A 144,179-nucleotide genomic window follows, 5' to 3' on the forward strand; every position below is an offset into this window, starting at 1 on the left:
AGTAAGTACTGGCTAGGCTTACCCAAATGATCTAAAAATTTACCAGCGCATGACCATACCTACGTAACTTACCTACACCAATTTTGAGCTCATTTCATTCATCCAATCTCTCTCACTAGTTTTCCCAAGTTTCTGTCCATAGAACAACATTGTGAAGGAAGTACTACTTTGGCATGTCAATGATAATATTCAGCTCAATTTTCCTAGTACGTCTTTCTCAGGAAATTTCCAAAGTTTCTACCTCGAGAGAAGCTTTGTGAAGTAAGTACTGGCTAGGCTTACCCAAATGATCTAAAAATTTACCAGCGCATGACCATACCTACGTAACTTACCTACACCAATTTTGAGCTCATTTCATTCATCCAATCTCTCTCACTAGTTTTCCCAAGTTTCTGTCCATAGAACAACATTGTGAAGGAAGTACTACTTTGGCATGTCAAAATGGTATCAATTTTCTCTTTCCTATGCCCAAATAACCATCCTCCACCAAATTTCAACTCAACCCATTCATTATTTTGAGCCCAGCTTCAACATTCATATTTTTGTCTAGCATGGTACTTTTCAAAGCAAGTACCACCTAGGATCCTCCTTTTGTGCTAAAAATTTGTGAAGACATTCTCCTTAGTAGATGATCATCCTCAGCCAAAACTCATGCCCATTGGCCTTGTGCATTTCCCGTACCGCTAATCAAACACTTGGCTGCTAATTCATCTTTGAGCATAGGTCAGTCTCCTCGTGAGATTCTTTTGTTTTAATTTTATTCCTAACACCTATCTGGGGAGTGCCCAACCCACTAGACATGCCTAGGCCTCCCAGAACGCATCTCAACGCCAAGGTCACGCGGTGACCACGCGGCGGGCATGCGAGTTTACACGCTTTGGAGTTGGGGCCCGGGGCCACATCCAAACCTCGACGTATCGCCACCAAACCATGTATTTATGATTAAATAGATACTTATGTAACTAGAAATGATTTTTGGAAAAAATAAAGAGCAAACAATAAGGTAGATGCAGTTGAAAATTGACCCGCTTCCTAATGAATCGGCAGAAATTTGTCTTTTTCACAAGTGGTGGATCAAAACTTTTGACACCAAACCATTTTGTCAATTATGCATTAAATATGGCCTAATATTCTATAAAAATGATTTGCTACACTTTTGCAACAAATATATGGTAGCTCCTTCAGAAAAATAACTCATTTTGGGCATTCAAAAAATGGAAAATGAATTTTTCGTGCAAAGAAAATGAAAACTCCCTTAGGCAACATTGTTTGGAATTCCAAGATGCACCCTTGTGCACAATATGAGATCATTTGAACAAACTATGCCATGAATGTGGCCATAAGTTTGATCATTTGGCTTGAAAGCCTAGAATCTTCACACATGATAGTTCATTTCTGAGAACACTTTTTTAAAATAATTGCTGTATTACAAGTTTTTTATTTTTCCTGGAAACTTGATCACATATAATGACACAATGCGAAGGTTTCCCAATTTTTTGATTTTTTTGAATTTTTTATGTCCGTTTCGAAATGCGATGAAAACGACGGGTTTGGCCGTTCCTAGCTAGTGGTTGAATCTTGGAAAACTTTTGATGTTTCTCTGATTAAATAGATACTTATGTATCTAGAAATGATTTTTTGAAAAAATAAAGAGAAAACTATGAGGCAGCTGCAGTTCAAATTTGACCCGCTTCCTACTGAATCGGTGGGAATTTGTCTTTTTCACCAGAGGTGGATCAAGGCTTTTGACACCCAGCTATTTGGTCAATTGTGAATCAAATATGGCCTAGTATTTTACAAAAATGATTTGGTCCAATTTTGCAACAAATATATGGTAGGTCCTTCACAAAAAGAACTCAATTCGGGCACTCAGAAAATGGAAAATGAATTTTCCGTGCAAAGAAAATAAAAAGTCCCTTAGGAAACATTGTTTTTAATTCCAAGATGCACCCTTGTGCATGATATGAGATCATTTGAACAAACTATGCCATGAATGTGGCCATAAGTTTGATCATTTGGCTTGAAAGCCATGAATCTTCACGCATGATAGCTCATTTCTGATAACACTTTTTAAAAATAATTGCAATATTACAAGTTTATTATTTTTCCTGGACACTTGGTCACAAATAATGACACAATGCGAAGGTTTTCCATTTTTTTATTTTTTTGAATTTTTTATGCCCGTTTCAAAATGCGGTCAAAACGGCGGGCTTGACCGTTCCTAGCCAGTGGTTGAATCTTGGAAAACTTTTGATGTTTATCTAATTAAATAGATACTTACGTACCTAGAAATGATTTTTGGAAAAAATAAATAGCAAACTATGAGGCACCTACAGTTCAAATTTGACCCGCTTCCTGCTGAATCGGCGGAAATTTGTCTTTTTCACGAGAGGTGGATCAAATCTTTTGACACCCAACCATTTGGTCAATTGTGAATAAAATATGGCCTAATATTTTAGAAAAATGATTTGGTCCAATTTTGCAACAAATATATGGTAGGTCCTTCACAAAAAAACTCATTTCGGGCACTCGGAAAATGGAAAATGAATTTTTTGTGCAAAGAAAGTGTAAACTTCCTTAGGAAACATTGTTTGGAATTCCCAGATGCACCTTTGTGCACAATGCAAAATCATTTGAACAAATTTTCATTCAATTTTTTCCCCGCTTCCTACTGAATGGGGTGAAATTTGTTTTTTTATAAGAGGTGGATCAAAAGCTTTTGACATGTAACTATTTGGTCAATTTTACATAAAATCTGATCTAATATTTTTGAAAAATGGAGTTGTGCTATTTTGGAACAAATATTTGGTAGCTTCTTCACAAAAAAAACTTTTTATGCACTCAGAAAATGGAAAATCATCTTTTTGTGCAAAGAAAATGAAAGCCGTCGAACTATGGCATCGTTTGCCATTCTAAGATTCACACTTATGAAAAAAATGAGATCATTTTGACAAACTATGTCATTGCTATGTTTAAAAAAAATTCAAAGTTTTGGGTTCAAAATTTTGAAATTCAAGTGCGAGATACTCGGCCAATGAGACGCGAGGAACCACTTTCACGCGGATCACCAAATTGGACGCAATCTGAGCCATCCATCACACATCCATCCAACGGTGGAGCTTCTCCCGAGAATCAAAAACCCTAACCCACCCACCCACCCTCCTCCCGACCCACGCCCGCTGCCACCCCCACTCACCCACTCCCCCATCCCCTCGGTCCCCAGATCCATCCTCTCCTCACCCGCAACCCCAAACCCGGCCCCGCCGCTGATCTCCACTCCCCCAAACCCAGCCCCAGCCCCAGCCCCGTCAGCGACCTCCGCCTTCCACTCCACCCTCTCCTTCTCTCCACGCCGAAACCCTAGATCGACGCCATGGCAACCCCCTCCACCCCCACCGCTGACCCACCCTCTCCCTCTCCCTCTCCCCTCGATCCCTAGATCCATCCTCGTGCTCGGTCGCGCCGCCCTCCTCCTCTCTGCACTCCATGGCCGGCACCGCATCCTCTCACGCTTGCTCCGCTCCGCTCCTTCCTCCCATCAGTTCAGATCCGGTGCGCGCATCCCCAACCCCTGATGGCTCTCACGCCGCACCCGCCACTCCAGCTCCGCGCGCGCCCCCGCGGTCGCCGCGGCCCACCAGCGCCGTGCGCTCCTCTCGCCGCACCGCACTCGCTCCTGCCGTTGTTGCGCCGGCGCCGACGTGGGTAAGGTGTGGGCGAGGTGGGCGTACCCGTACGACGAGATCAAGCAGAGGTGGCAGGCGTGCTGGGAGGAGCACCGCATGTTCCGCACCCCGGACGCCTCCAGGCCCAAGGACTACATCCTCGGCATGTTCCCTTACCCAAGGTACCCATCCAAGCGCCTCTCCTCTCCGGCTCCCCGTATGGAATTCTTCATCGAATTGCCCGAGTCGCCTATGAGTATGTGGCTACCTGGCCACGAATTTGTGTTTGAGTTGTGTATATAAGAATAATGGATGGTTCTGCAATTTCAGTTTCTTCACCAGTGCTCAAATTGTTGGAATTTATCATGAGTTTCTCCAGTGTTGTACTGGCCTTGCAATTGCACGCTATGGTGTAATTGGGCTGTAGTCGTGTAGTAGAATATGAGGCTCTAGTTTAGTTTTATCTAGAATATGTAATATTAAAGTAGAATTAACAAGCAACGCGATCCTATTTGTGCATCCAACAATCTATTTTTAGTCAGTTGATTTAGTGTAGAAATGTGACAATGCAGTGGATCGGGTGAGGCTTATTTGTGTAATTCACTTCACCCACACGTATTTTCTGTGGCCCTCAAATTTGCTCACGGCTCTGAGGTAGTGAGGTGTTGTCTGACTGGCTGGTAGCTGCTAGCTTTTTCTCTCCACAAAATCTATAGTGTCTTTCCCTTTCATAAGGCTAGTTATAAATTTATATTTGGCACAGGAAAAGCAGGAATGGATCAGAATCTGATCGGTTATTTGTCAAGGAGTACTGCTGCATATCAACAAGAAGTACGTAGGGATATTTGACGGACTCACTTCCTAGCTATAGTAGCCAGTGCTTAGCTCTGTATGGTGGTCGTTGCTTCGTTGAATTGCTTGGTGTTGCTGTAGCCATTGTAGCCAGTGCTACTGTTTCCACAATCGTCGCATCTTCTGAAATAGAGTGATTGGTTTGAATTCAAGTGCAGAATATAGGCAAATGGGTGCTAGCTGTACATATTAATTGCCTCCGTTCAGTGTCGATTTCTTCAGTGTACTACTGCTAGTGTCGATTGATGCATTGGTTTGAGTTTGATTTAGTCAGGCAGGTTTAGTAATTCATTTTTTAGATTAATTTGACATGGGGTTGATGAACTATGTAATACTCCCTTTGTCTCAAAATATAAAATGTCTTTTGGTCTAAATATTATCCAGTACTATTGCCTACATGCTTCTAGCGACTGATGCTTTTAATTTTGCTCAATTTTTATGCTTCAGATCGCTTCCTCCATGACACCCCGATCCGGGCGGCGGCAGCAGCGATGGCGTCAACAATCGAGTGTGCCTAACTCTGCATCTATAACTGGCCTGTCTTCTTTGGACGGTCAGCTGCTTCCTCCCCACATTGAAATCTCGACCCCTTTCTTGTTAATGGACTCTTTGACTGATTTGTATGTGCGTGGATGCAGGGTGCAGGTGCTCTACTACGTGCTACTCCGGAAGGGTCACCTGGACAAATGTTCTCCTTGTTTTTGATCTACTGCCACTTTTTTAGCTACTGCCACTTGTTTTTGTCGGTAATCTGAGCACTTGTTAGTTTAGTCAGGTAGGAGATTAGAGTGAAATGATCCTGTAGGAGGTCCTGGACGATGATGTGCAAACAATTATTTTCTCTAGCATTAGTATGTCAAATTTGTCTAAGTTAGTACATGAGGATTCTGCTAGCTGACATACTAATGTTGGTGAACGAGTGATGCTTCATAGCGGACAACTACTGGTTTTAATATGCAAACAACAACAGTGCCAGAGATGCTATGTACTAATTAATGTGTACTTGTTGAAAGTTCTCTCTTATATTAGTGTCTCTTATTTCTTTTCTAATTAATGTCTCTCATTTTTGTTCTAGTTAATGTGTAACTGAGAATGAACACACTTCTCTCTTTTTAGACTGCTAGATTGCACAAGTTGAACGACTTGCTCTAGTTTAAACAAGTTGGGATCCATCAATATAATAGGACTTTGTTTGCATTTCACCTAGCTTGAAACCAATATCCTTATTGCTAATTTACTCAAGTTTATCTAACATGGTTGAAATGAGCGCTGTAAAGTTTCACGTCTAAGCTCAATTTTTATCCGAAGTCCTGTAGTAATTATTTTGGTTACATCATAATTTGTTGAGAATATTAACTTGAACATTGTATGTATGCCCTGATGCATGTACACACACGGTTCAGCAAATATCGAGCTGCAGCGAAACAACCTGGAGCTAGAGAACATCAAGGATAAGATCAAGGAAGTTCTTGCCTTGTTGGCAACATTGTGAGGTTCGTGCATCACTAGGATTGCTTGAGTGATCTCAGTACTGTCATTGTGATGTTCCTAACCTCCCTCTTTTCGCTATCCAGATCATGACCAAGCATGACAAGAAGGGAGGCTCGTCAACCACCTACCAGCTCACCTATCATGACCGATGATGAGACGCTGAAGGTGCGCTTCTTGTTTGTACATTCCTTGTTTGGTTGGTGTCATGGAGATATGCACGTGCCATGTGTTGTACGACCTCTCTGTTTTTGTTTCTTGTCATATGTACTTATCTGTTGGCTTGTCCCTGATGTAATACCCACATGCACTATCATATTGGTGGTTGGCTAACGAATTGCATTGCAAATATACTATTCTTCATTGCCTAATGCTTTTGGTTGCCGATAACAGGACCTATAGTTAGTAAACCTGCAATTAGCGAGTTATGTTTATGGTCTATCATGCTGAAATACAAAAAATGTTTTGTGTCACATGCTTAACAGACTTTGAACTATATACCTAGTTCGGCTGTAGAGAAAAATGCACTGGTTCTTTAACACATTGAACTATTCATCCTACCTACTCAAACTAACATCAGTATCCAACAAACGGCTATGGAAATAATTTTTGCCATCAATCCTTTGTTTAAACAAGCATTAATATTTTGGCAGGACAAAAAGTTGCAAATTCTGATGATGGTTTATGTTCCTTCTTTTAGGTTACGAGAGATGATGCTGGAGAGATGCCCTTCCTATAGGTCTGCACATAAGCGGAAGTTCCTGGGTATGCAAGATTCGATGGTTAAACTGGTTGATGTGATGTGAATGAGTGTATGGAAACTGGTTGTTGTGATGTGAATGAGTGTATGTAGTTTCACATCTTCTGTTCTGTATAGCATATTGTAATAAACTTATTTTAGCTGTTATTCGAAGATTTTCATATGCTTTCTCTCTTCTGTCTGTTTGATATATACATATATATTGCTTATTAATAAGCTGTGAAAAATCTGACATTTGGGACCATCTATAAACTGGAGCTGGGAAAAAAAGCTGGAAATAAAAAATAAAATGACTGCAAAATGTTGTGTGCTAGAAAATAAAAAGGCCAAATTGTAGGCCAGGCCCATGTAGCTAACCGAAATTAACATAAAATACATATATTAAAAGGGCTTGCCTAAAAAAATACATGGGCCGAATTATTGGGTCAGACCCATGTAGCTAATAAAAGCACAGGAAAAAAATACATTAAAAAGGCCGAATTGTTGGGCTAGGTCCATGTAGAAAATTGAATTGGACCGGCTGATTCTTGTGCCACATCAGATTGCCGCGTCTGATGCCTACGTGGACTGGGGGAGGCTGCTAGTGACCAAAACAAAACAATAGGCATATTTTGGTAGTAAACGTCAACGACTTTCTCACAGAGAAGGTCGTTAATTTCAATTTACGACCGCCAGCTTTTGACCTTCTATTTTTTGTCACAAAAAGGTCGCAAATGAAAAACAATGACCTTTCAGTGACCAATAGTCAAGGTCACAAGTTGGCATATTTCTTGTAGTGCTTTTACATATCACACAAATCAACAAAGCTATTTAGATGGGTAGCGACATCTTCACTAGGAAGGCCGGCGAATTGATCTTTCATGACAAGATTCAACAAAGCAGCATTAATTTCACAAGATTCAACATCGGTAAGAGGAGCAATCAGAGTGCTAAGAAAATTATTGTTGTTGGTATTGGTAAAGTCACACAATTTAGTATTATCTTGAGCCATCGTGACAAGCAAGCAATCCAACACACAAGCAAACAAGAAACAGGCAAAAAGGCAAATAGAAAAAGGAGAAAGGGAACGGGAAAAGAGAGGGCGAGAGGAAAAGAGGGCGAATAAAATGGCAAGGGTGAAGTGGGGGAGAGGAAAACGAGAGGCAAATGAAAATAATGTAATGCGAGGGATAAGAGTTTGTGATGGGTACTTGGTATGTCTTGACTTGACTTGGTACGAATCTCCCCGGCAACGGCGCCAGAAATGGCTCGTTGACGGGAGATAAAATTTTGACTTGACTTGGCGTGAGCCTCCCCGGCAACGGCGCCAGAAATCCTTTGTCACATTCCAAGTTCTGGTAATGCCTAGTGCTAACATATGGTGTTGCATCATGTCTACTTTACTCAGAAAATTTGAAATGGGGATGACAAGCCCTAGCACTAAATGAAATGCAATTAGGATCAAAATAAAAATATTTTCAATGAACCCAGAATGCCCTTTAGAAAAGTTCATTATTTTGATAAAGGTGAAAACCTCTGCCAAAAATGATGCACATACTTTTAGGCCATTCTGGATTTTTGAATAACCCATATTGTATTTGAATTTGGGCCTTTAAATACTATTAATATTTTAAATGCTCCAATAATTCTGAAAATAGTTAAGGGCATCTGCAATAATTCATTTAATGGCCACAATTATTTTCAGGATTTATTAAAATGGTTTGGGTTATAAACTAAATCAAAACAAAATAACATAAATAGAAAACAGAAACTAAATAAAAGAGAGAGAGAGAGAAGGACTAACCTGGCACTTACCTCGGCCCACCTACCTGTGCGGCCTGCTGTTGAAGCCGGCCCAGCCCAGCCACCCCCCTACCAGTTGTCTTCCCCCTCTCGCCAGAAGGCAGAGGAGAAGCTAGTCACGGTGCCGCGGCGTGCCACGCCGGCAGCTGCCTGCCTGGCTGCCCCCTCGTCGCCCTGGACTCCCTCTGCGACGCCACGCTACCCCCTGGACCCCCTTGACGCTCTCGCACTCTCCCTCGCCCTCGTCCCCTTCTCCGTCTCTCTCTCACGCGCGCGACCGAACGCAGCCGTCGCCGCCGACGAGCTCCCCCACGGCCACAACCATCTTTGAGCCTCTCCGATGCACCCCCGAGCTCCGCCTGGTGCCCCTCTTCTTCCTCGCCAAGCCACGCAAGCCGAGGATCACCATGTCGTCGTCTTCGAGCTCGTCACCACCGCTTCTGCTCGCCGGACTTCGCCGGTCGATTCGCCGCCTCCGACGCTTCCCCGAGCATGCTGGCCATCCCTACGTCACCATAGTGAGCCCCCGAGTCGTTTCCCCCTTCTCCCCTGGTCGCTTTCGACCTCTAGGCCATAGCCCCGTCTTGGATGAGAATTCCACGGCGCTGGCGATGTCGCTGCCGTCACTGCAGCCACTGAGGCTCGAAAACGAGCACGACACCGTGCTCCTAGCATCTTCAGGAGCTCAGTGAGCCCCTTAGCTAGCCCTCCCGTCTTCTGTGGCCTCGCCCCGCTTGAACCCGTAGCTCCGGCCGCCGCCTTGCTCGTCGCCGGTGCCTCTGCAGGCCACCCCAGCTCCGACCGCCTCCACCATTGGATGCGCGCGAGTGTCAGCGTCCCGTAGCTGCAAACCACGCTCAAAACCATCACCTGTAGCTCAATCCCGAGCAGACTCCGCCACGGCTTGAGGTCGCCGCCGGCCAAACTCCGGCATGCCGACGTGGCGGCGTAATTAGTGCTAATCTCCGTTAATTACCAATCCTAACAGACACTGACATGTGGGTCCCCGAGCCTAATTAGGTTAGTCTAAATATCCTGCTTAAATTAGTGCTAATCCTGCGGACCCCACGTGTCAGCTTGACTTTGACTTAGTCAACGTTGACCGGGCCCACCTGTCGGCGACCTAACTAGCCCAGGGTCACTGACCAATGGGTCCCGCAGGTCAGGTTTGACCTGGACCCGTCCTGTTGACCGGATGACGTCATAGTGATGCAGTGATGAGGTCATAAATGCTTTTTTGGATTTTAAATAAATCAGAATTGATTTATTTAACTCAGAAAATGTCCAAAACTTCAAAAAATCATAGAAAATAATCTATAACTCAGAATGAAATAATTTATATATGAAAAATTATCAAAAAAATTCAAGGAATCTGTTTATGGCATTTTCATGGATGTTAGAACAATTTAAGGCCACTGTTTAGGACAAATCCAATAAAGGGCATTTAAATAATCATATATGGAGTTGGAATTTGAATCTTGTATTCAAACCAACTTCATTTAATTGTGTTGCTAGTTGCATTAGCTCAATCAACAACATATTGCCATGTCATGAGCATGCATCATATTGTGCATTGCATTGATTGTGTTTCTTTCTCCTGTTGCCGGTATTTGTCCCCTCTCGATAGACGTGGTTTCGACGATGGGTTCGATGACACCGATGAAGAGCTATATATCTTCAGAAGTGCCAGGCAAGCAAAACACCCTTGTTCATTCCGATACAATCCCACTCTCTCGCTCCTGCTCTCTTTTACTGCATTAGGACAACAACGATTCAACTGTTACATGTTGCGGTAGTTGAACCCCTTTTCTCTGCATGACCTGTCATTGCCACAGTAAATAGATGAAACCCACTAGCATGAGTAGGAGTTGTTTGAGCCCTGATGTGCCTACTCATTCATGCTTATTTGTCATGCCTGCTACTGCTTAGAGTTGAGTCAGGTCTGATTCATCGGGGATGAATTGGAACAGTGATGAACATGTCCTACTTTGTGTGAGCTAAGTGTGTGAACACGATTTGGTAAAGGTAGCGGTGAGAGGCCATGTAGGAGTACATGGTGGGTGTCTCATTGAAACCGTCCTTAGGAACTGAGTTCTGTGTTTGTGATCCATGAAACAGTTACTACCACGCATTGGGCCCGAAACCAATGGACCCTCTCGGCTTCTTGATCACCCTTCTCCTCTGTCCAGGAGTTGCAACTAGTTTCTGGTGTTTATATGATATGTGTTGGCGGCCGTGCGTAGCGCTGACCCTAGGGGTGGGCTATGATGCGGTAGATACACCGTGGCCGGGCATGCCGGGCGCTCGTTTCGTGTCTCGGAACCCTGTACACATTGTCCGGGGCCGTATGTGGAAACCTCGGCCGGACTCCCTGCGGATGGAACCTGGATAGGCGATAAACCTGGACTAGAGACTTGAGTGTTTAGGTAGGCTGTGGCCGACACCCTCGTTGGGCTTCCGCTTGAAGGTTACCGAGTACATGTCGTGTAAACGGCGGTAAGTGGTGAGAGCGTGTGTGAAGAAGTACACCCCTGCAGGGTTAACATCATCTATTCGAATAGCCGTGTCCGCGGTAATGGACTTCTGGGTTGCCTATAACAGTTCATAGACAAGTGAAAGTGGATACTCTAAAACTCGCAAGATAAGTGTGAGTGCTATGGATGGCCTTCTCGTAGGGAGACGGGAGTGGCTCCATAGTGGTGTATTGAATGGTGAATATGTGGACTCGTGTGCGCCACCTCAAAAGAGTTACTTGCAGTCGTAGTTCAGGTTAGCCACGGAGTCAAAGCTGGCTTGTTGCAGTTAAACTCAACCACCCTCTTTGTTGATACCGATGCATATGTGGTTAGTTCTGATGTAAGTCTTGCTGGGTACATTTGTACTCACGTTTGCTTAATTTATGTTTTGCAGAGAGACTTCAGTCTCGCTAGTAGTTTCGCGTGGACTTCGACGTTTAGCTTGATACCTTAGCTACGATCTTGTGCCCTCGGCAGGATCTGGTAGATAGTCAGGCTTCTCAGCCTTCTTCATTTGTAGTTGTCTGTACTCAGACAAGTTAAGCTTCCGCATGTGCTTGTTGCTTGTATGCTCTGTATGTTGGGTCATAAGACCCATGTTTGTCATATCTCGCTCCTCGGAGCCTAATGAATAAATACTTTGAGTCGTAGAGTCTTGTTGTGATGCCATGTTGTATTTACACATGTCGAGCATATTGTGTGTATGATTGTAATGCTTGCTATGTGTGGGATCCGACAATCTAGTTGTTTATCCTTGGCAGCCTCTCTTATGGGGAAATGTAGTCTTGTGCTTCCATGAGCCATAGTAGTCCACTACAGCCCGGTTCACCGGAGTCCTGTTAGCCCAACACTACTACTCAGGACACTTGACTGGCCGGCATGTGTTTCACTTCGTTCCTATGTCTGTCCCTTCAGGGAAATGTCACGCGGTAACATCCGGAGTCCAGCCTAGCCTGCTACAGCCCGGGTTCCCGGAGTCCTGTTAGCCCAGTGCTACAGCCCATATATACACACTACTGATCGACATGCTCGATGTGATTCATGTATGCCTGTTCCCATAGGTTAGTGCCGCTTTGGGTTCACGAGTAGCCATGTCGGCCCGGGTTCTCTGTCATATGGATGCTAGCAACACTATCATATACGTGAGCCAAAAGATGCAAACGGTCCCGGGCCATGGTAAGGCGACACCCGTGGGAATACCGTGCGTGAGGCTGCAAAGTGATATGAGGTGTTACCGGCTAGATCGATGTGACTTGGAATCAGGGTCCTGACAGCGTTGGTATCAGAGCCTGACTGCCTGTAGGATTACCAAGCCAACTGGTCGAAGTCGTGTCTAGAAATGCTTTAGTTATGTAAGGGAATTGATTGTGGAAGGGAACGTAAGGCTCTTTTTACTCCTTATATCTTATGCCTTCTGATCTAAGTCATCCTCCTCTCTTCTACGGGGATTAAGAACTAGGCCTTCTCATCTATCTATCAGGATGACGTGTTACTAATCCGTAGACTTATAGGATTGTTGGATTCAAGTTTCAGTTCAGTTTCTACTACTTTTAGTATGTTGTCAGTCAAATCAGACCCTTGATATGATGATGTTAAGTGGTTACGCCACTATTTTGCAGGATGTCTCAAATCTTTTTGAGCATTTACAGCCGTTATGCTGTCCGAGTCATTCCAGGTTTCTAAATAGTCTGATGCATTTGCAAACCCCTTCCTCCTGTTCCTGATGTCCATTTGGGCCAGATTAATCACACTAATCCGTCTATTGAGGTACTCCGCTGCCTCGGCATTTATGTTGGAGCTATTATTATGACCCTAGGTGTCTAGAGTATCACCTGGTAATCTAGCAATGCTTTGCATCCCCAGTGTGATGATTCTGGCCACCATTCTCGAAAGCATCCCGTGATGCCGTTTAGTTAGTACGCATTCTATTCCTGGGTTCTTGGCCCAAAATTCACTCTACTTATCTCGTGTTGATAGTGTTGCTAGTTCCTTTAGGATATTAGTAACCTTTGCTCCTCGAGGTCCGAGGTATTTCCTTATTCCAAATACCATGAACCATTAAGGCAGAAGTTCTTTGAACCAAAAGATCACAATAAGAGTGCTCTTAATGGGTTCTCCATTCAAGAATTGTGAATCTGCTAGTCCTACCTTTCTGCATGGATTATCCGGAAGAAACCTGTTGAACTTGTTCGACATACTAATCTATGCGTCCACAACCCAGAAAATTATATGTTCCTTGAGTGGTTCCTCTTCAGTTGTATCCCGACCATCCTCTATCAGTTGATAGCCAAGAGTACGTGTGCATTTGTGTTCATCGATGCCTAGTATTCTTGTGGTTTGTCAAGCCGTTCTATTTCAGAATGACTAGGAGAAACAAACTCCAGTACCTCATCCATTTCTAAGATTGGGTCAAAGCAGTTGTATTCCGCAGATCAAAATGCAACCCAGCTTTTGGTTCTGTTCTACCCTGAAGTATTACCCACTTTATGTCAGGAGCGTCATGAGATTTGCACCTTCTCTTATGAATTCTTGACGCAGTGATACTTCTTGCCATCATTGTTCATTCCTCGGTTCCCATGTTATTGTAACCGGAATGACGGCAAGTGAGTCGTGATGTGTGAAATCAATACTCCTAGCAACTCCGTTGCTTAGTAGTTAATGGACAATATTCTCATTCTTAGCGTGTTGGTTATTGAATCATCATCCTAAGATTGATCGTGCTACCTAGTCCACTTTTCCTCGTGCACTCTTCGATAAATGAGTTAGGATTGGGTCAGTCCCTCGCTCTTTTGATCATATCGTCTTGCCCTAAAAAGCAAGATTGTTCTCGAGCTTAGTAACATATCGGTGGTTCGTGATTTTTCGAAGATCTTCTCAGAAGTATTACCTGGTTGTCACCTGACCGGTATGTTGAGTTCGTGATTAAATGGGTTTTCTTATAAATCACCCCTTCTCCAAGAATCTGTGTTGGATATCCCTGAGCTAGTTGGTTGAGCTAAACAACAACTTGGAGAGTTGGAAGATAAAGCTTGTCTGACTTAGTTCATGTTAAGGGATATCTTTTTGTGTGTGTGTGTGTGATGAAGAAAGATGATATGTCCATCGATTGGTCCTCGTGATCAGTTGTTGGATCTATTGCCTTGTCAAAACTTTGACTTGAGTATGAGCTATCGTCAAGTCAAATCAGAACCAACGATGTTTGTAATGTTGCCTTACTCGTGGTTGATCCCTCGAGCATACACCATTACATATTTTGGGCTGACCAATGCTATCACTGTGTTCACATGATGGTGGAAGTCTAGTGATATGGAAATTCCGATGAGTTGCTGTTGAGCCCATTAGCAGCATTTTGTCTCCTCCATGATTTGTGTTGAACATCCAGCTAGTGTTGAAAACTTGTGTAAGCATTTTCTTCATGCCCCGTTCATGTAGAATATGTTTGGATGAAAGTAGTGACCTCCTCTAAGTTCACGTGCAAACGATGCAAGTTGCCGCCGTGAGTTCGAGAAAGGTTGTTTTTGTTTCCTCTGGTACCATCCCAAGTCAGTCATGCATGTGCGAAGTATGCTATGGTTTGACAGGCTCGCTACCTCCATTCCATTTGTATTCCCTATCACACCAAGCCACTGGCTGATTTGTTCAGGGAAAAGAAGTTTCTTCATAAGAGCTAATCATATGACTTATGCAAGGACTTCGATATCCTTGATGATGGTTCCCAACTAGGACTCGGCAGTGTTTCATTGTAAGACTACTATGTGATCATGCTTGTCTGGGACAACATGTTCACATGTGTTTAGCAGAACCAGCTCATGTTTTGGAGCTTACTACCATAGTCCATTTCCTGAGAATCTCGCAATGTCATCTCGTCGATTTGTGTTGCAAACTTTCATTTTCTTTCCAGACTCGATGAGTCTGGAATATCCTGACACCAACCAGATCTGAATCTCAGGCAGATGTGATGGTTGGGACGTTTTCCCAAGAGCTATAATATTGATCTCTCTGTAACCCGGTAAAGTGGATGTCGTGACCAACACACCCAGCCGGAAGACCTATTATTGTAGTATCTTGATTGAGTAAGTTGGCCACCTCCCCATAAGGATCTTGTAGAATTTATTCCAATAGTAGTTCCTTATGGATTTTTGTGTTTCCGAAGTCCGACCTGCTACTTGATGTTCTAGATACCAAACCATTTCAAAGAATGGTTAGGCTAGCACATCAAGGAGAGCATTAGAAGTGGAGCGCTAAATGTCTCTCGGTCGATCATCCAGATTTTGATCCCTTGGCCTCGCTAAGGTGAAATCTGAGAAAGTGTTATCTTCCTTTGCACCCGCATTGTCCATCACTATTCATCATGGTAGTAAGATGTGTTGCCAGGATCCTCGGCACGGATGTTGGTAAGACCTTGATGAGTATGGAAATGCTCAAGTTCTTGAGAGCACGCTCAGGCACTAGGTTCTGATGTTGTCGTTAACTGGAATGTGCCTCCGTTCTCTCAGTTGTTCGATAGCCATCCAATTGGTGGAATCACCTTTGCCGGTGAACCTACTCCCCAGTTACTAGAATCATTCCCAACATTTGCATTTTGTTCCCAGTTTACACCTCAGTAGTTGTTGTTCAGGATCATCTTCAAAAGTGAACTTACCATGGGTCTCATCCATTCCCGATGATAAGCAAAAATCATCCATTGCGTTGTCTTCAACAAGATAGTCCACACCATCCATCCTAGTCGGAGTATGCCATTCTTTCGAACCCCTTCCAACGATCGATTGTGATTACCTCAGGCTGGTATAGAGAGTTTCGATGATCTTTGTATCAAAAGAAATTCTTTTTGCCACTTAAGGGAAATGCTCTACGAGTCATTTTTCCCTAAGGTGCCCCATTATGGAATCATGGCAATTATCTCCTCGCTACTTTGAAACCATGCACCATCCTACTCCAGCGTGGAATTGTTGCCTACTAATTTGAACCCTTGTCATCTATTACCTTCCATCTCTCTCGATGTGTGTTTAGTGTCCCAGCTCAAGAGATGTTCCAATGTCTCACTCCATGAGTTGATCTTAAGTTGCTCGATCTTTGAGAAGATCGTTTTCTGTAGAGTTTCCTTCCCTCTTCATCGTGTTGGATGAAGATCTCGAAGACAAAGACGTCAAGAGCAATGTGATGCAATATATCGGTATCTTCGAGAAGGACAGTTCGATCGAGAAGACTGTGATAGTTTTGTGACCCCTCTGTCTTCTTACTCCACTTCCTGAATGTCGGGATGAGATTCTTGTTTTAGTGGGGGTGAGTTGTCACATCCCAAGTTCTGGTAATGCCTAGTGCTAACATATGGTGTTGCATCATGTCTACTTTACTCAGAAAATTTGAAATGGGGATGACAAGCCCTAGCACTAAATGAAATGCAATTAGGATCAAAATAAAAATATTTTCAATGAACCCATAATGCCCTTTAGAAAAGTTCATTATTTTTGATAAAGGTGAAAACCTCTGCCAAAAATGATGCACATACTTTTAGGCCATTCTGGATTTTTGAATAACCCATATTGTATTTGAATTGGGGCCTTTAAATACTATTAATATTTTTAAATGCTCCAATAATTCTGAAAATAGTTAAGGGCATCTGCAATAATTCATTTTATGGCCACAATTATTTTCAGGATTTATTAAAATGGTTTGGGTTATAAACTAAATCAAAACAAAATAACATAAATAGAAAACAGAAACTAAATAAAAGAGAGAGAGAGAAGGACTAACCTGGCACTTACCTCGGCCCACCTACCTGTGTGGCCTGCTGTTGAAGCCGGCCCAACCCAGCCACCCCCCTGCCAGTTGTCTTCCCCCTCTCGCCAGAAGGCAAAGGAGAAGCTAGTCACGGTGCCGCGGCGTGCCACGCCGGCAGCTGCCTGCCTGGCTGCCCCCTCGTCGCCCTGGACTCCCTCTGCGACGCCACGCTACCCCCCTGGACCCCCTTGACGCTCTCTCACTCTCCCTCGCCCTCGTCCCCTTCTCCGTCTCTCTCTCACGCGCGCGACCGAACGCAGCCGTCGCCGCCGACGAGCTCCCCCACGGCCACAACCATCTTTGAGCCTCTCCGATGCGCCCCCGAGCTCCGCCTGGTGCCCCTTTTCCTCCTCGCCAAGCCACGCAAGCCGAGGATCACCATGCCGTCGTCTTCGAGCTCGTCACCACCTCTTCTGCTCGCCGGACTTCGCCGATCGATTCGCCGCCTCCGACGCTTCCCCGAGCACGCTGGCCATCCCTACGTCACCATAGTGAGCCCCCGAGTTGTTTCCCCCTTCTCCCCTGGTCGCTTTCGACCTCTAGGCCATAGCCCCGTCTTGGCTGAGAATTCCACGGCGCCGGCGATGTCGCCGCCGTCACTGCAGCCACTGAGGCTTGAAAACGAGCACGGCACCGTGCTCCTAGCATATTCAGGAGCTCAATGAGCCCCTTAGCTAGCCCTCCCGTCCTTTGTGGCCTCGCCCCGCTTGAACCTGTAGCTCCGGCCGCCGCCTCGCTCATCGCCGGTGCCTCTGCAGGCCACCCCAGCTCCGACCGCCTCCACCATTGGTTGCACGCGAGTGGCAGCGTCCCGTTGCTGCAAACCACGATCAAAACCATCACCTGTAGCTCAATCCCGAGCAGACTCCGCCACGGCTTGAGGTCGCCGCCGGCCAAACTCCGGCATGCCGACGTGGCGGCGTAATTAGTGCTAATCTCCGTTAATTACCCATCCTAACAGACACTGACATGTGGGTCCCCGAGCCTAATTAGGTTAGTCTAAATATCTTGCTTAAATTAGTGCTAATCCCGCGGACCCCACGTGTCAGCTTGACTTTGACTTAGTCAACGTTGACCGGGCCCACCTGTCGGCGACCTAACTAGCCCAGGGTCACTGACCAATGGGTCCCGCAGGTCAGGTTTGACCTGGACCCATCCTGTTGTCTGGATGACGTCATAGTGACGCAGTGATGAGGTCATAAATGCTTTTCTGGATTTTAAATAAATCAGAAATGATTTATTTAATTCAGAAAATGTGCAAAACTTCAAAAAATCATAGAAAATAATCTATAACTCAGAATGAAATAATTTATATATGAAAAATTATCAGAAAAATTCAAGGAATCTGTTTATGGCATTTTCATGCATGTTAGAACAATTTAAGGCCACTGTTTAGGACAAATCCAATAAAGGGCATTTAAATAATCATATATGGAGTTGGAATTTGAATCTTGTATTCAAACCAACTTCATTTAATTGTGTTGATAGTTGCATTAGCTCAATCAACAACATATTGCCATGTCATGAGCATGCATCATATTGTGCATTGCATTGATTGTGTTTCTTTCTCCTGTTGCCGGTATTTGTCCGCTCTCGATAGACGTGGTTTCGACGATGGGTTCGATGACACCGATGAAGAGCTATAATATCTTCAGAAGTGCCAGGCAAGCAAAACACCCTTGTTCATTCCGATACAATCCCACTCTCTCGCTCCTTCTCTCTTTTATTGCATTAGGACAACAATGATTCAACTGTTACATGTTGCGGTAGTTGAACCCCTTTCCTCTGCATGACCTGTCAGTGCCACAGTAAATAGATGAAACCCACTAGCATGAGTAGGAGTTGTTTGAGCCCTGATGTGCCTACTCATTCATGCTTATTTGTCATGCCTGCTACTGCTTAGAGTTGAGTCAGGTCTGATTCATCGGGGATGAATTGGAACAATGATGAACATGTCCTACTATGTGTGAGCTAAGTGTGTGAACACGATTTGGTAAAGATAGCGGTGAGAGGCCATGTAGGAGTACATGGTGGGTTGTCTCATTGAAACCGTCCTTAGGAACTGAGTTCTGTGTTTGTGATCCATGAAACAGTTACTTCCACGCATTGGGCCCGAAACCAATGGACCCTCTCGGCTTCTTGATCACCCTTGTCCTCTGTCTAGGAGTTGCAACTAGTTTCTGGTGTTTATAGGATATGTGTTGGCGGCCGTGCGTAGCGCTGACCCTAGGGGTGGGCTATGATGCGGTAGATACACCGTGGCCGGGCATGCCGGGCGCTCGTTTCGTGTCTCGGAACCCTGTACACATCGTCCGGGGCCGTATGTGGAAACCTCGACTGGACTCCCTGCGGATGGAACCTGGATAGGCGATAAACCTAGACTAGAGACTTGAGTGTTTAGGTAGGCTGTGGCCGACACCCTCGTTGGGCTTCCGCTTGAAGGTTGCCGAGTACATGTCGTGTAAACGGCGGTAAGTGGTGAGAGCGTGTGTGAAGAAGTACACCCCTGCAGGGTTAACATCATATATTCGAATAGCCGTGTCCGCGGTAATGGACTTCTGGGTTGCCTATAACAGTTCATAGACAAGTGAAAGTGGATACTCTAAAACTCGCAAGATAAGTGTGAGTGCTATGGATGGCCTTCTCGTAGGGAGACGGGAGTGGATCCATAGTGGTGTATTGAATGGTGAATATGTGGACTCGTGTGCGCCACCTCAAAAGAGTTACTTGCAGTCATAGTTCAGGTTAGCCACTGAGTCAAAGCTGGCTTGCTGCAGTTAAACTCCACCACCCTCTTTGTTGATACCGATGCATATGTGTTTAGTTCTGATGTAAGTCTTGCTGGGTACATTTGTACTCACGTTTGCTTAATTTATGTTTTGCAGAGAGACTTCAGTCTTGCTAGTAGTTTCGCGTGGACTTCGACGTTTAGCTTGATACCTCAGCTACGATCTTGTGCCCTCGGCAGGATCTGGTAGATAGTCAGGCTTCTCAGCCTTCTTCATTTGTAGTTGTCTGTACTCAGACAAGTTAAGCTTCCGCGTGTGCTTGTTGCTTGTATGCTCTATATGTTGGGTCATAAGACCCATGTTTGTCATATCTCGCTCCTCGGAGCCTAATGAATAAATACTTTGAGTCGTAGAGTCTTGTTGTGATGCCATGTTGTATTTACACATGTCGAGCATATTGTGTGTATGATTGAAATGCTTGGTATGTGTGGGATCCGACAATCTAGTTGTTTATCCTTGGCAGCCTCTCTTATGGGGAAATGTAGTCTTGTGCTTCCATGAGCCATAGTAGTCCGCTATAGCCCGGTTCACCGGAGTCCTGTTAGCCCAGCACTACTGCTCAGGACACTTGACTGGCCGGCATGTGTTTCACTTCGTTCTTGTGTCTATCCCTTCAGGGAAATGTCACGCGGTAACATCCAGAGTCCTGCCTAGCCTGCTACAGCCCGGGTTCCCGGAGTCCTGTTAGCCCAGTGCTACAGCCCGGATATACACACTGCTGACCGACATGCTCGATGTGATTCATGTATGCCTGTTCCCATAGGTTAGTGCCGCTTTGGGTTCACGACTAGCCATGTCGGCCCGGGTTCTCTGTCATATGGATGCTAGCAACACTATCATATACGTGAGCCAAAAGACGCAAACGGTCCCGGGCCATGGTAAGGCGACACCCGTGGGAATACCGTGCGTGAGGACGCAAAGTGATATGAGGTGTTACCGGCTAGATCGATGTGACTTGAAATCGGGGTCCTGACATCCTTCTTTCTACCTCTTGAGCACTGCGTTGGTTTTCCCTTGAAGAGGAAAGGGTGATGCAGCAAAGTAGCGTAAGTATTTCCCTCAGTTTTGAGAACCAACGTATCAATCCAGTAGGAGATCACGCTCAAGTCCCACACACCTACACAAACAAATAAGAACCTCGCAACCAACGCGATAAAGGGGTTGTCAAGCCCTTCACGGTCACTTACGAGAGTGAGATATGATAAGATAATATTTTTGGTATTTTTATGATAAAGATGCAAAGTAAAATAAATGGCAAAAGAAATAACTAAGTGTTGGAAGATTAATATGTGGAAGATAGACCCGGGGCCATAGGTTTCACTAGTGGCTTCTCTCAAGAGCATAAGTATTACGGTGGGTAAACAAATTATTGTCGAGCAATTGATAGAATTGAGCATAGTCATGAGAAGATCATGTATATTGGCATCACGTCCGGACAAGTAGACCAAAACGATTCTGCATCTACTACTATTACTCCACACATCGACCGCTATCCAGCATGCATCTAGAGTATTAAGTTCATAAGAACAGAGTAATGCTTTAAGTAAGATGACATGATGTAGAGGGATAAACTTATGCAATATGATATAAACCCCATCTTTTTAACCTCAATGGCAACAATACAATACGTGCCTTGCTTCCCCTGCTGTCACTGGGAAAGGACACCGCAAGATTGAACCCAAAGCTAAGCACTTCTCCCATTGCAAGAAAGATCAATCTAGTAGGCCAAACCAAACTGATAATTCAAAGAGACTTGCAAAGATAAACCAATCATACATAAAAGAATTCAGAGTAGAATCAAATATTGTTCATAGATAAACTGGATCATAAACCCACAATTCATCGGATCTCGACAAACACACCGCAAAAGAAGATTACATCGAATAGATCTCCAAGAAGATCGAGGAGAACTTTGTATTGAGATCCAAAGAGAGAGAAGAAGCCATCTAGCTAATAACTATGGACCCATAGGTCTGAAATAAACTACTCACACATCACCGGAGAGGCCATGGAGTAGATGTAGAGGCCCTCCGTGATCTATGCCCCCTCCGGCTGAGCTCCGGAAAAGGCCCCGAGATGGGATCTCTCGGCTACAGAAGGTTGCGGCGGTGGAATTAGGTTTTCATGGTGCTCCTGGATGTTTGGGGGGTACGTGGACTTATATAGGAGGAAGAAGTACGTCGGTGGAGCAACAGGGGGCCCACAAGGGTGGAGGGCGTGCCTAGGGGGTAGGCGCGCCCCCCTGCCTCGTACCCTCCTCGGTCGTTTCTTGACGCACACTCCAAGTCTCCTGGATCACGTTTGTTGAGAAAATCACGTTCCCTAAGGTTTCAGTCCATTTGGACTCCGTTTGATATTCCTTTTCTTCAAAACCCTAAAATAGGCAAAAAAAATAGCAATTTGGGCTGGGCCTCCGGTTAGTAGGTTAGTCCCAAAAATGATATAAAAGTGTAAAATAAAGCCCATTAACATCCAAAACAGATAATATAATAGCATGGAGCAATCAAAAATTATAGATACGTTGGAGACGTATCAGTAGCGCTTGTCCGTAAAAACCACTGCTGCTAAAACCTATAGCACCAGCGCTCTCTATAAAAACACGATACTACTAACGCTAAGCATGTAAAAAATTTCAAAAATACATTTGTCATCAGTGATCTTTTTGTGTAGAATCTAAATTGTCAATAGGAATCTTCTCCAGTTTAAGAACCAACGAAGATTCCTATTGCGGCCATAGATCCTACACATAGAGTTCAATGAAGACCAAGTGATTGTGATGGTTTGAGAAGCACCATATTTAAGGCTCCGCGAGGTGGGACTAAACTTTGGTCTTATTAGGAGGGGACTGAATTTATCAGTAGCGCTTGTCAGGGAAAAGCGCTACTGCTACGATCAATAGTAGTAGCGCTTTCTACGCATGAGCGCTACTAGTATCCCTAGCATACCTGGAATGGTTTGACAATTTTAGTAGTAGCGCGTTTTCTAGCTCCAGCGCTACTGCTATTCTCATATTAGCAGGGCTCGTGCTGCCCAAGCGCTACTGATATTTAGCAGCATCACTTTTTTGTAAAAGTGCTACTGGTCAGCTCCTGTGTATAAGCATTTCACTAGTGGTGCATCATGACATCCCATTACCTGTACCTGCAACTGTTGTTGTAGTAATTCATGAGCCATGAGGACTCAGCAATCCTATTACCATGGGTATCAAGACTAGCAAAGCTTAATGGGTATGGAATGGATAAGTGGTGAGGTTGCAGCGGCACTAAGCATCGTATGGTGGCTAACTTACGAATACAAGAGTAAGGTGAGAAGCTACGCAAAGATCTCAAACTAGTAATGATCAATAACTGATCCTGAACTACTTACATTCAAACATAACCCCACCGTGTTCTGTTCTCGAACTCACTCGAAAAGAGACGGTCACGGTTACACACATGGTTGGTGCATTTTATTTCGGATCTGGTGTCAAGTTCTCTACAACCGAATATTAAAAATTCCCATCTGCCACATAACCGCGGGCATGGATATTGAAAGTTTATACCATGCAGGGGTGTGCCTACTTAGCCCATGATAAGCTCTCACGATCCGCGGAGATAATCCTCCATCTCGGGACAACCCGATCAAACTCGGAATACCGGTGCACAAGACATTTTGACAATGGTAAAACAAAACCAGCAAGACCGCCCAGTGTGCCGACAAATCCCAGTAGGAGTCGCACGTATCTCATTCTCAGGGGACACCGGATGGGCCAGACGTTGGATTGGCTAAGACCCTGGTTTCCCAGGGGTGTCGGACATCGCTCGGTTTGGACCAACACTCATGAGGAGCACTACCTCGGGTTGTTATGCAAGTTTTAGTTGTTATTAGGCAAATGGTAAAACCAATTCTGGGCCTTGCTGGAAGAGTTTTATTCAAAGTGAACTGTCAAGGGGGAACATAAACCATGACCGCATTAGGAACGCAAAATTCAAGGAACATAACACCGATATGATGAAAACTAAGGCAGCAAGAGTGGAACAAAACGCCAACCAAAAGGCCAAGCCTTCCACCCTTTACCAAGTATATAGATGCATTAGTTAAATAAGAGATATTCTGATATCCCATCATATCCATGTCCAACAAGGAACAACCTGAAACTGCACCTCAACTAGCAACACTGTAAGAGAGGCTAAGCAAAGCGGTAACACAGCCAAACAAAGGTTTGCTGGGATGGTGGAAAAGGTTAGAGGCTATCATGGCAATTTGGGAGGCTTGATAAACAAGTGGTAGGTAGCGCAACATAGTGATAGCATCGAGACAACTAATGTCAGTGTCAAAACCGGCGGATCTTCGGTAGGGGGTCCTAAACTGTGCGTCTAAGGCAGATGGTAACATGAGGCAGGGGACACGATGTTTTACCCAGGTTCGGGCCCTCTTGATGGAGGTAAAACCCTACGTCCTGCTTGATTAATATTGATGATATGAGTATTACAAGAGTAGATCTACCACGAGATCGGAGAGGCTAAACCCTAGAAGCTAGCTGTAACGCCCTCGATGCGGCTATATCTCCTATGTGTCGAAGCACGACTTAGAGGCATAACCGCATTGAAAGCAATGTCGCAAGTTAGGCAATCATCACAACATCCCATGTAATATAGATAATAAAAGGGGAGATACATAGTTGGCTTACACTCGCCACGTCAATCAAAGTACATAAATAGCATTACATCAACCAAACACTCATGGCCCGACTATGGCGCCAAATAAAAGATCAACCCAACATGCAACACGGTCCCGATCGCCCCAACTGGGCACCACTACTAATCATCAGGGAAAGACACATAGTAACGGAGGGAAGCTTCATCGAAATCCCACTTGAGCTCAAGCGCGTCATCTGGAACGGAGTCATCAGGCCCTGCATCTGGTTTGGAAGTAATCTGTGAGCCACAGGGACTCAGCAATCTCGCACCCTCGCGATCAAGACTATTTAAGCTTATAGGTAAGGCAAGATAGAATATGTGGAGCTGCAGCAAGCGACTAGCATATATGGTGGCTACCCTGTTCGCAAAAGAGAGCGAGAAGAGAAGGCAAAGCGCGAACGAATAACTAGAGAACAACCTACGACAAGCATTACTCCAACACCGTGTTCACTTCCCGGACTCCGCCGAGAAGAGACCATCACGGTAACTCACACAGTTGATTCATTTTAATTAAGTTAAGGTTCAAGTTATCTACAACCAGACATTAACAAATTCCCATCTGCCCATAACCGCGGGCACGGCTTTCGAAAGTTCAATCCCTGCAGGGGAGTCCCAACTTAGCCCATGACAAGCTCTCATGGTCAACGAAGGAATAGACCTTCTCCCGAGACATTCCGTTCAGACTCGGTATCCCGGTTCTACAAGACACTTCGACAAGTTAAAAACCAATCCAGCAACACCACCCGCTGTGCCGACAAATCCCGATAGGAGCTGCACATATCTCGTTCTCAGGGCACACCGGATAAACTAAGCGTATGGAAGCCAACGTAACCCAAGTTGCCAAGGGACGGCCCCGCACGGTGCTCTAGGTTGGACCAACACTTAGAGAAGCACTCGCTCGGGGGTTTAAAATAAAGATGACCCTTGAGTCCGCGAAACCCAAGGGAAAAAGGCTAGGTGGCAAATGGTAAAACCAAGGTTGGGCATTGCTGGAAAAGCTTTAATCAAGGCGAACTATCAAGGGGTTCCCATTATCACCCAACCGCGTAAGGAACGCAAAAATCCGGGAACATAACACCGATATGACGGAAACTAGGCAGCAAGAGTGGAACAAAACACTAGGAGAGAGGCCGAGCCTTCCACCCTTTACCAAGTATATAGATGCATTAAGATAACAAGATAATATAATGATATCCCAACAAGTAAATAAAGTTCCAACAAGGAACGGGCTCAAATCTTCACCTGCAACTAGCAACGCTATAAGAGGGGCTGAGCAAAGCGGTAACATAGCCAATCAACGGTTTGCTAGGACATGGTGGGTTAGAGGTTTGACATGGTAATTTGGGAGGCATGATAAGCAAGTGGTAGGCATCGTAGCATAGGCATAGCAAAAGAGCGAGCATCTAGCAAAGCAAAAATAGCAGTGATTTCGAGGGTATGATCATCTTGCCTGCAAAGTTGTCAGAGTTGACTGGATCCTCGAAAGCAAACTCAACGGGCTCCTCGTTAGCGAACTCGTCTCCCGGCTCTCCCCAAACAAGACAAACAAGCAACAAGGACACAATCAACCACGTGCAAAGCTCAAACAATATGATGCAAACATGATATGCTATGCGGGATGCGATATGCGATGCATATGCAAGATTTGACAAGAGATGAATGAACCTGGCCTCAACATGGAAATCCAAGTGTGCCACTGGAAAGGTGAGATGAAATCGCTTGAAAACAATATAAAGAACGCCGGAATCGGAGTTACGGTTTGGAAATGGCAAGCAATTCAAATATGACACCGGTCTGCGATATACAACAAGTAGCCATCTAATTCAACAAGACGAACATGCTACAACACTCAAACATGACAACAAAATACATGGCAGGGATCCATTCATGATGATTAACAAAAGAGGAACACTGAGCTACGGCCAATTCATCCATTAACAGGTTCAAACAAGCATGGCAAACATGCATTTGGTAAACAGATTTCAGACTTAAGTGAAATTAACACTTGTCTGGAATTTCAGATCAGGTAGCATACTTTTGAGCATGAAAACTATATGCTACAGGACCTGAACATGGCAAATTAAAGCATCACATGGAGCTACTCAAAGATCTTATCAAAAGTCCCTTAGTGACCTTGAGCCAAAAGGGATCAGAAAATACATTTGCAAGCATGTGAACATGGCAAAAACATAATCAGATCACAAACTTAGTGAAAAACTGGAGCATGCAAATCAGATATCAAGTAGGCGTGTTTACGAGCTCGACGCACTCACTACAGAGCAAGTCATGACAATCTAAGCATACTCCCACCAAGAATACACATTATGCAAGCTAGACATGGCAAGAACAACAACATAGCATGCACGGATCAACTACAACATCCTCGGCAAAATCGCTAACAAGTAGACAATCTGCCCAGATTCACGAAATAGCAAAAGTAGAGCTCGATTGGCTCAAGCTAGGGTGCTCCATAATTGCAAACAAAGACATGGATGGATAGAGCACTACAAGATTAACAAAACATCCTTACTGATCATCCTCAAAAGAGGCATGGATCACTAGGAAACAACATGAACATATGGCATATTGAAATAAACAGATCAAGGACTTAGTGGAAATGCTAAGTCCCTGAAATCAGCATTAACGAATGCTCCACTTCGCAAGCTTGTGCTAGTCACCACACACATCACAAAAATACATGGGTTGCACCTCTGGATAGATGGCAAAACATATAACAAAACAAATGTAGAGCTCATGGGCATATCATGCACACATTAATCATGGCAAACATGACAAATATCTAATTGGAGCAGCAGATCTGACAATTATCTCAAATAGCATTCTTCCAACAGCATTTCGGGCATCAAGATGAACTCAAATGAAAATGATGCAATGAGATTAAATGATGTACTCTCTGAGACGAACATTTTGATATGCTAAATGCCCAAAACGGATCTATGGATGCAAAGTTACGAAGCGATGAACATGGCAAAAATAATTAGGGTTTTGGGCAAGAAGTCAACCGAGGCACTCTCAAATCCAGATCCGGATCAGCAAGATTTACGAGGATCGCCGGAGTTGACGTTAGCCGGAGTTGGAACTTGTCGGAGCTTGAGGATGAGGAGGAGGTCGGCGGGGCCGGGCACCGGAGCCGGATCCCGGCGAGATGAGGATGGAGTGGCAACGGCGGTCGCCGGGCTTGCGGCGGCAACGGCGATCACTGGAAGGAGGTGCGGTGGGTCGGCGAGGTGGCGGCCGCCGGCGCGGCAGAGCGGCGGCCGGAGCCTGGGAGGAAGCGGCGCGAGGGGCCTCGGGCGGCGGCGCGCCTTCGGGCCGGGGAGGGTCCGCGGCGGGTTTACGGGCCAGCGGCGGGGAGATGCGGCCGGGCCAGTGGGGGCGCGCCACGTGGCGGCGGTGGTGCAAACTGAACGTTGTCCGGCGCCGGCGGACACGTCTGGCGCGCGGAGATGAGCGGGGCTAGGGTTTCGGGGGGAAGAAGAAGAAGAAATCGGAGGGGGTCTTAAAATAGGCATAGGAGGAGCTAGGAGAGTCCAAATGAGGTGCGGTTTTCGGCCACGCGATCGTGATCGAACGCTCTAGATGATGGAGAGGGTTTTGGTGGGTTTTGGGCCAAAATGGAGGCGTGTTGGGCTGCAACACACACGAGGCCTTTTCGGTCCCTCGGTTGACCGTTGGAGCATCAAACGAAGTCCAAATGGTACGAAACTTGACAGGCGGTCTACCGGTAGTAAACCAATCCGGAAATGTTTAAACCCCACACACGAAAGAAAGGTAGAAATGACCACCGGAGGAGAACGGAGCGCCGAAATGCAAAACGGACAACGGGGAAAATGCTCGGATGCATGAGACAAACATGTATGCAAATGCAATGCACATGATGACATGATATGAGATGCATGACAACGACAACAACACACGGAGGCAAAGACCCGAACCCGAGAAAATAAAATAACTTAACACCGGAAACGGCAAGAGTTGGATTACATATTGGGTAAATCATATCCGGGGTGTTACACTAGCCTATGGTATGATTGTATATTGTCCTGCGGACTAAAACCCTCCGGTTTGTATAGACACTAGAGGGGGCTAGGGTTACACAAGGTCGGTTTCAAAGGAGATATACATATCCGTATTGCCCAGCTTGCCTTCCACGCCAAGTAGAGTCCCATCCGGACACGAGATGAAGTCTTCAATCTTGTATCTTCATAGTCCAACAGTCCGGCCAAAGGATATAATCCGGCTGTCCGGATACCCCCTAATCCAGGACTCCCTCAGTAGCCCCCGAACCAGGCTTCAATGACGATGAGTCCGGCGCGCAGTATTGTCTTCGGCATTGCAAGGAGGGTTCTTCTCCATCTTTCGAACGTTTGTAAAGTAGTGTCCGATCCCATAAATGTTTGGACCTCTTGGCTCCTGTGCCGAATAAGGGCTTTCTCCCACGCGTCGAATGAATACGAGGCGCCTGGGCGTTTTTAGATTTGCCCTCCTAGCCAGATAACTAAATTGTCTATTGAAGGGATGGGGATCCTGTAACATCCCAAAATTCTAAATTTTGGAATGTTATAATAAATAGATAGATTTGACTGATTGTTTGATTGATTGTCTGAAAGTGAGTGAATTCGAAACTTTTGAAAGTTAAATGAGAGGGAATAAAAGGACTTTCCCAAACTTTCATATTTGCCTTCTGATCTCTATGAATTCAAATGCTTTTGAAACACAAAACCCTTGAGCGAAGATGATATGACTTCTTCCATTTAAATTAAATGAAAAGGGTTGTTGAAAATATTTGAATTTCATTTGAAAATATTTTCAATTCTGAAACTTTATGCAACTCAATAATTTTCACGAGAGAAGATAAAATGACTTCTTCAAATTATATGAAATATGAGTTGGGAGTTTCAATTCAATGTTCTTTTGAATTTATTTTCAATTTGGAATGTTATACATTAGATCATCATGCATATCTTATTTTCTTGCATTTTGGTCGATCCTAGAAATTTCACGCAACTCAAGGACCTAGAGAGTTGGAGATTTCGTTATTTTCATATTTGAGAGTTTTCTCGAATTTGAAAAGAGGATCATTTGATTTATTTATTTCATCTTCAATAATTTTTCCGATATCCAAAAATATAAGAGAGGGAATAATATGACTTTCCCAAAAGTGAGGAAAAATGAAGATCTAATGGATAAATCAATTTTTGTTTGCCAGAGTTTTTGGTTGCATTTTATTTGGATAGGGAAAAATGCGTGTTTTCAAAAATTGCATATTAGGTCCGGAGAAAAGTCCATTTTGTTCGACTCATTTTTAGGAGTCGCGGAAAATTTGCTTTAGAAATTTTGGAGTTCATCTAGTTTTCTTTTCTTTTGTTTTCTGCGCGCAGAACCGTTTAAAAAAAAAAGGAGCCAGGCCAGCCGGGCCAAGGCCCAGGCCAGCCGCCGCCCCAGCTCCCTGTGCGCTAGCGCCAGGAGCCTCGCTCGCTGAGTCCCAGCGGGACTCCAGGAGCCGGCCGCCCCTCCCTTGCCCCTTGGCCAAGTCTTTAGCCCCCTCTCTTTCCTTTGTTCTGTTTTCCTTTTTTTCTTCTAGGACTCTTTTTCCTAATCTATTTCTTGTCCCCTACCCCAAGTCTCCTCTCCCCTCACCAATATAAATACCCCCATAGACCCCCCCTCTCCTCACACCAAAAACCCAAACCCCCTCTCCTCCCCAAGCCGCGCCCCACCCCGCGCCCTCACCCGCCGCCGCCGCCCCTATAGCGCCGCCGCCGCCGCCCTAGCACGCCGCCGTCGCCACCGTTCGCCCCGCCTCGCCGGAGGTAGCCCCGCGCCTCTCTTTTTCTTCCCCGCAGTTCGTTTCTTTTAAAAGAAACCGTTCCGGTTTTCTTTTCCGGTTTTTCTCTCCGATTCTTCGTTTCGGTTTCTTTTCCGAAACCCTAGATCGGTTTTCCGTTTTCTTTTTCGGTTTCTTCTCCGAAAACCCTAGATCGGTTTTCATTCTTCTTTCGGACCGTTCGTCTCAACGAACGTGATCACCGATTATTCCCGGTTAACGACGCCCGTTCGTTTAACCGTTCGTCTCTTTCTTTTCGTCGGATTTATTCCGCGATCGCGATCTCAGATCCGATCTTCGTTCTAGTTTATCTTCTCGCTCGTTTATCGGAATCAGGTGATTCAAGCGCCTGGAGTTTCGTTTCGAAACCGCCATTCCGTCTAATAAACTTAAACAAGTTTTTGCCCCGGTAAAATTTGACCTAGTTTCAACTTGCGAGAACCGAGTTGTTTTCTTCTGCCGTTTGTTTTCCGTCGTTTGTTCGGTTCGTTCTTTCTTAGAAACCGGAGTTCTTAAGTTGAACTTTCTGGTTCTTTCTCTCATTCGAGTTTTACTTGTGCATTAGATGAGTACTTATTGTGTGGTTACTATTGCTTGATTACGATAGATTGACCGGAGTGTGACGAGTAGATCTATCACGAGTTTTGAGTGCGAATCATCTTCATCAACATTGCAGGCAAGTTCACACTTTGATCATACCTTTTCTACGACCCATGTTTTATTGCATTAGATTAATCCTCTCACATTGCATGATTAGGATCTAATTAAATTGTGGGATGGGAAGTAGATGAGGTAGTACCTATCACCAGTATTATTATGAAACCTTTGGGAGTTACTTCTACGTTTGCTTATTATGCCATGCTATGCTAGTAGACGTGGATTGGGTGAGTGATATCCATGACAGATGTGAGTTTATTAATTTTAATGGTTTATCTAAGGTGGCAACTTAAACACACATCTGGGTGGATTGAGGCACCTGATGTCTATCAGGACTTGCCTGTTTTTTTGGACCGCCACCCAGGCTCAAAGGGATCATAAGATCATTCATGCTAGTAACTTCCGTGTGCAACCACAAGCCATTATGGGCTTTGGCATAGTTGAGTAAGTCGTGCGAACTCTTACAAGGTAGACTAGAAGATGTAGGGGAAAGTAGGTGTACCGGTCTATCCATCGTAGGGTGCTAGCGCTTCTGAAAGACTGTGTCTCGGTCATCCGTCTTCTCAAACACCATGTAGTGCGAGAAATCAAACGGAGGCGATCGAGTCTTGTGGGGAAAAGTGCGCAAACCTCTGCAGAGTGTACAAACTAATCATGATTAGTCGTGTCCCCGGTTATGGACAACTTGAGTATCTAGTACTTGAATATCATGTGAATCTCAACATGTTACTTCTAATTAATGTTGTTGGGTTTTAATTATTTTTAATTGGGATTGAGAATGCTGTCAACCATTCTCAATGTTTAACAACCACCATGATAGTTAAATAAATTTATTCCTTTGTAGTAGGAAAAAATTGGCTTTACGCAAAAACCTTATAACCATAGAGCTTTTCCACCAGCCAAATATGATGTAGTGATAGCCATTGTTCATTATTATCTATGGTGTGAATTTGCCAGTACATTCAATGTACTGACCCGTTTCGGGCTGCAACGTCTCATGTTGCAGGTTTCTTACGACGAGTAAGTGATACGTTAGGGTTACGATTTCTACACTCAACTTTGCCGTTGGTGTTGATGGGAACCCACAACCTTGTTGCTTCCGCTATATGGATTGAGGTAATAGAATTTATGTTACTTTATACATGTGATTTACCTCTGTTATAAATCCTTCGAGTACTGTGTGTGTCAGCATACTGATCCAGGGATGACACATAAGCACAGAGACTTGATCCATTCGGGTCGGGTCGCTACAGATCCTTAGATCCGATCCATACCATCCTCCCCCAGCGAGAGTTCATCAGACCTCCGCAGCTCCTCCTCCCGCCCCCGAAGCCCTAAGCCCCGTGATTGGGAGAGGTGTTCAGTCCCACACAGTCGTTTAGTCGAACTGCAAACTAAGGGATTTCTCCCTCCGGCGTACATGGTGCCTGTTCGAGCCGGGCTTGCCACCTATAATGGCGGGGAGCAAGCGGAGAGCTTTCCCTGTCCCTCTATGGGGGAACGGGTCTGCCTTGTTCCCCATCTATTAAGGGGACTCGGATTTCCAATCCATCCATTCCTCCGCGGGCTCCTGGAGTTCTACGGCCTCCAATTACACAATTTCACCCCACCTCCATCCTACATATCACCGGCTATGTGGCTCTTTGCGAGTTGTTCCTGGGCTGCGAGGCTCACTTCGAGCTGTGTAAAAGGCTATTCTACCTCATTCCTCGCACACAGAGGGGGTCACTTTATCAAGTGGGTGGAGCCGAAATATGGCGCATCGCCGATACCGGATACCTGTCCGGTACTCCGAAGAAGTCACCCGAAGACTGGCCTTCAGAATGGTTTTATATGGAGGACGTTCCCCTTCTGGACCCTATTCGGCAGGGTCTTCCTGAGTTCAACAATGCTCCTCTGAAGAAACGCCGAAGTTGGCGCCCACGGAGCCCCCAGGTGGAAGACAATGGGGAAGTCCTCTATTTGATGAACCGAATTAAAGCACTGGCTCGATCAGGATTGACAGTAATCGAAGTTATGTCGATTTGCATAATGCGGGGAGTGCAAACACTTCAATATCGTGGGCACCCCTTGTGGTGTTATAACGGGGCGGATGACGCCACCCGCTGCGGGCGTAAGGGTCCGGACAATGCTGCCGCTTTAGCGAAAATTCTGTCTGAATTGTTCAAGGGTGAGGAAGAGGAGTTCACCCGCATCAAGCCATGGGATGGATTCTCCATGTACAATCCTCCAAGCTGGGTAAGTTATATCTCCCCGCTCCCATTTTTCCCGCATTCTTTGTCGTAAGTATTCACCTTGCCACTTTGCGGCAGGAATTGCGAAAAGCCATAAAGGAGGTTAGCAGCCCTTCTCCACAACTAGAGGACCCTGACCGGGCCCTCGACTCTGGACTTGAAGAAGATTCGGTTATATTTGTGGAGCTGATAGACCGGCAGTTCTATCAGTTAAGCTGCGACGATGCCATGGTGGCCATTACGGCCGACTATCCCGGACTGCTCCCTACATCGCACGTAAGAAAACCCAAAAATCCCAACTCCAAAACTAGGATCCCTTTTTAGACACTTCACCCACCATATACACATGGCATTTTTACAGGGAAGGCATTTGGGACGCCCTGCCGAACCCGCAGCAACGCGCCAACAGGAGGCACCGAGGCCGGATAGGCCAAAAAGGAAGGCTGTCAGGACGGAGATGCCGGCGCAAAGGTATAACAAACCCCGCTCCGTGGTTGTCGCCTTTCTCGAAATATAATGACGCCCGTGTTTCTTCAACAGAAAAAACGTTCGCCGGAATATGTCCGGCGATGTTACTAATCACGCTTCCACCAGCCGGGCGCCAGGACCGGACATAGAGGCGGAAGCCAATATGGGGCGGGCGCCGGATAATCCCCCTACAGAGGATGCAAATAGATTATCCGCTACAAACTCAGAGGTGGAAAGCGCCATGAATCATAGGCGCCGCCAGGCCGTACTCCGTGACGCTTGTTTCTCACCAGAGGCATTTGATGCCTTCAATTCTGGAGAGGCGTACCTCCGAGCTGCTCAAGATGGTCTAGCCAGTGCCACGGATCAGTATGTAAAGGATGTACGGGTAAGTAAATCTGATGATTTATATGTATCAGTAGCCCCTGAGACTTGAAACAGTTAGCAGAACTGATTTAAGGATCATCTTTATTGTGCAGGTTCTTACAGAGAAGAATACTAGGCTGTCACAGGAGCTAGAGGAATGCAAGACCCAACTGTGGGCTGCTGTGGCTGCATTGCAGGCGCCAAAAAAGTCACCTGCAGGTAACATTTACTTTAAAGAATGATGGTTACCGTATAATGTGTGGCATGGCTGCAGATCTTACAACAGATGTTGCAGATGAATCCGGAGAAAATCCGGAGGACCAGCATGTTATGCGACAGCTAGAGGCTGGCAAACTCGTGCTGACTGAGGTTAGGCGGGAGAAAAACAATCTCCAAGACGCCAATATTAAGTTGAGCGTGGAACTAAAAGACGTTCGGGGCCAGCTTGCAGACCCGAGAAGGAGAATAAGTGGCTTCGGCGCGGCATTTTCAGTAAGTGCTTGAACGAATCCTTTTAAAGGAGTTCGGCGAAGAAGCCGACTAACAACGTTATGTCTGTAGGTATGCTGACGGGTCGTCCTGCGAAGGAAATGCCCGGGTCTGCGGGTGATCTTCTATCCGAGCTGTCACATCTACACGAACAAGTTCGGCAGGTGATGCAGGGTGTTACCCAGGCCTAGTGGCCGTCTGTCTCCCTACTAGAGGGCATTGCAGAGCTTGCGGAGAAGCTCAAGGGAGCACGGCGGTGCTTCCGATTATGGAAGATATCAACCTCCGACAGGGTGCCAGAGAAGCCTGGGCCATGGTGAAGACGTGGTATACCAAGGCAGACCCAAATCACATGGCCGAGGTTGGACATGTGGGGCCCGACGGAAAAGAGATCCCCGTTAGCTTAGTTTATGGGCAAGTAGAATTAGCCGCAAAGTATTCCCAACAGGATTGTAAGCTAGACCGCCTGTTGGATGGTATAGAAGAGGAATTTAGTCAGTCTGCATGACTATGTAATGAAAGTGACATGTATAATGCCTTCTAGCCGGATTGTAGATCATTTGTCTTGGCGGACCTTTTCGCTTCAACCTCGGGACCCGATAGTCCGGAGGGTATCCGAATACCCGTGCAGTTATATAAGAACCGGGGCATGCGTGGAGACCATGCGTAGGGGTCATAAGTGCTTGAACAGACAAGTGCCCAACTAGTTATGTTATATTACATGGGTAGTAAGAAACATCTTCCAGGGAGAATAGTTCCGTTACGGGTTCCTTTCCCTGGGTAAGCATGCCCTAATGTGCATGTCCGGACTGCGATAAGAAACGCAGGAAAAACATCTAGGGGGCAGATATGGATAATAAATAAAAATCATATTTTGTCCACCGACCGAATATTCCCTTAAGAACGCTAGCTTTCGGCTTCACCCAGTCTGAGGTACACGTCCGGCTGACCCGGCAGTAACAATCGCAGAGGTGCTCCCCTTATGCCCTAGCCGAATTAATAGGAACGTAGGGCATAACTACAAGAGCCAGGCAACCCAGCTTGGCCACAACTTAAGTCATATCGATGCATATAATGGCGAAAAAATGTACATGCGGAAGCATGACACATGTTCGGGGCCTGAGGCCCAGATAAATAATTGAGCTTCTATGAAAGAAGCCCCAGGTATTATGGGCGCGGCTAGTGCATCTATAATGTGCAAGCGAGGCATAAGTTGGCCCTTAAAAGCCTAGAGAAATAATAACAGAAAGGAAGAAAGAAAAACAAGACAGATAATGTACATGCAAAAAATGGACAAAGGGAGGGGACGAACATAGGGTCCGGCGCTAGGCGTAGAATCTTCGGAGCCTGGCCGCGTTGCATGGGTTCGGCTCGAGTCGACTAGTCGATGCATCCCGCAGTCGGTATGCTCCACCAGTCAGAACTTGGTCAATAATGAAGGGACCTTCCCATTTGGGCTCGATCTTGTTCTTTTTCTTATCCGGCAGGCGTAGAACTAGTTCGCCAACGTTATAAGTTTTGGCCTGTACTTCTCTGCTTTGGTATCTGTGATCCTGTTGCTGATAAAATGCGGAACGGGCTTTGGCTACGTCGCGCTCCTCCTCCAGGGTGTGACTGTCCTGCCGATCAAGCTTGGCTTCTCTTTCTTTGTACATGCGCACTCGAGGCACACTCGAGGTGAGTCCTGAATTATGTCACAGGGCAAGACTGCCTCTGCGCCGTACACCATACAGAAGGGTGTGTATCTGGTACTATGATTCGGCATGGTCCGCAGCCCCCAGAGTACGGAGTCGAGCTCCTCTACCCAGTGCATGTTAGACTCCGTTAAGGAACGCACTAATCTGGGTTTAATGCCGCTCATTATAAGACCGTTTGCTCGCTCGACTTGGCCGTTGGTTTATGGGTGATAGACTGAAGCATAATCGAGCTTGATGCCCATTTTGCTGCACCAGAGTTTTACCTCATCGGCTGTGAAGTTTGTGCCGTTGTCAGTGATGATGCTATGGGGGACGCCATAACGGTGTACGACCCCAGATATAAAGTCTATCACTGGTCCGGATTCGGCTGTTTTAACAGGCTTGGCCTCTATCCATTTGGTGAATTTATCCACCATGACCAGTAAGTATTTTTTCTTGTGGGTTCCCCCTTTAAGGGGTCCAACCATGTCAAGCCCCCAGACCGCGAAGGGCCACATAATGGGGATTGTTTGAAGGGCGGTGGGTGGCATGTGGCTTTGATTTGCAAAGAGCTGGCAACCGGCGCAACGTTGGACCAAGTCATGTGCATCTGCCCGGGCCGTTGGCCAATAGAATCCTGTACGGAAGACCTTGCTTACAAGAGCCCGGGCTGCGGCATGGTGACTGCCGAGTCTGGCGTGGATTTCTGCTAAAAGGTTTCGCCCTTCCTCTTCGGAGATGCACCTTTGAAGGACTCCAGTAGTGCTTTTTTATACAATTCTCCCTCATGGACCCTGTAGGCCTTAGATCGCTACACTATGCAGCGGGCCTCATTTTGGTCCTCCGGAAGTTCCTGCCTAGTTAGGTAGACCAGGAATGGTTCTGTCCACGGGGCTATAATGGCCATTATTACGTGGGTTGAAGGTGTGATTTCGGTGGCGGGGCGTCCGATTGTGTCAAAGTATTCGGTATCGGGCATTTTGGCCGGGTCCGGACAATGGTTACCGGTGTCCCTTTCCCATACTACGGATGGCTTGAACAGCTTTTCCAGAAAGATGTTGGGGGAGGGGGACCGCATCACGTTTTGCGCCAATGCAGGCGAGGATATCCGCCGCCTGATTGTTTTCCCGAGCCACATGGTGAAATTCGAGCCCCTCGAACCGAGCTGACATTTTTAGGACGGCGTTTCGGTAGGCCGCCATCTTCAGATCCTTGGTGTCAAAGTCTCCATTTATTTGGGATATTGCAAGGTTTGAATCCCCACACACCTCCAGGCATTGAATGCCCATGGATACTGCCATCCGAAGACCATGCAACAGGGCTTCGTATTCGGCTGCGTTGTTGGAGTCTGTGTACAATATTTGTAGTACGTACTGAACGGTATCTCCGGTTGGGGACGTCAGGACGACGCCAGCCCCTAGACCAGCTAGCATTTTAGAACCGTCGAAGTGCATGATCTAATTGGAGTATGCACCATACTCTTTAGGGAGTTCGGCCTCCGTCCATTCGGCGACAAAGTCGGCCAATACTTGCGACTTAATGGCTTGTCGAGGTTTGTATGTTATGTCGAATGGGAGGAGCTCAGTAGCCCATTTGGCAATCTGGCCCATAGCGTCACGGTTGTTTATAATATCATTAAGTGGCACTTCCGAGGCTACTGCAATCGAACACTCTTGAAAGTAGTGTCACAGCTTCCGGGATGCCATGAATACCGCATAGGCTATCTTTTGATAATGTGGGTACCGTGATTTGCATGGAGTAAGGATAGTGGATACATAGTATACCGGCTTTTGAAGAGGGAATTTATGTCCGTCAGCTTCTCGTTCGACGACGAGCACTGCGCTTACAACTTGATGGGTTGCCGCAATGTACAACAACATTGGTTCGCCGATGTTTGGCGCGGCCATGATTGGGTTGGTTGCCAAAATGGCCTTTATTTCTTCCAATCCGGCTGTGGCAGCGTCCGTCCACTCAAAGTGTTCGGTGCGCCGGAGGTGGCGATAAAGGGGTAAAGCCTTTTCTCCTAAGTGGGAGATAAAGCGGCTTAGAGCCACCACGCATCTTGTTAACTTTTGGATTTGTTTGAGGTCTGTTGGGGTAGCCAACTATGACAAAGCTCAGATTTTGGCTGGGTTAGCTTCAATACCTCTACTGGAGACAATGAAACCCAGGAGCTTTCCGGCTGGTACGCCGAAAACGCATTTTTCCACATTGAGCTTAATGTCGTATGTTCGGAGGTTGTCGAATGTGAGCCTCAAGTCGTCTATCAAAGAGTCGACGTGTTTGGTTTTGACGACCACATCGTCTACGTATGCCTCTACTGTTTTTCCGATTTGTTTCTCCAGACATGTCTGAATCATGCTCTGATATGTTGCACCGGCGTTTTTGTGCCCAAAAGGCATTGTGTTGAAACAGAAGGGACCGTATGGTGTGATGAATGCCGTTGCGGCTTGGTCGGACTCCGCCATCTTGATTTGGTGGTAACCGGAGTATGCGTCGAGGAAACACAATGACTCGTGTCCTGCGGTAGCATCGATAATTTGATCGATGCGGGGGAGGGGGAAGGGATCCTTTGGGCAAGCTTTATTGAGGTCCTTGAAATCGACACAAAGGCGCCAAGATTTATCCTTCTTTGGTACCATCACCAGGTTTGCTAGCCAGTCCGGGTGTTTTATCTATCTGATGAATCCGTCCTCCAATAACTTGGCTAGTTCCTCTCCCATGGCCTGTCTCTTAGGTTCGGAGAAACTTCGAAGAGCTTGCTTGACCGGCTTGAATCCCTTTAGGATATTGAGGCTATGCTCGGCCAGCCTGCGTGAGATTCCTGGCATGTCTGAGGGGTGCCAGGCGAATATGTCCCAATTTTCACGGAGGAATCTCGTAGTGCGGCGTCCATGGCGGGTTTTAACTATGCCCCGATGGAGGCTGTTTTTGTAGGGTCCGTTGGGTGGACTTGGAATTTGACTATTTCATCCGCTGGTTTAAAAGAGGTGGACTTGGATCTCTTATCGAGTATCACGTCGTCCATCTCCACTGTGGAGCGTAGCGTGGTTAATTCCTCGGCCGAGAGGGCTTCGGATAATGCCTTGAGGGCCAGTGCGGCTGTTTTGTTTTCGGCGCGGAGTGCTGTGTCCGGATCACTAGCGAGAGTGATGATTCCGTTGGGCCCGGGAATTTTGAGCTTCATGTACCCATAATGGGGTACAGCTTGGAAGATCGTGAATGCCTCACGTCCTAAAAGGGCGTGGTATCCACTGTTGAACGGGGCCACTTGAAATGTAATTTCTTCGGACCTATAATTCTCTGGCGTACCGAATACCACATCTAGTGTGATTTTTCCAGCGCATCGTGCCTCCCGACTGGGTATGATTCCTCTGAAGGTTGTGCTACTTTGCTAATGAGGTTTAATCCGCTGCCGCCGTCCATGAGTACTTTGGTGAGTCGAAAGCCATCCACAATTGGACTGAGGACCAGTGCGGCTGGTGCTCGGGCTGTTTGGAATTTAGGTTCATCACTGGCATTGAAGGTAATAGCCGTGTCACTCCATGGATTTATTGCTACTACATGGCAGATTTCGGCCATGCTGCGGAGTGTTCGCTTGCGCCTATTATTTGACGCAAATGTCTCAAAGACTGTTAACACTGTATTGCTATCCACGGGATGGTGCTCCGTGGAATTTGGGATAAGAAGATCCTCACCACTTTTGGCCACCTGCCGGAGTATCCAACATGCACTAAGGCTATGCGTTAGTATTGTATCCGCTGTACTATGGATTTTGCAGGGTCCGTTAAGCCATCCCTCCAGTACGGTTCCATGCCCTGTAGAGGATTTTTGTTTCTTTGCAACTAGCTCGGGTGTCTTACGATAGTGCACCCTTTTACTTTGGACTGGGTGTATATTCGAAGCCGGATTATCCCAAAATTTTGTTTCAGTTTTCCAGGCGCTTTCCATCGCACAGTACTTTCGTACTATTGATGCCAAGTTAGCGAAGCGTGATATGTCACGGCGACTTAAGGCGTTAAGGATTCCCTTGTTCGTGCCATTATTGCAGAAAAGTGAGACTGCATCTTCCTCACGACAGTCCTTAACCTTGTTCATCACAAGGAGGAATCTGGCCCAATAATGATGTATTGTTTCATGGGGCTCTTGCCTGATGTGGGAAAGATCGTTTATGTCTGGGTGGGTGGGTGGATTTGAGTCCGAATCCCTACCTGATCTGAGACCCAGGGGCCGAGGAGTTTCCAATCTTGGAAGTTCGGGTTCCGGAGTGTTACGCGATAAATTTGGCCCGCTGCCTGATTCTAGGTTCAGGCCTTGGGTAATGTCCTCCCATAAGCGGGTATCCGGCTCAGAGAGCTCAGGAATCCGGACATAGTTAGTCCTCAAAATAGAGGAAGAGTTGTCGCATTGTTCCTCCACCACCGCAACGTGATGGGTGACCGGTGGAGAGTTAATCTCCCTTTGATCGGGTTTAAGAGCAATCCGATCATAGTCCGTAGCGACTCCCAAGGAGGCGATGCGATCCAAGAGCTCGTTTAAGGAAGTGAGCTCCATTGGATCCATCTGTTCAGCGAGTGCCATTTTGAAGTGGAGGCTATTTTCGATGACCCGAGAAGTCATCGTCGGCATGGCGGCCGAACAGGCGGTCATGATGAAACCGCCTAGCCGGAGAGTTTGGCTGATAGCCAATGCTCCCCCAATAGTAGTACCGTATTTAAAGACGAGACGAGACATCCTTCCTTCTGGCGACGGCACAGTGGAAATCTCAATGAAAGCACCAATGTCGGTGTCAAAACCAGCGGATCTCGGGTAGGGGGTCCCGAACTATGCGTCTAAGGCGGATGGTAACAGGAGGCAGGGGACACGATGTTTTACCCAGGTTCGGGCCCTCTTGATGGAGGTCAAACCCTACGTCCTGCTTGATTAATATTGATGATATGAGTATTACAAGAGTAGATCTACCACGAGATCTGAGAGGCTAAACCCTAGAAGCTAGCCTATGGTATGATTGTATGTTGTCCTGTGGACTAAAACCCTACGGTTTATATAGATACCAGAGGGGGCTAGGGTTACACAAGGTCGGTTACAAAGGAGGAGATATACAAATCCGTATTGCCCAGCTTGCCTTCCACGCCAAGTAGAGTCCCATCCGGACACGAGACGAAGTCTTCAATCTTGTATCTTCATAGTCCAACAGTCCAGCCAAAGGATATAATCCGGCTGTCCGGATACCCCCTAATCCAGGACTCCCTCAACTAGCAAGCAAAGATAGTAGTGGTATCCAGGATAATGATCATCTTGCCTGAAATCTCGCTAGGAACAAGACCAAATCCATGAAGTAGATGAACCAACGTAGTCGAACGAATCCTCACAATCGCAACATAACCGGAACTATCGAGAAGAAGAAGAACCGGAAAGAAGCAAACAACATGGTAAACCAACAAGCATAAACATGGCATGATGTGCAACCAAGTACGATGCATGTCCGGTTAATGATTCATGGCATGGCAAGTGCAACGAGCAATACTACAAATTAAGCGGAGCTCAATATGCAACGAGTTACATATTGATGGAGCTTCATAACAATTATTTAGTTCTCTCCCGTTTATGTAAAAGACAAGATTAAATGTTGGTTAACATGGCAAGAGGTGAGGCATAATAAAACTACCTATCTAGGCAAGTTTAAATGAGGCCGAAATAACAAACAAAAATTCCAGAAAAATCCTCATGTGCATATTTTGGATTTGGTCCTATTCTTCCCTAAATCATATTTTTAAAGTTGTTAAACATCAAAATAAAGTGCACCAAGTTAATCTATGCATTTTTCTAAGAAAGTTACTGTCAGGACCCCGATTTCAAGTCACATCGATCTAGCCGGTAACACTTCATATCACATTGCGGCCTCACGCACGGTATCCCCACTGGTGTCGCCTTACCATGGCCCGGGACCGTTTGCGCCTTTCGGCTCACGTATATGATAGTGTCGCTAGCATCCATATGACAAAGAACCCAGGCCGACATGGCTAGTCGTGAACCCAAAGCGGCACAGACCTATGGAGACAGACATACATGAATCACATCGAGCATGTCAGTCATCAGCGAGTGAATCCGGGCTGTGGCACTGGGCTAACAGGACTCCGGGGAACCCAGGCTGTAGCAGGCTAGGCAGGACTCCGGAAGTCACCGCGTGACATTTCCCCGAGGGGACAGACATAGGAACGAAGTGAAACACGTGCCGGCCAGTCAAGTGTCCTGAGAAGTAGTGCTGGGCTAGCAGGACTCCAGTGAACCGGGCTGTAGCGGACTACTATGGCTAAAGGGGCACTAGACTACATTTCCCCATAAGAGAGGCTGCCAAGGATAAACAACTAGATTGTCGGATCCCACACATACCAAGCCTTTCAATCATACACACAATATGCTCGATATGTGCAAATACAACATGGCATCACAACAAAACTGTACAACTCAAGTACTTTATTTAAAGGCTCCAGAGAGCCATACATAACATGTTCATACAGGTAGGGGTCACATGACCCGACACTCAAGTCATACAAGCATACAATCACATGCGGAAGCAAATAGTATGAGTACAGACACTAGAAAGCAAGAAGGCTTCTCGAAGCCTGTCTATCTACATAGGGCCCTCCATGGCCAGGATCACCACCTGGGTGGCAAGTCACTCATCGACGTCGAGATCTACATAAAACCCATCGGAGAGGGTGGTGTTGTCGTCTGAAAACAGTAATTAAGCAAACATGAGTACAAAAGTACTCAACAAGTCTTACATCAGAACCTACTATACATGCTCATTCTCAAGAAGGTGGTGGAGTTATTGCAATAAGCCAACTTTGACTCTTGGCAAAGCTATCCTACAAGACACCACTAGTAAAATAGTTTTCGCACACGAGTCCACTAATCTCCAACACAATACTCCACCGGAGATCCTCCCTCGTCATCCTACGAGAGAGCCATCCTCGGTACTCACACTTATCTTGAGTCTTTTAGTAGTAACCATTAACTTGTCTATGAACTGTATAGGCAACCAAGTAGTCCTTTACCGCGGACGCGACTATTTGAATAGTTTTACACCCTGCAGGGGTGTACTTCGTGACACATGTTTCCACCACTTAGAGTCTGCACACGACATGTGCTCGGCAGACTTCAAGCGAAAACCAACGTGGGTGTAGACCACGACCTGACTAACCGCACAAGTCTCTAGTCCAGGTTTATCGCCTATTCAGGTTCCATCCGCAAGGAAATCCGGCCGGGGTGTCCTCAATGGCCCCAAACGATGTGTACAAGGTCCCGAGACGCCAAATGGGCGCCCGGCATACCCGGCCACAGTGTATCTACCGCGTCATTGCCCACCCCTAGGGTCAGCGCTACGCACGACCGCCAACACATAACCTACAAACACCAGAAACTAGTTGCAACTCCTGGACAGTGGACAAGATGGGTCAGTTAGTCGAGCGGGGTCATATTTCAGGGCCCAATGTGTGGTAGTAGTTGAATCTTAAATCACGCATACAGATCTCAGTTCTTATGGACGGCCTCAATGAAATAACCCACCATGTAATCCTACATGGCCTCTCATCGATACCTTTACCAAATCATGTTCAACACATCCCTCACATTACCAACATAATCATTTCACTCTAGCCCATCACCCAGATGAACCAGACCTGACACAACTCTAAGCATAGCAGGCATAGCAAGGTAGGAAACACATGCATGGCTCAATCAACTCCTACACATGCTAGTGGGTTTCATCTAGTTACTGTGGCAATGACAGGTCATGCAGAGGATAAGGGTTCAACTACCGTAGCACACAGCAGTTTGAAACATTGTTGTCTTAATGCAGTAAATGAGAGTAGAGGTGAGAACATGGGATTGTATCGATATGATCAATGGGGCTGCTTGCCTGATGGAGTGGTAGTAGGGTACTGCCCTTCAGTTGGATACTCGGAGATATCCTCGGAGGTAGAACCTACCACGAAAGACACCATAGAGTATAATCAACACATGGCAATATGCAACAATATGATGCATGCTATGACATGGCAAAATGATGTGTCCTGCCTAATGCAATGTGAAACAAGTTGAACAGGTTCCATTTGAATCAAAGATTCAAATGAAAGCTTAAGCTCTTATGCATAATAAGTGTATTAGCTTGTTTCACCTAAATAGCCAGGTTAAAGTGTTTCGGCATGCATGAAACCATTACAGATGGATAGATTGAATTTTTCTGATCATTTTTCATATATAATTTGTTTGATTTGGAGCTATGGTTGATTTTTTTATGATTTTTAGAAGTTTAGGCTATTTTCTGGAATTTCCTATATAAAAATAAATCCAGAAAATGAATAATTGCGTCAGCACTGCATCACTATGATGTCAGCGAGTCAAAGGCGCCAGCCAGGTCAAACCTGACTGGTGGGGCCCACTGGTCACTGACTCTGTGCACTAACTACGTTTAGTTAGCCTAATTAACTGGGCAGGGCCCACTAGTCAGTGACTATACTAATTAAACTAACATAGTTAGTTAGCACTAACGGAGTAATTAGTCGGGCAGGGCTCGCATGTAAGTGAGAGAGAGGGGGAGGTCAACCCGTGTCAGCAGAGTCAACCTCGCCGGTCAGCGGGTCAAAGCCTGCCGGCGTTTAGCCGCCGGCGAGGCCAGAGGTGGCGGCGCGCTCCGGGAATCGCCCACAGGGCACCATTTGATGCGCGGAGAGCAGCTACGGGTAGCTACTGCTCACCCGCATCCAACCATGGTGACGGCGTGGCCGGGGAGTAGCCGGAGCATCGCCGGCGACGAGCTCGGTGGAGGCCGAGGCTCGGGTGTGCTCGTGCTCGTGGCTGCGGTGGCCTAGGCGATGCGGCGAAAGTGCCTATAGCATCTACGCGGCGCGGGGAGTGTGACGGGCACAAGCCCGTGACCAAATGGTCACCGGAGCATCACTGGCGACGTGGTCAGGCGGCGGCGCGTTCAGGCACAAGAGGCGCGGCGTCTACGGTGTTCTAGGGGCAAAATGAAAGGTCCGGGGAGGTTCAGCAGCTCACGGGGAAGCTGCGGAGGCGGTCAGCGTGCTCGGGGAAGCTCGGGTGTGGCGGATCGACGACGACGATCGACGGCGGCCGAAGGTTGAAGACGGCGGTGGCGGGGACGATGCAGGGGCTCCGGCGTCGTGCAGCTCGGCTGGTCGACGTAGTCGACGACGGCGAACCATCCGGACATGGTGAGAGGGCGTGGGGACGGCGTTGGACACGGCTGCGGTGAGAGGCGGTGACGGTGACGTCTCGAGCGACGTCGGGGAGGGCGAGAGAGAGGAGCCAGAGGGGAGAGCGAGTGTCTGCGAGGTCGGGGAGAGAGCGGGGGTTCGTCCCACGTCGACAGGGCGGCGAGGGAGTGAGGCAGGGAGGCAGGGTGCTGCGTGGCGCGCTGCTGTGCTCACCGTCGACCACCTGCTCGCCTCGCTGGCTAGGCGAAGCAGCTGCGTGGTGTGGCTGCTGGGCCGGGCCAGCTAGGTGGGCCGGCTGGTGGGCTTCCAGGTAAGTCTCTGGTCCTTTTTGTTTTCTCTTTTATTTATTTCCTGCTCTATGTATTTAAATAGAATAAATACTATTTCATTTCCAAAAACTCTGGAAATATTCAGAGGCACATTTGAGAATATTCTCAACTTCCTAAAAATGCTTCCAAGATTATTTGAGCACTTTAAAATATTTGTAGCATTTAAAATGCCCAAATTCAAATACTTATGGCTTGTTCAAAAATCCAGAACGGCTCCATAAATTGCAAGACCATTTTTGGCAGAGGTTTTAATCAAGACCAAAAATGGTGGGCTTTTATGAAGGGCATTTTGGGTTCATTGAAATTCCAATTGTTGGAAATTAGCATTTTCAGGGGAGTGTTGGGGTTGATTAGCCCCCATTTCAAGTTTAAAAGAAATTTAAACATGATGCACAAGTTCAACCAACCCTAATGCATAACATGAAAGCAGGGATGTGACAACTCACCCCCACTCAAAAGAATCGCGTCCCGAGATTCAGGACTCGTCGGGAAGAAGGAGGGGTAATCAAGTCGAAGACGATCCTCCCTTTCCCAAGTGGCCTCTTTCTCGGAATGGTGTGACCATTGAACCTTGAGAAACTTGATGTTATGGCGTCGAGTGGTACGCTCGGCTTGATCAAGGATACGAACGGGATATTCCTGATATGAGAGGTTATCTTGTAGATCAAGCATTTCGTGGTCCACTCCACGGATAGGATCCGCGAAGCAACGCCTGACTTGAGAAACGTGGAAGACATCATGAACTCTGGAAAGATGTGGAGGTAGTTCCAATTTGTAGGCAACTTCTCCTCATTTGGCAAGAATGCCAAAGGGTCCAATGTAACGAGGAGCCAATTTGCCATTGATACCGAAATGATGGGTTCCCTTTAACGGAGTAACCCGAAGGTAAGCCTTCTCGCCGACTTCATAAGTCATGAGCTTATGTGTACGATCATATTGGCTCTTTTGACGAGATTGGGCTGTTTTCAATTTCTCACAAATAACGCGAACCTGCTCTTCTGCTTCCTGAATCATATCCGGGCCAAAGAGTTGTCTTTCCCCGGTTTCTGACCAGTTAAGAGGCGTTCGACATTTTCGTCCATAGAGAACTTCGAAAGGAGCTTTGCCCAAGCTAGCTTGATAACTATTGTTATAAGCAAACTCCGCGAATGGAAGGCACTTCTCCCATCCCATTTTGAATGAGATGACAGAAGCTCGGAGCATATCTTCCAGAATTTGATTGACTCGCTCTACTTGACCACTTAATTGAGGGTGGAAGGAGGTGCTAAAAGAGAGACGAGTTCCCATAGCATTTTGGAAACTTTCCCAAAATCGAGAGGTGAAGAGACTACCACGGTCTGAGTTAATTTCCAATGGGACACCATGAAGAGACACTATTCGGGAGATGTATAGGTCAGCTAGCTGGCTAGCGGTGATACTCTCACGAACAGGTAGGAAATGGGCTACTTTGGAAAGACGGTCGATCACGACGAAGATGGCATTATTCCCTCTCTTGGTCCTGGGAAACCCAGTAATGAAGTCCATACTAATATTATCACATTTCCATTCAGGAATGGCCAAAGGTTGAAGGGTGCTAGCAGGCCGTTGATGCTCTGCTTTAACACGACGACAGACGTCGCAACTAGCAATGTATTGAGCAATTTCTCTCTTCATCCTGGTCCACCAAACCTCTAGCGTAAGTCTTGATACATTTTAGTACTACCGGGATGAATGGTGAGAGGGGATTCATGAGCTTCCTTAAGAATCAATTGGCGTAAATGTTGTTTCTTGGGAACCACCAAGCGGTTCTCGAAGAAGACAACACCTCGCTCATCCATGTAAAAACATCTAGCAACTCCGCTAGCACTGTTTTCCTTAATCCTCGAGGAACAATGTGAAGATTAAGCTTACGAAATTCCTCATGGAGAAGTGGTTGACTTTGTTGTAACATCAGGTTGTTGCAATAAGATTTACGACTTAGCGCATCAGCCATGACATTGGCTTTGCCCGTGGTGTAAGTTATTCCTAAGTCGTAATCCGAGATCAACTCGACCCAACGTCGTTGCCTGAGATTCAAATCCGGTTGGGTGAAGATATATTTCAAACTTTGGTGATCGGTGAAGATCTCGCAACGATTACCGAGAAGGTAATGTCGCCAAGTTTTGAGTGCATGGACTACAGCTGCAAGCTCTAGATCATGTGTGGGATAGTTTTCCTCATGGGGGTGTAATTGCCGTGAAGCATAGGCACTTACCTGACGATCTTGCATGAGTATGCAACCTAGTCCTTGTCGCGAGGCGTCGCAATAGATAATAAAGTCCTTGGAGAAATCTGGTGGTACCAGTACGGGAGCAGATGTCAGGCGTCTTTTTAGTTCCTGAAAGCTGAATTCGCACCGTGGGGTCCACTCGAACGTTTTATCTTTCTTGAGGAGTTCAGTTAGAGGTTTAGCAACCTTGGATAAATTCTCGACGAAGCGGCGGCAATAGCTCGCTAAGCCAAGGAAGCTCCGAACTTGCTTGACCGTCTCAGGTGGAGTCCAATCAAGGATGGCTTGAACTCGCTTGGGATTGACAGCAATACCCTTACTAGAGATTACATGGCCTAGATAGGTCACTTCTGGCAACCAAAATTCACACTTGGAGAATTTGGCATAAAGGCGATGCTCTCGAAGTTTCGTCAATACCAGCCTTAGATGTTCGGCATATTCCTCTTCATTCTTGGAATAGATGAGTATGTCATCGAGGTATACTACGACGAATTTATCCAAATACTCCATGAAGACCGAGTTCATTAACCGAGAGAAGGTGGCTGGGGCATTGGTTAAACCGAAGGACATGACGGTGTACTCGTATTGGCCATAACGAGTAACAAAGGTCATTTTGGGAATGTCCCCGTTTCTGATTTTGATTTGATGGTAGCCCAACCTCAAATCCATCTTGGAAAAGACTGAGGATCCAGCGAGCTGATCATACAGATCGTTGATTCTGGGAAGCGGATACTTGTTCTTGATAGTGACCAAGTTGACAGGTCGGTAATCTACAACCATCCGATCCGTTCCATCCTTCTTCTTGACGAAGAGGACGGGGCAAGCCCAAGGAGAGGAACTAGGATGGATGAAACCCTTTTTCAAGGACTCATCGAGTTGGTTCTTAAGCTTGGCTAGTTCTAAGGGTGCCATCTTATAGGGTCTTCTAGAAACTGGAATGGTTCCTGGAACAAGGTCTATCACAAACTCGACATCCCTGTCAGGTGGAACACCTGGCAGTTCTTCTGGAAAGACATCCGGAAAGTCACGGACTACCTGAATATCTTCAAGGTCTAGAAGGGGGTTGGCATTTAGGGAGTAAAGCTGGCGCTTGGCCATTCGAGTTAAGACATTGACTGTCTTGCCCGATGGGTGAGTAAGTTGAACGGTTCTAGTGGCACAATCAATCTTAGCATAATGAGTTGACATCCAGTCCATAGCCAGGATGATGTTTATGTCCGAGGACTTGATAGCTATTAAGGATGCAAGGAAGACGAGTCTATCGACAAGAATTTCATTCCCATGGGTTACTCTAGAAGTTTGCCATCTAGAGCCAGGGGTTGGAATTTCCATGGTAGTGGGCATGTCACAGAATGTTGTGTTATGCAATCGAGCATAGCTCTCAGATATGAATGAATGAGATGCTCCAGTATCAAAAAGAACAGATGCCGGATGGCAATTAACAAGGAGCGTGCCAAGGACGACGTTAGGATCCTCATGAGCCTCCTCGACTGAGACATAGTTGACATGGCCACGTGTAGTGGTGACCGGCTTGGCGTAGAATGTCTTTCCCGCTGGCTTACCACGGCCAACGGACTTTCCAGACTGATTGGGGTTGTTGTTCTGGGGACACTCTTGACTATAGTGACCCGGCTCTCCATACTTGAAACATGTCACAATATTGGGGCGTGGAGCAGCATTAGCAGCGGGGCCAGCATAGGGCTTGGACGGTGCAAACTGCTGGTTGGGATGAGGCGCCTCAAAGGATGGCCTCAGAATGAACCTGGGTGGCAGTGCCGTGCTTGGAATCCACACCCGATGCTTCTGAGATCCAGAGCCGGATGAAGAGCCAAAATCACGAGTGTGCTTGCGTGAAGCGTCATAGTCAGACTGGCCTGTCTCAGCACCGATGGCTTTATTGACCAACTTCTAAAAGGAGGTGCACTTGTGCAGACGAAGATTGCGGCGAAGCTCAGGGCTAAGTCCCTTGCGGAACCTTGCCTGCTTCTTAGCGTCGGTAGATACCTCTTCAGGAGCATATCGTGCCAGATTCCCAAATTCACGACTATATGCATCCACAGTCAGTCTTCCTTGGGTGAAATTGCAGAACTCTTCCCTCTTGCGTTCTATGTGATTCTCACGGAAAGCCTCACTGAATTCAGCCCTAGTAGTGATTTGGTCGACCGGGCGCATAGCTTCAAAGTTTTCCCACCAAAGGCTAGCAGGGCCTTCGAGGTGATAGGCAACATAGGTAACTGTAACGCCCCAAGATCGATGTGCCAGGTGTCCTCCAGTTATTCACTGTTGGTGTGTTGTCATTGCTTGCGTGTCATGCATTGCATATCATGTCATCATGTGCATTTCATTTGCATACATGTTCGTCTCATGCATCCGAGCATTTTTCCCGTTGTCCGTTTTGCATTCCGGCGTTCCGTTCTCCTCCGGTGGTCATTTCTACCTTTCTTTCATGTGTGGGGATTAAACATTTCCTGATTGGACCGAGACTTGCCAAGCGGCCTTGGTTTACTACCGGTACACCGCCTGTCAAGTTTCGTACCATTTGGACCTCGTTTGATACTCCAACGGTTAACCAAGGGACCGAAAAGGCCTCGTGTGTGTTGCAGCCCAACACCCTTCCAATTGGGCCCAAAACCCCCTCCATCATCTAGAGCGTTCGATCACGAGGGCCGAAAACCGCACCTCATTTGGACTCTCCTAGCTCCCTCTACCTATATATTTGTGATCCCCTCCGAAATTTTCGCGGATGAAACCCTAGCCATCTTCCTCCTCGCGCCCGGACGAAATCTCCACCGCATCGGACATGTCCGCCGGCCGCCGCCACGTCGCCCGACCAATCCCCCGCCGCCACCTCAGCGCCGCCGGCGATCTCCACCACTCCCGTGGCGCCACTTGGCACCGCCCGGGTCTCCCCGCGCCTCCCAGCCGCGCGGCCCGCCCAGGCCCGAGGCGAGCCCGTGGGGCCCAACCGCAGCCACCACCTCTCGCGGAGAGCCGCGCCCGCTCCCGCGTCTCCCTCGCCGGCCGAGCTCTGCCACCTCGACCGAGTGCGCCGGCCACCGTGCCCCGCCGCCGGAGTGCGCCCACGCCACCCTCGCTGCTCCGCCCCGCCGGTCGCCGCCGTTCGCCGCCCCGGCGATATATCCGGCCGCCCCGTCGCCGGATCTGCCGACCCCGCCGGATCCGACGCCTAGGCCCTCCTCTCCGGCCTCCTTCCTCCTCTCCGGCCAAGTCTGGCGACTCTCCGACGAGATCCGGCCCTGCCTCGACTTTCGTGCCAAAGTCAACCCTAGAACCGGATTCATATGCCTCTATTCATCGCATCGTAACTTTGCATCCATAGCTCCGATTCATGCATATAGCATATCAAAATGTTCATCTCAAAGAGTACATCATTTCATCTCATTGAATCATTTTTATTTGAGCTCATCTTGATGCCCGAAATGCTGTTAGTAGAGTGCTACTTGAGATAATTGTCAGATCTGCTGCTCCAATTAGATATTTGTCATTTTTGCCATGATTTATGTGTGCATGATATGCCCCTGAGCTCCACATGTGTTTTGTTATATGCCATGCCATCTATCCAGAGGTGCAACCCATGTATTTTTGTGATGTGTGTGGTGACTAGCACAAGCTTGCAAAGTGAGGCACTTGGTAATGCTGATTTCAGGGACTTAGCATTTCCACTAAGTCCTTGATCTGTTTATCTCATATGGCCATATGTTCATGTTGTTTCCTAGTGATCCGTGCCTCTTTTGAGGATGATCAGTAAGGATGTTTTGTTAATCTTGTAGTGCTCTATCCAGCCATGTCTTTGTTTGCAATTATGGAGCACCCTAGCGTGAGTCAATCGAGCTCTACTTTTGCTATTCCGTGAATCTGGGCAGATTGTCTACTTGTTAGCGATTTTGCCGAGGATGTTGTAGTTGATCCGAGCACGTTATGTTATTGTTCTTGCCATGTCTAGCTTGTATAATGTGTATTATTGATGGGTGTATACTTAGTTTGTCATGCCTTGCTCTGTAGTGAGTGCATCGAGCTCGTAAACATGCCTAGTTGATATCTGTTTTCAGCATGCTCCAGTTTTCACTAAGTCTGTGATCTGATTATGTTTTTGCCATGTTCACATGCTTGCAAATGTATTTTCTAATTCCTTTTGGCTCAAGGTCACTAAGGGACTTTTGTTAAGCTCTTTGAGTAGCTCCATGACATGCTTTACTTTTCCATGTTCAGGTCCTGTAGCATATTGTTTTCATGCTCCAAAGTGTGCTATCTGATCTGAGATTCCAGACAAGTGTTAATTTCACTAAGTCTGAAATCTCTTTACCAATTGCATTTTTTGCCATGCTTGTTTGAACCTGTTAATGGATGAATTAGTCGTAGCTCAGTGTTCATCTTTTGTTAAGAATCATGTATGGATCCCTGCCATGTATTTTTATGCCATGTTTGAGTGTTGTAGCATGTTCATCTTGTTGCATTTAGATGACTACTTGCTGTATATCGCAGATCGGTGCCATATTTGAATTGCTTGCCATTTCCAAACCGTAACTCCGATTCCGGTGTTCTTTATATCGTTTTCAAGCGATTTCATCTCACCTTTCCAGTGGCCCACTTGGATTTCCATGTTCATGCCAGTTTCATTCATTCCTTTGTAAATCATGCATATGCATCGCATACCGCATCCCGCATATCATACCATGTTCATGTGTTGGTTGTTTACTATGTTGTGTGCTTGTTTCCGGTGTTTGCTTCTTCGGGTTGGTTCCTATAACGTCGCGTTTGTGAGGAGCCGTTCGTCTACGTCCGTTTATCTTCTTCATGGACTCCATCTTCCTTGCGGGATTTCAGGCAAGATGACCGTACCCTCGAAATCACTTCTATCTTTGCTTGCTAGTTGCTCGCTCTTTTGCTATGCCTATGCTGCGATACCGACCACTTGCTTATCATACCTCCCATATTGTTAAACCAAGCCTCTAACGCACCTTGTCCTAGAAAACCGTTGTTGGGCTATGTTACCGCTTTGCTCAGCCCCTCTGATAGCGTTGTTTGTTGCAAGTGAAGATTGAAGCTTGTTCCATGTTGGAACATGGATATTTTGTTGGGATATCACGATATATCTTATTTAATTAATGCATCTATATGCTTGGTAAAGGGTGGAAGGCTCGGCCTTATGCCTGGTGTTTTGTTCCACTCTTGCCGCCCTAGTTTCCGTCATATCGGTGTTATGTTCCCGGATTTTGCGTTCCTTACGCGGTTGGGTTATAATGGGAACCCCTTGACAGTTCGCTTTGAATAAAACTCCTCCAGCAAGGCCCAACATTGGTTTACCATTTGCCACATAGACTTTTTTCCCTTGGGTTAGGCCAGCCCAAGGGTCATCTTTATTTTAACCCCCTGGGCCAGTGCTTGTCTAAGTGTTGGTCCAAACTAGAGCCCCTTGCAGCGCCACCTTGGGGAAACTCGAGGGCTGGTTTTAGTTGTACAGATTGCTTATCCAGTGTTGCCCTGAGAACGAGATATGTGCAGCTCCCATCAGGATGTCGGCGCATCGGGCGGTCTTGCTGGACTTGTTTTACCATTGTCGAGGATGTCTTGTAGAACCGGGATACCGAGTCTGATCGGAATGTCTCAGGAGGAGGTCTATTCCTTCGTTGACCGTGAGAGCTTGTGATGGGCTAAGTTGGGACACCCCTGCAGGGATTTGAACTTTCGAAAGCCGTGCCCATGGTTATGGGCAGATTGGAATTTGTTAATGTCCGGTTGTAGAAAACCTGAAGTTGACCTTAATTAAAATGCATCAACCGCATGTGTAACCGTGATGGTCTCTTTCCGGCGGAGTCCCGGAAGTGAACACGGTGTTGGAGTTATGCTTGACGTAGGTTGTTTTAGGATCACTTCTTGATCATACTTTCTCGACCGTGCTTTGCCTTCTCTTCTCGCTCTCATTTGCGTATGTTAGCCACCATATATGCTAGTCGCTTGCTGCAACTCCACCTCATACCTTTACCTTACCCATAAGCTTAAATAGTCTTGATCGCGAGGGTGCGAGATTGCTAAGTCCCCATGACTCATAGATACTCCCAAAACCAGCTTGCAGGTGCCGATGAGTCAGTGCAGATGACGCAACCAAGCTCAGGAGGAGCTCGATGAAGATCTTGTCCTTTGTGTTGTTTTGTTCTAGTTGATCAGTAGTGGTGCCCAGTTGGGGTCGATCGGGGACTGTGTCGCATTTGGGGTTCTTCTTTTATTTTGGTTCCGTAGTCGGAGCTTGATTGTATCTGGATGATGTAATGCTTTATTCATGTATTTGTGTGAAGTGGCGATTGTAAGCCAACTATGTATCTCTTTCCCTTATGTATTACATGGGTTGTTTGCGAAGATTACCTCACTTGCGACATTGCTTTCAATGCGGTTATGCCTCTAAGTCATGCTTCGACACATGGGAGATATAGCCGCATCGAGGGCGTTACAAGTTGGTATCAGAGCCTTCCCCGACCTTAGGAGCCCCATTGCTTGATCATTTTTAGTGGCCGAGTTGTGTCTAGAAAAATGTTTTGAGTCATTTAGGATTTATATATCGAAGAGTTTAGGAATTCTTTTTTACTTCCCAGTCTCCTCATCGCTCTGGTAAGGCATCCTGACGTAGAGTTTTGATCTTCTCTTCTCAAATTTCACTAAAAAAAATTTAGGATCACGCGGGTATCTTGGAATTGTTCCGATGGTTTTGTGACGAGAACATTGTCTTGGTGCCTCCTGTCAGGGGTTTTGTGGAAGTGTCCCGGGGAGTTGAGCTCTGAGGTGTTGTCGTCATAATTTTATCGTTGCAGTTCTGTAATACCTGAGTTTAGTACGCCGACATCGAAAATCTCTTTTATGCAGTTGTTGGTGAGATAACCTCGACGCCACCCAGTACTGGGGCGGGAGTTCGGGATTATTGCCATAACTTGTATAACGGATGCTTTTCGAAGGTTGAGGTAGACGATTTCCGAAGGTTTCTTGGTTATGTGTTGAAGGATGGATACAGCTGGATGTAGGATTTGCTAGTTTTGGGTGAGATATTATGCTTCCCCTGTATCCCCAGCACCTGATTGCATAACTGGAAAGGTTCGGGAGTTTCATAGGTGGGAATCAAGTAGCTCTTAGGATATCTTTTCGACAGATGTATGATATGAAATTGGGGTTCGACGTCTAGTGGTCCGCCTATTCACGGTCGGTTTTTACAGTGGTCTCGTTGTGTCTTAAAGAGTCCTTGGCTATGCCGACTCGGGGACGCTTCGTATGTCATGTGCACTTCCTTGTACATGATGGTGATGTACGATCGAGCCCGTGTAGGCCCCACCACGAAAACTTCGGACGAAATCTCTATCATATGTTTGTTCCGGCTTATTCTGCAAGCCAATCATTTGTTTTGTTTTGAGTTGTGGTATTCGAGTTGCTTCGAAGTCAAATGTTGATTCCATACCTTCCCTAAGCGGTGTTCTCATACTCCTATGTGAATACTAATCCTTCTTGATCATCAAGATTGTTTTTGTCAATCCCTTTTAACTGATGTGTCTCTCCTCAAGTGGATCCGATCACTTCAACATTCGCAAGATCTATTATCACTTCTTCTCAATGGTGATTGTTTCATCTGTCTCCAAGTTGCCTTTGTTTTTCCCGCCCACCCACCCTTTTTCTTCGAGGACTCGAACTTCTTATTCAAGTATCCTTTTATTGATGGGAAGTCTCTCCATTCTTTTCCTTCAATGTTCTTTCCCGGTGATTCTCATGAAGATTCTAACGGAACCTCAAGTTCATCATTTTTCATTCTCTTTCTTCTCCGGTGGAACCAATTCAAGCTTTCGATGTTGATCTCATATCCCTTTTTCCTCGTTTCAAATACCTTCTCATACCGGTGCACCTCATAATAATTCACTTCTCGCTATTCTTTTGTTCCGGAGTGCTGAAGATATCTCAGAAGATTCATATTTTCATTCCTAATTCGCTCAAGATATCTCGAGGTTGTTATCTCATTCTAGCCATTTAATTCAACCAGTGCATTCTCTCTTTTAAATTGTTCTATAGTGTTTCTTTTGAGTGGGCCCTAACCCACAGGTCTTTTCCCGGATCTTACCTGACTCTTCTAATTTTCCCGGAGCTATCCTCAAATTTCATTTTGAAGTTTGACGTAAGAATGATTTATCATCAGTCAAATGTCTTTCTCCAAGATCTTTCAAATTCTTATCATTGTTGGTTCAACCTTTCCAATTTTAATTCCGGAGTGCCTCAATAATTCATGGTGGTGTTTCTCGTTGTCATTCTCGGATTTTGAAGATGAAGAAGATTTTCTCTCTCAATCTTGTTCCGTTCTCGTGAAGATTCGTGATTCTAGCTTGTTGTCGTCCTCTCATAATTATTTTCGATTGTAAGAATCCTTTTCACCCATCAGGAGATATTCAAGGGTATTTTCAGTTCGATTATCCGGAGCCCATCATTTCAGAAGACTTGTTCATTCTCAGCTTCCAGCTCTCGTTCCCCAAATCTCACCGGTGCATCATTCAATATTCTTTGATCAGCGCGTGATCTCTTCGTTTCAGTTGCATCTAATTTCTCTCAAGCATCTTCGTTCATTTGAAATTTTACCCGGTGTTTCTTTATTTATTTTCATTCATTTCAAATTCCTACCGGTGGTTCGTTGAAGACCTTCCCAAGTTTATGTTATATCTCTCTTAATCGTTGCTACGAGAATAAGTTGTATGCAATCTGTTGCTTGTCATCAATTTAAATTGGTGAAGGATACGCGTAACATAATTCTTATTCTTGTTTTCATCCGAGTGATTAATTCCTTATTCCGGAGGTTCATCTTATCACATTCTCGGTTCGAAATGCTTTATCTTTTCTTTTCCCAGAGTTCCAAGTTCTCTCAATTATTTCACCATGGAGTTTCATCTAAATCATTACAAGGTTTTACCTTGTGTTTTCAACTTCTCTTTCTTTTCGTTACCTTTTGTTTACCGGAGTTCTCATGAAGGTTCTACATGATGGTTCATTAAGGATTTAATTTCTTCTTGAAGTGTTCATCAAGATTCTTTTCTAAGAAACTCAAGCTTTCTTCATATTGTAATCCGGAGTGCATTCTTTCTATCATATTATTGGAGGTGGTATTATGCCATTCTTGATAATTTGAGTTCATGTTCCATGATACACATGTTGTTAAGAATGAGATATTTTTAAATCCATCAATCTCGTCATTGGAGTCATCTGGGGTTATATTTCACCTAAAGTTTTCCCTAAGGATTGTTTCTATTAATGGTGATAATATATGATCCTAGTGCTTCATCTATCCTCCCGGTGAAATAACTTTCTCGTCTCCTTGTCCATATCAATTCAATTCTTCTTCCCATGAGTGGCAGGTTGTCACCTCATAATCTGAGATGTATTCCATAAGATCTTATCAAGTTTATTCTTTTTCGTTGCTAGTTTTCCAACAACTCCGTTCTAGCTTTTGTTGTAAGCATGCCCCCTCAAGACCTTGTTTCCCTTCGTTCACTTCATTCCATTCTTACTTTTGTTCCGGAGGCATTGTGATGTTGCTCTCTTCAACCCATCTTGTTTTGTCAGGATCATGTTCTTTTCATGCTTATCCATTTAACTGGAGTGTTGTGCCTTTTTGCTCAAGTTCTTTTCGCCTTAACAAGTCTTGCATCTCCTCTCAACCGGAGTGCTGCCCGAATTTGTTCTTCCTTGGTCCTCGTTCCTAGCGGAGTGTTTTACAACTTCGATAACCTCCATGGTATTATTCCTTTCAAGTTGTTCAACTTTTCAAGGTTGTTTGGTTTCACTCGTTTGTCCAAGAAGCAACTTAGTTTTACCTCTTCTCTTTCTCTTCCGTTGTCCCTCTTGTGCAATTCTAGATCTCGGGACGAGATCCTCTCGTAGTGGTGGAGTGTTGTAACGCCCCGAGACCGATGTGCCAGGTGTCCTCCAGTTATTCGCTGTTGGTGTGTTGTCATTGCTTGCGTGTCATGCATTGCATATCATGTCATCATGTGCATTTCATTTGCATACATGTTCGTCTCATGCATCCGAGCATTTTTCCCGTTGTCCGTTTTGCATTCCGGCGTTCCGTTCTCCTCCGGTGGTCATTTCTACCTTTCTTTCATGTGTGGGGATTAAACATTTACGGATTGGACCGGGACTTGCCAAGCGGCCTTGGTTTTACTACCGGTAGACCGCCTGTCAAGTTTCGTACCATTTGGACTTCGTTTGATACTCCAACGGTTAACCGAGGGACTGAAAAGGCCTTGTGTGTGTCGCAGCCCAACACCCTTCCAATTGGGCCCAAAACCCACCAAAACCCCCTCCATCATCTAGAGCGTTCGATTACGATTGCGTGGCCGAAAACCGCACCTCACTTGGACTCTCCTAGCTCCCTCTACCTATATATTTGTGATCCCCTCCGAAATTTTCGCGGATGAAACCCTAGCCATCCTCCTCGCGCCCGGACGAAATCTCCACCGCATCGGACATGTCCGCCGGCCGCCGCCACGTCACCCGACCAATCCCCCGCCGCCACCTCAGTGCCGCCGGCGATCTCCACCACTCCCGCGGCGCCACTTGGCACCGCCCGGGTCTCCCCGCGCCTCCCAGCCGCGCGGCCCGCCCAGGCCCGGGGCGAGCCCACGGGGCCCAACCGCCGCCACCGCCGCCCGCGGAGAGCCGCGCCCGCTCCCGCGTATCCCTCGCCGGCCGAGCTCCGCCGCCTCGACCAAGCGCGCCGGCCACCGTGCCCCGCCGCCGGAGTGCGCCCGCGCCACCCTCGCTGCTCCGCCCCGCCGGTCGCCGCCGTTCGCCGCCCCGGCGACAGATCCGACGTCTAGGCCCTCCTCTCCGGCCTCCTTCCTCCTCTCCGGCCAAGCTCCTATACATTATTTTTCTACACCTCCGGAGCGTGATACACACCAAGTCGTATCCCACGGTCACGTAGGACTGTGGAGAATACAACTATTACAGTACTAGGGAAACTACTACTAGCTCAGACGGCTCCGTAGTAATCCTCATAGAAGTCGCCACCAAAGCCTGGAAGTGGAACATGATCGTCTGGGAACAGACGGTCCTGCGGAGCCTGTGGACCATAGGGACTCGGATGTGGCCTCGGTCCCACAGGTGGTGGAAGACGGGGACCACGAGGAGGGGTGATGCCTCCTACATCGCGCCACTCCATACAATCCGGCAATCCAGACCGTACAGGGTACAGGTCCCTCATGTCCATGTATCCTACCTGCATCGCAAGTGCAAACCGAGTCAAAGTGGCCCAATGATCAGAACAAGTGTGGAAAAGCTCCATACGCAAGGCCCTATTTCCGTGGTCCTTATCCTCGAGCATCTCGGCAGTGGTGCGGAGTAGTGACTCCTCATGTTAAGAGTCATAGTACAAAGCCTGATAGTACCCCTGTGCTCCAGGAAGGGAGGCTGGCATGTAACGGAAATCAGTGTTCTGTAGCAAGGCAGTCCTAATTCAACAACATCATATCAAGGTTCTGATTCAACTGGCAACATACTAAAAGTAGTAGAAACTGTACTGTGGCTGGTAGCAACAATCCTATAAGCTACTACTGATTAGTAACACGTGAACCTGATAGAAGAAGAGAGCCTAGTCCTTAACCCACGTTGAATGAGAAGAGAATGACTCATATCAGAGGGCATAAGGTAAAGGAGTAAAAGAGCCTTACGTTACCTCCCACAATCAATTCCCCTACATATAACTAAAGCATTTCTAGACTCGACATCGACCAGTTTGGCTCAATGAACCTACAGGAAGTCCGACTCTGATGCCAACGCTCTCAGGACCCCGATTCCAAGTCACATCGATCTAGCCGGTAACACCTCATATCACATTGCGGCCTCACGCACGGTATCCCCACGGGTGTCGCCTTACCATGGCCGGGGACCTTTTGCGCCTTTTGGCTCACGTATATGATAGTGTCGCTAGCATCCATATGAAAGAGAACCCGGGCCGACATGGATAGTCGTGAACCCAAAGCGGCACAGACCTATGGAAACAAGCATACATGAATCACATCGAGCATGTCGGTCATCAGCGAGTGAATCCGGGTTGTAGCACTGGGCTAACAGGGTAGGCAGGACTCCGGAAGTCACCGCGAGACATTTCCCCGAGGGGACAAACATAGGAACGAAGTAAAACACATGCCGGCCAGTCAAGTGTCCTGAGCAGTAGTGCTGGGCTAGCAGGACTCCGGTGAACCGGGCTGTAGTGGACTACTATGGCTCAAGGGGCACTAGACTACATTTCCCCATAAGAGCGGCTGCCAAGGATAAACAACTAGATTGTCGGATCCCACACATACCAAGCATTTCAATCATACACACAATATGCTCGATATGTGCAAATACAACATGGCATCACAACAAAACTCTACAACTCAAGTACTTTATTTAAAGGCTCCAGAGAGCCATACATAACATGTTCATACAGGTAGGGGTCACATGACCCGACACTCAAGTCATACAAGCATACAATCACATGCGGAAGCAAATAGTCTGAGCACAGACACTAGAAAGCAAGAAGGCTTCTCGAAGCCTGTCTATCTACATAAGGCCCTCCATGGCCAGGATCACCACCTGGGTGGCAATTCACTCATCGACGTCGAGATCTACATAAAACCCATCGGAGGGGGCGGTGTTGTCATCTGAAAATAGTAATTAAGCAAACATGAGTACAAAAGTACTCAACAAGTCTTACATTAGAACCTACTATACATGCTCATTCTCAAGAAGGTGGTGGAGTTATTGCAGCAAGCCAGCTTTGACTCTTGGCTAAGCTATCCTACGAGACACCACTAGTAAAATAGTTTTCGCACACGAGTCCACTAATCTCCAACACAATACTCCACCGGAGATCCTCCCTTGTCATCCTACGAGAGAGCCATCCTCGGTACTCACACTTATCTTGAGTCTTTTAGTAGTAACCATTAACTTGTCTATGAACTGCATAGGCAACCAAGTAGTCCTTTACCGCGGACACGGCTATTCGAATAGTTTTATACCCTGCAGGGGTGTACTTCGTCACACATGTTTCCACCACTTAGCGTCTGCACACGACATGTGCTCGGCAGACTTCAAGCGAAAACCGACGTGGGTGTAGACCACGACCTGACTAACCGCACAAGTCTCTAGTCCAGGTTTATCGCCTATTCAGGTTCCATCCGCAAGGAAATCCGTCCGGGGTGTCCTCAACGGCCCCAAACGATGTGTACAGGGTCCCGATACGCCAAACGGGCGCCCGGCATACCCGGCCATAGTGTATCTACCGCGTCATAGCCCACCCCTAGGGTTAGCGCTATGCACGACCGCCAACACATAACCTACAAACACCAGAAATTAGTTGCAACTCCTGGATACAGGACGAGAGGGGTCAGTAAGTCGAGCGGGGTCATATTTCAGGGCCCAATGTGTGGTAGTAGCTGAATCTTAAATCACGCATACAGATCTCAGTTCTTATGGACGGCCTCAATGAAACAACCCACCATGTACTCCTACATGGCCTCTCATCGATACCTTTACCAAATCATGTTCAATACATCCCTCACATTACCGACATAATCATTTCACTCTAGCCCATCACCCAGATGAACCAGACCTGACACAACTCTAAGCATAGCAGGCATAGCAAGGTAGGAAACACATGCATGGCTCAATCAACTCCTACGCATGCTAGTGGGTTTCATCTAGTTACTGTGGCAATGACAGGTCATGCAGAGGATAAGGGTTCAACTACCGTAGCACACAGCAGTTTGAAACGTTGTTGTCTTAATGCAGTAAATGAGAGCAGAGGCGAGAACATGGGATTGTATCAGTATGATCAATGGGGCTACTTGTCTGATGGAGTGGTAGTACGGTACTGCCCTTCAGTTGGATACTCGGAGATATCCTTGGAGGCAGAACCTACCACGAAAGACACCACAGAGTATAATCAACACATGGCAATATGCAACAATATGATGCAAGCTATGACATGTCAAAATGATGTGTCCTGCCTAATGCAATGTGAAACAAGTTGAAAAGGTTCCATTTGAATCAAAGATTCAAATGAAAGCTTAAGCTCTTATGCATAATAAGTGTATTAGCTTGTTTCACCTAAACAGCAAGGTTAAATTGTTTTGCCATGCATGAAACCATTACAGATGGATAGATTGAATTTTTCTGGTCATTTTTCATATATAATTTGTTTGATTTGGAGCTATGGTTGATTTTCTATGATTTTTAGAAGTTTAGGCTATTTTCTGGAATTTCCTATATAAAAATAAATCCAAAAAATGAATAATTGCATTAGCACTGCGTCACTGTGATGTCAACGAGTCAAAGGCGCCAGCCAGGTCAAACCTGACTGGTGGGGCCCACTGGTCAGTGACTCTTTGCACTAACTACGTTTAGTTAGCCTAATTAACTGGGCAGGGCCCACTAGTCAGTGACTATACTAATTAAAGTAACCTAGTTAGTTAGCACTAACAGAGTAATTAGTCGGGCGGGGCCCGCATGTCAGTGAGAGAGAGGGGGAGGTCAACCCGTGTCAGTAGAGTCAACCTCGCCGGTCAGCGGGTCAAAGCCTGTCGGAGTTTAGCCGCCGGCGAGGCCAGACGCGGCAGCGCGCTGCGGGAATCGCCCACAGGGCACCATTTGATGCGCGGAGAGCAGCTACAGGTAGCTGCTGCTCGCCCGCATCCAACCACGGTGACGGCGTGGCCGGGGAGTAGCCGAAGCATCGCCGGCGACGAGCTTGGCGGAGGCCGAGGCTCGGGTGTGCTCGTGCTCGTGGCTGTGGTGGCCTAGATGATGCGGCGAAAGCGCCTACAGCATCTACACGGCGTGGGTAGTGTGACGGGCACAAGCCCATGACCAAATGGTCACCGGAGCATCGCTGGCGACGTGGTCAGGCGGCGGCGCGTTCGGGCACAAGAGGCGCGGCGTCTACGGCGTTCTAGGGGCAAAACGAAAGGTACGGGGAGGTTCAGCAGCTCACGGGGAAGCTGTGGAGGCGGTCAGCGTGCTCGGGGAAGCTCGGGTGCGGCGGATCGACGACGACGATCGACAGCGGCCGAAGGTTGAAGACGGCGGTGGCAGGGACGATGCAGGGGCTCCGGCGTCGTGCAGCTCGGCTGGTCGACGTAGTCGACGATGGCGAACCATCCGGACACGGTGAGAGGGCGCGGGGACGACGTTGGGTGCGGCTGCGGCGAGCGGCGGCAACGGTAACATCTCGGGTGACATCGGGGAGGGCGAGAGAGTGGAGCCAGAGGGGAGAGCGAGTGTTTGCGAGGTCGGGGAGAGAGAGAGGGGGTTCGTCCCACGTCGACATGGCGGCGAGGGAGTGAGGCAGGGAGGCAGGGTGCTGCGTGGCGTGCTGCTGTGCTCGCCATCGAGCACCTGCTCGCCTCGCTGGCTAGGCGAAGCAGCTACATGGAGCGGCTGCTGGGCCGGGCCAGCTAGGTGGGCCGGCTGGTGGGCTTCCAGGTAAGTCTCTGGTCCTTTTTGTTTTCTCTTTTATTTATTTCGTGCTCTGTGTATTGAAATAGAATAAATACTATTTCATTTAAAAAAACTCTGGAAATATTCAGAGGCACATTTGAGAATATTCTCAACTGCCTAAAAATGCTTCCAAGATTATTTGAGCACTTTAAAATATTTATAGCATTTAAAATTCCCAAATTCAAATACTTATGGCTTGTTCAAAAATCCAGAATGGCTCCATAAATTGCAAGACCATTTTTGGCAGAGGTTTTAATCAAGACCAAAAATGGTGGGCTTCTATGAAGGACATTTTGGGTTCACTAAAATTCCAATTGTTGGAAATTAACATTTTCAGGGGGGTGTTGGGGTTGATTAGCCCCCATTTCAAGTTTAAATGAAATTTAAACATGATGCACAAGTTCAACCAAACCTAATGCATAACATGAAAGCAGGGATGTGACAGTTACATATATGATTTATTTAATTCAGAGCTACGGTTATTCAGATATGAAATAAACCATTTTAGCATGTCATTTATGCAATTTATGTGCAAACATCAATTTAAACATTTTTAAGATGGATGAATGTTGCATATAAGAAACTAGATGAAATTCTAAGCATTTTACATATATAAAACATTTTAATCCGAAGCACAGTTTGTGAGTTAGGATATGCATGAACATGAGGGACTTTTCTGCAAATCTATAAATCCTGATATGAAATAAACCATTTTAGCATGTCATTTATGCAATTTATGTGCAAACATCAATTTAAACATTTTTAAGATGGATGAAAGTTGCATATAAGAAACTAGATGAAATTCTAAGCATTTTACATATATAAAACATTTTAATCCGAAGCACAGTTTGTGAGTTAGGATATGCATGAACATGAGGGACTTTTCTGCAAATCTGTAAATCCTGGATAAAACCTAAATTCGTCGAGAGGGAAGAAATGACATGGGACGAAACTGGCTAGCCCAATAGTGCATAGAGGGTTTTGGGTGGCTGCTCACATCGGGCCTTGGCCCGGCTGGTGGAGAGGCCTCGCAGGCCTGGCGCTGTTGGGCTAACTCGGTGTAAGTGGTTGTGGCCTGGCGATGCTACTAGCTCGGGTGGGAGGTCCTTGTCTTCGACAGAGCAGAGTAGCGATGGTGCTGGAGGTGGCCGAAGGAAGCGGATCCAGGTGGCGAGGTCCTCGAGACCCATCGGATCGAGTCGGAGGGAAGGCAGCAAGGTTGTCAGAATCACGATTCTGAATCGGATCGGAGCTCCAATGGCAGGATCGCAAATAATAGAATCTTCACTATCAGGATCGTAAAAACGTAGATTCTATGAACAAAAATCGTAGAATCAGATGGGGTTAGTTTGGATCGTAAAGTCGTAGAATCATACAACAGAATCGCGATTCTGACAACCTTGGCGGGCAGAGGTCGCGGGTAAGGCGGAGCATCTGCTGGATGGCACCATGGCTGTTGCCTGGGTTCCTAGACAGAGAGAGAGAGAGAGAGAATGAGTGTGGAGGGGGAGCACAGGAAGGAAGAGGAATGACAAGCAGGAGGCCGCTCTTGTGGTCTAGCGATCACCTGCTGGATGCGGGGGTGGTCCGGTGGCGCCGGCATGGATCCAGGTCGAGGAGGCTATAGCGACTTCCGGGCGAGGGAAATCAAGGGTGACGGTCATGGCAGCTCATTTACCTGTTGAGACAGAGAGAGCATTGAGAGAAACGGGAGATGAAATGAGGGGAAGGGAGAGAGGGACACAGAGGAACATGGTGCAGTTCCTGGTGGACGACTCACCGACATGGCCGAACAGCGATGTCGAAAAAGGGCTTCGGGAGGAGCTCCTCTCGTCCTGAATCAGGACGAGGCACGGGTTTACGGGAGGTGGTCGTTGACTGCGAGTGAAGGCCAAGAGGATCGGGTGCTACCGCGCTGGGGCCTGCTGGTTCAGTCGCCGATTAAGGACATGACTACCTTGGATACGACCAAAAATATTGCATACATGTATGTTTGTGAGGTGATTTCTCATGCAAACTATGCAATAATTTATTTATGTCATCCAGGAGAAAAATACTTCATAAACTTTTGTGCCGTGTCTAATTGCAGGTGTATGGGACATTTGTACAATCCACATTTGAAGATAAGGGAAAAAGAGAAGTTTATGTGCTGTTCAAAAAGTCCTCTCACGTCACTTTTGGGCCAAGAGAAGATAGAGTCCAAGTCTCTCACGTTCTGGATTCAGATTCGGACTGCACAGACATACCTGACTCAAAACGCCAATAACTCTTTCATACGGACTCCAAATTGGGTGATTATTTTTCTGTTGCAAAGTAGATTTTGTGCTCTTTCCAACCCAAGTGGATTGACCTTCAAATTCATCCAGAGCGTTGAGATATAGACGAAACAATATGCCGCTGTAGCAGAATCCGAGTCAAACTACAAGTCCAAATGTGTTGCATCACCTCCACTTGGGCCCATGAGCCTTGTACGACCTAGGGTTAGTTTTAGGCTGCCTTGGGACATCCTCCCACCTCCTTGGCCGCCAACCCTTGGTCATATATAAGTAGATCTATCTAGTAGCTTTTTGCTTGGGTTTATTTAGTTAAAAGTTAGCCATTGCTGCAACTTCGTGTACTTCTTTTGTGTCCAACGACCAGACGAAGACCGCTTATGAAACCCCACTTTTGTCAATACTTCATCCATATTCGCAATATTCAGATTGATTTAGCATATTCTTGCTCGTTCTTCGATTGCTTGTAGGAATAGACCTTCGTGATTAGGTTGATCGTGCTCCGGTGTGGTCAATAACCTCTTGGAGTTGGTTTAGCGATTGTTAACGCGCAAAGTCGTGCATGTTTGTAGTCGGATCATCAAAGTCATCTCCATCAAATCGATAGTTATCATCTCATCGAACGATCAGGCCCCTCGCCTGTATCACCGGCGGGGACGAGCTGCTCGTGACCCCCTCGAGATCGAGCAGAGGAGCCTCCGGTTGGTGGAATGGGTGGATTGGAAGGGATCCCGAGGAGGGGTAGATAGTGGGCTGGCGACGGTGAAGGGATGGGACAAGTCTCCTAGGTTTTAGGGTTAGTCTAGATTAGGTATGAGGTTGATATATATATATATATATATATATATATATATATATATATATGGAAAAGGGAGGTTTAGGGTAGATTCAGACCCTCCGGTCGTAATCGGACGTCCTGGAATAAATAGGTTAGAAAGTCCAAATAATGAACCGAAGATGTTTTAGGGATGTTTGGAGATGATCCAGACCCCTCAGTAACGTTAGCACGGTATGGGTTCGGGGAAGTTTTCGGACGCGCACGACGGGGTCTGAGAGAGGCCGACAAAGACAAAGGGGCCTGACAAAAGGTCAATGGAGAGGAGGAAGAAGCGGCAACTACGAACAGCTATGAGTTTTGTGAAAATATGTGGATGCAATGCATATGATGCCATGATGAAATGCAACAAGCAAAATAAATCACGGCGACAATGGAATAACTGGATGGCTTCTAGAGTGTCGGTCTCGGGTCTTTACAACTCTCCTCCAGTTACAAGAGATCTCGCCCCGAGATCTAGGAATGCGAAACTGAGAGAAGAGAAGGGGTAAAACTAAGTTGCTTCTTTGACAAACCACTGAACCAAAGGAACCTTGAGAGCTAGAAAACTTGAAGAAATGACACGACGGATATGAAAGAAATTGAAACACTCCATTAGACAAGAGGAACAAGTGATACGAAAAGAACCAAGAGCTCAAGGAACAATATAGACTTTGAAAGCACTCCGGTTAAAAAGAGATAGAGAAAGCATCACTAGTGTAGAACCGTGCTTTAGCGCTGGTTCGTAAGGGCCTTTAGTGTTGGTTCTACAACCAGCACTAAGGAGTGGGGACTAAAGCCCCCCTTTAGTACCAGTTCGGCACGAACCGGCGCTAAAGTGCCACCACGTGGCACGAGCCTGGCCCCGGGTGCGGGTAGATCATTAGTACCAGTTGGTAACACCAACCGGTACTAAATGTTTGGGGGGGGGGTTGGTTCTATTTTTTATTTTTCCATTAATTTTGTGTTTTCCATTTAATTCTTTTTTGTTTGCAAGTATTTTACGGTACTACGTATTGTACATGTTATGCATATATATAAATAGATTTTCTCGTAGAACCGATCATATATATATATATATATATATATATATCATTGAATGTCTCACAACCACCATTAATTATATATTCACACATACACATGTATATGTATATACAATTTCTCCTAGATGTTGCCTTGGTGCCTTCGGAGCACGATGACAAGTGGTTCATGGGGGCGGTAGCGGGTAATAGTATTCTCCTTTGGGATCTATGACCTGGTCGAGCAGAAATCCCGCTATTTCCTCTTGAAGTGCTAGTATGCGCTCCATTGCTAGGAGCTTCTCTCGCACCTCTTTGAACTGTTAAGAAGGAGATCAATATGCATGTGTATTATTTGTGTGACTAGATATCGATAATCATGTAAAAATTGTGAATAGTGTTCTGGCAAACGTACCCATTCTTGTCTTTGAGATTTCCTCCCTTCGGACGCCATCATGCGAATGTTCTCGCAAACGTAGTATGCACACAGATTAGTCCCCGGAGCCTGCTTCAGGGCCTTTATGAGAATGGAATTTAATCAGATAATAATTAATCAAGCAGGATAATTAATAAATGGTATTTAAACAAGAATTAAAGAGATGGTAAGCTAGCTAGTAATACTTAATTACTTACCTTGGGTTGAAACCAAAGCAGCTTTTGTCGCCATTTGCCTGGGGTCACCTCGATGAACTTTGCCCAAGCCCTGCCCGCCAGCAAAGAAAATGAATAAAGGGGTTATTAAATAGTTGATATTAGGAAATGACGAACTAATTAAATAGGCCGAGATATAGTTAATAATGATTGAAATTACATGCTGACTATCCCCTTCACGATGGCGAAGTCACTTTCTTCCTTAAGTAGTGAGTCCAGTACTTCAACTGTTCCTTTATCAACTTTAATGATTAACAAGATCCAGTGGAAACTGCACGCGCACACGTTTGCATGTCTTAATTAAGCGGGCATGTGGACAACACTAATCAACTAGCCTAAACCCTATACACTTAATTATTAATATCTAGCTAGCTAGTAAGAAAAAACAAAATTTGTAGTACAAGACAGTGTGACTCACAAGAAGTTGTAAGGAAGTATTATATCTTTCTTGCTATTGAGGCGCTTGAAGAACTCTAGCATGCTTTCCTCTAAACTTGCTCGACAACTTGGAATTTTCCATGTGTACTCATTAACGGTATTTGGGTCAATGAACCCAATGCCATAGCGTCTAGATTTTTTCATTGCATACATCTTCATCCTGCATAATACCATAGAAAAGAATATAGTGAGGATAATTACAGGTAATTATTGATCAAAATGATCACTAAAGCTAGCTTGAGACTTAAATTACAGAAAGAGATCACTTACAGACAATAGCAACTAACGAGCGATTTGTCGAGTGCATCTTGATTGAATAATTGAAACAGTTTCGTATACTCAACTGCCAGAGCTTTCTGATGGAAGTAATGCTCCTCCTTGACATTCCCCACGAGGGACTCTCGATTGGAAATCTTGGTAATGTTCATGTACCATTGATGCAATTCATACATTCTAATCAGGAGGTTCTTGACCTCCTCGGGATCGACCAAAGGTTGACTGCGGACATATTTCCATTTTATTTCCTCCTCTCTAAGCGGAGACATGGGCTCGATGTCGAGGAGTTGTCCAACACTAATACCGAGCATTTTAGCATGGCTTATATGCTCCTCGGTTATTACCAGATTGTTCAGCTAGGGAACGGTTTGCCCATAATAATATAGGGAACGTGTACTCTCATGTGTTGTTGGCACAACAAGCGGGGGGATCGATTGCGCCGCCTGTTCTCCCAGCTGGGGAACGGTTTCCCCGTATTTTTTGGCATTTGCTTGTTGGCTCGAGCTCGAGCTTGCTTCCTTCTGTAGTCGTGCTCGATGTGCCTTCCTGATTTGGCGCTCATAGTTTGAGTCAACAGGCTTGGGAACTGGTGGTCTAGGCATAAGAATGAAGTGGTCAATCTTTTCCTCAAGCACTTTCTCCCTTGGCGGCGGTGCCGATTTCGGTCCAAAATGGGCTGCCACTTGGGCCTTCACTATGGCTTCGTTTTGCTCCTCGATCATGTCGTAAGGCCTCTGAGGAAGAGGACCGAGGCTGCTTGGACAATATTTATATCGCTTGCCTCCGCCTGTACCTCCTGTACTACCTCGACTCGTACCGCTACGCGCCATAGCTGCGGCGTGTCTCTTCTGCAATTACTGAGGCGGCGAAGACGGCTGAGGTGGCTGAGTTGGAGCAGGAGTCTGCTCACGCATTGGTGGACTTGGAGGATCGGGAGTATGCTGACATGATGGCGGACTTCGAGGAGGAGTCGGCTCACATGTTCGTGGACATGGAGGAGCGGGAGTCTGTAGACACGATGGCGGACTTCGAGGAGTAATCGGCTCACTCGTTCGTGGACTTGGAGGAGCGGGAGTCCCCTGACTCGGTGGCGGACTTCAAGGAGGAGTCGGCTCACGCGTTCGTGGACTTGGAGGAGCGGGAGTCCCCTGACTCGGTGGCGGACTTCGCGGAGGAGTCGGCTCACGCGGTGTCGGTGGCATTCGAAAGATGATGCAATCCTTTCTCCGGTCTTCAAAGGCTCAGAATGAAGATGAGAAACACCAAATTATTGAGGCACTCTGGAAGAATGAAGAATTGAAAGGTTGAACCGACGCTGAAAGAATTTGAAAACGATCTTGGAGAAGGCATTTGACCAATGAAAAATTCATTGTTACGTCAAGCTTTGAAAATAATTTGAGAATAACTTCGGAAAAATTAGAAGAATCAGGTATGATCCTGGAAAAAGACCTGTGGGTTAGGGCCCACCCAAAGATACACCGTCGAAGTGATTTTTAAAGAGAGATTGCACCGGTTGAATTAAATAGCTTGAATGAGGTAACAACCTTGAAATAGCTTGAACTGAATAAGAATGGAAACACGAATCTTATGAGATATCTCCAACACTCCGGATACAAGTATCGCGAGGTTAATGATCAAGAGATGCTTGGATAAGAACTCCCAACACGAGAAAGCATTTGAAAGGAGGAAAGGGATATGATCAACACCAAAAGCTCGCATTGAATCCACCGTAGGAAAAAACAAGAATGAAAGAACGATGAACTTGTAGAGCATCTTCACAAGGAATCTTTGGATGAAACTTGGAAGACAATGATGCCGAAACTTCACATAATTAAAAAGGTACTCGATTAATAAATCTGATTCCTTGAAGAAGGGTGGGATGGTGGGAAAACAAAGGCAACTTGGGATGTATGAAATGGACAACATTGAGAAAAACTAAGAATTGATCTTACAAATGGGGAAAATGATTGGACCATCTTGACGAGAAGCGCACCAGTTGGGAAGAATTGACATGACAATATCGATAAACAAGAAGGATCAGCACTCCCATAGACATATGAGAACACCGCTTAGGAAAGGTATGGAATGAACATTTGGCTTCGAAGCAACTCTAATACTACAACCAAAACAAATCAAAGGATTGGGTTGTGGAATAAGCCAGAACAAATACATAACCTTCATGCATTTGTTGGAAGGATGATCCTAGGTAACTACTTGAATTCCCACCTATGAACTCCCGAAACTTTCTGGTTATGCAATCTGCTGTTGGGGATACAAGGAGACACAAATATCTCACACAACTAACAAATCCTACACTCCAACTGTATCCATCTGTCAACACATAACCAAGAAAACCTTGAAAATCGTGTACCTTAGGCCTTTGGAAAACATCCGATATACTAGCTATGGCAATACATCTGATAGCTCTCCCCAGTATTGGGTGCCATCAAACTACTCTCACCACAAAGAGTATAGAAGCATTTTCGATGTCGGTGTCCTCTGGTATTCCTGAACTGAAACGATAAGCATTGTGACAAAAACAACTTGGAGCTCAACTCCCTGGGACACTGCCACAACCCCTAAATGTTAGGAGGCACCAAGGCAGAATCCCTGTCACAATGACATCGGACCGATTCCACAATACCCGCGTGATCCTAAAATGTTTTTGAGTGAAAAAGGATAGAAGAGTGGAAAAACACCTACATAACGAGTCCTTACCAGAGCGGCGAAGGGGAAAAGGATTAAAAAGAATCCCTACTCTCCGATATATAACTAGACTCGAAATAATTTTCTTATAGACTCGACAATGGCAGTGGTTTGATCAATCAAAGGGGCCCCTAAGGTCGGTAAGGCTCTGATACCAAGTTGTAGCGCCCAAGATGTGATTCTATCCCAATCATGTGATGAATTCATGATCAGGGCACAATCACATTTCGAGCGCATAGCAAGGTGGATATCATTACAACATACCATGTACCAAATAGATGAGAATACCAGATAATGGCTTACACTCGCCACAAGCTACAGTATTAATACATGAATACATCAATACTAGCAGTTATTATACAGAAAAGCAGGATCCGACTATGGATGAAATCAAACGAAAAAGAAGAACGACATCCACCCTGCTAATCCTAGGCTGCCGACCTGGAACCTATCCCTTGATTGAAGTAGAAGAAGCAGAAGAACTCCAAACAAGCGAGCATCGCTCTCACGTCATAATATCGCATTACCTGTACCCACAACTGTATCTGTAGTAATCCATGAGCCATGAGGACTCGGAAAATCCCATTACGATGGGTATCAAGACTAGCAAAGCTTAATGGGTATGGAATGGATAAGTGGTGAGGTTGCAGCAATACTAAGCATCGTATGGTGGCTAACTTACGAATACAAGAGTAAGGTGAGTAGCTACGCAAACAATCGCAAACTAGTAATGATCAAGAAGTGATCTTGAAATACTTACGTTCAAACATAACTCCACCGTATTCTCTTCTTGAACTCACTCAAAAAGAGACGGTCATGGTTACACATGGTTGGTGTATTTTATTTCAGATCTGGTGTCATGTTCTCTACAACCGGATATTAAAAATTTCCATCTGCCACATAACCGTGGGCACGGCTCTCGAAAGTTTAAACCCTTCAGGGGTCTCCCACCTTAGCCCATGACAAGCTCTCACAATCCGCGGAGACAATCCTCCATCTCAGGACAACCCGATCAAACTCGGAATCCTGGTGCATAAGACATTTCGACAATGGTAAAACAAAACCAGTAAGACCGCTCGATGTGCCAATAAATCCTGATGGGATCCGCACATATCTCGTTCTCAGGGCACACCAGATGGGCCACACGTCGGGTTGCCTGAGACCCTGGTTGCCCAGGGGGTGCCGAACATCGCCCAGTTTGGACCAACACTCATGAGGAGCACTAGCCCGGGTTGTTAATTAAGATTCCTTAGGTGCTAGCCGGTCCCTATGCAAGCTTTAGTTGTTATTAGGAAAATGGTAAAACCAATGTTGGGCCTTGCTGGAAGAGTTTTATTCAAAGCGAACTATCAAGGGGGCCCCATAAACCCCGACCGCGTTAAGAATGCAAAATTCAAGGAACATAACGCTGGTATGATGGAAACTAAGACGGCAAGAGTGGAACAGAACACCAAGAAAAAGGCCAAGCCTTCCACCCTTTGCCAAGTATATGGATGCATTAATTAAATAAGAGATATTGTGATATCCCATGATATCCATGTCCAACATGGAACAACCTGAAACTGCACCTGCAACTAGCAACGCTATAAGAGGGGCTAAGAAAAGCGGTAACATAGAGAAACAACGGTTTGCTGGGATGGTGGAAAAAGTTAGAGGATATCATGACAATTTGGGAGGCTTGATAATGTAACACCCACGATGCAGCTATATCTCCCACATGTCGGAGCATGACTTAGAGGCATAACCGCATAGTAGGCATGTCGCGAGAGGGGTAATCTTTACACATCCATGTACTGAATATGAAGGGATAAAGAGTTGGCTTACAATCGCCACTTCACACAATACATAAATATAGCATTACATCATCCAGACTACAATCAAGGTCCGACTACGGAACCAAATAAAGAAAGACAACTCCAAATGCTAGATCCCCGATCGCCCCAACTGGGCTCCTCTACTGATCGTCCGGAAAAGACACATAGTAACGTCCCGAATCCTCGTCGAACTCTCACTTGAGTTAGGTCGCGTCCCCTGCACTGGCATCATGGCACCTGCAACTGGTTTTGGAATTAATATGTGAGTCACGGGGACTCAGCAATCTCACACCCTCGCGATCAAGACTATTTAAGCTTATGGGTAGGAAAAGGTAGTGAGGTGGAGCTGTAGCAAGCACTAGCATATATGGTGGCTAACTTACGCAAATGAGAGCGAGAAGAGAAGCAAAGCACGGTCGATACGCTATAATGATCAAGAAGTGATCCTAAAGCTATTTACTTTCAAGCATAACACGATGTCGTGTTCTCTTCCCGGACTCCGCCGAAAAGAGACCATCACGGCTACACACGCGATTGATTCATTTTAATTAGATTAAGTGTCAAGTTTTCTACAACTGGACATTAACAAATTCCCATCTGCCCATAACCGTGGGCACGGCTTTCGAAAGTTCAAAACCCTACATGGGTGTCCCAACTTAGCCCATTGCAAGCTCTCACGGTCAACGAAGGATATTCCTTCTAGCGGGAAGACCCGATCAGTCTCGGAATCCCGGTTACAAGACATTTCGACAATGGTAAAACAAGACCAGCAAAGCCACCCGATGTGCCGACAAATCCCGATAGTAGTCGCACGTATCTCGTTCTCAGGGCAACACCAGATGAGAGTAGCTACGAGTAAAACCAAACCTCAAGTTTCCCCGAGGTGGCCCCGCAGGCAGCTCGGTTCGGACCAACACTCAGAGGAGCACTGGCCCCGGGGGGGGGGTTAAAATAAAGATGACCCTTGAGTCTGCAGAACCCAAGGGAAGGTATATGGTGGTAGGTAGGCAAATGGTAAATCCAAGTTTGGGCCTTGTTGGAGGAGTTTTATTCAAAGCGAACTGTCAAGGGGTTCCCATAACACCCAACCGCGTAAGGAATGCAAAATCAAGGAACATAACACTGGTATGACGGAAACTGGGGCGACAAGAGTGGAACAAAACACCAGGCATAAGGCCGAGCCTTCCTCCCATTACCAAGTGTATAGATGCATTAAGTAAACAAGATATAATAATGATATCCCAACAATATCCATGTTCCAACAAGGAACAAACTCCATCTTCACGTGCAACTAGCAACGCTATAAGAGGGGCTGAGCAAAGCGGTAACATAGCCAAACAACGGTTTGCTAAGAAAGGTGGGTTAGAGGATTGTCATGGAAATATGGGAGGCATGATATAGCAAGTGGTAGGTATCGCAGCATAGCAATAGAGCGAACAACTAGCAAGCAAAGATAGAAGTGATTGCGAGGGTATGGTCATCTTGCCTGCAAAAGTTCTCCGAGTTGACGAAAACTTGATCCTCGTAAGCGTACTCAACGAGTTCCTCGGTCATGAACTCGTCTCCCGGCTCTACCCAAGTCAAGAAAACAAGCAAAGGAAACCACAATCAACCACGATGCAATGCGCAAGCAACATGATGCAAAACATGACATGAGATGCGGGATGTGATATGCAATGCATATGCATGCTTCAGAAGGGAAAGATTGAACCAGGCCTTCACTTGGCAGGCCAAGTGTGCCGCTGGAAAGATGATTTGATTTCGGTCGAAATCTATATAAGGAACACCGGAATCGGATGCATGGTTTGCAAATGGCAAGCAAAACAAGAATGGCACAATTCTACGATTAACAGCATGATGCCATCTAAAATGCAACAAGCAACTAAGCTACCGCACTCCAACATAATAACAAAGCACATGGAAGTGATCTACTCAAGATGCTTGACAAAATATGAACACTGAGCTACGGCTAAATCACACAAGAGCAGGTTCAAACAAGCATGGCAAAAGTGCAAAAGATATCAGCTTCACAGACTTAGTGAAAATACTAACATGTCAGGAATTAACATCAGGAAGCAATGTTAGAGCAAGCTAACAACATGCTATAGGATCAGATCATAGAAATACAAGGCATGACATGAATCTACTCAAAGCATAGAACAAAAGTCCCTTACTGACCATAAGCCAAAAAGGATCAGAAGATATGATGGCACCCATGTAAACATAGCAAGTTTCATTAACAGATTCAGACTTAGCAAAAAACTGGGCATGGCATAAACAGAATTATAAAGGCATCTTTGCGAGCTCGATTCACTCATCATAAAGCCTTGCATGAAAAACTAAGCATACTATCAGCAAGAACACATGATCATGAAGCTAACCAAATCAAGAACAAGTTTATAGCAGGCTTGGATCAACTACAACAACAATGGCAAAATTGATTAACATGTAAACAATCTGCCAGGAACATTTTATAGCAAAAGTAGAGCAAGATTAAGTCATGCTAAGGCACTCCATAAATGCAAACAGGGGCATGCATGGACAGAGCATAACCATATGTCCAAATCATCCTTACTTAATCTACTCAAATAAGGCATGTATCTCACTGTAGCAACATGAACACATGGCATAAAAAAATAACAGCAGGGAAATGACTTAGTGTAATTCTAAGTCTTTGAAATCAGCAATAACATGAGAGCTACATAGCATGCTTGTTTCACTCATCAAAGTGCACAAAGAGACATGGCATAAATACTAGCATGTAGTTGGCAAGAAAATGGAGCTAACCCTGTGACAAACACCTACATAGCATGATTGAAATAAATCACACAAAAATGATAAAACAACCTCATGATGTAAAATGCCATGTTCATGAACTTTCTCAAATGCAAAAAACCAATGCTACCACTGGATTGGTGGGATTTTTCTACCCCAAAAACATATATAATATGTTAGGGTTGCCATAGAGAAATCCCTACAAATGCTCTAAGATGCAAACTGCCTAAAAGGAAATAGACAGAAAAAGAAATAGCCTAAAACGGAAACGTCCCAATCTAGACTTGCCAGATAAGGAAAAGGCCCGATCTGGAAAGATCCAACATGGCAAACTGCCCGATTGGGTTTAAAACAGGGGTGTGCAGATGACAGGTGGGCCCGTGGGTCCACGTGTTAGGTGAGAGAAGGCGTGTGCGAGTGTGCGGCTGGCCGATGGGCCTAGCGGGACGTGTGGCTGACTGGTGGGTCTGGCTTGGGGCCCACAAGGTAGTGGCACAAGCATGTGGGAAAAGGGGAAAACAGAGGAGGGGGGTCGGCGGCGACCGAGCGCGGCGGGGCCTCGTCAGAGTTGCTCCGGTGGCCCTACAGCATGGCGAAGAGGCGCAAAAGGATCGCGGGAAGATCCCGTGCCTGCGAGTGCTGCTAGGTGCATCGGGCGACGACGGAGTCGATGCCGGCGGTGAGTTACAGAAGCGGCGACGAGTGCGGAAGAACGTGGCGAGGCGACGGGCTAACCAGGCCGCAAGAGCTCGGCACTAGGAATCTCCTAGACATGGCAGAAACTGCGAAGGGTGCCTGGAGCACTCGTTTGTGTGAGGTCCGGCGGCGGCACGATCGGGCGCGAGCAGCTAACGGCGATGGAGCACACAAAACGAGGGGGAAAAGGAAGGGGAAGGAGCGCAATCTCACCACAAACACAACGGGGTGCTCGGCTTGGCGTGGAGTGGACAGAGACGGCGGTGAGGCGCAATGAACAGCTGCACTGGCCGGAGTTGATGGTCAGGAAGAAGATGACGCAGCGACGGGCTTCGGCTCCACGTAGTCGACGTCGTGGACGTAGACGTCTATGGGGAAGACGAAGGACACGGCAGGCGAGGCCAGAGTCGACGGAGAGCACGCCGGCGATGAGGACGTGCTCTCAGATGCGTACGGGAATGGCTGAAACCGGTGGATCCGGAGGGTTTGGTGGCCTAGCGGCGGTAGGGATGAAGGAGAGGGAACCCTAGGGGTTAGGTAGGGCAAGGACGGAGAGCTAAAAGGGGCCCAGGGCGATGAGGCGAAGCTCGCACGCTCTCGTGCTCGCGGTCCCCACGGAGACGGCGAGAGAACAGGGCAAAGGTGGGTGCGCGCTACAGGGAGGCACCGATAGGTGGGGCTGAGGCGGCCACGTGGCGATAGGCTAGCGGGGGTGTGCGAGCGACCGGGTGAGAAAAGGAGGGAGTGGGTGCTCAAGCGGGCTAGCTGGCACACTGGGCTCGCTGGCGCGGGGGCTAGCTGGGCCGGCCTGGGAGGTGAAGGCCCAGTTGGGTGCTGCTGCTGTGCTTCTTTTCCTTTTTCATTTTCTTTAGACAAAAAAACAAAAGGAAAAGCACAGGGGAACTGGGGAGGAGTTTGAGTAATATAAAAATATCCTCATGATCCTGAATTTGTGTAGCATTTAATAAAATTGCTTTGGTAATTTTTAAAGGTAGAAAAATATCCCAAGTTTGAATTAAAATTCAAACTTGATGCATTTTTGAACCCAACCAAAACAATTCTAAATGAGGTGAAATTTGGCGGGGGGAGGGGGGTCAAGGCATGGTGCTAGAATTTTGGGAAAAGGATGATCATTAAAGGAGGAGGTAGAGGTGCACTTGCCAAAGAAAGAAAAGAGGGGAAAAGGTGGTGATGAGTGAAGGGGGAAAGATGATGCTTGGATCCACAAAGAACATGCCACAATGCAAAATCTACAAGATGAAGATGCACATGATGAGGCCATGACGCAACAAGATGAACATGATATGAAATGCATGACATGAACAAAAAAACAAACCAAAGGCAAAAACCCAACCATGAATCTCATAACTTAAATCCGGAAATGGCACGAGTCGGAGTACAAATATGGTAAGTTACATCTGGGGTGTTACAACACTCCACCACTACGAAAGGATCTTGTCCCGAGATCTAGGACTGAAAGAACTCCGGATATTCGGAGCGGAGGTGGTCCTCGCATTCCCAGGTGGCTTCTCGGTCGGAATGATGTGACCACTTCACTTTCAGGAATTTGATAGACTTGTTGTGAGTCTTGCACTCAGTTTCTTCAAGAATAGCAACGGGATGCTCACGATAAAACATGTCTTCTTGGAGATCAATCTCTTCGAAGTTGATGGTGCGCTCAGGCGTCTTGAAGCACTTGCGAAGCTAAGACACGTGAAACACGTCGTGCAAATTCGCGAAGTTGGACGGAAGTTCAAGTTGATAGGCGAGGTTGCCTCTTTTGCCAATGATCTTGAAAGGACCCACGTATCTAGGGGCAAGCTTCCCTTTGATACTGAAGCGACGAGTACCTTTCATTGGAGAGACGTGGAGGTAGACATGGTCTCCGATCTCGAAAGCCAAATCACGGTGCTTGCTATCATAGTAACTCTTCTGACGCGATTGCGTGGCTTTGAGATTTTCACGGATGACTTTGCACATCTCTTCAGCTTCTGTGATTAAGTCATTGCCAAGAAGTTGGCGTTCACCAGTCTCTGACCAATTAAGAGGAGTACGGCACTTTCTGCCATAGAGAATCTCGAATGTGGCCTTGCCCAAACTTGCTTGGAAGTTGTTGTTGTAGGAGAACTCTTCATATGGGAGACAGTCTTCCCACTTCATACCGAAAGAAATGACACAAGCCCTGAGCATATCTTCAAGAATTTGATTGACTCGCTCGACTTGGCCACTAGTTTGAGGATGGAAGGCTATGCTGAAGCCAATGTTGGTGCCCATGGCCTTCTGGACCGAATCCTAGAACTTATAAGTAAAGATGCTTCCACGATCTGAAGATATCAACTGCGGAATGTCGTGCAAGGAGACAATACTGGAGGTATATAGCTCTACCAACTGAGCTGCTGTGATAGATTCTTTGATAGGAAGAAAATGAGCCACTTTAGTGAGCTTGTCGATGACAACAAAGATATCATCATTTCCATGTTTGGACTTGGGAAAACCAGTTACGAAGTCCATCTCAATATGGTCAAACTTCCATTCTGGAATGGCAAGAGGTTGGAGGAGACCAGCTGGCTGTTGGTGTTCTACTTTCACTCTTCTACAGACATCACATTCATTCACGAACTGAGCAATTGCTCGCTTCATTCAAGTCCACCAATAAGACTGCTTGAGGTCATGGTACATCTTTGTACTTCCAGGATGAATAGATAGGAGTGAATTGTGAGCCTCGTTCATAATGACTTTATGAAGGTCACCTTTAGCAACCACAATTCGATCCTCGAAGAAAAGAGTATCTTTGTCATCCAGGCGATAGCACTTGTACTTGGGTTGGCTCTTGGCAATCCCATTCTTCACCTTCTTCACCATGGCATCAAGAAGTTGTGCCTCATGAATCTGATCTTCCAAAGTAGGAGAGACTTGGAGGTTGGCAAGAAATCCTCGAGGAACAACTTGGAGTTTCAATTTGAAGAAAGCTTCACAAAGATCCGGTTGGAAGGGCTTGAGAATTATACTATTGCAGTAAGCCTTCCTGCTCAAAGCATCTGCAATGACATTGGCCTTGCCTGGAGTATATTCAATACTCGGATTATACTCTTGAATCATTTCGACCCAATGAGTATACCTGAGGTTGAGGTTGGGTTGAGTGAAGATGTACTTGAGGCTCTTATGATCAGTGAAGATGTCCACTTTCCTTCCCAACAAGAGATGTCTCCATGTTAACAGAGCATGGACAACTATCGCCAACTCGAGGTCGTGAGTGGGGTAGTTCTTTTTGTTGGGCTTCAACTAGTGAGAGGTATAGGCCACAACTTTCTTCTCTTGCATTAACACAGCACCGAGACCTTGCAAGGAGGCATCACAGAAAACTTTGAATGGTTTGGATTCATCAGGAGGGGTCAAAACAGGAGCTGTGACTAGCTTCTCTTTGAGGGTGTTGAAAGCAATGTCACATTCAGGCGTCCAGACATACTTCACATTCTTCTAGAGGAGGTTGGAAAGAGGCTTCGCGATCTTAGAGAAATTCTCCACAAATCTTCTACAATAGCTTGCTAGCCCAAGAAAGCTGCGGAGCTGCTTCACATTCTGAGGCGGTTCCCAATTCACAATTGCAGACACCTTCTCAGGATTAATAGCAATGCCCTTGGTGGAGATGATATGGCCAAGGTAGAGAACCTCATCGAGCCAAAACTCACACTTTGAAAACTTCGCATAGAATTGATGTTCTCTGAGTTTGTCCAGCACCAATCTCAAATGCTTGGCATGATCCTCCTTGTTCTTGGAAAAGACCAAAATATCATCGAGATACACCAAGACGAAATCATTTGTGTAAGGGTTGAAGATGAAGTTCATCATGCGAGAGAATGTTGGAGGAGCATTGACAAGGCCGAAAGACATGACAATGTATTCATAGGAACCAAAGCTTGTTCTGAATGTTGTCTTGGGGATATCTTGTTCACGAATGCGAATCTGATGATAGCCCATACGGAGGTCAAGCTTGGAGAATACATGGGCACCTTTGAGCTGCTCGAATAGCTCATTGATGTTGGGAAGTGGGTACTTGTTCTTTATGGTCTTCTTGTTCAATGGGCGGTAGTCGACACAAAGTCAGTCCATGCCATCCTTCTTCTTGACAAAAAGAACACCACAACCCCATGGGGAAGAACTTGGTCGGATCAGACCCATACGCTCTTGTTTATCGAGTTGTTTCTTCAGCTCCATCATGTAAGGACGTTTGCAAACAGGTTCCATGCCAGGCTCAAGATCGATGACGAATTCAACTGGCCGGTGAGGAGGCATTCCTGGAAGCTCTTCTAGAAAGACGTCTTGATATTCACAAACGATTGGAATCTGAGAGATGGCATTCAACTCTCCCTTCTCATTGAGAGAAAATAGCCGAATGGTTTCATCACGACCGGCGTAGATGATCACTTCCTCAGAAGAGTGTGTCAATTGAATTTCTCTGGCAACACAATCAAGCATAGCCTTGTGCTTAGAAAGCCAGTCCATGCCGATAATTAGATCAATATCCGAGTCACCAAGAACAATTGGAGATTCCAGAAATTTGTAGTCGCCCATTTCGATACCGACATTTGGAACAATCACACTAGAACTCAAACGCTTAGCCGGAGAAACAACTTGCAATGCTTTCGGTAATGCCTTAGTGTCAAATTTGTGCTCCGATGCAAATGGGAATGACATGAAAGAATGTGATGCACCAGTATCAAAAAGAACTTCAGCGGGAATGAAGTTGACTGGAAGGTTACCCATGATCACTTCTGAAGAGTCCTCTGCCTGAGCTGCGTTCATCATGTTGACCTTAGCATGCTTGGGATTATGCTTGACCACTGCATTGCTGGCAGACCTCACAGGAGGAGGAGGCGGAAGGCGCCTCTGGTTGAAGCATTTGTTTGCATAGTGCCCTTTCTGCTGACACTTGTTGCAAGTAACCTCTGAAAGTGGACGGTGATACGGAGCACTTGACCTTGGAGCTTGAGACAAAGCTTTGTTCTAATAGCCTGGTTGGGTGGGTGGGAAGATCCATTGCCACCTTTACTCTTCTGCTGATAACATTGACGAAACGGAGGAGGAGGAGGCAACCAGAACTTCTGTTGCTTAGCTGCCACTTGAGTTGAAGAAGAAGATGGAGTTGCATCCCTAACTCTCTTCTTAGAAGCATCGCACTTGATCTGAGCAGCTTCTTGCTTTAGTTCCATGTTGTAGAAATCATCATACTTGGTCGGCTCAAAAAGCACGAGAGCTAGTTGCAGATCTTCTCTGAGGCCACCTATGAATTGATAAATCATGCTCTTCTCGTCAGGGACGTCTTGTTTGGTGAAGCGAGCGAGCCTCTGAAACAGGATGTTGTATTGGTAAACAGACAAGCTGCCTTGCTTGAGATTGTGCAACTCCTCGCGCTTACTCTCAGCAACACTTTGTGGAATGTGGTGAGCTTTGAAGTCTCGGCGGAAATCATCCCAGGTAATCACACGACCTCCTCTGGAATCTTTGAATTGTTGATACCACTCAGCAGCTTGGTCTTTGAGTTGGAATGAAGCAAACTTGACAAAGTCCTCAGGCTTGACATTGCTACACTCAAAATGTTTGTAGATATCCATGAGCCAATCGTCAGCGTCTGTGGCCTCGACACAGTTACTGAAGGACTTCGGCTGGTTTGCGAGGAACTGATTGAGGGTAGCAAACTGAGCTTGATTGTTGCATTGGCCTTGATTTCCTTGGTTGCGCTCTTGCAAGAGTTGCATAAGCATCTGCGTGTTGGCGTTGGTGGCGGCCATGATAGCTTGCCATGCCTCCGGAGGTGGAGGTGGTGGCGGAGGTTCTGGATTCTGACGCGTTGGAGGAGCCATCCTGAAGAGGGTGACATCCGTTAGCATCTTGAAAGACATATATTTAAGCTGAATCACTGGATCGAATTTGCAACATATAGCCTTTACATTCGAACAAGAATGAACGAATTAATTCCAAAGTAAATGATCACACTTCCATAAATTGAGAGGCCACTTAAATAAAGGTAGATGAATAAAGCAACAAGGTACGGATATGAACAAATAATTGGTAAGGATAACCCAATCACAAACCAATTATCTGCGGGAAGAAATACTAGAGCTACAAGAATTCCCACCTATAAAACTGCCGAAACTTTATGGTTATGCAATCAGGTGTTGGGGTACAGGGGAAGCATAATATCTCACCCAAAAGTAGAAAATCCTACATCCAGCTCTATCCATCCTTCAACACATAAACAATAAACATTCGGAAATCATTTACCTCAACCTTCGAAAAGCATATGTTATATGAGTTATCGCAATACTCCCGAACTCCCGCCCCAGTACTGGGTGGCGTCGAGGTTATCTCACCAACAACTGCATAAAGGAGATTTTTTATGTCGGCCAACTCAGGTATCCAGAACTGCAATGATAAAATTGTGACGACAATACCTCGGAGCTCAACTCCCCGGGACACTGCCACAACCCCTAAATGCCAGGAGGCACCAAGAACAATGTTCTTGTCAAAAAACCATTGGAACGATTCCAAGATACCCGCGTGATACTAAAAAAATTCATGAAATTTGAGGAGAGAAGAGTCAAAACTCTACGTCAGGAGGCCTCACCAGAGCGATGAAGGGACTGAGGAGTAAAAGAATCCTATTCTCCGATATATATAATCCTATAAGACTCAAGACATTTTTCTAGACTCAACAACATCAGCGATTCGATCAAGCAGGGGGCTCCTAAGTCGGGGAAGGCTCTGATTACCAACTTGTAACACCCACGATACGGCTATATCTCCCATGTGTCGGAGCACAACTTAGAGGCATAACCGCATAGTAGGCATGTCGCAAGAGGGGTAATCTTTACACATCCCTTGTACTGAATACGAAGGGATCAAGAGTTGGCTTACAGTCGCCACTTCACACAATACATAAATATAGCATTACATCATCCAAAATACAATCAAGGTCCGACTACGGAACCAAATAAAGAAAGACAACCCCAAATGCTAGATCCCCGATCGCCCCAACTAGGCTCCTCTACTGATCGTCCAGAAAAGACACATAGTAACGTCCCGAATCCTCGTCAAACTCCCACTTGAGTTCGGTCACATCCCCTGCACTGGCATAATCGACACCTGCATCTGGCTTTGAAAGTAATCTGTGAGTCACGGGGACTCAGCAATCTCACACCCTCGCGATCAAGACTATTTAAGCTTATGTGTAGGAAAAGGTAGTGAGGTGGAGCTGCAGCAAGCACTAGCATATATGGTGGCTAACTTACCCAAATGAGAGTGAGAAGAGAAGAAAAGCACGGTCGATAAGCTATAATGTTCAAGAAGTGATCCTAAAGCTACTGATGTTCAAGCATAACACGAGGTCGTGTTCTCTTCCCAGACTGCGCCGAAAAGAGACCATCATGAGTACACACGCGGTTGATTCATTTTAATTAGATTAAGTGTCAAGTTTTCTACAACCGGACATTAACAAATTCCCATCTGCCCATAACCGCAGGCACGGCTTTCAAAAGTTCAAAACCCTGCAGGGGTGTCCCTACTTAGCCCATCACAGATAAACAAGTGGTAGGTAGTGTGACATAGCAATAGCATCGAGACAACTAGCAAGCAAAGATAGTAGTGGTATCCAAGATAATCGAACCATGAAGTAGATGACCGAATCCATGAAGTAGATGAACCAACATAGTCGAACTAATCTCAGAATCACAACATAACCGGAACTATCGAGAAGAATAAGAACCGGAAAGACGCAAACAACATGGTAAACCAACAAGCATAAACATGGCATGATACGCAACTAAGTATGATGCATGTCCGGTTAAAGATTCATGGCATGGCAAGTGCAACAAGCAATACTAAAAATTAAGTGGAGCTCAACATGCAACGAGTTCTCTCTCGTTTATGTAAAAGACGAGATTAAACGTTGGTTAACATGGGAAGAGGTGAGCCATAATAAAACTACCTATGTATGCAAGTTTAAATGAGGCCAGAACAACAAACAACAGTTCTGCAATCCTCATGTGCATATTTGGTCATGTTCTTCCCTAAATCATATTTTAAAGTTGTTGAACATCAAAATAAAGTGCACCAAGTTAATCTATTAATTTTTCTAAGCAAGGTACATATATGATTTATTTAATTCGGAGCTACGGTTATTTAGATAGGAAATAAACCATTTTAGCATGTCATTTATGCAATTCAAATGCAAACATCAATTTATACATTTTTAACATGGATGAAAGTTGCTTATTAAGAAACTAGATGAAATTTTAAGCATTTTACATATATGAAACATTTTAATCTGATGCACAGTTTGTGAGTAAGGATATGCATGAACATGAGGGACTTTTCTACCAATATATAAATCCTGGATAAAAGCTAAATTTGTCGAGAGGGAAAAACATGACATGGGCCGAAACTGGCTAGCCCAACAGTGCATAGGAGGGTTTGGGTGGCTGCTCACATCGGGCCTTGGCCCGACTGGTGGAGAGGCCTGGCAGGCCTGGCGCTGTTGGGCTGACCCGAGGGAAGTGGCTGTGGCCTGGCGACGCGGGGCCCATGCGAAAGGTCGAAGCGGTCAACGATACTACTGGCTCTGGCGGGTGCTCATCGTCTTCGACAGAGCATCGCAGCGGCGGCACTGGAGGTGGCCGAAGGAAGCGAATCTCGGCGGCGAGGTCCTCGAGACCCACTGGATTGAGTCGGAGGGCAGGCAGAGGTCGCGGGCGAGGAGGAACACCTGCTAGATGGCGCCATGGATACTGCCTGGGTTCCTATATAGAGAGAGAGGATGTGGACCATAGGAAGGAGGAGGAAGGACAGGGAGGAGGCCGGTCTTGGTGGTCTAGCGATCACCTGGTGGATGCGGGGGTGGTCCGATGGCGCCGGCATGGATCCTGGTTGAGGAGGCTGCAGCGGCTTCCGGGCAAGGGAAATCAAGGGTGACGGTCATGGCAACTTAGTTCCCTATTGAGACAGAGAGAGAGCATTGAGAAAAACGGGAGAGGAAACGAGGGGAAGGAAGAGAGGGACATAGAGGACGCAGGGGCGTGGTGCAGTTCCTGGCAGACGACTCACCAATGGCGTCGAACGGCGATGGTGAAAAGGGGCTTCGGGAGGAGCTCCTCTCCTCCTGAATCGGGACGAGGCACTGGGTGACAGGAGGTGGTCATTGACTGCGAGTGGAGGCCGAGAGGATCGGGTGCTACTGCACTGGGGCCTGCTGGTTCAGTCACCGGCGGGGATGAGCTGCTCGTGATCCCCTCGGGATCAAGCAGAGGAGCCTCTATTTGGCAGAATGGGTCGATCGGGAGGGATCCCGAGGAGGGAGGAGACAGTCGGATGGCTGCGGCGGAGGGATGGGACAAGTCTCCTAGGTTTTAGGGTTAGTCTAGATTAGGTATGAGGTTAATCTATATATAGGGAAAGGGGAGGTTTAGGGTAGATTTGAACCCTCTGATAGTAATCGTATGACCTAGAATAAATAGGTTAGGAAGTCCAAACAATGAACCGAAGATGTTTTAGGGATGTTTGGAGATGATCCGGACCAATCGGTAATGGTAGCCAGATATGGGTTCGGGGAAGTTTTCAGACACGCACGAGGTAGTCTGAGAGAGGTCGACAAAGATAAAGGGGCCTGACAAAAGGTCAACGAAGACGAGGAAGAAGCGGCAACTGGGAATGGCTAGGAGTTTTGTGAAAACATGCGGATGCAATGCATATGATGCCATGATGAAATGCAGCAAGAAAAATAAATCACATGGCGACAACAGAATAAATTGAAGGCTTCTAGAGTGTCGGTCTCGGGTCATTACATTGTTCAACGCGTTGCAACATATAATGGCAAAATCATACAAGCTACGCGCAAAGTTGATTGATTTTAGTGGAACTACACAAAAAGAACAACTGGTTTATTTACCACGAGGTGAGATGTCAATGTCTGAACTGATGGCAAACCCTGCCCATTCCTCAATCGTAGGCATTTGATATTTTGGAATGGTAAAACCATGTCAAAGCTTGCTCATCGATGTACACTAAGACACGCATTTGATATTTTGTGATAGAGGCAAAGGTGTCCCATCTTTTGATGAGATGCTGATTATCGTTTTGGAGGACTAGACTTTCAAGATCCGACTATGAACATGCGAGGACGTCGCGCCTGAGCAATCGCAAAACCAATTCCGAGAGGTTATTTACCATGCCAGAGCATGATCAACCTGACCACGAGGGTCTATTTCCTGCAAGAAAACAAAGAACAAGCAAGAAACTTAGATTGCAATCTAGATATTGCGAATATAAGATGAATGCTTTATTGATCAAGGTGTGGTTCTGTGACATCTTGGTTTGGTCGTTGAACACAAACGAAGTATCCGAAGTTACATCTATGGTGAAATTTTAATCTAAACAAAACGGAAAGTCTAAACAATGCTCTAAGGGCTGTATATATGGAGGAAGAGGGAGAATTTTGTGGCCCTTAGGGAAGGGGTCCGAAACCAACCCTATCTCTTGTTTCCCCACACATATGGACTCTAAAAATAGCCTATACTTATGTGGTTTGAAAGTACATGGGCCTGGCCAAATAATAACGAGACGCAGCACCTATAATAGCCTCTGGACGAAATTTGTGAAGTGGCATCTTGTAAATTTCGTCCAAGCCTTCATGCACTCATTACGCTGGCTTCAAAGTCCTGAAATCATCACTTGAAACTCAGTTCTTGTTTTCCTTGCGCACGCCATCATCTCCATCCTTGTTCTTGCTCCAATGTTCATCCTTCTCCAAGCTAGGCCCTTCATTTGTAAGCAAAACAAATGTATCCAATTTAGGTAGCTTCATATTCGCATGAACATTAGAATCATTACCAAGAAAGGAAAGTACCTGGTAATTTAATTGGCGTGCGCGAGCTCTAGTAATTGGTCCAGTATGTATAGCAACAGGGGTTGTGGGTGTAGCAGTGGTATTGGTGTCCTCATCATCCTCCCCTTCTTGAAATGAAGTTGTCCTCGATGGAAGCTCATCTTCCTCACCCAAATAAGGCTTCAAATCTGCAATCTTAAAAGTGGGACTAACCCCAAAATTTGCAGGCAGCTCAAGTTTATATGAATTACATTTATTTTCTCTAATGCCTTAAAAGGACCATCAGTACGTGACATTAGCTTTGATTTGCGCAAATCAGGAAATCTATCCTTACGCAAATGTAACCAAACAAGATCTCCAGGCGCAAACACAACATGTTTTCTACCCTTATCTCCAGCAAGTTTATATTTAGAATTCATACGCTCAATGTTTTCGTCAGTTAATTCATGCATTTTTAAAATCAAGCCAGCCAGTTGTCTAGCATCAAAATTAACCTTCTCCAAAGATGGAAGAGGCAACAAATCAATAGGTGCACGAGGTAGGAAACCATACACAATTTCAAAAGGGCACATCTTACTAGTAGAATGCAATGAATGATTATAAGCAAATTCAATATGAGGAAAGCTTTATTCCCACATTTTATTATTATTCTTCAAAATAGATTGCGTACATAAGCTTGCAAAGATTTTACTAACCAATGCAGTAATAGACGTGCAATCATGTGTTTATGTTTTTATAACATTTCTTCGTCTAGCCCAACATGATATTTTCACCCAACCCAGCAAATCCACGGATTTCGAGAAAAATGCAAATGGGCTTTAAATTCTACCATATATATGAACAGGCTGCATAGATGCTACATCATTGTTTCACCCAGCCCACCAAATGGACTAAAAAACAAATGGACTGCGTTGGATTTACATCCAAAGGCCGGCATTCTTCATCAATCTCTCCTCTTCTTCCCCCAGCGCTGCCGAGACCGCCTGCTCCAGCGAAACGCTACCCCGCCGACGGCCAGGCCATCCCTCCACTCCGCACCTCCTGTTATTATTTGCTGGGTGTAGGCCCACCCCGCACCCAAACCAGTCAAGTTTCCCACTCCTCTCCGTCTGTGACTCCACTACCGCGTCTTCCCCATCTCTGGGTCGTTCTAGTCTAGGGCCTCGCCGTCGTCCACCACCTCGCTGTGCTCGGTGCGGCGTGGTCAACAAACGAGAGTCATCGGAAGAGGACTGTACGTGGAGAGCCTGATGGCTGGGACCCACGAGGTCCATGGTCACATGCAAGGAAAGTTCCTCCTTATTAAGCTGTTTCCTCCCCCTGACAGTTGGGACCCACCGGCTATATCTTCGCACGGAAGGAAGTGCCTCCTTGCTATGCGAAAAAAACCATTCCTCCCGATCACAGCTGGGACCCGGAAGATTTGGTGGCTGACTTGTGGGCCTACTAAGCAGGCGTGTATGCAGGGCTTTGTGAACTTATTCAACAAATGATTCTAGCAGCTGGACCGTTGGATGTTAGTCCAACAGCCATGCTCCTTCTTCAACCTTTGTTCTTTCTCATGTCTCCCATGGGCGGCAGTGCTGCCGCGCACCCAAACTAGTCAAGTTTCCCACTCCTCTCCATCTTCGACTCCACTGCTGCGTCTTCCCCATCTCCAGGTCATTCCAGTCTGGGGCCTTGCCGTCGTCCACCGGCCTTGGTGCGCTCGGCATGGTGTGGTCAACGTGGTCAACAACCGAGAGTCATCGGAAGATGACTATACGTGATAGGATGACAGTGGGGACGCACCACACCCCTGGACGCATGCATGCAACGGCATCCTTTTTACCCTGAAAAATAATGTTTTCTCCCCCTGACTACTGGGACCCACCAGCTACATCTTTGCACACAAGGAAGTGCGTCCTTATTACGAGCAAAAAAAATACCCCCCCTCACAGCTGGGACCCAGCAGCTATATCTTCGCACGCAAGGAAGTGGGCCCTTATCCTCCCTAACAGCTGGGACCCACCCGGTCGAACCATACGTACCATTGTCTGTCTTTTCAGAATGTGTATGTACATACTGGTCGATCGGTCTCTCTGCAAGTATGAACCGTGGCCGAGTAAGTAGCGGCACATGTCATAGTAGAGCCCCCCACTTAGCAGTTCAGGTTGAACTGTCTAAAGCGTGTACACATACATACAGCCACACACCAAAAAATACGGCCACGTACATACATATGGGCGGGGTCTCGAATGCCTACTTGCTCATACGTACGGCCAGGGCTCGTGTACATGGCTAGGTCGTAACAGAGAAACTGCGTTGTCGTCGTGTTCATGGGGAGGCAATGGAATGCGTCGTGTTCATCAGGAGGCAACGGAATGCGTGTTGTTCATTGGGAGCCAACCGGCTTGGACGGAACAACCGGTGGAAACGAGGCCTGGCATACCGCAGAATGGAGGAAACGACCATGTGTTCGACCGGCCACGGTCAAAACGGGATCCTGTTCATCGGGAGGGGTCCGGCCTACCGTAAAACAGAGGAAACAGACTTCTCTTCGACTTCCTACGATGGAAACGGGGTCCTGATGATCGTGAGGGGTGTGGCGTACCGCAAAACAGATGAAACGAACTTGTGTTGGAGCGCTACGGTCGAAATGGGGGTCCTGTTCATCGGGAGGGGTGTGGCGTACCGCAAAACGGGACTCCACGGGATACTGTTCATCTCCACCTTTGACTGCCTCCACGGGCTACTGTTCATCCACCGTCGACCTCGTCTAGCCTCCACCTACGACTGTTCATCCATGGGCTCCTGTTCATCCAGCCTCCACCGCACGCTCCTCCATCGGCTACTGTTCAACCAGCCCTCTCCATGGGGTCCTGTTCAACCACCCCTCCACGGGCTACTATTCATCTAGCCCTCCACCGGCTATTGTTTAACCAGCCCTCCATGGGGTCCTGTTCATCCACCCCTCCACGGGGTCGTGTTCATCCACCCCCAATTGGCTCGATCGGGGTCCTGTTAATCAAGCGGAAACACCACGGGGTCTTGTTCATCCACCCCCCTCCACCGGGAACTGTTCATACAAACTCCCCCCCCCCCCCACAACAACGCTCACTGTTCATCCAAAAGTAGCATCAATCGACTTCAGTTAGTAGAAGTAGCGAAGGAATCACTCAGGTTCAGTTAATAGCAAGGGATCGATCGATCGCTCGGGTTCAGTAATGCGTATCCTGCAGTGCAATCGCTCGGGTTCAATTAGAGCCCAACGCCTCGCTCGGGTTCAGTTAGAGGGCAACGCCTCACATACACGCGCGTACGTACAATAGAAACGAGCATCGCTCGGCCCCCGACCGCCCACCGTAATCGGGAACTCCCCTGATATTTTCCTCGCCCTTGCTTCTACCATGGTTTTTTCCGTCATGGACGGCCCAAAGAATGTCATGCAGCTGCATCTCCGGTCCGCCCAGGACGAAAAGCCCATTTTCTGTCATGATTTTTTGTGATAGAACTAGGACCCCACCACATCTATGATGATACTGGGTTTGTCACAATTATCGTCATAGAAGTGTCATAAGTATGACAGAAAAAAATTTCGTTCGGACCAAAATGTCACAGATGTGTCTTTTTTTTGTAGTGACTATGGCCAGCCTTATAGTGGGGAGTATCATATACTATAGTATCATGCATATGATACTAGTGTATGATACTATGTACGTGCCTTCATACTTCATATACTATCATAGAGTAGTATCATAGATGACCGTATTTACGGCCATGCATGACACAAAGTAGTATAACATATTTATTATGTTATGGTATCTACCTATGTTACTTCTTTGCCAGATCATCATATTTTCTATTCCCGGGTGCATGATACCGGCTATGATATCCCCCACTATGGCCACCCTATGGCTCGTCGTAATGGGAGTATCATAAGTGGTATCATGCATGCAAACTAGACTTTTTGGATGATGTAGTGTGATACGTCTCCAACATATCTATAATTTATGAAGTATTCATGCTGTTTTATTATCATTCTAGGATGTTTTCAAATCATTTTGTAGCAACTTTATATCATTATTTGGGGCTAACCTATTGACCCAGTGCCCAGTGTCAGTTGTTATTTTTTGCTTGTATTTTACATTGCAGGAAATCAATATCAAACGGAGTCCAAACACCGCGAAACTTTTGGGAGATTTTTTATGGACCAAGACACCCAGGATGGGCCATAGAAGCACCTGGGGGTGCCCCGAGGGGGGCACAACCCACCAGGGCGCGCCTGGGCCCCCAGGCGCACCCAGGTGGGTTGTTCCCACCTCAGTGGCCTCCTGCCCCCCTTTTTACCCTATAAATTCCGAAAAATTCCAGAAACCCTTGGGGTTAACCTAGATCAGAAGTTCCGCCACCGCAGGCCTATGTAGCCACCGAAAACAAATCTAGACCCTTTTCGGGACCCTGTTGGAGGGGGGAATCATCACCGGTGTCCATCTTCATCATCCCGGCGGCCACCACAATGAGGAGGGAGTAGTCCACCCTCGGGGCTGAGGGTTTGTAACAGTAGCTATGTGTTTAATCTCTCTATCTTGTGTTCTTGAGATGTCACGATCTTGATGTATCGCGGGCTTTGTTAATATAGTTGGATCATATGGTGTTTTCCCCTCTCTATATTGTTATGACGAATTGAGTTTTTCCCTTTGAGATTTTGTTGTTATCGAATTGAATACTTCTATGGATTTGAGAACACTTGACATATGTCTTGCAATTGAATACTCATGGTGACAATGGGGTATCGTATTGATTCACTTGATATATGTTTTGGCACTCAACTCGCGGATTCCCGTGGTGACATTGGGGTAATCTACGCATAGGGGTTGATGCACGTTCTTGTCTTCGTTTCTCTGGTAGAAATCTTGGGGCACTCTTTGAAGTTCTTTGTGTTGGATTGAATATTCTGAATCTTAATTTGCTTTGGTGTTGTTTTAGTACGAACTCTTGGTTAGATCGATCGGAAAGAATAGCTTCGTGTTATTTTAGTACAAACTCTAGGATAGATTGATTGGAAGGAATAGCTTTGAGGTGGTTTCGTACCCTACAAACAATTCCGTATTATGTTCTCTGCTAGATAGGAAACTTTGGAGTGATTCTTCGTTGCACATTGATGGATGGCTATATGATCCAATTATATTAGCAATGTCGTGAGATTGCACTAGTGAAAGTATGGACCCTAGGCCATGTTTTTAAAAATTGCAATACCGTTTTTGTGCACGTTTACTATTTGCTACCTTGCTGTTTCTATTTATTCAGATTATAAAAATATATTTCTACCATCAATATTATACTTTTATCATCATCGCTTCGCCGAACTAGTGCACCTATACAATTTTCCATTGTATTGGGTGTGTTGGGGACACAAAAAATTTCTTGTATTTGGTTGTAGGGTCGTTTGAGAGAGACCATCTTCATCCTACACCTCTCACGGATTGATAAACCTTAGGTCATCCACTTCAGGGAAAATTTCTACTGTCCTACAAAACTCTGCACTTGGAGGCCCAACACGTGTCTACAAGAATGAAGTTGCATAGTAGACATCAATCTCTTTTCTGGCGCCATTGTCGGGGAGGTGAGTGCATGAAGGTATATATTTAGATCTTGCAATCGAATCTTTTAGTTTCTTGTTTTATCAGTAGTTTGGTTATAAAAAGAAAACTACAAAAAAATGGGATTGAGGTTGCATGATATTATTGATCATCTTTATGATATCTTTCTTGAAAATGATGGTTTGGAAAATTGTGCTCAATTGTTAGAAGAAGAAATCAATAAAATGTTTGGCACAAAATATTTGAATAATGAGCATGATTGCAATGTTGTTAGTATGAATTCTTAGAATATCCATGATTCTAGTGATATGCAAAGCCATAAGCTTGGGGATGCTATTTTTGATGAAGATGATATTTTTAGTCCCCCAAGATTTGATGTGCAAATTTGTTATAATGATAGCATGCCTCCTATTTATGATTATTATATTGATGGAAGTGGATTTGGAGAGGTCATTAAATATTTTGTGATGAATCCACTATTTTGGAAGAGGTTTCAATTGATTGTGACAATAAAGTTGCTATCTAATATGATTATGGTGATGACATATATGTATTAGGGAATAATTATAAGCATGAAACTTGTCATCGTGATTCTTATTTTCAATCCCATGATGGTTATTTTGTTGAGTTTGCTCCCGCTACTATTCATGAGAATAATTTTGCTTATATGGAGATTAATTAATTTTCCATGCTTGTAGGTCATGAAAATAATGCTTTATGTGATAGTTATATTCTTAAATTCATTAATGATGCTACTGAAAATTACTATGAGGGGGGAACTTATGCTTCTACACATCTCAATAATATCAAGTTTCCTCTCTTTATGTTGAAAGTTTTGAAGTTTCACTTGTTTTGCCTTCCTATGCTAGTTGATTCTTGGTCCCATAAATTGTTTGCCCACAAAATACCTAAGCATAGGATGTGGTTTATACTTAAATGTGCTTGCCATGTGATTCATGATGCTCTCTTTATGTTTCAATTCTTACCTTTTATGCGAGCATCATTGAAACCATCATGCCTAGCAAAAATGCATTAAAGAAAAGTGCTTGTTGGGAGACAACCCGACACTTCTACATACTGTTTTTGTATGTTCACATGATTAGGCTACTATAGTAATCATGTTTTATTGCTTTTCTTTCAATAAAGTGCCAAGTAAGACCTTTGGGATGGCTTACGGTGATAGTTGAATTGATCTTACTGAAAAACATAAACTTTTGTGCTCAGGAAAACAATTCTCATTTTTAAAAATGATAAAATGCTAATTCTTTCTGAATAAGATTAATAGACAAATTACCTAGGCTTTCCTAATTTTTTAGAATTTTTGGAGTAGCAGAAATATGGTTGGAGTATAGATTACTACAAACTATTCTGTTTTTGATAGATTCTGTTTTCAATGCATAGTTTGCTTGTTTTTTAGTTTCCATGGCTTATATTGCTCAATAAAAATTGTGGACATGATACTCTATAGTAGGAATTTTGTGAGAAAAATTATGAATCTTGTCTTTGACAGTACCAAAAGTGAAGTGGCTTGCTTTTTATCATACTAACCTATCTCATAAAGTTCCGTTAAGTTTTGTGTGATTGAAGTTTTCAAGTTTTGGATGAGATGTCGATATGAGGAGAATAAGGAGTGACAAGACCCTAATCTTGCGGATGCCCAAGGCACCCCAAGGTAATATTCAAGGAAGATCCAAGCAACTAAGCTTGGGGATGCCCCGGAAGGCATCCCCTCTTTCGTCTCCAACATTATCGGTAACCTCACTTGGAGCTATGTTTTCATTGGTCACATGATATGTGTTTTTCTTGGAGCGTCATTTTATTTTGTTAGGATTTGCTTACTGTTATTTATAATAATGTTTTGCATCTTTTATTTCAATAAAAGTGGCAATGATAGCCTTTGCCATGCTTAGTTTGCAAGTACACATGTTGCAGTTTGAAAACAGAAAGTTTACCACTATTGCAAAAATTCCCTAGAAAAGTAAGAATGCGATAAAATGTTGAAACATTTTGAAAAATGAGCTCTGATAAATTTTCTACTGTGTGGAAAATTTTCGTAACTTTTGGAGTTAGGGACGTATTGATACCCTTGCATTCTTTACAGACTGTACTGTTTTGGCAGATTGCTGTTATATTTGCATTGTTTGCATATGTTTGCTTGTTTAATGATTCTATTTGAGGATAGGAGTATTAAATATGCAGAGGCATTTAGTGTGCAATGTGGAATAATAATTTTAGTGATTTGATACAGTAGAGAGTGATAAGGTTTTTGCATTGGTTTATACTAACTTATCTCACGAGTTCTTGTTTAGTTTTGTGTGGATGAAGCTTTTGAGAATTAGGAAAACCGTGATATGAGAAGAATTAAGGAGACACAAAATCTCAAGCTTGGGGATGCCCAAGGAACCCGAAGATAATATTTCAAGAAGTCTCAAGCATCTAAGCTTGAGGATGCCTCGATAGGCATCACACCTTTCCTTTTCAACAATTGTCGGTTAGTATCGGTTGAGCCTAAGTTTTTGCTTCTTCACATGAGTTGTGCTATTCTTAGAATGTCATTTTGTTTGTTTTGCTTTCTGTTTTACTAAAATTCTTAGATCTGATTTTTTTAAATAAAATAGAGTCCTCAAATAGTTTCCAAGGAGGCTAGGTAAGCGGCATTCACATCCCGTCAACGAAGCTCTTTTCTATGGAATTGCTCTAGTGCTTCACTTATATCTTTTTGAGCATGGTGTGCTTTAGTATCTTCGAAGAAATCCTCTCTTGCTTCACTTAAATTAATTTGAGAGAAAAAATATTATGCTCATGATCTTCATTTATATCTTATTGGAGTACTCTTGTAGCTTGTCATTTACTCTTGAACTTCACTTATATCCTATGAGTAAATTGTTGAATAAATTGAATGTCATGAAGTTGAAATCATATCATGCCTAGTGGTAGCTTCACATGGATTTAGAAAGTGAAATCTTTTGAGGCTTGACAATCACAATATTGATCATACAAGCAATTCATGAATAATTAGTATAATGAAGAGAACTTTCACATGCAAATAAACTATCTTGGAAATCTTTTGTGATTGTGAGCCCCCATCAAAATATTATATACCAAAATTTTTGATGTTGGACAAGGAATAAAATGTAATGGTTTATGTGCGTTCATATTCACATAGAAGTTATATTGTCATAGATCCTTCAACGTGTGGTGCTTACCCCCCATCTTTGCTTGCCAAAAATTCCACACCAAGTAGAGATACTACTTGTGCATCTAAAAACCCTTAAAACCAAATCTTATCTTCAAGAGTCCACCATACCTACCTAAGGATTGAGCAAGATCCTTCAAGTAAGTTGTCATCTATGCAATAAGGCAATAAAAATTGCTTATAAAAGTGTGAGATCATTTACCGTAAGAGAAAATTTAGCGTTGTACGAACTTGTGATGGTGAAGAATAAAAGTGACAAACTGCATAATAAAGCTTGCCATCACAAGAGGCAATACAACGTGACGTTCTTTTGCACTAAGGGGTTGAGCATACAAACAAATAAGCGCATGGAAACCTCTGCTTCCCTCTATGAAGGGCCTATCTTTTACTTTTATGTATTTACTTTTATGCAAAGAGTCAAAGTTCTTCTCTCTATTCCTTTTTTATTTTTCTCTTCTGGCAAGCATCATCTGGTGACGAAAGATCTAGGCACATATATCCAGTTGGATATGGGTAGCATGAGTTATTATTGTTGACATCACCCTTGAGGTGAATACGTTGGGAGGCGAAATTATAAGCCCCTATCTTTCTATGTGTCCGGTTGAAACGTTTTGCTCATGTGTATGTGGTGAGTGTTAGCAATCATAGAAGACTATATGATGGTTGAGTATGTGGAGCTCTTACTTAAAATCTGTAGAATAAGTTGAATTACAATTGCTTGGTGACTGAGAACATAGGTTGTTGAGCTTCAAGAGAGTTCATTGTTTGAACCTTAACATGTGAATTGGTTGCTACTTTAACATGAGAAGTTTCATAAGAAAGAATTGTTGTTATGGTGCGAGGAAAAGTGATTGAAATTATCATTGATCAAACATATGCACTTTGCTAGCATTCACACTTCATAAATTATTTCTTTTATCATTTACCTACTCGAGGAAGAGTAGGAATTAAGCTTGGGGATGCTGATATGTCTCCAACGTATCTATAATTTATGAAGTATTCATGTTGTTTTATTATCATTCTTGGATGTTTTAGAATCATTTTATAGCAACTTTATATCATTTTTTGGGACTAACCATTGACCCAGTGCCCAAGGCCAGTTGTTGTTTTTTTGCTTTTTTACATCGCAGGAAATCAATATAAATGGAGATCAAACACCGCGAATTTTGTTTAGAGATTTTTATGGACAAAGACACCCAGGATGGGCCAGAGAAGCACCCAGTACGGAGCCTAGGCCTTGTTTTTAAGCATTGCAATACCATTTTTGTGCCCGTTTACTATTTGCTACCTTGGTGTTTTTATTTATTCAGATTATAAAAAAATATTTCTACCATCAATATTACACTTTTATCATCATCTCTTCACTGAACTAGTGCACTATACATTTGCCATTGTATTGGGTGTGTTGGGAACACAAGAAATTTCTTGTATTTGGTTGCAGGGTCATTTGAGAGAGACCTTCTTCATCCTACACCTCTCATGGATTGATAAACCTTAGGTCATCCACTTGAGGGAAAATTGCTATTGTCCTACAGAACTCTGCGCTTGGAGGCCCAACACGTGTCTACAAGAATAAAGTTGCGTAGTAGACATCATAGTGGCACACAGTTAAATGAGGAAAGAGAGGGTGTGGTATCATATCATGATACCGTATCATATTAAATGTTGTACTACTTTGTGTCAGGCATGGAAATTAATAAGGCAACCTAAGATACTAACTTATGATACTATGCGCGTGTTACGGAGGTAGTATCATATAGTATAGTATTAGATGCATGATACTAGTATATGATAAGGCTGGTTGTAAGACTATACCCATAGTGGGAGTAACATAGGTGGTAACATCACACTTCTCTAGGAAAAACAGATGATGTGGTAAGTAATTAATGAGGAAAGAGAGTCATGTGGTAACATAGCTAGTTACTGTAACATCACACATACCAAGACAAGACGAGTCTACAACCTAATAAATGAAGTGTTGCATGACACCACACATATGTTACTCCCCGCTATATAGGTAGTAACATAGACTAGTAACATATGCATATTACTAGTCTAAGTTACTATACCCATTGTGACTAGTCTAAGGCCCCTCCCAATGCTCCACCTTGTAGTACAGGTGCTAGGGCTGCTATGTAGGCAAAACATCTGATGTGGCAAGGTAATTAAGAGGAGAGAGATGAGTGTGGTGACCCCAGGAAGAAACAAATGCCAAGCGTGATAACCTAGGAAAAACACTTAAATGGAAGAATCCAACCAATGCATGAAGAACTTTAGTTGCAAAATCATTAAATGAAGGATACTTAGCACCAACAAGTTAAGCACCTATGCATTGGGGTCTTTAGTTGCTAAAGTATTTAATATGCTTAGCACGTCATGTAAGCACTAGTGCATTGGAAGCAACCTAATGGAGAGTATCATATAATAGTATCATGCATATGATACTAGTATGTGATATACTACCATTACTAGGGAAAATATTATACACAGAACTTTAGCAGTAGCACTTGTTAAAAAAGGGCGCTAGTGCTATATAGCAATAGCCTGTGCAGGATAACCGCACTAAAGGTACAAATGTAGCAGCAGCGCGTCTCCCTATAATAGCGCTACTACCAAAATTCCCACTACTAAGCCGATAGGCTACACATAGTATTAGCGGTCTTATAAAAACCGCGCTACCGCTAAGACTATTGTAGCAGCGCGTTTACTGTGAAAGGCGCTACTGCTAATGAAAAGAAAATAAAATGAAAACCAAATAGAAAAGTAAATAAAAATGAAAGAAATAGAAAAAGGAGAAAGGAAAAAAAATAAAATGTAAAGAAAAATAAATGAAAAAGGAAAAAAGGAGAAAGGCATAGTAGTAGCCTCTGTTCATAAGAGGCGCTATAGATAATATAGTAGCAGCGCGGTTTTTAAACCCCCGCTATAGAAAGAGAAAAGGAAAGGAAAATACATAGCGATAACAGTAGCGCGTTTAGTAAAAATCGCTATAGCTAACTTAGCTATAGTGCGTTTTCACTAAACGCGCTACCGCTAAGTTTGACTTAACCCAAAAGTGGTTTCCCTCCCCCTGGCCACCACTTCTACTCCAAATCCCTCGCCCCACTTCGCCGCCGTCTCCCGAATTTGCCGTCTCCCACTTCGCCGCCGTCTCCTGCCGACGTCGATGCCCCCGGAGCCACCAGAGCCGCGCGCCGTCGATGCCACAGGAGCCTCCCCCAATGCCACCGGAGCTGCGCGACCTCATCAACGCCACCGAGGCCGCCCTCGGCGCTACCGGGGCCACCCTCGACGCCCCTGCCTCCCTCGCCACAACTGCTTCCCTCGGCGTCACCGGAGACGCCCGTGCCTCCCTCGCCACCATCGGAGCCATCCTCTGTTAGCCCCTACCTATCCTCTCTCTCTCATGCATAGCACAAATATTGGACAGAGAACTAGCTAGCTAGGTTAACTAGTTTAGTAAGGTTAATTATCTAGGCTAGTGCAAAATTTTAGTTAGGGCTTTGACAAAGAACTAGTTAGGTTAACTAGTTTAATTAGGTTAATTATCTAGGTTAGTGAAAAAATTATTTAGGGCTTTGACAGAGAACTAGCTGGGTTAACTAGTTTAATTAGGTTAATTATCTAGGTAAACTAGGTTAACTAGCTAGGTTAACTAACTAGGTTAAATAGGTAGGTTAATTAGGTTCGTTAGGTTAACAAGCTAGATTAGAGGGAAAAATTATTTTACAACATTAGGTCAGCAGGGTTAGAGAAATGGAGTTCCTTTGATATTTAATTGGGTTCTGTCCTAGGCAGAGAAGGGTTAGAGAAAATAATGTGTGTGTGTGTGTGAGAGAGAGAGAGGAATAGCTAGAACATAATTTGGGTTCTGTCCTAGGCAGGGAAGTGTTTAGTGAGGTCATTTTGCAAAGGTTTTGATTTTTGAAAAAGACCACTATTTTTCTAGGAAAAGAATTTAGGCAAGTTTTATTTTAAAGATGATCCCTTCCTAGACTTCTACTGTTGATTATATCTTTTCATTGAAGTGCTCATGTTATATCTTTTCATTGAAGTGGTTCGATTGTCCCCAAGTGGCCTTTTCTTCTTTCCAGGAAATGAAGTCGAGTGGCCTACATTTTGCCGGAATGTTGATTCATTTCCGTTCTGGAAAATTTCAGGTGCTCGATTTGTCCACTTTTTAGCAAAGGTCATGCCGAAATTTTTCGTGAATTTCGACATGACTTGTGCTACAAACTAGGACATATCGAGTATCCGAGATTTGCCGCACCAGGAAGGAGTCAATGTTCCTGGAAAACATAGGCATTTTTATGTCATTATTCATTTTATTAGGTCTAGAATTAATTGACTAGATTTAATCGTAGGAAACATGGCTAGCAAAGATGAAGGATAGGGTTCTAGTGATTGCGACGATGTCTACCGGGCGGCAGACGAATTTTTGTACCTTGTCGATGATCAACGGTTGTTCTTGCTGGGTCCACCTGTCGCATCGGAGACTGAGACCGACATCAAGACCGACGCTGGGACTGAGACCGATGTCGAGACTAGCGGAGCTAGTATGGAACCGAAAGCAAAGAAGCAACAGCGCCCAAACCAGCTCATGACTACTTAACCGGTGGTCACGGAGGTGGACAACGGCATTTTTGAGCCAAAAGAGCTCATGGAAGCGCACGCGTGGTACGGCAATCAAATGGCTGCATCGTACGGACAACCGTCACCATCAATGATGAGAAACTAAAGAAGATGGATAATATGAGGCCCTCCCTCCTAAAGAAGGTACACTAGATATTCTTGTTCCCGGGCTGGGATGAAAAGGAATATAAAAATCCAGATAAAGACCCGGCAATGAAGAAGATAAACAAACACACCATGACCAAGTTTAGCGATGCATTGGCCGCCTAGAAAGCAAGGGTGAAACAACGGATCATCAAGAAAAAGGAACCCTACTCCGAGATTGTAAAGGATAATCCGACAATCATGGAAGAGCAGTTTCAAATAGTCAAGGTGGCTTGCGAGGCCGAAGCTGCCAAAGAAAAGTCGATGTACATGAAGGGCTTCAACAGAGGAACATGGGGTGCCACCACCTCGGAATCCATGGTTAAGGCAGGAAGAGGTCCATATGGGCCATGGAGGACGCGGAATGCGAAAGTCTAGGCATCCCAGCCCCCTCGGCGGACTTCACCGCCCCGAAGGAGCGTGACGTCCTCATGGCCCGGTACCATTGGGACCCAGTCAAGAAGGTTTTTGAGACAGACCCGGTCATGATGGAATTCATGCGACTGCTATTAATTTTAGTTTCTGATCAAGTCGACTGCACGTTTAGTCATATTTGTAAATGATCCTTGTTCCTTTTGCAGAGAGAGCAGCACAGGATTGCAGCCAAAAGTGACTCGCCGTCTGAGGCGTTGGCGAGGCCCAAGTGGGACACCCCATTCAACGGGGCGTTGAACATATTGAAACGACTCCTGGTGGACACTCGGTCATGGTATGGACGCGTGCACGGTGAGGGAGTCCTGGACTAAGGGGTCCTCGGGCGTCCGGCCTGTTAGCCATGGGCCGGACTGATGGGTTGTGAAGATACGAAGACCAAAGACTGCACCCGTGTTCGGATGGGACTCTCCTCGGCGTGGAAGGCAAGCTTGGTGATCAAATATGAAGATTCCTTCCTCTGTAACCAACCTTGTACAACCCTAGTCCCCTCCGGTGTCTATATAAACCGGAGGGCTTAGTCCCGATAGGGCAACAATCATTACCGTAGTCATACATGCTAGGCTTTTAGGGTTTAGCCATCTCGATCTCATGGTAGATCAACTCTTGTAATATTCATATTCATCAAGATCAATCAAGTAGGACATATGGTATTACCTCCATAGAGAGGGCCCGAACCTGGATAAACATCGTGTCCCCTCTCTCCTGTTACCATCAACCTTAGACGGACAGTTCGGGACCCCCTACCCGAGATCCGCCGGTTTTGGTGCTTTCATTTAGAGTTCCACCGTGCCGTCCTCAAAAGGTTTGATGACTCCTTCAATCATCTATAACGGCGCTGTCCAAGGGGAGGTCTTCCTCCCCAGACAGATCTTCATGTTCGGCGGCTTCGCACTGCGGGCCAACTCGCTTGGCCATCTGGAGCAGATCGACAGCTATGCCCCTGGCCATCAGGTCAAATTTGGGAGCTTGAACTACGTGGTGGATATCCACGGAGACTTGATCTTCGAACGATTTGATACCATGGCAATCGCTCCCCGTCACCTTGATGAACATGACTTAGATCTCTCGTCGGGCCATACCCAGGAAATTGCACCTGTAACCGCTCTGGCCTTAGATCTGGAGCAGGTCGCGCCATCCGAGGACAGGAAGCTTAACCCCTCCACTGAAGCCGCAGACTCCATGGTGTTGGAGCCGCACACAGACCTAACCTCCGGTAATGCCTGTGTGACCGGAACCTCCGGCTCATTTCCGGTTAAAAGTTCCAAACTATGTGCGTCCGCGCATGTCGAGCATGATCGGTTATCGATCGCCGAATTCAGCGCCGCAGACATGTTCCGGCACTCACCATTGGGCGTTGTGCTGAATTCATTAAAAAATCTATCCTTAGCGGGGGATTCACAGCCGAACTATATCCGGATCGAACTAGAAGCTGATGACAGGGAATTTCGCTACCCACACGCCACCCACTTCATAGCCACTATCAAAGACTTAACTGACATGCTCGATTACGGCTCCGACGACATCGACGGTATGGACGACGATGCCAGAGAAGAAGAGGCCCAGGACCCGCCGTTCACCGGACGCTGGACGGCCACTTCCTAGTACGATGTATACATGGTGGATGCACCAAAGGAGAACAGCGGCGATGACAAATAAGATCCAGGTGAGGATAAACCTTCTGAGATACAATCAAAACACAGGCGTCAGCGGCGCCGCTCTAAGTCACGCCGTAGTAAAGATAGCAACACCGACACAGGAGAAGATAACACTCCGAAAGGTGCCGAAGACAACGAAGACCCCGTTGACGCAGCTACCGAACAGGATGAATGGGAAGATGCGCAGGTTAGCCCTGGTAAACAGGCCACACACGAGTACTCGGAGGACAGTAATTATCTCCCGCTCTCCGAGGATGAGGCGAGCCTCGGCACCGAGGATTTCATCGTTCCTGAGGAACCTCTTGAGCAGGAGTGCTTCAAGTGCCAGCTAATAGCCACTGCAAGGAGCCTGAAAAAGAAGCAGCAGCAGCTTCAAGCTGACCATGATGTGCTCAATGATAAATGGACTGACGTCCTAGAAGCCTAAGAATACGGCCTCAAGAGCCTGGCCAAAAGCTACCCAAACCGCAAATTACTACCTTAGTTTCATGATGTGGCGCCGGAACACATACCACCATCGCGCAATGCGGCTGACCGACGACCACGTGGCCGGGACAAAGCGCCAACCCAAGCCGAACACCAGCCCGCCCCACCTCATTGCAAAGGCAGAGGTAAATCAGCTCACGGTCATACATATGACCTTCGACATGACCTGAACAATAAAGAGGGACATACCAGATCGATCTACGGATCACGAGGATGTGCCCCGAGTCGCGACGACGGCCATCTCTTCGGACGTGACAAACCTAGTCGCATGGGCCGAACACCGCAGATGGACTCCATTGGAGCTACGTCGTGATGCGGCCCGATATAGAGTCACGGCACACCCTCTTTGCTTCACTGACAAAGTAATGGACCACGAATTCCCAGAAGGGTTTAAACCCGTAAATATCGAAACATACGACAGAACAACTGACCCCGCGGTGTGGATCGAGGACTTTATTCTCCACATTCATATGGGTCGTGGAGATGACCTCCACGCCATCGAATACCTCCCTTTAAAACTCAAAGGGTCAGCTCGGCACTGGCGAAATAGCCTGCCCAAAATTCTATTGGCAGTTAGGAGGACATGGAAGAGGCCTTCCTTGACAGCTTCCAAGGTACATATGTTCGGCCACCAGATGCAGATGACTTAAGTCACATTGTCCCGCAACCTAGAGAGTCAGCCAGGAAGCTTTGGACTAGGTTCTTAGTTAAAAAGAACCAAATCATTGACTGTCCGGACGCGGAAACCCTAGCGGCTTTCAAGCACAGCATCCGGGATGAGTGGCTCGCTTGCCACCTCGGTCAAGAAAAAACCAAAATCTATGCCAGCCCTTACCGCTTTGAGGACCCGTTTTTGCGCGGGCGCAGATAGCTGGCTCGCTCGTAGAGGCAACAACGCTAGCGATCTGGGCACTTCCGAAGTCCGGGACAGCAACGGTAAACCACGACACAACAAAAACAAGCGCCGCAGTGATAACGAAAGAACGCATGACACAGCGGTCAACGCCGGATTCAGCTGCCCCAAATCCGATCAACGGAAGAAGCCATTCAAGGCAAATAAAGATGGACCATCCAATTTAGACAAGATATTGGACCGGCCCTGCCAGATTCATGGCCACCCCAACAAACCAGCTAATCATACCAACAAAAGCGGTTTGGTCTGCAAGCAGGTCGGCAAGCTCAATACCGAACATAAAGCGAGGAGGCCGCCGGGTGATAGCAACGACGAAGAGGGTCACCAACCAAATACCGGGGGTCAGAAGCAATTTCCCCCTGAAGTGAAAATAGTGAACATGGTATACATGACATACAACTCTACACGGGAGGAGGAGAAACACTCCCTTCGGACTAAGGATCACACTACGACGCCCTCAGCCAAAGCACAAAGCGGTCTCATTAGACCGCATACCTTGTCGGCCATTAAGCCACCGGTCTCCATTCAACAGGATCGACCAAGTTCGGAGCAGGACTAGCAGTTCGGCTTCTACCGTCCGCCTCATATACCTGCGAAATCTGTACCGCGCATACATAACTATACACTTAAAATAGCGTGGGCATCGGCGGAAGCATAACACGGACGGATCCACAAGTACTCCCATAAACTACTTCCTTTTCCCCTTTTTCTAAATTACTCTTTCTTTTTTTCGCCATAAGTAACGCAAAGGCTGGTCATCTCATGGACTGTATCAGAGTCCGGGTTCATAAATTCACCCAAAGGCTACTCCTGTTAAGGAGCCCCTTCACCGAGGAAAGGCGGCGCAGACATGCGACTGGAGGTCCAAAATAACTTTTTGTAGACCACGCTCCCTATTTTTCAAGCCTGTAAAGTGCCTGTTTCCTCAGCCACTGACCCCTGGCATGTCAAATAGCCGGGGTTGTGGCGTTATTATCTATAAAATGACAATTGGCATGTTAGTTCGGTTCTAGTGAACATACTCCGTATTCGGCATTCACTTTTATATAAAGAACTGAATTTTGCTCATTTTTGTTGTTTCACACACCCACCCCCGCATACATTGCCAGGGGCTTGACATTGGAACAAAATGAGTTGCCAACAAAGTCCGAACAACTTCATAGCATACTTCAGCGTCGCGAGTTCGGCCTTATATGCATCAGCTCTGAATCATGTCTTGGGTCAATAGTTGGGTTGCCCGGCTCCTGTGCTTGCTACCTTATGTTCCACTCTATCGGCTAGGGTAGTAAAGGGAGAACTACTGTGATTATGTTTCTGGTTCACCTGGTCAAACACCTAAGTAGAGAAAGCCGAAAACTGACTGTCATGATGTGGCGAGAGCTGGTCAACCGCTCGACAACTTAACGGGATCCTTTGAGATTCCCCCGTATTATACGAAGGACCTTCTTTCGGGTCATACATGTAACGCACCACATTGGGATAGCTGCGTACATAACAGGATCTATATCGTAGGTCCACCATAAAACTCCTATGGCCCAATTGCCTAGTTCACCACATTAAGACCTCCTTTGGGACCAAGACATTGGGTTAAGAGTGATTAATTGCTTCTTCGAACATCCCTGTATTTCCTACGAGGGGGCTGAAGCCGACGACTAGAAATCTTTCAGACTATATAAAAACAGCCGCACAGGAGGATTCAAAGCTTTTAAGCAACTCTAAAATAAAATTTATTATTTCATAATATTGTCTTTCACAATGTCAATACATCTCACTCGAATATCATATCTTTCGAGCACTGACCCTCTATCAACTGGGCAGCCGCTAAGACATCTTCGAAGTAATGCTCTAGTGCGTAATGGTCCTTGCCCTTGGGTGGATTCTTCACTGCAACATCGATGGCCTTAATCTTTGTCCAGTATGTTTTCACACGGGCAAAGGCCATCCGTGCACCTTCAATGCACGTTGATCGCTTAACGACATCGATGCGCGGCACCGTGGCAGCAAGTCGCTGCACCAAACCAAAATAACTATCCAGAATGAGCTTGGTCGGCCACATCCGTACTACGACGTTTTTCATGGCACCGCCGGATATCCGGTGCAGTTCTGCCCATTGGGTCACCTGTTCGTTCAGCAACAGTGGGCGCTTTGACACACCAAATTGCGACCAGAAAAGCTTCTCCGTTGCATACCCTTCTTGCGCTTGGTAAAACTGCGCCGCATTGGAGGCACTCTTCGGTAAATCCAATAAAGCATCTCGAGAACTCCACACTTGATTAAGCGGGGCATAATTCGGATCGCCGAGCTTAGTTTGCAGTAAAAAGGGCTTACCTGCCGCGATCTCCCCAGCTTGCCGGATCTCCTCCCGGGCCGGTCTAGATTCGGACCGGGCCTCTCTTGCCTCTTGTAAGGCCTTGTCAAGATCAGCCGTTTTGGCTTTATTACCCTCTCGAGAAATCCGCAGCGGCTAACGTCCTCCTTTAGTTCAAGGGTCATCGAGGATATTTTCTCCTCGCATAGGTGCCGAGCAGCTTGTTCGGCCTTTAGCTTGGCAGATGCCTTTTCGGCAGCCGCATTACTAATCCAGGCTTGCTCCTTGGCCCGGGCTAGCTCAACCCGAAGGACCTCGACTACGGCAGCACCATCTGCAGATATGGACATCTTATTGCACAATTCTTTGCATCATGCTTATATTGTAAACACGTGCATAGTATGGCTGCCCCAAAAAACATACCTTGCGCCTCGTCAAGTTGCCTGTTGATAAGCGCGATATCCTTATCTGCCTCATCAATCTTATGTTGCAAATCATCAACTTCTGTGGTCTGGGCAGTTACCGGGGAGGTCACAGCCTGACTTCCAATTGATCAGATTATTTCCTGGGCATATCTTTTGATCCTCTGATCACCTCCCTCGGGAAGCCAATCAGAGTCTCAGGGGCTACTATCTATACACATGTGTATTTTGTGAATAAAACATAATCGAACATATTACAGTACGAACCTCGAAGCCTCTTAGCAGGCTCACGAAGGCCTCATTCAGTCCACTTTTCATGGACAGGACCTTTTCGGCCACTGTGCCCATGAAGGTACGATGTTCCTCTGAGACGGATGCCTACCGTAGCATTTCGTCAATGTATCCGGCGCCTCTGGGTCCCTGGAAGCTGCTGAAGGAGTATGGCCTCCCTTTGAAGAAATCCGTTTATTCGTATCCGGCTATAGACCGGACTGCTCGGGACCACCATTATTGGTCCCTGGGCCCTGGGCCTCCGAAGTATCACCTTCGGATAGTGTCTTCATCCCTTGCACCACTTGTTGATCGGGGAGACCCTCCGCGACGAGACCTCAAGGTCGTCCGCCCTGTTGGGCGAGGAGACCGGTGGAGGCATCTCGCTTTCCATCATCTCTGGGAGAAGGTCCCCCGAGGAAGAAGACTGTTGAAGAACACTGCGTGCCGAGCTGCAAAAAGCATATATTCTAGACGTTACAACAAAGGAACAAGACATGTTTAAAACACCCTTGTTCACTTACGATTTGGCCTGAGCTTGTCCTTGTCATGGGACTGCGCGATGACGTCGTCCTCCAAGCCCAGGCCACTCGTTAGAGGCATCTTGCCTTGCTTAGGAGCCTTTTCCTCCCAATCTTCGGAGGCGGCCCTTTTCTTTCCGTGGGGGGAAGAGATGTTGACTTCCCCTTCATTTTTGTCTTTGGACGATGGAATCTTGATTCCCCCGGACAAAATGGCTGATATACCTTTGGGATGGAGGCCATCTTTGGTCCTCTTACTCTCCGCTTTGCTCTCCTTCACCGGCACCTTGTATGGTGCCGGGGCCAGCATCCTTGTTAACACGGGATCCGCCGAGCCTTCGGGAAGGGGGGCCGAACACCTAATTAGTTCCGCTTTATTTATCCAGCCCTGGAAGAAGATAGTTTACTCACTAACGTACTACGGCATACTTAACTACAAAGTGTTCGGAAGTCAAGTGCTTACCGGGGTATCTGGACGGTTGCAGTCAAGGCCGCCGTCCTCTGTGGTGTCCGGCCAAGATTTTTGTTTCCCGAAAAACAACTTCCACATCCCTTTGTGCATAATGCCAAAGAAGTGTTCGAGTGTTCGTGGTCCTTCAAGATGAAACTCCCATAGGCGGAGGGGCCTACGCTGGCATGGCAGAATTTGGCGGAATAGCATTACTTGAATCACATCAACAAGATCAATGTCCTTTTCAAGGAGGGTTCGGATGCGGCTCTGTAGAGTCTGCACTTCATCAACTGATCCCCAGTCCAACCCCTCATTAATCCATGATGCCAGCTATAACGGAGGGCCAGAACGGAACGCAGGTATAGCAATCCACTTGGTACTACGGGGTTCCGTGACGTAAAACCACTCTCGCTGCCATTGGTTGGAAGTTTTGGTGAAAGAGCCTTTCGGCCAAAGAGTGTTGGTAAGCTTGCTTACTACAGCACCGCCACACTCTGCCTGTTCCTCGTCGACTACCTTTGGCTTCACATTAAAAGTCTTGAGCCATAGGCCGAAGTGTGGGGGGAATCGGAGGAAAGCCTCGCACGTGATGATAAACACCGAGATGTGGAGGAAGGTATCCGGAGCTAGATCGTGAAAATCTAGTCCGTAGTAAAACATTAGCTCCCGGACAAAGGGGTGGAGAGCGAACCCTAGCCCTCGGAGGAAGTGAGAGATGAATACGACCCTCTCATCGGATCTGGGGGTCGGAATAACCTGTCCTTGAGCAGGAAGCCGGTGGGGGGTCTCCGCGGTCAGGTATCTGGCCACCCGAAGCTTTGCAATATCCTCCTTTGTAACGGAGGAAGCCACCCATCGACCTTGACGGCTGGGTCTTGACATGATGGGGAAGCTTGGAGCAATGAAGTTGAACCTTGGGTACTAGAACTCGAGGTTGGAAAGGCTAAGGAGAGGCTTGGAGTAAAAAGACGACCCTTGGTTCCTTTATAAAGGCACCAGGTATTGAATGCCTCCTCTTGAGCCTGAAGACTTGCCTATTCCTAAGGAATCTTTCCAACAGAACAGTTGGGTTACCCACGCTCATATTGATGAGAATCCCGCAATAAGGGGACATGATCTCTACTTCGACAGGACGTGCCAATAACAACACCGCCTCGAAACGTGGAACGGTGGGATAGGAAACGGTTTGAAATAAATAACCGGGAAAGCATGATGTCACGTTACAAAAATTATCAGCAGATTGGACTCATAAAATACTATACTCCACGGTGATGGTACTTGTGTTGTAGATCCGGACACTATCGTTTCATCCGAGGACTATCCTGAAGTATTCGGAAAGGGGAACCCGCCTTGCAATGCCGAAGACAATCTGCGCGCCGGACACCTCGTCATTGAAGTCAGGTTGAGGGGATGTCCTGGACTAAGTGGTCCTCGGGCGTCCGGTCTGTTAGCCATGGGCCGGATTGATGGGCTGTGAAGATACGAAGACCAAAGACTTCACCCGTGTCCGGACTCTCCTCGGCATGGAAGGCAAGCTTGGCAATCAAATATGAAGATTCCTTCCTTTGTAACTGACCTTGTACAACCCTAGTCCCCTCCGGTGTCTATATAAACTGGAGGGTTTAGTCCGGATAGGGCAACAATGATTACTGTAGTCATACTGGCTAGGCTTTTAGGGTTTAGCCATCTCGATCTCGTGGTAGATCAACTCTTGTAACATTCATATTCATCAAGATCAATCATGCAGGACGTAGGGTATTACCTCCATAGAGAGGGCCTGAACCTGGATAAACATCGTGTCCCCTGTCTCCTGTTACCATCGACCTTAGACGCACAGTTCGGGACGCCCTACCTGAGATCCGCCGGTTTTGACACCGACACACGGTGTTGGAGATAGCGCCACGTGGAAGAAGTACTTCTGTGAGACCACAGAGGAGAGAAAGGAAAGACGAAGGTTAACTGAAGAAAACATCGACAAGAAGGTTCAGATTGCGGTTGAGAAGAAATCAGCCGAGACAGGCACAACAGCGGTAGCTGCTGCGAAACAGGCGCTTGTAGATATGTCTGGTGTCTTCGCTCCGCCCTTTGTCTGTTGGAGCAGGCAAAATCCAGAAAAAATGTAGTTCGACTAGCGTTGCACCAGCACCTGCACCGGCAGGCAAAATCCCATTTCCAACTTCTTCGGGAGCAGCTCGACTAGCGTTGCACCAGCACCTACACCTGCTCCTGCACCGGCTCCCGCATGAGCTCCTACATCGGCTCCTGCACCGCGCACCTGCACCTGCTCCTACACCGCCCCCCGCACCTGCCTATAGCAACCCGTCCTCCGTCTCGGAAGTGCTCGGCGGTGCTTCGTCTTTGTCTGAGCTCGACGCCCTCACGGTATCTGTCACACCGACCCTCTTAAATAAATGTATAATATCTCGTTTCCGTTTTCCTTTCGGATGTCTCACGTTGCAGACATGTCTTTGCAGGCCGACGTAACCCCATGCACCATATTGTACACCATCGGCGACCAGAAGGTGGACGTGGGGAAGGCAACGATAATGAAGCCGAAGGAACCATTGTTCCACAGCCAGCCGATCCTCCCCGACGTCTTAAGGGTTTCCGTGGCCAGTGTCAAACCAAGCCACAAGAATTTGGCTCCTCCTGTACTAGGGGGATGACGACGAGACCCCGCGGCGGCTTGGCGGTTGCAATGGGTGGGTCCTGTTGTGGCCAAAGAGTTTGCTTTGTCTGGAGGCGGCCGGGAGCACACCCACGAGCATGCAGCCTCAACAAGGTATGGACATCAACAGCCCACCTACCCAATTAGCGTGCTAGGTGATAGCAGACGGGGTGAGGAAGAGGCTCCATTAGTCGCTTATGACGTTGCCATAGAGGAGGATGAGGATGACGATGACATTGAACAGTATGTCAATACTGACGCCTATGATGAGTACTCAGGGTTTGAGCGTCATGAGTCGGTGCCTGAATTGCCGCCTCCAGAGGCTGAACATATTATAGACGACCTTCCGGTAGTAAAGAAGCATAGGAAGAGACCAAGGAAAGGCAACAAAGCTGCTTCTATGATCCAGCCGCCTCAGCAACTTCGGGTTCAAGATCGTATACCTATCCCTGATGCGGCAAAATGGCATATCCCCGGTGAACCAATCCTACCTAAGGCAGCGGTAGAGGCCACACACGGCGATCTAGGGAGACTTCATGACGATGTGTTGCGGAGAGAGAAAAGCCTCATCACCTCAGAAAATCCAGGATACCCACTCTACGTGGTTAACGTGTTGCGGCAAAGGTCATACGTCCACACATGCCTTGCGGACAAGTTCTTCCTTTGATTCGATTACATCTTCGACATGTTTCACTTGAAGAAGCTAGATTTTGCATTTGTCCGCCTTTTAACCTTGTACATGAAATACATCATCGGGATTGAGCATATACCTTATATCTATGTCCCCGACCCGTACTTCATGCACGAGGGCTTCTTGGCAGTCTGCGCAGAGCATCGTGAATACGCGATGGACTACATCGTCGATTTCATGGTCGCCAATAAGGAAAAGGAGGCAATTCTCGTGCCTTATCATTCCCTGTAGGTCATCCGCGCAGATATCCTTCCTTCGATTTCAATCATTCATTTGCACGGTGGAGGCTAGTTAATTTTAGGTGTACTTATTTTGGGCAGCGGCGGGCGCACCGTCCTCATCATCCTTTACCCCCGATACTCCCATGCTCTTTACTTAGACTCGTCGAAGAACATGAACAAAAAGGAATACACCCACATCATGTCTGTTCTCGATAGTGCTATCTTTTACTACGATGTATGGGGTGGAGAGATCAAGGACAAGAAGAAAAGGGGTGGCAGGCCCGCCTTCGTCCATAAGACCAACTTCTACTGCATCCAGCAACCGAGTGATACTCTTAGTGATGGATTCTATGTCATACACCACATGATGGAGTACGGACGGGATCAGTAGAACCTTCACATGTCACCTAAATCTGGCGATGCCCATATTATGCAATGGGCAAAGAACGTAGGAGATATCTCGGATCATCGACTTCGAGCTAAGTTCTATCATATCCAGTGTGAACTTGTCCAAGTCATCGTGAAGGAGGTCCTCGACAAAATAGATCTGTTCTTCGAGGAAGGGAAAATGTCACAGGAAGATGTCCGAACACTCGTAGCCTCTTAGCGTCTCGACCTGAAGCCTTTCAGTAAGCTCGGGGACTATCTCCCTGACTTGGATGGATGGAACGACATGTTGGAGTGATTGTCGATATATGACAATGTGTCCGTTTAGTCCATACTTTCTAAATGACGAAACTGAGTTATGCACGACGAAACTTTATCTTTGATGTAATTAAACCGTCCTCCTCAACTAGCGAAGATCACTCTGGTTAGGTCATTTTGGGTATGATGAACTTTGTTATTTATGCTTATGATATGTTGCTTCTATTTTTGCCAAGTGTGTCTCTTTCTGTTGCTCAACTATGTATGTTGCATATTATCAACTCATGTGATGTTGCAAGTGCATAGATCATCGATGACGAATGAGTGCAATGCCAGGAGTATACGATAAGTGGCCGGAATGTTAGGCCCAGGTGTACCAGTTTCCTGTTTCTGAGCAACAGCCAGTAGTTAGTTTAGGTTCACGCTAATGCGAGAGAGGGATACGAACTCATTTAGTGCATAGTTCCGCTCTCACTCATAGTGATAGCTCTTCTCGCGTATATCATTTTTTAGATGGATGATGATGTAGTTGCAAATAATCAAGACTTGTATCGCTATTTTTGAGATGATGACGAGAGACCACTTTGTGTTGGATGATGATTATGATGATGACATGATTTGATGAGACTATCTGTATGTATATGCTATGATTACATTTGTATGTGTTTGATATGCTAAAGATTATTGTAAAAAGCTGTTCAAATACAAAACAAATATGCAGAAAAAATAGAAACTAATAAAACTAGCAGTAGAGAGGGGAATAAAGTTAGCAGTAGCTCTCTCTTACCAGTAGCGCATCCTAGTTAAAAGTGCTGCAGCTATTAGCAGCAGTGTGTGGCACCAAAGCCCGCTGCTGCTAGCCATGTATAGCAGTAGCGTGGGACGACACGCGCTACTGCTACATGTTAGCTGTAGCGCCTTATCAGTAGCGCGGCACCCCGCTCTACTGCTAGGCAAAATACCCGCGCTACTTCTAGGCTTTTCCCTAGTAGTGTACCTCCGTAATGCGTGCACAATATCATAAGTCAGTATCATGTAGTATTTTATTTATTGTCATGCGCATGACATGTAGTAGCATAGAATTTATTATGATACAGTATCATGATATGATACTTAACCCACTGTTTCTTCATTTAATTCTATGACAGCTCGTCAAATTGCCTAGTTGGCATGCATGACACTAGCTATGATACTCCCATTACGATCAGCCTAGCAAAGAAGGTGTACAAATCATTTGTGCATCGCTTTGCGAGTTTTCATCTGTTTGTTCGAGAAGCGGGGAGAAGTTTCAAACATTTTGACCGCGAGGTGTGGCCACTGTGTAGGTCTAGTTGGTATTTTAATCACAGGAAATTTAGATGGAGTCCAGACGTCGTCAAAATCGATGCGTGCCCGTGGCGTGCTCTCACAACCCTGTGATTTTTTTGGTAAAGTTTGGCACAAGTTTTGATGATCGCTCCTTCCAAACTGGAGCATCTCACATGAAGGATCATGTTTTACAAAAGGAGACGTGTCAATTCAAACTCTAGTGGCCGGTGACTTCATCGTTTGGCCTCATAAAAATTTCCACGGTATGCAATCACCATTATACCACGGGTTTGATTTTCTGGCGGATTTCTGGTATTGTTAGCTATATTTAAGACATTTTTTGAGTTTAACGTGCATTTTGTTCATAAAAGTAAAATTACAACTGGAACTGCATGTGTTGTCCAAAGGGATGAGGATCGTCGTTCGATCAAGGAGCATCCAACGGTGCAGACGTACGATCCATGGGGTTTAGGTTTTCGCTAATCAGAACTATCGCGGGAAACCAAGGCCACTTGTGAGACAAAAGGCCCCTTACTGGTTCGACGGGGCGATGGCACGTTGCACAAAGAGCAGAGGAGCGTGAGGCAGCACGGCAGGGATCACACAGGCAGTTTTTACCCAGGTTCGGGCCGCCGTGATGCATAAACCCCTACTCCTACTTTGGAGGATTGATGGTGGAAAAATGGTGGTGGACGGAGCTCGTCTGCCCGATAGGGTCGCCTCAGGGCTAGACGTCTATGTGCGTATGAAATATGAGGGGGTGGATTTGCTAATCCAGTGTCCAACCCTTTCTAAGGTTTCCTCGGGCCTCCTTTTATAGGTTAAGGGGTCACCATAGTGGCAAATAAGTACATATGCACTGATAAGATAACAAACAGTGCTATCATACCTAACTCTGCAGGCTGATAGAGCTCATTAAATGCATCGCTCGATGTCACATCATTGCTTGCTTAACACGTCGTAGGACATGTGTCATCTGTAGGTATTTCCTGTAGAAGGAGGCCACCATGTGGCAGATAACTGCCACTTAGTCACTTTGCGACTTGACACTGTGTTGATCGACGACGTGCGTCATGGTGAAGTGGTTTAGCGTGGTGGTTGCGTCTTTGTGAGCCCGGCAGGCCCTGCCGGGGCGTCTTGGGGGTCTTCTTCCAGGGGTAACCCCATCCTTGCCGGGCTCGCTTGCTGATGTCGCTTGAACCTACGTCGGTATTTCCCCAGAGAGGAAGGGATGATGCAGCACATCGGCGGTAGGTGTTTCCCTCAGATATGAAACCAAGATTGTCGAACCAGTAGGAGAACCAAGCAACACAACGTAATCAGCACCTGGACACAAAGAACAAATACTCGCAACCCTATGTGTAAAAGGGGTTGTCAATCCCTTTCGGGTAACGGTGCCAGAAATTGGCAAACAGACGTGAGAGAGTTGTAAAAATTGATAGATTGAACGCCAAATAAAATAAATTGTAGCAAGGTATTTTTGTATTTTTGGTTTAGTAGATCTGAAAATAAAAGGCAAATAAAATAGATCACGAAGGCGAATAATATGAGGAAGAGACCCGGGGGGCGTAGGTTTCACTAGTGGATTCTCTCGAGAAAAATAGCAAATGGTGGGTAAACAAATTACTGTTGGGCAATTGATAGAACTTCAAATACTCATGACGATATCCAGGCAATGATCATTACATAGGCATCACGTCCAAGATTAGTAGACAGACTCCTGCCTGCATCTACTACTATTACTCCACACATCGACCGCTATCCAGCATGCATCTAGTGTATTAAGTTCATGGAGAAACGTAGTAATGCAATAAGAATGATGACATGATGTAGACACGATCTATCTATGTAGAGATAGACCCCATCATTTTATCCTTAGTAGCAAGAATACATATGTGTCGGTTCCCCTTCCATCACTGGGATCAAGCATCGTAAGATTGAACCCACTACAAAGCACCTCTTTCCATTGCAAGATAAACAGATCAAGTTGGCCAAACAAAACCCTAATATCGGAGAAGAAAATAGGAGGCTATAAGTAATCATGCATATAAGCAATAAAAGAAACTAAAATAATTTTCATGGGTATAAAAAGATAGATCTGATCATAAACTCAAAGTTCATGTGATCCCAACAAACACACTGCAAAAAGAGTTACATCATATGGATCTCTAAGAGACCATTGTATTAAGAATTAATCAATAGAGAGGAAGCCATCTAGCTACTAACTATGGACTCAAAGGTCAACAAAGAACTACTCATGCATCATCTCAGTTTTGTCCCGCTTTATTTTTTTTCCTATCAGTGAATTTGTTCTTTTCCCAGATTTACGGATTTGCAGAAAAACCCCTAAGCTCCATGCATATCATATCTCACTAACTATGCATCTTTTGTAAAAACTTTATATATGAAAGATGCTTAGATTTTTGTGTAGATTCATATTGTGCAACTTTCATCTATATTTAAAATGTTTAAAATGTTGTTTGTTTAAATTTTTCCTATTGCCATGCTAAAATGATTTATTCCATAACTAAATAACCGTAGCTCCAAATCTAATAATCTTTATATGTAAATGGGGTAGAAAAATGCCTAGTTTAACATGGTAGTTTTAGTTTGCATGTTTAACAACCCTAAAATATGGTTTAGGGTACAACAGTACCAAACCTAATATATGCATATGAGGATTTTCCGAAAATGTTGTTCGTTGTTTCCGGCCTCATTTAAACTTGTCTAGATAGGTAGTTTTGTTTTGCTTCACCTCTTGCCATGCTAACAACATTTAATATTATTGAGTACATAAACAAGATCGAACTAAATAAGTCACGTGGTGTTTCGTCAATATGCAACGGAGTTGCACTTTGAGCTCCACTTAATTTGTAGGGTTGTTTGTGCACTTTGCCATGCCATGCTTCATTAAACCGGACATGCATCATACTTGATTGTGCATCATGCCATGATTATGTGGTGGTTGTTTACTATGTTGTTTGCTTCTTTCCGGTGTTGCTTCTTCAGGTTGGTTCCGATAACGTCGCGTTTGTGAGGAACCGTTCGGCTACGTCCGTTTGTCTTCTTCCTGGACTCGTTCTTCTTCCTTGCCTGATTTCAGGCAAGATGACCATACCCTCGAAATCACTTCTATCTTTGCTTGCTAGTTGCTCGCTCTTTTGCTAAGCCTTTGTCCTGATACCTACCACTTGCTTATCATGCCTCCCATATTGCTAATCCAAGCCTCTAACCCACCTTGTCCTAGCAAACCGTTGTTTGGCCATGCTACCGCTTTGCTCATCCCCTCTTATAGCGTTGTTAGTTGCAGGTGAAGATTGGAGCTTGTTCCATGTTTGGAACATGGATATTTTGTTGGGATATCACAATATCTCTTATTTAATTAATGCATCTATATACTTGGTAAAGGGTGGAAGGCTCGGCCTTATGCCTGGTGTTTTGTTCCACTCTTGCCGCCCTAGTTTCCGTCATATCGGTGTTATGTTCCCGGATTTTGCGTTCCTTACGTGGTTGGGTTATAATGGGAACCCCTTGACAGTTCGCCTTGAATAAAACTCCTCCAGCAATGCCCAACCTTGGTTTTACCATTTGCCATCTCTTATTTAATGGTAAAACCAAGGTTGGGCCTTGCTGGAGGAGTTTTATTCAAAGCGAACTGTCAAGGGGTTCCCATAACACCCAACCGCGTAAGGAATGCAAAATCAAGGAACATAACACCGGTATGACGGAAACTAGGGCGGCAAGAGTGGAACAAAACACCAGGCATAAGGCCGAGCCTTCCATCCTTTACCAAGTATATAGATGCATTAAAGTAAATAAGATATAGTAGTGATATCCCAACAATATCCATGTTCCAACATGGAACAAACTTCATCTTCACCTGCAACTTACAACGCTATAAGAGGGGCTGAGCAAAGCCGTAACATAGCCAAACAACGGTTTGCTAGGAAAGGTGGGTTAGAGGCTTGACATGGCAATATGGGAGCCATGTTATAGCAAGTGGTAGCTATCGCAACATAGCAAAATAGTGAACAACTAGCAAGCAAAGATAGAAGTGATTTCGAGGGTATGGTCATCTTGCTTGAGATCCCGCAAGGAAGAAGAACGAGTCCATGAAGAAGACAAACAGACGTAGTCGAACGGATCCTCACAAACACGACATTATCGGAACTAACCCAAAGAAGCAACAACGGAAAGAAGCAAACAACATAGTAAACAACCACCACATAAGCATGGCATGATGCACAACCAAGTATGAAGCATGTCCGGATTAAATGAGGCATGGCATGGCAAAGTGCACAAACAATACTACAAATTAAGTGGAGCTCAATATGCAACGAGTTACATATTGACGGAACACCACATCTCTTATTTAGTGCTCTCTCGTTTATGTACCCAACAATATTAAATGTTGTTAAACATGGCAAGAAGTGAATCATAATGAAAACTACCTATCTATGCTAGTTTAAACGAGGCCGGAACAACAAACAACAAGTCCGGAAACTCCTCATGCGCATATTTTTGTAGTTTTGGTACTGTTCTGCCCTAAAGCATATTTTAGAGTTGTTAAACATGCAAACCAAGTACACCATGTTAAATTAGGCATTTTTCTACCCCATTTACATATAAAGTTTGTTAAGTTTGGAGCTACGGTTATTTAGTTATGAATTAAATCATTTTAGCAAGTTATTTAAACAAACAACATTTTAAACATGGATGAAAATGACATATTATGAAACTACACAAAATTCTAAGCAACTTTCTTATTAAGTTTGTTTAATTCCGATGCACGGTTTGTGAGATATGATATGCATGAAGAAAGACGTTTTTTCTGCAAAACTGCCAACTCTGGAAAATTGGACAAATTCGCAGAACAGAAAAAAACATGGCATGGCCCGAATCTGACGGATCTGGGCTGCTCAAATTGGGCCTGCAGGGGCGCGCAGAGCTGGACCTCGCGGGTGAAGGGAGCTGGGCATGTGTGGCTGTGACCCAGCCGATGCTTGCGGTCAACGGGGACCGGATCGAGCTTGACGCAGCAGAGAATGAACAAGACGGCGGCACTGGAAGCAGAGTCTTCGCGGGCGCGTGTTGGGACTTGCAGCGGCGGGCGCGTTCTTCGACAGCTCAAGGCGAAGGTGACCGGCAGCGGCTCGGTCAAGTGAAGAAGGCAACGGGAAAGGGGAGCTGCGCGGCTACATGCAGCGGGCGGCGGAGCACTTCCTCTGCGGGGCTCCGGTGGCGCGGCCGGGCATGTGCGAGGAGGAGGCACGGGTTGCGGATCCGAACGGCGGGGGTCCTACGGGTCCTTGATCCGGCTTGCAGAAGAACAAGCGGTGCCATGTCCCTGGGGCATGATGATGCTCGCCGGCAGTGACGAGCGCAACCCCTCGGGGCTTCCTGCGAGACGAGACAGAGACGAGAGAGGGATGAGATACGAAGAGGAGGAAAAATGGAGGAAGGAGAGGGCGCGACGGGGGCTCATCTGCTCGGGCTCCGATCCAGAACGTGCAGGAAGGCAGAAGAGGGTTGGATCAAGGGGAGGCCTCGGGTTGGTGGGGAGATATCGAGAGGATTTTCTTGGATCGAGGGTTTGATGCTGGTAGGTGGGGATGGATCCCGATGGGAAATGACTGGCGGCGGCTCGATGGGACAAACTCCATAGAAGTTAGGGTTTGACCTAAATTAGACTAGGGAGTCTATATATATAGGGAAAGAGGGGAGTTTTGATCATCTGACTGAAATCCGACGGTCGAGGATAAATAGGATAGGAAATCCAATTAAGAAAATGGAGATGTTTTAGGGATGTTTAGGGATGATCCGGACCCAATGGTGACGACTGTCCGGGTCGGGTCCGGGACAGCCTTTTGGACGCGCGTGCGAGGAGGGCCGCGGGCTGACGAGAGAGGTTAGATTGGGCCTGGTGGTAGGTAGTGGACTGTGCAGAAGGCCTCAGGCTGAGAGAAGAGAAGGGAGGGAGAGAGAGAGACCCGTCAGCAGCTTCCGGAGACAGAAAACATCCGACGATTTGACCGACTATATTGCCGCTATAGTTATCCGTTGGGGCATCAAATGAACTCCGAATGCGATGAAACTTGGCAGGCGACCTATTAACAACATAACAACACTGCATGCCAACTTTCAACCCATTCCGAGAACATTTTCTGGCCACTTATAAAATAATGTTTCGGACATGCCGCGGGCGCGTGCAAGTGTGTCTTGGCTCAGAATGGACAACGGAAGGAACTGGGGAACCCAGACGAATGCATGTTTTGAAAACCATGATGGTGCAATGCGGATGATGACATGGCAAGATGCGACACGCAAGCAAATGACAAGGTGACAACAACGAATAACTGGAAGACACCTGGCGCGTCGGTCTCGGGGCGTCACAACACTCCACCACTACGAGAGAATCACGTCCCGAGATCTAGGAAGGCACCGGAGAGAAACGGAACAGGAAAATGAGAGGTAAAACTAAGTTGCCTCTTTGCCAAACGAGTGACACCAAAGAACCTTGATAGGTTGAAAACTTGAAAGAAAGAATACAATGGAGATGAACGAAGCTGAAAACACTCCATTAGGAAAGAAGAACAAGCAACATTACTAGAACCTTGTAGGTTGAAAGACATAAGAAAAAGGGTTGCAATGGACAAGAAGTACATGCAAGCACTCCGGTAGAAACGAGATGTACAAGGAACGATAAGGATCAATTATGACAACACTACGGTTGAAACAAGATAGAGAAGGAATAAGAATGACATAATTTGGACAACACTCCGACTGCAAATGGAAGGAATTAACAAGAACTTGACAAGATGAGAGGATACTTGATGAAATCAACAACACACTGCCTCCTGAACTATTGAAAAATTGGCACAAGGTGTAAGAAAGATTTCAGACAACACTCTGGTTGAGAAGGGAGGCAAAACTTGATAAGATGAAAAGAACTTGAGCAGAGGACACAACACTCCGGTTAAATGGGTAGCACGAAAAGAACGCGATCCTCACAATTCGAGATGATGAGTGAAGACAGCAACATCACAAAGCCTCTAGGAGAAAGAATAGAAGATCTATCATTGGAATAAAAGAATGGAGATGAAAATGCAAACTTCTTCCACAAATGAGCTTGGAAAGCACCCTTCCAAGAAGGTTATAACAGAGTTGTTGGAAAAAACAACAACGAAACGAATAAGCTTGTAGTGGGCTTATGGAAAACTTCTCAAAATTAGGAGGTGAACTTCTGCCACTAACGGAAACAATATATTGGATTGATATCAACAAGGAGACAAGAAACTTATTTCACCAGGAGGATAACTGAATAACTTGGGTCATTTATGAGCACCATAAATAGCAACAATCCTTAGGGAAAGCTTTAGGTGAAATATAACCCAAGATAACTCCAATGAAGAGATTGATGGGTTGCAAAGGATCTCAGGACCGAATTGAAATGGATGAGTTTAAAATATGTCATTCCGGACAACTTGTGAATCATGAAGCATGAAGTGAAATTGTCAAGAATGACACAAAACCACCTCAAAAGATGAGATACGAAAGAATTACACTTCAGAATGCAAGATAAAGAATGCTTGAACTCTTCGAAACAAAAGAAGTGTAAAACACCATGTTTATTTGAGAGTATAGCTTGGCAGATCATAACTTCAAGAGAAATCTTAAAGAATGAATGAAGAATGAAAGAAATCCTTGATGAGCCACCATGTAGAGCCTCCATGAAAAACCCCGGTAAAAAGGATGATAAAAGAAAGAGAAGTTGAGAAGAACTCCGGGAGAAGCCTTGCAAAGATTGGATGAAGCTTTGCGACGAGATAAAGCAGAAAACTTGGAACTCCAGAAAGAAAGATGAACAAATGAAATCAAGATTTTTGATGAACCTCCGGAATAAGGAATTGAATTTACTCGATGAAACAAGAATAAGAATTACATTATGCTTATCCTTCGCCAATTAAATTGATGACAAGCAATGGATTTGGCATACTACTTTTTCTCATTGAAAGGAATTAAGATAGATATAGCACAAACTTGAGAAGTACTTCAACGAACCACCGGTAGGATTGAAACAACGGATAAATTAATATGAAAACAAAGGAAGAGAAATCTTGACCGAACAACTATAAGAGTTGAAAATGAAAGTAGCAAAGGCACAATTCACCGGGAAGAATTAGCAAATGAACGCAGATGCTTGAGAGAATTTAGATACAAGTGAACGAAGAGATCCCGAGCTCATTAGAGAATACTTGAATGATGTGCCGGAAGAATTCAAGAACAAGAGCTGAAAGCTGAGAATGAATAAATCTTCTGAAATGATGGCCTTCGGCGAATCAAACTGAAAAGACTCATGAATTTCTCCGGATGGGTGAAAATAATTCTCACAATCAAAAACAATTATGGGAGGATGGCATCAAGCTAGAACCATGAATCTTGAACAGAATGGAGCAAGATTTAAGAGAAACTCTTCTTCGGTCTTCAAATCCGAGAATGATGATGAGAAACACCACCATGAATTGTTGAGACACTCCGAAATGAAAAAATATATAAAGGTTGAACCAATGATGAAAATAATTTGAAAGATCTTGGAGAAGGCATTTGACTGATGATAATTCATTCTTACGTCCAACATGGAAAAGGATTTGAGAGTAGCTCCAGAAAAATAGAAGAGTCGGGTAAGATCCTGGGAAAAGACCTGTGGGTTAGGGCCCACTAAAAAGAAACACCTTTGGAATGATTTTGAAGAGAGCTCGCACCGGTTGAATTAAATGGATTGAATGAGATAACAACCTCGAAATAACTTGAATGGATCGAGAATGTAACCGTGAGTCTTCTGAGATATCTTCAGCACTCCGGAACAATTGAAAATCGAGAAGTGGATGACTAAGAAGTGCACCGGCATGAGAAAACACACCGTTGAGAAGACTTAGAATTGATCTCGCGAATGTTGGAATGATCGGATCCACTTGAAGAGAAACACACCGGTTGAAAAGGATTGGCATGACCATCTCGATGATCGAAAAGGATTAGCTCTCCCATAGAAATATGAGAGCATCGCCGAGGAAAAAGGCATGGAATCAACACTTGACATTGAAGCAACTCGAATACCACAACTCAAAACTGAACAAAGGATTGCCTTAGGAAATAAGCCGGAAACAAACATATGATAGATCCCATATCGTATCATGTGTCTATTGGAAAGATATTCTAGGAGCTACTTGAATTCCCACTTATAAACTCCCGAAAATTTCTAGTTATGCAATCATGTGTTGGGGATACAGGGGAAGCATAATATCTCACCCAAACTAATAATTCATACATCCAGCTGTATCCATCCTTCAACACATAACCAAGAAACCCTCAGAAATCATTTACCTCAACCTTTGAAAAGCATCCGTTATACGAGTTATGGCAATACTCTCGAACTCCCGCCCCAGTACTGGGTGGCGTCGAGGTTATCTCACCAACAACTGCATAAAAGAGATTTTCGATGTCGGCAAACTCAGGTATTCCAGAACTGCAACGATAAAATTGTGACGACAACACCTCGGAGCTCAACTCCCCGGGACACTGCCACAACCCCTAAATGTTAGGAGGCACCAAGAACAATGTTCTCGTCACAAAACCATCAGAACGATTCCAAGATACCCACGTGATCCTAATTTTTTTTTCATGAAATTTGAGAAGAGGAGAGTCAAAACTTCTACGTCAGGAAGCCTCACCAGAGCGACGAAGGGACTGAGGACTAAAAAGAATCCTACTCTCCGATATATATAATCCTAAGACTCAAAACATTTTATTCTATACTCAACAACGTCAGCGTTTCGATCAAGCAGGGGGCGCCTATGTCGGGGAAGGCTCTGATTACCAACTTGTAACACCCACAATGCGGCTATATCTCCCACGTGTCGGGGCACGACTTAGAGGCATAGCCGCATGGCAGGCTTGTCGCGAGAGGGGTTATTTTCACACATCCCATGTATTGAATAAGAGAGGGATAAAGAGTTGGCTTACAATCGCCACTTCAAACAATACATAAATATCATACATCATCCAGAATACAATCAAGGTCCGACTAAGGAACCAAAATTAAGAAAGACAACCCCGAATGGTAGATCCCCGATTGTCCCAACTGGGCTCCACTACTGATCAACTGGAAATGAAACAACACAACGAACACGATCTTCATCGAGCTCCCACTTGAGCTGGGTTGCGTCACCTGCACTAGTATCATCGGCACCTGCAACTGTTTGGAAGTATCTGTGAGTCACGAGGACTCAGCAATCTCACACCCGCGAGATCAAGACTATTTAAGCTTATAGGTAGGATAGGGTAATGAGGTGGAGCTGCAGCAAGCACTAAGCATATATGGTGGCTAACATACGCAAATAAGAGCGAGAAGAGAAGCAACGCAATGGCCGAAAAGCTAGAAGTGATCAAGAAGTGATCCTGAAACTACTTACGTTCAAGAATAACACAAGAACCATGTTCACTTGCCGGACTCCGCCGAGAAGAGACCATCACGGCTACACACGCGGTTGATGCATTTTAATTAAGTTAAGTTTCAAGTTCTCTACAACCGGACATTAACAAATTCCCATCTGCCCATAACCGCGTGCACGGCTTTCAAAAGTTCAAAACCCTGCAGGGATGTCCCAACTTAGCCCATCACAAGCTCTCATGGTCAATGAAGGATATTCCTTCTCCCAAGAAGACCCGATCAGACTCAGAATCCCGGTTACAAGACATTTCGACAATGGTAAATCAAGACCAGCAAAGCCGCCCGAATGTGCCGACAAATCATGATAGGAGCTGCACATATCTCGTTCTCAAGGCACACTGGATTGTCCAAGATTCCGGTAGGCCAACCCAGAGTTGCCCCTCGTGGCCACCGGTGGCTGACAAGTTGGACCAACACTCAGAGGAGCACTGGCCCGGGGGTTTAAAATAAAGATGATCCTCGGGCTCCTGAAACCCGAGGGAAAAAGGCTTAGGTGGAAAATGGTAAAACCAAGGTTGGGCCTTGCTGGAGGAGTTTTATTCAAAGCAAACTACCAAGGGGTTCCCATAACACCCAACCGCGTAAGGAACGCAAAATCAAGGAACATAACACCGGTATCACGGAAACTAGGGCGGTAAGAGTGGAACAAAACACCAGGCATAAGGCCGAGCCTTCCACCCTTTACCAAGTATATAGATGCATTAAAGTAAATAAGATATAGTATTGATATCCCAACAATATCCATGTTCCAACATGGAACAAACTTCATCTTCACCTGCAACTAACAACGCTATACGAGGGGCTGAGCAAAGCGATAACATAGCCAAACAACGGTTTGCTAGGAAAGGTAGGTTAGAGGCTTGACATGGCAATATGGGAGGCATGTTATAGCAAGTGGTAGGTATCGCAGCATAGCAAAAGAGCGAACAACTAGCAAGCAAAGATAGAAGTGATTTCGAGGGTATGGTCATCTTGCTTGATATCCCACAAGGAAGAAGAACGAGTCCATGAAGAAGACAAACAGACGTAGTCGAACGGATCCTCACAAACACGACGTTATCGGAACTAACCCGAAGAACCAACACCGGAAAGAATCAAACAACATAGTAAACAACCACCACATAAGCATGGCATGATGCGCAACCAAGTATGATGCATGTCCGGATTAATGAGGCATGGCATGGCAAAGTGCACAAACAATACTACAAATTAAGGGGAGCTCAATATGCAACGAGTTACATATTGACGAAACACCACATGTCTTATTTAGTTCTCTCTCGTTTATGTACCCAACAATATTAAATGTTGTTAAACATGGCAAGAGGTGAATCATAATGAAAACTACCTATCTAGGCAAGTTTAAATGAGGCCGGAACAACAAACAACATGTCCGGAAACTCCTCATGTGCATATTTTTTTAGGTTTGGTACTATTCTGCACTAAAGCATATTTAAGAGTTGTTAAACATGCAAATAAAGTACACCATGTTAAACTAGGCATTTTTCTACCCCATTTACATATAAAGTTTGTTGAGTTTGGAGCTGCGGTTATTTAGTTATGAATTAAATCATTTTAGCAAGTTATTTAAGCAAATTTAAATAAACAGCATTTTAAACATTTTAAAGATGTATGAAAATGACATATTATGAAACTACACAAAATTCTAAGCAACTTTCATATTAAGTTTGTTTAATTCCGATGCACGGTTTGTGAGATATGATATGCATGAAGAAAGAGGGTTTTTCTGCAAAACTGCCAACTCTGGAAAATTGGATAAATTCGTAGAACGGAAAAAAAAACATGGCATGGCCCGAGTCTGACGGATCTAGGCTGCTCACATTTGGCCTGTAGGGGCGTGCGGAGCTGGGACTCGCGGGCGAAGGGAGCTGGGCCCCGCAGGCGAAGGGAGCTGGGCCTGCGCGGCTGTGACCCAGCCGACGCTCGCGGTCAACGGGGATCGGATCGAGCTTGACACGGCAGAGAAGGAACAACATGGCGGCACTAGAAGAAGAGTCTTCGTGGGCGCATGTTGGGACTTGCAGCGGCAGGCGCATTCTCCAGCAGCTCAAGGCGAAGGTGACTGGCAGCGGCTCGGTCCAGTGAAGAAGGCGATGGGAAAGGGGACCTGTGCAGCTACATGCAGCGGGCGGTGGAGCACTTCCTCTGCGGGGCTCCGGTGGCGCGGCCGGGCATGTGCGAGGAGGAGGCACGGGGTTGCGGATCCGAACGACGGGGGTCCTACGAGTCCTTGCTCCGGCTTGCAGAAGAACGAGCGACGCCATGTCCCTGGGTCGTGATGATGCTCGCCGGCGGTGACGAGCGCAATCCCTCGGGGCTTCCTGTGAGACAAGACAGAGATGAGAGAGGGATGAGATACAGAGAGGAGGAAAAACATAGGAAGGAGGGAGCGACAGGGGCTCATCTACTCGGTCTCCGATCCTGAACGGGCAGGAAGGCAGAGGATGGTTGGATCGAGGGGAGGCCTCGGGTTGGTGGGGAGAGATCGAGAGGATTTTCTTGGATCGGGGGTTTGATGCTGGTAGGTGGGGATGGATCCCGAGGGAAATGACTGGCGGCGGCTCGATGGGACACACTCCCTAGAAGTTAGGGTTTGACCTAAATTAGACTGGGGAGTCTATATATATATATATAGGGAAAGAGGGGAGTTTTGATCATCTGATTGAAATCTGACGGTCGAGGATAAATATGTTAGGAAATCCAATTAAGAAAACGGAGATGTTTTAGGGATGTTTGGGGATGATCCGGACCCAACGGTGACGAATGTCCGGGTCGGGTCCGGGACAGCTTTTCGGACGCGTGCGCGAGGAGGGCCACGGGCTGATGAGAGAGGTTAGGTTGGGCCTGGTGGTAGGTAGCGGACTGTGCAGAAGGCCTCAGGCTGAGAGAAGAGAAGAGAGAGAGAGATAGACCCGGCAGCAGTTTCCGGAAGACCGAAAACGTCCGACGATTTGACCGACTATATTGCCGCTATAGTTATCCGATGGCGCATCAAACGAACTCCGAATGCGATGAAACTTGGCAGGCGACCTATTAACAACATAACAACACTGCATGCCAACTTTCAACCCATTCCGAGAACATTTTCTGGCCACTTATAAAATAATGTTTCGGACATGCCGCGGGCGCGTGCAAGTGTGTCTTGGCTCAGAATGGACAACGGAAGGAACTGGGGAACCCAGACGAATGCATGTTTTGAAAACCATGATGGTGCAATGCGGATGATGACATGGCAAGATGCACACGCAAGCAAATGACAAGGCGACAACAACAAATAACTGGAAGACACCTAGCGCGTCGGTCTCGGGGCGTTACAGTGTCGCCCGCACCATCTTCATCAGGCGGCAGCACCATCATCTGCATCTCCTTCTCGGCAGGGCGATTTGCCGGGGAGGAGATGCAGAGATGGGGATGGTGCCTCCCGGGTTCCTCCAGCAGCATTCCAGCTGGACCCCGACAGGCTTCCTCGCTGGCTGCAGCTCCGTTCGCTCCTGCCGTGTTCTGCTGGCCCTGGTGGCGGTGGTCGATGGGTCGCCTCCGCCATGCTCTCCATCGAAGCGTTCGCCGATGTCCTCTCGTCCCTAACAGGCTACCTCTCCTGGAGCCCGACAGGGTCGGGCTGGGCTCCTGCCCAGGCGCTCCTTTTGCCCCCTCCGCCTTATACTGCCGTGCCTAGGAGGAGAGGGACAAGAAAGGGCATCACGGGGCACTTATCTTTTTTCCAATCTTAAATCTATAGGCACTAGCCAAGTTTTAGTTCAAATAATGTAATCTCTCGAGTCCACTCCAATGTTCTGTAAAATTTGTACTTGTATAATTAGCATACTAATGAAAAAGATGAACCTTGCCGGGAACTCGTGCATGTATATGTCCACGCAGAGGTGGAATGCCTCTTTGTTTAAATAAACGTGTTTTCCCCGGCAGGCAATCCTGCCGGTACCCTTTTATTTTGTTTGCCGGAGGACTGAGCCTACCGGGTACAAATAAAGCGACCATCCCCTCAGCCAATCTCTTTTCACCAAAGGCCACTGCGACCATCCTGGTTGAAGCAATGTTCGAGTCCAAGGATGGGAGCACCTAATTTTCAAAGAGTGGTGAGGTTTTCTTATGCACAAGTTTTAGCTTACAGAACACTTATGGACAGGAGGTAGAACTTATCTGTTTGGCTTGCAGGAGACTGTAGTGTTGGTTCATCTTCCCGACTCCCGGTAGAGGCCCAGCTCACGGTAGGAACCTGCAGCCTTATGATGATGGGAATGATGCAAGATGCGACCGTATCTATATGCATATGCAAATGCTCGTGAAATTCTTATGCAACGCTCTTGAAATGCTTATGCATGCATGCAACTTGTCGGGGGGCCCTCGCGCTTCATTATTTCTATGTTGCTCAGGGTTTGCGCCTAGCTTTGTACAAGGGATTACATGGAACTGAGGCAAGGCCTGTACAAAAGGTTGGCTGCCTAGCAGGGCCCGACAGCCACGCCTTACGGGTATAACTTGCGGAGATGCTCAATATTCCATGAGTTTTGCAATTGAATGCCATCTCCGGTCTCCAGACGGACTGCGCTAGGTCTGGTGACTCGAACTACCCGGTAAGGGCCTTCCCACTTCGGCATCAACTTGTCTGTACCCTTAGCGGACTGAACGCGCCTAAGGACAAGGTCGCCTTCCTCAAAACATCGGGCATGAACCCTGCAGCTATGATAGCGACGCAGGTCTTGCTGATAGCATGCAGCATGCGTAGCAGCCCGGAGACGGTTGTCCTCGAGTAGCATAGTGTCACCGCGCCGGTGCTGATCTTGCGCTACTTCATCGTAGGCAAGCAACCGGGGGGACCCGTAAATGAGTTCCGTGGGGATAACTGCTTCCGCCCCATAGACTAGGGAGAAGGGAGTCTGCCCGGTAGCTCGATTTGGTGTCATTCAGAGGGACCAGAGAACTACCTGCAGCTCGTCGATCCACTGCCTGTCGTGCTTCTACAGCGTATCAAAGGTTCTTGTTTTGAGTCCTTGCAACACTTCAACATTCGCCCTCTCAGCTTGTCCATTGCTTCTAGGATGTCCGACAGAGGCGAATGAGATCTTGCTTCCGAGGGCATGCATGAAGGCGCGGATGATGAACTAGGTGCCGTTGTCTGTAATGATCCTTGCCGGAGCTCCAAAACGGCACACCAATTCCTAGAACAACTTGATAGATGACTGAGCAGTCACCTTTCTCACGGCAGCTACTTCCGGCCACTTTGTAAATTTGTTGATAGCAAGGAACTAGAATTCAAAGCCCCCAGCAGCTCAAGGGAAAGGGACGAGGATATCGAGTCTCTAGACCAAAAATGGTCATGACAAAGGGATTGTCTGAAGAGCTTGTGCATGCAGGTGGATGTGTTTGGAATGGAACTGGCAGGCTTCACACTTGGTGGCTAGCTCAACCGCATCTTGGAGGGCTGTGGGCCAATAGAATCCTTGCCAGAATGCTTTCCCAACTAATTCCCTTGATCCAATGTGGGAGCCGCACATGCCTTTGTGTATCTCAGCTAGCAATTCCTTTCCTTCTTCCCGGCATATGCGCTTCAACTTCACACCATTGGGCCTCCTTCTATACAGAGTGTCATCGACAAACTAATACATACTGGCCCTCCGGGCTACTCTTTCAGCTTCATCTTGGTCATCGAGAAGCTCTCCGGTTTGGACAAAGTGGACTATGTGCCTCACCCAAGGTGGAGCCTAGGGCTCGGGAACAAGGACTAGCTACACCTCCTCAACTGTGGGTGCACGTTCCTCATTCGCGGGGACCATAGGCCTAGCTGGAGGGTGCGGTCCGGCATGTGATGAGGAGGTATTTACGTCAGGGTCCCTACTAGGAGCCCGAGGGGCTCTACCGGTAGAGGCTTACCGGAGTCCAACATTCTCCTTTTCCAGGCCATTGTTGTTGGGGATATGGAGGGCTGAGTAAGATGGAGAACAATAGTTCCTAGTTCCACAGGAAGCTTTTGCACAACACACTTTGACAGATGATCAACTATGTTGTTTTTCGCACGGGGGTACGTGCTCTATTTGCAATCCGTCAAAGTGCTCCTCCAATCTTGTCACTTCCTCAATGTATGCCTCCATCAATGGACTTTGGTAGTCCTTGTTGACTTGTCTCACCACAAGCTGTGAATCTCCTCAAATGATCAGCTTCTTGATTCCCAATTCTGCGGAAATCATGAGCCCGGCAAGGAGCCCTTAATATTCTGTTGTATTGTTGGTCGCCTCTTCCTAGGCAAAGTTCATTTGGACGACGTACTTCAAGTGCTCCCTGGAGGGGGCCACAAGAAGCACACTAGCTCGTGCACCTTGCAGGGAAAAGGAAACATCGAAATACACGATCCATTCTTCGGGCGCCACCTTGCTTGGGATAACTGTTTCCGGTATTTCCTCATCAAGGGTTGGCGTCCATTCTGCAATAAACTCTTTCAATGCCCTGCTCTAAATTGTAGATGTGCTCTCAAACTTCAGGCTAAAACTGGATAACTCTAAATCCCACTCCACTATTCTGCCGGTAGCCTCGGGGTTCTGGAGTATCCTTTGCAACGGGAAGTGAGTGAAGACCGTGATCTCATGGGCTTGGAAGTAGTGGCGTAGTTTCCTTGAGGCCATGATGAGACCAAAGATCAACTTTTGCACACCAGAGTACCTCGATCTAGCTCCTTGTAGCAAGTAACTAACGAAGTACACTGGGCGCTACACCACTTACTTCCTTTGCCGTGTCCTTGGGGTCGCCCTCGCTGTCGTGCTCCCTTCTGTCCTGATCCTTATCTGGATCTGTCGGGCCTTGCTCACTTTCTGCTTCTTCCACTTCCCGCTGTGCCACCAAGGTGCACTAACTAGTTGATCGGTCGCCGCCAAGTATAGCAACAATGGCTCTTGTGGCTTGGGGGAAACCAAGGTGGGTACAGAGGACAAGTAGCCCTTCAACTCTTGCAAAGCCACATCTGCTTCTGGGACCACTTCATGGGCCGTGCCTTTTTCAGGATTTTGAAGAACGACAGGGCACGCTTGATAGACTTGGAAATGAATCTGCTTAGTGCGGCGATGCACCCTGGTAGATGCCTCACATCCTTGACTGTCCTAGGCACCTGGATTTTCTCAATAGCTTTGATCTTGTTAGGGTTAGCTTCGATCCCTCGATGGGACACAAGGAACCCAAGTAGCTTGCCGGAGGGAACGCCAAACACACTCTTCTCCGGGTTGAGCTTCCTTCCCTCCTCCATCCGAGCACACTTGTCCACCAAGGTGTAAAGCTCCTTCACAGTCTTGGGCAACCGCACATTCATCTTGGAACGAATCTTTCAGTTGTGCACATTGGACTGAAAGGAAGCTATAACAACTGCTAGATGGAGATTTGGGATGTTCCTGTGGAATCTACTGAATCTCTACGAGTACTTTCGGAGAGTCTCTCCTTTTTTTGCTGGAGGAGCTGCAAGTCGCTGGACCGCCCTGGTTCTTGATGGCCGCCAGTGAAGGCACCAATAAACTCATGGCACAGGTCAGCCCATGACAAAATGGTGTTCTCCGGCAGGTGCATCAGCCAAGACCTGACATTGGATTTGATTGCCAAAGGGAAGTAGTTGGCGAACACCTTTTCATCTCTTCCCCCGACAGCTTGAACAACAATGGTGTAGATGCTCAGGAACTCTGCTGGGTTCAGCCTCCCATGATACTTCTCGGGTATCTCTGGCTTGAACGTGCTGACGGATGGGCAACGAACTTGCTGCAGCTCATGAGTAAAGGCAGGTCACCCAACCTCGAAAGGTAGGCACCCGCCAACCTCGAGCGTGGGCTTGCCAACATCAGGTCCATCGCACCCATTGGCCCGACAGGGGTCGTCGCGGCGTCGCTCGATGATGACGCATGCATCTCCCCTCTGCCTATCCTCTAGATCTCACCGTTGGCCTGGGCTTGCCAGAGGATCAGAGGAGGCCATTGAGACGTCATCGGGTTCTTGGTTCTACCGCGCTCGCGCCAGTTGTCGCGGTGGGGACTGAACTGTGGGGGTGGCCCGTTCCGTATGACCGGCAGCGCGAGCCGTCGTTGTCTCTTGGGGAGGCCGTGGCAGGCCAGCTCCCCGTGAGCCCCCAGCCTCGGCGAAGCCAAGCAGACTCTGGATGGTGGCACGCCACTCGTCCATCTGCTCGGCTGCTGGCGGAAACCTCAATAGTAGCTGGGCTCACGGCATGGCTTCCGTGACGGTGCTTGGCATAGGTGATGATGAAGTGGAACGCACCATCGCTCGGCTTCTGATGGTGCCTGCGACGACAGCACCACATGCTTGTCATTGCGAGGCGGTCATTTGGATGGCATGGTGACGTGGTGAAGGCGCTCGAGGGCTAGCGGCTCCATTGGGCGTAGCAACCTGGTCGACTCGCCCCGGGGGAGGTGCACGCGCTGCGGTCGCTCCCGTGGTGGGGGTGGTCGGAGGGCGATGATTCGCCCCGGACCGAGCGTCATTGTTGTGGTTGTGCCTGTCGGTGAGAGGAAGGGGCACGGATGGAATAACCCCTTCGCCCGTACCTCACGGAGCGTGGCCACCGGGATGTTGCTGATGTTGCTCTCGTCTGGCGTCTCCTGCTCTAGCTGCGGCGGAGGTGGTGACAGCACCACATTCTTCGACCACATCCCCGGCAGCGGTCCCCTCCGTGATAGAGGCGAAGGTATCCCGATGTTTCGATGAGATAGATATCGTTTTCTGTGGGAGTCGACTTTGACGATCCGACTATGAACGTGCGAAGACGTCGCGCCTTAGCAATCGGTAAACCAACTTCTGAAGGGTTATTGACCACGCCGGAGCACGATCAACCTGACCACGAGGGTCTATTTCCTGCGAGCAAACGAAGAACAAGCAAGAAACTGAGATTGCAATGTGCATATTGCGAATAAATGAGGAAAGCTTTATTAATGAAGGTGGGGTTCTGTGACGTCTTGGTCTGGTCGTTGGACACAAACGAAGTACGCGAAGTGGCAGCTATGGTGTCCTTTTAATCTAAACAAAATCCAAAGTCTAAACGACGCCCTAAGGACTGTATATATGGAGGAGAGAGGGGGAATTTCGTGGCCCTTGGTGGAGGGGTCCGAAACCAACCCTAACTCTAGTTTCCCCACACATACGGACTCTAAAAACAGCATATACTTAAGTATTTCAAAAATACATGGGCCTGGCCCAATAGTAAGGTGACGCGGCACCTAGAATATCCTCTGGACTAAATTTATGAAGTGTCATCTTGTATATTTCATCCAAGGCTTCATGCACTCATTATGGTGGCTTCAAAGTCCTGGAATCATCACTTGGAACTCCGTTCTTGTTCCCCTTGCGCATGCCATCATCTCCATGCTTGAACTTGCTCCAAGGTTCATCTTTCTTGTCCAAGCTAGGCCCTTCATTTGTAAGCAAAACAAATGTATCCAATTTAGGCATCATCATATTCTCATGAACATTAGAATCGTTACCAAGAAATGAAAGTACCTGATAATTCAATTGGCGTGCACGAGCTCTAGTAATTGGTCGAGTATGTATAACAGCAGGGGTTGTTGGTGTAACAATGGTATTGATGTCCTCATCATCCTCCCCTTCTTGCAGTGAAGTCGTCCTCGACGAAAGCTCATCTTCCTCACCCATATAAGGCTTCAAATATGCAATGTTAAAAGTGGGACTAACCCAAAAAATCTGTAGGCAGCTCAAGTTTATATGCATTATCATTTATTTTCTCTAACACCTTAAAAGGACCATCAGCACATGGCATTAGCTTTGATTTGCACAAATTAGGAAATCTATCCTTACCCAAATGTAACCAAATAAGATCTCCACGTGCAAACACAACATGTTTTCTACCCTTAGCTCCCGCAAGTTTATATTTAGCATTCATATGCTCAATGTTTTCCTTAGTTAACTCATGCATTTTTAAAATCAATTTAGCACATTCTTTAGCATCAAAATTAACCTTCTCCGAAGATGGAAGTGGCAAAAAATCAATAGGTGCACAAGGTAGGAAACCATACACAATTTCAAAAGGGCACATCTTAGTAGTAGAATGCAATGAACGATTATAAGCAAATTCAATATGAGGCAAGCATTCTTCCCACATTTTATTATTATTCTTCAAAATAGCCCTAAGCATAGTAGACAATGTCCTATTGACTACTTCGGTTTGTCCATCAGTTTGGGGGTGACAAGTAGTACTAAAAAGCAGTTTAGTCCCCAACTTAGCCCATAAACATCTCCAAAAGTGGCTAAGAAATTTAGTATCACGATCTGAAACAATAGTATTTGGCACACCATGCAAGCGAATAATTTCACGAAAGAACAAATCAGCAACATTAACAACATCATCGCTTTTATGACATGGTATAAAGTGTGTCCTTTTTGAGAACCTATCCACGACAACAAATATTCTATCCCTCCCCTTCTTTGTTCGAGGTAAACCTAAAACAAAGTCCATAGATATATCCTCCCAAGGAACACTAGGTACAGGAAAAGGCATATACAATCCATAAGGATAGAGTCGTGACTTAGCTTTTTGACATGTATAGCAGCGAGCAACAAAACGCTCAACATCCCGTCTCATCTTTGGCCAAAAGAAATGTGTAGCAAGTACGTCCTCTGTCTTCTTCATGCCAAAGTGTCCCATTAATCTTCCTCCATGCGCCTCCTGCAACAACAAAAGACGAACGGAGCTAGCTGGAATGCATAGCTTGTTAGCATGAAACACAAATCCATCATTAAGAACGAACTTGTTCCAAGTTCTCCCTTCCTTACAATTCTGCAATACATTTTTAAATTCAGCATCATGCACATATTGATCATTGATGGTCTCCAAACCAAATATTTTAAAGTCAAGTTGTGAAAGCATAGTATAACGATGAGACAATGCATCAGCAATAACATTTACTTTACCCTTCTTGTGTTTAATGACATAAGGGAAAGTGTCAATGAATTCAACCCATTTAGCATTTCTACGGTTCAGTTTTGCTTGACTTTTAATGTGTTTCAAAGATTCATGATCAGAATGTATAACAAATTCGTTGGGCCATAAATAATGTTGCCATGTTTCTAAGGTCCGAACAAGAGCATATAATTTTTTATCATAAGTAGAATAGTTCAGACTAGGCCCACTCAATTTTTTAGAAAAGTATGCAACAGGTTTGCCATCTTGTAATAACACACCTCCTAATCCAATTCCACTAGCATCACATTCAAGCTGAAAAGTCTTATTAAAATCAGGAAGTTGGAGTAAAGGAGCATGTGTCAACTTATCTTTCAATACCATGAAGGCTTCTTCCTGTGCGGTACCCCAATCAAAAGGCACATCCTTCTTTGTAAGCTCGTTGAGAGGTGCAGCAATGGTGCTGAAATCTCTCACAAAACGCCTATAGAAACTAGCGAGGCCAAGGAAACTCCTCACTTGTGTGACCGTTTTCGCCTGTGGCCAACTCTCAATAGCTTCAATCTTGGCTTTATCAACTTCAATTCCCTGTGGAGTAACAACATAGCCAAGAAAAGATACTCGATCGGTGCAAAAGGTGCACTTCCCAAGGTTACCAAACAAACGTGCATCACGTAGAGCAATAAAAACAGCACGTAAATGTTCCAAATGTTCCTCCGAAGATTTGCTATAAATCAATATGTCATCAAAGTAAACTACCACAAATCGTCCAATGAAAGCACATAAAACTTCGTTCATTAATCTCATGAAAGTACTAGGTGCATTAGTTAACCCAAAAGGCATGACTAACCACTCATATAATCCAAACTTAGTTTTAAATGTTGTTTTCCATTCATCTCCCAATTTCATACGAATTTGATGGTATCCGCTATGCAAATCAACTTTGGAGAATATTGTAGAGCCACTCAATTCATGAAGCATATCATCTAGACTAGGAATATGATGATGATAACGAATAGTAATATTATTAATGCCTCTACAATCAATGCACATACGCGACGTACCATCCTTTTTTGGCACTAAAATGATAGGAACAACACAAGGACTAAGGGATTCGCGTATATAACCTTTGTCGAGAAGCTCTTGTAATTGACGCATAATCTCCTTCATCTCCTCTGGATTGGTATGGTATGGTGCACGGTTGGGTAATGATGCACCAGGAATTAAGTCAATTTGATGCTCAATCCCTCGAATAGGTGGTAATCCCGGTGGCATGTCTTGTGAAAAGACGTCAGCAAACTCCTGCAAAATATTAGTGACAGCGGGAGGCAAAGAGGAAGGCACATCCTCGAATGAAAATAATGCCTCTTTGCACACAAAAGCATAGCAAACAGATTTGCTAAAATCTAGGTCATCAATATCAGATTTGGTGGCAAGTAAACATGCACTTTTCAAATTAATTTCAGGAGCAACAGTAGATGGTTTATTATTAGGCTTCATTTGTTGCTCAAATTATTTTGCCACAATCTGATTTTCACTCTTATTTTGCTCCTGTTTTGTTTTATTAGCTCTATTAATATCATCTTTCAAAATGGAATCAGGAGTCATAGGAAGCAAAGTAATATTTTTGTCCTTATGAACAAGAGTATGTTGATTGTTTCTACCATGATGTACATATTTTTTTATCAAATTTCCATGGTCTACCAAGTAATAAGGAACCTGCTTGCATAGGTATCACATCACAATCAGCATATGTAGAGATACTAAAATGCACACGAACAGTACGTGTTACCTTAACCTTGCCGCTGTTGTTGAACCATTGGATGTAGTAAGGATGTGGATGTGGTCTAGTGGTGAGAGATAGCTTCTCCACCATATCCATGCTAGCCAAGTTGTTGCAGCTCCCTCCATCGATGATTACGCGAACATAACGTTCCTTCACAACTCCCTTTGTATGGAACACATTATGCCTCTGATTTTTCTCAGCTTGTGTAACCTGCACACTCAAAACACGTTGAGCAACTAAACATTCATACCTGTCAGCATCTTCAGGAGCCATGTATTGCGTCTCATGATCAGAATCATCTCCACCGTGTTCTTCATGTGTAATAAGAGCCAAAGTCTCCTCATCATAGTCACTAGAGGACTCATGCCCACCATCCTCAGTAAGAATCATCACACGCTGAGATTTGCATTCTCTCGCAAAATGTCCTCTTCCCTTACAACGATGACAAATAATATTACTTTGTGTGCCCTTTTGATGCCATGGAAGAAGAGCTCTGCGCAGGCCCGGCAGGTGTGCTCTTGGCAGATAGTGGTGGTTGTGCCTGCTTTCTTGTATCACGGCTTGACGTGGCACCTGATGGAGGTGCTGGTGCGGTGGAAGTAGAGGATGCACGTGGTGTCCATGATGAAGATCGACCTGCAGAAAAGTTAGTTCGCGCCAATGTCTTTCGATCATGCACTTCACGTTCAGCTTTACAAGCAAGATGGAATAAACGAGTGATATTAGTATACTCCTTATGCTCTAGAATGGGCTGAATCTCTCTATTTAATCAACCCATAAAACGTGCAAGCATAGATTCCTTCTCCTCAACAATACCACATCTAATCATGCTAGTTTGTAATTCCTGATAATATTCTTCTACATAATTTTTTCCTTGTGTTAAGCGCTGCAATTTTTGAAGTAATTCACATTGATAATAAGGTGGAAACCAACGAGTACCCATAGCAGCTTTCAAAGCAGCCCAAGTAGCTGGAATGGGATATAATCTACAATGTTCGGACCACCAAACACATGCAAAACTAGTGAAAGCACAAACAGCAGCAGGAACACGTCTCTCCTCAGGATATTGTAAACATGTAAAACGTTGTTCAGTTTCTAACTCCCAAGTAAGATATATATCGGGAACGTATCTACCCTCAAATGGTGGAATATTCAATTTCAGTTTAGGAAGATGGTCATGATCTCGTACCTCAGGTGGTGGTGTAGCCCTACCGTTGCGATGATATGCATGAGGACGACCTGGTTGTGGTGGTGCTGGTGGTTGCACGTAGTTCTGGTTTTGATCAACCTCATCCTCGTAATGGTCCTTCACCTCTGCAGTAGCAGCAGGAGCGACAGAAGCACCAACAGTAGGTACAGCAGCACCAGAAGTTTGACCAGGCTCAATGGGAAGGCGTTGTGCTTGTCCCACTTGATTTGGAAGACGATGTTGTTGTTGTTGTAGAGGTGCGACAGGTGCAGCGGGTGGTGGAAGACGCGCGAGCAATTCATTAAACTTGTTATCGCGCTTTGTTTCGAACGCCTTCTCAATGCCATCTATCTTCTCCATGGCCTCTTCAAATCTATTTAGCACATCTTCCACCTGTCCACTCATCATTTGCTGAAACTTATCATGTAACTCATTGTTTGTCATGTTCTCCCAGTCAGTCTCATCAGCTTGTGATCCTGCCATGGTTAGCAGCAATAGAAACACACAAGAATATGATCCTACAGACTACTAGTAAGTGGTGGACAATCACAATTCCGTCAAGCAAATCTCAAATTCTTACGAGTTCTTACCCAGCAGCAGGCGGTGATCAGCAACCGTCGTAGTCAAAACTCTCAAAGCTTGGACACAGTGATTACCAGGGAGAGTCAAACGCACGACATAGATGTATGTGGAGCTAGGAAGGCTTATAATATGGTAGCAAAAAGGGTCAGCAATAATCAATTCATAGATGCAAAGTTGAATAAACACTCAACGACGGTACTGTGATGGTCCTAGGCTAGACCGTGCTAGAGATGCGAGCCTAGAACACTAAAAAAATCACGACGCTGCATATAAACAAAGGAGGAGCATGCTTTGAACTATTTTTTTCTTTTTTTCACTTTTTTTGTACTTTTTTCCCTCTTTTTTTAGTTTGGAACTATTTTTCTTCTTCAGATGGCTCGAAAGTTGGGGAGTCCTACTTTGTCACGACTCGGAGTATCGCGTGATCTGGAAATCGAAAACAAAGCAACAATTACTGGACTCGGACTAGAACTGGTGGCGGAGATGAATCTAGTGGAATCTCGAACTGGTGGCGGCGATGAATCTGGTGGAAATCGGACTGGTGGCGGATGTATGTTGCAGGTGGACTCGGATTGGCGTGATGGCGGTGGATATGTGGTGGCGTATATGGACTCAGATTGGTGGTGAATATGTGGTGGTGAATATAGAAGCAACGATGAAGTTGGTGTGGTGGTGGTATATGGCAGCAATGATGATGATGATGCGGTGGTGATATATGGCAGCGGCGACGTGACAACCTGTGAACAGAACTCGAAACTCGACTAGACGCTAAGACCAGCAACTTGATACAACGATGTAGCCGCAAATTCAACAAAGCAAATACAGAAAAGATTATGCAAAGGCTCAGATTGGTTCGGATAGGATGAACTAACCCTATTTTTTGGCTTTTTCGTGGACTATAGGTATAAAGAGCAGACTCGATATAAATTACGAAAAAACTGTAAAATCTCACCGAGCAACCTGGAAATCTAATACCACTTGATAGAGGCAAAGGTGTCCCGATGTTTCGATGAGATAGATATCGTTTTCTGTGGGAGTCGACTTTGACGATCCGACTACGAACGTGCGAAGACGTCGCGCCTTAGCAATCGCTAAACCAACTTCCGAGGGTTATTGACCACGCCGGAGCACGATCAACCTGTCCACGAGTGTCTATTTCCTGCGAGCAAACAAAGAACAAGCAAGAAACTAAGATTGCAATCTCGATATTGCGAATAAAAGAGAAAAGCTTTATTAATGAAGGTGGGGTTCTATGACGTCTTGGTCTGGTCGTTGGACACAAACGAAGTACGCGAAGTTGCAGCTATGGCGAACTTTTAATCTAAACAAAATCCAAAGTCTAAACGATGCCCTAAGGGCTGTATATATGGAGGAGAGAGGGGGAATTTCGTGGCCCTTGGTGGAGGGGTCCGAAACCAACCCTAACTCTTGTTTCCCCACACATACGGACTCTAAAAACAGCCTATACTTAAGTATTTCGAAAATACATGGCCCAATAATAAGGTGACGCGGCATCTAGAATAGCCTCTGGACGAAATTTATGAAGTGGCATCTTGTATATTTCGTCCAAGGCTTCATGCACTCATTATGGTGGCTTCAAAGTCCTGGAATCATCAGTTGTAACTCCGTTCTTGTTCCCCTTGCGCATGCCATCATCTCCATGCTTGAACTTTCTCCAAGGTTCATCTTTCTTGTCCAAGCTAGGCCCTTCATTTGTGAGCAAAATAAATGTATCCAATTTAGGCAGCATCATATTCTCATGAACATTAGAATCGTTACCAAGAAACGGAAGTACCTGATAATTCAATTGGCGTGCACGAGCTCTAGTAATTGGTCCAGTATGTATAACAACAGGGGTTGTGGGTGTAACAATGGTACTGATGTCCTCGTCACTCCTAGTGCACCTCCACATCACCCGTAGCATTGGTGGCTGTGGGCGGCGGAGCCTTCGAGGTGGAGGGGTGAGATGAAGCACTAGATTTCTTCTTGGGCACCATGGTCGATGGAGCCGCTGAAGATGAAGATGGCGATGAAGATGACGCGCTACTCCCGCTTTCTGCTTCTGGCAAGTGATCCCCCTACCTAGCGCGCCAAAGATGTCACGGGAAACCACAACCACCTATGGGACCAAAGGCCCCTTGCTGGTTTGGCGGGGGGATGGCACGTTGTATAAAGAGCAGAGGAGCGTGAGGTAGCATGGCACGGATCACACAGGAAGTTTTTACCCAGGTTTGGGCTGCCGTGAGGCGTAAAACCCTACTCCTACTTTGGTGGATTGATGGTGGAAAAATGGTGGTGGACGGAGCTCGACTTCCCGGCAGGGTCGCCTCAGGGCTAGACGTCTACGTGCATATGAAATATGAGGGGGTGGATTAACTAATCCAGTGTCCAACCCTTTCTAAGGTTGCCTCGGGCCTCCTTATATAGGTTAAGGGGTCACCACAATGGCAAATCAGTCATTATGCACTGATAAGATAGCAAACAGTGTTGTCATACCTACCTCTACAGGATGACAGAGTGCATTAAATGCGCCGCTCGATGTTACATCGGCGCTTGCCTGGCAAGCCTTGCCGGGCAGCTTTGCCAGCTTCGCGCCTGCTTGCTTGACACATCATAGGACTAGTGTCGTCTGTAGGTATTTCCCGTAGAAGGAGGCCGCCATGTGGTAGATGACTACCACTTAGTTACTTTGCGGCTTGACACCGCACTGATCAATGATGTGCGTCGTAGTGAAGTGGTCTAGTGAGGTGGATTTTTCTCTGTGACCCCGGCAGGCCCTGCCGGGCCTTCTTGGGGGTCTTTTTCCGGGGGTAACCACGTCCTTGTCGGGCTCACCTTCCCGACAATGGAGGCTTTTCTCCCGGTGGTTTCTTGCTTCTCTAGCTTGGTTTTGGTCCTCATGATCTGCATGTTGGCTTTCTAAGAATCTTGATTTCTTGTACTCTGGCCTATCCTTCGTGCTGTAAACTTGCTTCGGTGCATGTGCACAGTCTGGGGAATGGACCCAGGGTTTGTCCGACAAGAATGCATGACTCAGATATCGCGCGTGGCAGGGGGGCATCGGCCACGGTTTGGTGGGCACCCGACTTTCGTGATTGAACCATGTGCTATTTGAAGACATTTACATGAACTAGAACTGCATGTGTTGTCGAAAGGGATGAGGATCGCCGTTCGATCAAGGAGCATCCAACGTTGCAGACGTATGATCCGTGGGGTTTGGGTTCTGGCCAATCAAAAAGCATGAATCAGATCGTGCGCAGGGTTTGGTTGGCAGATGGCTTTCATCAATGAACCATGTGCAATTCGCAAACCAGATTGCATATTTTTGTTCACACATACTGTAGTGAGATCAATTGATTGTGCTACCTCTATGATATAATGATAATGATAACAAGAAACTGTTCATATCAAGGTCAACACATTAATGGTTCTTACATCAAAAGAAAACCGGGCATAACTCATAAACTCAGTACACGCGACAATTCTAAATTGAACGAATTAAGTTGCAGTGTAGGCATAAAGACTAGTCTTATGGCTTAATTCCCATGTACATGGGGGAACTGGGATCATTACGTTGACCCCGAACGAACTTGGGTTTTTTGATGATTTTACACTGCGTTGTTACACGGGTGCTTGATCCCTTGGCTGGCAACTCAGCAAATTCATCGTACTCGTCCTCATCGGCAACATCCTTGACACCCAGTATTGTAAGTGCATCTAGTGCCACCCATAGTTGGTTTTGGAGTATTGACGACAAACTTGGTTGAGGGACTAATGTGTTTGTGAGAATTGCAGGATAACACAGGTAGTAGTCCCTCATTGATTCTGTTTACCTAGCAGAGATGACCCCTAAAAATGTGTGAAGACATTGAAGACAATGGTGGTATGTGAAGAGATTCACATTGAAGACTATGACATGAGAAGACATCACATGAAGACTATGGATTGCAAAGACATAGTTGTTTCATAGTTTCCTTTTCTTCTTTGTTGAGTCATAGGAACCACCATACTGTTAAGTGGGGTCCAAGTGAACAAAGTCAGGGTGACTGAAGTGATGCTCAACCAAATCCTATGTCTTCGAGCAAAGACAATGAGAGCAAATCTTATCCAGAGCTGGATAAGTCAGCTTTACTTGTAGCCCAAGTCAAGCTTCCGCGTGTGTTTGAAATCTGACCATTGGACACGTGTCACTTCCTTAGTGACACAGGGTCATTTCGGAAAAATCAGGCCGGGTTGCCTCCTGGCTATAAATAGCCGACCCCCTACACCATAAATTGGTGGCTGCTCAGAGTTAGTGCACGACTTTTGTCGTTTGAGAGCAACCCACCTCCGAAGCTTTTGAAAGAGAAATCCTTGCGAGGACAAAGCCCAAAACACCCAGAGCCAAAGAGTGTTAGGCATCACTGAAGTCTTTCTGTCTGCGTGATCTGAAGACTTGTTACACTCGAGGACTGTGAATCCTCCAGCCGGTTAGGCATCGTGTTCTGAGCATCCAAGAGTCATTGTGGATCGCCGGTGAACAAAGTCTGTGAAGGTTTGGAAGTCTCCCTTGAAGACTTACCAGAGTGATTGGGCGAGGACTGTGTGTCCTTAGCTCAAGGGGAATAAGGTGAAGACGCGGTCTTCTGAGTTGAATCTCAGCCACCCTAACCAGACATACAGTTGTCATAGCAACTAGAACTGGTCCAACAAATCCTAGTCCTCACCAAGCAATTGGTTCTATCCTTTACCTCTCTTTACTTACTGTTTGTCTTCATGAAGTCATTGCCTGCTTGCGTGACCTGATTGTCTTCACTGTGTGAAGAGTGTTGTTTTTTGGCTTCATACTATCTTCCATCCTGATCCATTCTACCTAGCCGTTGATAGTCTTCGTTCTTTCACTTCATTGCTGACTTGACTATG

The 144,179-nt window shown here is 45.9% G+C and overlaps 1 long non-coding RNA gene across 1 annotated transcript; it reads left to right on the top strand.

Moving 5' to 3' along the window:
- Positions 1-3,227: 3,227 nt before the first annotated feature.
- LOC125551223 (uncharacterized) lies at positions 3,228-6,935 on the top strand. Its single transcript, XR_007302287.2, has 5 exons — positions 3,228-3,847; positions 4,965-5,070; positions 5,156-6,010; positions 6,092-6,173; positions 6,706-6,935. It is a non-coding gene; the product is annotated as an uncharacterized LOC125551223 (long non-coding RNA).
- Positions 6,936-144,179: the final 137,244 nt, after the last annotated feature.

The sequence above is a fragment of the Triticum urartu genome, chromosome 4A (assembly GCF_056163025.1).
Source record: "Triticum urartu cultivar PI428250 chromosome 4A, HENAU_Tu73, whole genome shotgun sequence".
NCBI classification, from domain to species: Eukaryota; Viridiplantae; Streptophyta; class Magnoliopsida; order Poales; family Poaceae; genus Triticum; species Triticum urartu.